The following is a 144,179-nucleotide window of genomic DNA, read 5'->3' on the forward strand; positions in this document are numbered from 1 at the left end:
ACCACAAAAACATGCTTTCTACTAATATGTGACAAGAAGAAAAAAAAACAATAAAAATTCATTTTTCTAATACATGCACAGATCTAGGAAAAGGAGAACATTGATGATGTTCATTACATTCAGGAGGATTGATCAAATAATGCAGGGTAGAGGATGATGGCATTAAATAATGTTGAGTTGTTCTATCCCCTTTGAAGGTTTATTCTCCAATTTAGTTGGAAACCTTCTATTATTCCATATGACTATAGTATCCAGTCACTAATAAACTTGTGCACGCATTACTGACAAAAGTCTGTAAGTAGACACAAATAATGCATTAAGTATTCTCCCTGGAATGCAGACTGCTGCTTCTAAAAACAGAATATAACAAAGGTTATTTTAGATTAATGGAATGTTTGCTTGACTTTTGCAGTATTTTGCAAAATGAAAAAGGTGATAACTCCTTAAATTCCAGTAGATTATGATAGCCCCAATAAACCCCAGTCACGGATTAGGATCACACTGCGCTAGGCACTATATAAACAAGTAACAGTAACAAGAGCAAACAGGCACATAAAATGCACAAACAGTCACATAAAGAACAAATGGGGTCGTACTGGGTGGGAGACAAGATAAAAGGAAAGATGGGCAATTATTTTTCTCTTGGTAGTACATGAGAAACACTGCACTTCCTATTTACTGCACATGGTATGAAGAGGGGACAAAACCAACATAATACAGAAAAATGATATCCTGTATAATAGCTTGACCGAGATTATCTGAATCAAAATCATCCATAAACTGTGTCAATAATGAAAACCTTTGCTGCAAACTGGCTATTTTTTGAAGCAGAACTAAAGGCTATTCACAGCTGTCTATATTCTATTACAGAAATGCAGATTAAGGCATGTTTGAAAGCATTATGAATAATACATTATTTTAAAAGTACAAAGTGAATATTGTAATCAGCTGTCAAAATGCAAGAAGCAATTTTCAATTTATGGACCAGATTCTTCCTAGCAGTTGACAGGGATTTCAGTTTTTGGAGTGGGGATGGTGGAGGACCTTCATCTCCTGGAAGGGCTGTAGTGGTGATAGAGGATAGAAGGACAGTTCTAAATTCTGCCGATTCTCCACAGAAAGCATTGAAATTGCATCTTTCTGCAGATTGGAAGATGGATTCCATCCACTCCAACCTTCACAGTCTCATGCACAGAACCTCTTTACTCATCTTTGTACAGAGAAAGGAGGAGAGAATGTGAATGCTGATGACTGAATTTCACCACTCACAATGTTGCACAGATCCAAAGATAAATAAATATCTCTGCCAATTGCGGTAGGTCTCTGTTCCCTTCATCAGCCTTTGGGCTCTATAAGAATTTCAAATCTAAACATTCCCAAACAGCTCCCATCTGTAGTTAATGGCAGTGTCCTATATTTGGCATCTTTGGTGACTACATAAAGCCTTGAACATTAGCAATAATGGGCACTCTAATAGTACTGCCTCACTCTTATCATTCACATCTAGTAAATATTTATTCACCACATAACTAGGAGATCCCTGCAGTTCTTCCTCAGGGAAAAACTTCCCTTTCATTAAACTTAATGGAAATTGTCTTTACTCTGGTAAAACAGATTTAGCCCCATCTACCCACCCACTTATTTTTTGGAAGTAATTTAGAAACTGGAAAATCTCCTACAGTGGGTTTTGCAAGGACACAGTGGTGTCATTTATCCTGTAATCATGCAGCCTGAGGAAAGTGAACCAGGATTCCTGTTCTAAAATTCTATACAATTTTGTATGGTTTCTAAGATGAAAGGCTGCAGGACCTTAGTCCATAGTGTAGACTATCATCTCTGTTGTTAGTCCCTGTGGTGAAGGTAACTATGACACCATATGCCTCCAGGTAACTGGGGAAATAACAAGAAAAACAGGATTGTTTAACGCAGAAACATTATCTTCGGTGTACAGATATTCATTTTCTTTCTCCAAGTTAATATTTTATATAGCTTTTCAAAAACATACATTTGGGAATGGCTTTGATAGGCATGTTTATCTAAACAACCAGTGCCTGACTGCAGTTTTACACACCAGTATTATATTCTGTAAACTCACTAATACCTAGTGTGTCATTGACCAGTCAATAATCTGTTATAACAATCTCCTTCAGAATTTTACCATGGGCTCTAAACTTTGCCAGATCATTCATTATGTAATTGGTCTAGGATCCAAATACTAGCTAATATTATTTAGATATAGTCTGAAGCCTTAAGTTTAAACAATTAAACAATTTAAACCATTACAAAGAATACGGATTATTGTCTGAATTCACATAAATCCATGACAGCACTCTTCTTGGAACACTGTACAAGCAGGAAAAAAGCAATCTACCAGACACTACTGAAGGGCATTTGGTTTCATCACCTTTAGCTCCTTTTTCTCTAAATAGATAGTATGCAAAATTTCAACACACATAATTATGGTATCAAGAGTGATAGGCTTAAAAATGAACCGTACTCCTGATATAACATTTCCAGCTTTCACTGCCAAGTATGATGCATGTTCAGAGAGTGAAATTTCATAAACTAGGAGCATCAATAATGAAAGCTAGCATTCTCACAGGGTGAGTCTATGTAAACAGATTAAAAAGAGGACTTCACACGCACAGTTTGAGGAAGGGTGGGAAGTTGGTTGTTTTTTTTTTTACCTTCACATTGCGATCATCAAGTTCCAGCCCCAAGAATGTAGGCTTTTTTCAGCATTTCCCTCTATTATGTTTTCTGTAAATCACTGGAGATTAAAACTTCCCCTTATTTCTCTTTTTCTTTTTAAAAGAAAGTTGACATTCTTTAGAAAACTACCAATTGTTCTTTCACAAGCTTCTGTGCCAAATTTAGAAATCACAGCAATGATGTGAAGCTAAGTCATTTCATTCCACCTTTTATTTTTCAAAAACATGAAACAAGAAATATCTAATTTTACTTTGTTGACATTGTCATTGTGCATTGAGGGCAAATGAAATTCACCCCTGTGTAGAGGATCAACCAAGATCTATGCACTCACTGCAATCTCACCTCAAATTCTAAAGTCACCCTGTAAGCTGGCAACTTGGCCCAACAGGGGCGTCACGACCCTTCCTCAGGCCCAGGCTCCGAGAAAGGCCACAGCGCCTCGTTCCAAAGAAAGAGTTAGCGGGGTTTGCGCCAGTCTTTAGCTCCTGGCCCCCAGGCAGGGCGGAGCTGGCAAGTAGTTGGTAGCCAATAGTCCCCAAGCGGGGCGGGGCTCGCAAAGCAATCTATAGCCCCCGGCCCTCAAGCAGGGCGGGGCTAGCAAAGCAGTCTCTAGTCTCAATGTTTAATGTCCTCTGTGGCAGCAGGTTCATAGGAGACAAGCACTCCCGGGGTGGCTAGGGAAGGGGGAGAGAGACGCAGGCCCACCCAACTCCACAGGGCCCTATCAGTGATAAAGGATTCTGCCACTGGGTCAGCAGGGCTCTAGCCACAACACGCTAACACTGGTGCGACCAAAAGCTCAGCCAAACTGCAGTTGGCTGCCCCTGGGCTACTTCCTCCCACCCTGAACCTGAGTACCTGGAGCCAGGGGTCTTCCTCCAAGTCACTGGGGTAGACAGCTAGCGGGAGTCCCACTATCCCTCATCATCGGCTGGCAGCAGATCCAGGAACTCCTCGGGGCCATAAGCGGATGGCAGCTCCTCCAGGTCACAGGGTCCGGTGGGTCCCCTGGCCCACAGGCCTCAGGCAGCTTCGGCAGGTCCCAGACAGCTGGCAGCTCCTATAAGTCAGGGCTGGCCTTGGGGGGGGCCTCTCCCACTCAGCAACCTCCAGTAGGTCTTCCTCATCACTAGGGCCCGGCATTCCTTGCAGGCCCTGGAGGCTCCAGTCCATGGAGGGATTGCTTGGAACCACCCAGGGGCCTGGGTCAGGCCCAGACCACAGCCTCAGGGAAAGCATATCCTTCTCTGCCAGTGGCTTCCCCCTAACTGAGCTGCTAGGCTGGCCTTTTATACCTCTCCTTCCTATCCTGGCCCTGCCCCTCTGCTCCCGGGCTATTTGGCCTGCAGTGTCCTGATCTGCCCAGCAGGGGCGTCGTGGCCCTTCCTCGGGCCCAGGCTCTGAGGAAGGCCACAGCGTATTCCTACATACCCTTACTCACTTTTTATTCCTTACTCAGGTAAAGCTCATCAACTCCCATTCTTTTCTGGCTACGAACGGAGTAAAGGCTTCAGGATTCAGCCTTTCCGGAGAGGAATCATCTCTGTGTTATGAGCTTGTGTGCTATGCCAAGCTCCACGGAGCCATGATACATGACTGGGGCCTGTAGGCACGGCCATGATACAAACAATAACACAGGGAACACAGAACATAAGTTTTCCTCAGCTCCTAGGAGACATTTTTATAATGTTCTCTTTATTTTGGTTACTGGTTTTTATTTCTTCTGCCTTCCATGGGGGAAAAATGTTGTTTACAACCTTTACTGTGGGCTCCTCTTCTCAGATGGTGTCCATCAACCAAGACAACAAGACCCCTTGAAATTGGTCTTCCATTTTGTAGCTCACAGAACTGCTTCTAATTAGCTGGTCCATTGGGCTCTCTCCACATTATGAATCTATGGTTAGATTCAGCTAACAAAGCTTTTAGCATGGTTTCAATGAAGACAGGGTTTGTTTGTTTTTGCTAGATATTAACTTTGTTTGGTTACGTAGTTTGGTTACCATGAGTCTTGGGGAAAAAGATTCCTACACACCATGTTTCAGGGCACTATTTTAGTAACAACATTGCTGTTTGCTAGTTTCAACCACGGTGTGGTAGAGCATCATTTCCAACTACATGTGTCTAGAAGTGTCTGTTTGTTTACAACTGTTCATTGCTATTTGAATTCTTCATCCATGTTTAAAAAGCAATCCTTGGGGGTATTTGGGTGAGCAACCACTTAGTCTTTACTGTTCTGAGAATTTTTTCCTCAACAAAAACTATTTTAACTGATAAAGTTTGCTACTTTTCTAATGTGCAGTCATGAGTGGGATACTATAGGCACTGCATATTTGCAATACCTCCAGACTCTCACAGATGAGCTGGGAGGCAGAAGATTTTCTAAAAGCTGTTCAACTATTTACAGTCATGTCAGCAAAAAGTCAGGTATTTTCTTATCACTTTCCATGGGAATCCAATCTGCTTGAGGATTTGGGACTCCTTTTATTTAAATAAAAAGAGAACTCAAAGAGAGACATTTTGCTGATGTGTTTGAGAAAAATGGTTTTGTGAATTAAAGTGAAAGCTTGATTAAAGATGCATCTCTTTGGATTGTTTATGTGCTTTGGAAAGAGCAAGTTATCCCCAAGTCATCATGTCACCTGAGACGACTCCTTCTTGCTGTAAAAACATTTTCACTGACTGCCATCATGCCTGATGGTTAGGGCAGAGCTGGTTGGACCATATATTCCCTGGGTGCTGCTGAGCTCAGTCAACAATATACTCATTATCCCAACAGATATTTCTGCTTCTTAAGGCCAAGGTAACCTTTCCAGACCTCATATTGAAAACAAAGCAAACCAAATACACACAACCTGGAGCAAATATTAATCTAGTGATAATAACTTGGGCACCTCATTCAATCCTAGGAATAAATCTGCCTTTCATTTTCTTATAAGCAGTGCATAATTTGTAATGAAAGAGGTGCTGGGGCTCAAGCAATTTTTTTTTACTTTCAAAACAGACGTGGCAAGCCCAGAAGTGCCGGGGCTATGCATTGCTAAAGCCTACTGGTGCTAGGGTTCAGCCCTGGCAAACCCTGGCACAAATTAAGAACTGCTTATAAGATAATGCTTTCCAGACATTGTGGATTTGGAATTGTGACCTTTCACCCCACATTTCTGAAATGCAAAGACAAAAGGACCTGATTCAAGACAACATCCTACTTCAGGAAAGCAAGTAAGCACATGCTTGAGTCCCACTGAAGTCAATGAGAAAGGTACATGCTTAAAGTGCTTTCATGAACCAGAGCCAGAATGGCTGTCTTACAATAGGTAGTCAACACTTCACTCTGCCCCTCCTTCCTGGCATTTGACTTTATTAACAATACAAGAGTTCAGTTCAAACTTTTCCACAGTCCTGAATGCCCCTAGGGTTCTTATCTCAGGACTGCTCAGACTGCAACATAATTCCTCTCTGTTACCTAGATACTGGCACCTCCCTTACATTTGGTTGGGAAAAGGAGCTCCCTGGCTCAGTCAGATAGCAGAACTCACTTAATTCTTTTCCTCAGGATCAATTTCTGCAAACAGGCTGGGATAGTTCAAGCAGACACTGCCAGCCTATTATAGAATCAAAATAAATTCTGAGTTCTGAACATGAATTGGAAGCTAGTTCTATAATTGTGAGTAGGGTGACCACCGGTCCTGTACCATCTGTATTTTAGGGCATCCCTTACTTGTGCCCAATATACTGAGATCTGTATCCAATAAGGAGCCACTAAGTAGTGGTTGATCAGTGTTTCCAATGACCAGACATGCTGTGACTCAAACACTGATACAAAACTGTGGATTTTGTTTCACAAATAAATTATATTTGGTTTGTGTTTATTGGAGTATATGGCAGGCCATAACCATGGAGCCTAGAGATTCTAAATGCTATAGTTCCAAATATTTCTAATTTATGTGGAGGGAAAGTCAATAAGTCATCAGAATGTTGCCTTACAGAGCAACTAGTAACATACAAAGAAAGTAAACTAAAGAGATTCTGGACAAAAATTCTGAGAACCTTACAGGTAATAAACAGTACTTTAAAAGCAGTGTGAAATTTTACTGGCAACCAATGAAAAGATTTCAGTACCAGAGTACTATTCAAACAGCATAGGATCCTCAAGGACACTAACACCACATTCTTATCAAATGAAGTTGTCTTACAGCATTTATACCTGTTAAAGAAACAGTGTAAAGTACTGGACTCATGTTGGACTCCTGATATTTCATCCCAACCTTAACTATAGCTCTGCCACTGCACTACTGAAAATTTCAGTGTTCAATTTTTCTTTAGTCAATTATTTATTTTATAGTCATATCAGCTAATTCATATATTACTAATTTCCATGTGGACAAACCAGGTGGCACCATGGTAGCCAATTTACTGAAACACCAAGTGGAATTATGCTAGCCAATTTACTGAAATTTTAATAGTATCTATCACAGTATCATACTTCAGATCCATGCAAATTATGTGGGTGAAAGAGAGCCCTTCACACCCCTTGTGGCTGCATTGCACTCAAACTGAAATCCCCAACAATTTCATAGTCTCAAGAAATTTGTAAAACTCTTATTTTGCATGGCTTTGCAAATACAGATGCAATCCTATAGACAGACATTTCAATATGGTACATTAACAGTTAAAAGATGATATCTGAATATAGACACAATCCCCCAAATCTATTCTTGGAAAAATTACTAACATTGAACCATTATGTATTACTTCTCTCATTTGCAAGAAATTGTCACAATCAATCACAGATTGGATAAAACCAGGTCTTAATATCTCCTTTTTATTATTAATTATTATTAGTCAGTTTAAAAAATTCAGCCACAGCAGAACTACTAACCATGGTATATAACCTATCATTTAAATCAACTTCTGTAACAGATGACTGGAGGATAGCTAATGTGACCCCAATTTTAAAAAAAGGCAATTTATTGGGGAAGAGTCAACATGGTTTTTGTCAAGGAAAATCATGCCTTATCAATCTACTAGAATTCTTTGAGGGGGTCAACAAGCATGTTGACAGGGGTGATCCAATGGAGATAGTGTACTTAGATTTTTAGAAAGCCTTTGACAAAGTCCCTCAACAAAGACTCTTAAGCAAAGTAAGCTGTCAGTGGATAAGAGGGTAGGTCCTCTCCTGGATCAGTAACTGGTTAAAAGATAGGAAACAAAGGGTAGAAATAAATGGTCATTTTTCAGAATGGAGAGTGATAAATAGTGGTGCCCCTCAAGGATCTGTACTGGAACCAGTACTCCAATATATTCATGAATGATTTGGAAAAAGGGGTAAACCGTGAGGTGGCAAAATCTGCAGATGATACAAACTACTCGAGATAGTTAAGTACAAAGCAGACTGTGAAGAGTTACAAAGGGATCACACAGAACTGGGTGACTGGGAAACAAAATGGCAAATGAAATTCAATGTTGATAAATCCAAGTAATGCACATTGGAAAACATAATTCCAACTATACATATAAAATGATGGGGTCTAAATTAGCTGTTATCACTCAAGAAAGAGATCCTGGAGTCATTGTGGATAGTTTTCTGGAAACATCCACTCAATGTGTAGTGGCAGTCAAAAAAAGCTAAGAGAATGTTGGGAATCATTGGAAAAGGGATAGATAATAACACAGAAAATATCATAATGCTTCTATATAAATCCATGGTATGCCCAGATCTTGAATACTGTGTGCAGATCTGGTTGCCACATCTCAAAAAACATACACGGGAATTGGAAAAGGTACAGAGAAGGGCAACAAAAATGATTAGGGGTATGGAACTGCTTCCATATGAGGAGAGATTAATAAGACTGGGACTTTTCAGCTTGGAAAAAAGATGATCAAGGGGACATATGATAGAGTTCTATAAAATAAAGACTGGCATGGAGAAAGTAAATAAGGAAGTGTTATTTACTCCTTCTCATAACACAAGAACTGGGGGGTCACCAAATGAAATTAATAGGCAGCAGGTTTAAAACGAACTAAAGGAAGTATTTCTTCACACAACGCACAACCTGTGGAACTCTTTGCCAGAGGATGTTATGAAGGCCAAGACTATAACAAGGTTCAAAAAAGAACTAGATATGTTCATGGTTATTAGCCAGGATGGGAAGGGGTGCAAAACCATGCTCTGAAGAGTCCCTAGCCTCTGTTTGCCTGGGGCTGGGAATGGGCAATAGGGGATGGATCACTTGATGATTACATGTTGTGTTCATTCCCTCTGAAAAACCTGGCATTGCCCACTGTCAGAAGACAGGATATTGGGCTAGATGGACCATTGGTCTGACGCAGTATGCCTGTCTTTTCTTGCCAGTATGCCATTCTTATGCCTGTCTTTTCCTCGGTTCTCTTTTTTTAAAAAAGGTATTATATAGGATATTAAATGCTGTGGGAAAGAAATAAAACGAAATAAAATAAAATAAAATCAGGTGAGTAAGGGTTCGTGAGGATAAATATTTTTTATGAATGAAAAACCTATTACAAAGACCAGCCCAAATGGCATTTTACCCTAAACAAAGGTCTGCATTGGAGGTAAGACTTTCTCTGCAGCTCCAGATTTCCTATTGATATAGATACAGCATTGTATCAATGCTCCTCCGTATTCCAAAAATTTGATATATAGTGATTTCATTCCTGTTTTTTATATCATACCCTTTAGATATTCAATGAATGCAAAGACAGCCTATGTATAGAATAATATAGTCTTAACCACAATGTTGTAAGAGTGTTTAGAAAAAAAATCTGCCCTCAGATTTGTGTGCACCCAGCTCCCACTCACTTCACTGGCTCTATGAGTGCACATCTCTCAGCCAAATTTTGTGAGCCAAATTTATTGTAGGATCACTGCAGGAAACTGGGACCCTCCCATGTTTAAAGCCATAGGAGGGGAGTTTTGCAAGAGAATTTCCAGGAGAATTCCCTCAGAGAGATTAGCCTACATCTTCCCATCTGGGGATTGCAGTTTGTTCTCCTCCTCCTCAACATGGAAAAGCTGCCTTCCAAAACTGGTTGGTCTTCAGGCATCCATGAGAGGTGAAGACTACGCAGCTTCAATATAGCCTCATTACCAGAGCCTGTTCCTTGCCACAGAATATCCTGAGGACTCCAAGAAACTATGGGAAATAAGTTAATACAGCCTGGAACCATATTTCAAGGTAACTTCTGTGGGGTTAGAGAATGGGGACAAAGTGTACACATTTTCCAGCCCTGGCCTGGTTCCTTCTACCCCAGCTCACCCATCTCCAACTCCTTGTCCAGCACCGATTCTTGTCTATGCAGAGAGAGTTCATGGGGTCGAGGGGAGGGTGCCACGGAGGCACCTAAGCCACCTTATGCAGTGAGGGGGGTGCTACTGTCATCACATCAGATCTGGGGAGAGAGTGGTGGGGGACATGATTTGATTCCCAAGTTCCTTAGTCCCTTTCAACAAAAAAGTCTATGAGCATTTTTAGACTCTCCCCAAGTGAGTCTGGGCCTTGTTTTAAATAGATCATTTAGGGTTCTAAAATGTCTCTGCAGAAGAATTCCTTACAGAAACTCTTGTTTTTAGATTATTTGCACAGAATGAAATTGACAAAAAAATTGAACCTTTCAGTTAGTTTCCTGTTATGCCAGTTCTATACTCTAAGTGTGTTCTTTTTCAGCTGAACATTTCATTTGCCTCCCACTCATTCATTTACTTTGTGGTAAACTAATTACATAGCAAATAAAAACATACTGTTTAAAAAAAAATTTACCTTGATCTCAGGCTGGGATACTGGTCTGATCCGATTAGTTAACATAATCACACTGAGTTTCCATCAGGAGACTCGTTCATGTTGTTTAGAATATGTGTCAATTTTGAATTCATCAAAATAATGTGCAGTGGGGATAGCAGAAGAATGAGAACAAGTTCAGAAGGGTGCAGTAAACCTAAAAATATATGCCTCTTTGTTTCCTAGCTTCAGCAGGGTATGGAAGTGGAAATATTGAAATACCTGGGTCAATGTATTTTTCTTCTGACAGAGCTGAAACTAGAAAATCCTGGAAATCTCATGAGACTCTGATCTTCTGAGATTTCCAATTCAGCTTCCAAACCAGAGTGTAACACGGGGGCCTGTCTGGCCCCACAGTTGTGGCCCTTCTTCAGGCCTTGGCTCGGAGGAAGGTCACTACACCTTCCAAAAAGGGGAATGTTTGCTGCGAAATGAGTCTGGCGCCCCGGCCCTCAGGCAGGGTGGGCGGGCAAAGCAGTCTACCGCCCCGGCCCTCAGGCAGGGCGGGCGGGCAAATCAGTCTACCGCCCCGGCCCTCAGGCAGGGCGGGCGGGCAAAGCAGTGGTTTCAATTCAAGAGTGCAGGGGACGGTGCTCACTCTCTGGGTGGCAAGGGTAAGGGGATGGGGAGGGGGACGTAGGCCCACCCAACTCCACTACGTCCCAGCCCAGGGCCCTAGCAGTGGCAAAGGCATCCCACTAAGTCGGCGGGGCTTCTGCCGCAACACGCTGACTGGGGCTTGCCACTGTCTCAGCCACAGTTATGGCCACCCCTGAGCTACTTCCTCCCCGTATCCCCAGGTACCTGCATCTGTAGATTCCTCAGAGTCACTGGGGTAGACCACCCATGGCAGGCTCGCCAGTCCCTCGGCGTCCACAGGCGGCAAGGCAGGAAGCTCCTCGGCTAGGGGCAGTTCCTCCAGGTCCCAGGGGATGGCTCGGCCTCCGGCAGCTCCTCTAGGTCCTGTTCCGTCTGGGGGAATGGCTCGGCCTTGGGCAGCTCCTCTAGGTCAGGTCCGGCCTCGGGAAGGGTCTCCCAGCCCTCTGGCTCAGGGAACTCCGTCCAATCGCTAGGGCCTACAGGCTTGGCCCAGTCCAGGGGGCCTGTAGGCCTTGGCCAGTCTAGGAGGCCTGGGGGTCTTACCCAACCCTTAGTGGTTGGTCTCTTGTGCCTCTCCCGGGGTCTCCGCCCCAGAGGGCGCTTGCTCCTGTCAGTGGCCCAGCCTAGTTTACGCTTCAGCTGTAGCCGGCAGGGCCACACATCTGCCTCCGGCAGCAGCTTCCTCCACTCTGAGCTGTGGGGCCTGCTTTTTGTAGTCTCAGCCTTGGCTGAGACTCCGCCCCTCTGGTGCTGGATTGGTCGGCCAGCAGGCCCTGTCACGAGCAGGCCTCCCGGATGCCAGGCAGACTGGGCTGCCGGCCCTTTCTCTGTCTGCCCCCGCAGTTGTGGCCCTTCTTCGGGCCCTGGCTCAGAGGAAGGCCACTGCACCTTTCTACACAGAGACATTTGGATAAGAATTCAATAAGCATCTGAATCTGTGTGATGCTTCTTCTACCCAGTTCCTGGACCATTAAAATTCTGCCCAGCACCAATTTTCAGATTCTTTTTCAGCAACCAGACCTGAAGCCAGCTTAGGCTATTTCCTAACACTGCTAGAATACTTTAAATGGAAGATTTTAAAGGCTGATTGTCCATTCCCTTAGGTCTAGAGTAAAGGTCACACAGACACAAAGATGTGGTTTCCCCAGATTCCTGAAATGTGATTTTACTAGAAAATACATAGAGTATTTAAAGTTAAGAGCAAATTTGTAAACAAAGAAGGCTAGTGGCTCTCCCCGTGACAGTTAGAACTATCATTCAAACCAAACCAGAGGAAGAGAGCTCTTGTCACCCTACTCCTCCATCCATTGTAGTATCTGATAACGATCCCACTAGTTCTCTATCTGAGGTAGCTGGTGGTCATGTCTTTGAGTTTCATGAGTTTTCCTTCTTCAACCCTTCACCACCATGAGGCTATCCAGCACTGCTTGCTGTTGATAGGTGGGAAATAGCCAACTATTTGAAGTGGCTTCCCTATTCTCTTACCATGCTGAATTCTTCTTTTTCAGGTTCATATTTTTGTACATTTGTTATATGAAGATTCTAGACAAACTTAGTCTAGATCCTTGGCTGAGAAGCCCACAGCATAACTCAGGAGCAGGGGGTGCAATGGAAGCTGGGATGGCTATGTACCAATCTCATTCCCTAAGTCTGATTTAACTCCTGTACTGGATACTAATGATTGCAAGGGGTCTATCTCACAGCTGGGGCACAGCAAAGCCATGTATTTGCATCTGCACCACCACAGAAAATTCAGGCACTGGAGGGAGAGAACTCTGTTTCTCACCTCTGTCCCACAACTCAAGTTACAGCCCCCCCCAAAAAAAAGTTATAGCCCCCTTCTTTTAAGTGAGCAACATAACAGCATAATATATAGGGCTTTGAAGACCATTTTGCTCCATCACTACAGTTTTGGAGGGTGTGGATTTTTAAGCATCCTACACACTTATAGCATAGCAGCTTGCCATACAATGGGAAATGGCAAAGTCTGATATTTTTCCCTCAGCTGACACAACATCAACCCCATCTCCAGACAACAGTTACCTAAAAATCTCAAGAACTGAGTTCCCTGCAACCTGCCTGGGCTCTGTCTTCCTTCTCTAGGGTATTTAGCATCACTTACACAGCTGAGTTGACTTCAATCACTGTGATGGCATCACTGAAAGACCTGAGATTTTGGAGCCGGTCCTGAGAAATCCCCAAAAGTCTGAGTCTCAGGCCAAAAGTCTGAAACTAACTAGGTATTGTTCAAAGCAGTCATGTCATAGGAATGTAAGGGGGATTATTCTATCATTTCTTTAATTCAGTGCAGCAATGAGACCCATACACCAACATTAAACCTTAATGCATCCAATCTTGAGACTCCTACACCAGATAGAAAATTCCCCTTGACTTGGTTATCTAGTTCCTCTCTAGCCTAGTTCATGGGTCCCGCCCTCTACTGCTCAGCTCAGTGTATGCTGGCTGCACTGCAGTGCAGTACAAATGAAAAATCCCAATTTCTAAAATTAAAGGCCAGGTCAACAGTGTGGATTTTTTGAAATTTTCCCGTTGTTGCTCAATCAGTAGCTAAAGATGATGGGAATGCTACTGCAGACTGGCTGTTGGTGTATTTACCACTATGCCTTCCCACGCTACTCAGTGTGGGTCCAGACAGGTGGTAAAAATGCAGATGGCTGGTCTGCATTGGTACTCCCACTATTGTGTATACTGGAGGAATTGCACTAGTGTAAGTGTTCCAACAAATCCTCAGCCTAAGCAAGGCCTTAGAGATCAGGAGTACTTCTCTATTCCCCAACATGCAGTTCTGTGTGTGTTAGAAGAGATGATGTGAAAATAGAGAAAAAGTGGGCAAGAGAAAACAGAGCAGAAGGCAATTAAGCTCTCCCTGTCTGAGCAGGGGGTCATAAAATATAACTCATAAAAACTGGCAAGAGGGGCTTATCTTCATCAGATGTTTGATCTATTAACCCTGATGAGTCAGTAAAATCCACTAAATCCTACCCAGAACTGGGGAACAGACTCATAATAGAATAGTGCAGCAATTATGAATCTCTTAAGTCTATAAATGCAAGGTTTCCATTCTGGGCTCATATGGCCTCACCCAAACCCTATTGTAGACAACTGAAAGATTCCCATTAACTTCAGAGGTCTTTGGCTCAGCTTCCCCAACTGCAGGACAAAAATGCTGACATAGAATCATGGAAATATAGGATGTGGGAAGTGATCAAATCCAGCCCCCTGCACTGAGGCAGGACCAAGTAAACCTAGACCATCCCTGACAGATGTTTGCCCAACCTGTTCTTAAAATCCTCCCTTGGAAGCCTATCCCAGAGCTTAACTGTACTTATAGATAGAAAGACTTTCCAAAAGTGCATAGAAGATTGATCACTTACTAGTTAGATTGGGAATCTTCACTCCCAGGTGTTATTGTTGACTCTGTCACTGGCCTTCAATATTATTGACCTCTGATGAGACAAGCAATGTAACATTTACCAGCTTGTCACATATCTGTTCTCAGTCAATCACAAACCAGGATTTTCTTCTTGTGTATAATAATCATTCTGTTAATAATTTATTATTATTCTCTAACACATGTGGTGTAATAATTTCTTCTATAGCAAGAGTACCTAGAATTGTATTTTGTCACTTTACTTCTTTTAAGAGCAAACACTGCTGTAAAACAATCTGAAGAAAAGAAGGGAGAGAAACACATATGAACAAAGGGCGAATGGCAAGAATCATTGTTGGTTTGAAAATGGTAATACACTCATTTACTCTAGTAGTTGGGCCAAAGCCAACCCTCAACACACATTTCCATGCTTGGGTGATGTTTCGATTCAGATTAGAATCTGGATCTAAACTTCTGGGCCAAATTATGATCTGCCCTTGTACAGGTGCACAATGATTATCGTGAGGGCTCCTCTCACATTTGTGTGACTCACAAGGGCAAATCACAACGGCAGTTGCTGTAAGCTTGGACCTTGCGCTCTCTGGGAAACAAATCATGCAGGGCCAATGTATTGGGGAAGCAGTCTGCACTAACCTGAGGCAAAATCTCTGCAGTTGTCATCTCAAGAGCAGTGGAGCTCTGCACCTCCCCTACACAGAAATGACTGCAAATTATACAATTTAGCCCCCTCTGACTTGGGCCCATCTCTAGTTTTCACCCTAACTATATTCTTAGCTCAAAATCCTCTCTTAATAGCCATCTATACCTATATATGAAGAATAACACTAGCGGAAGGGGTTGAAGTTGTCGGTCGAGAGGGAGCCCTGTAAGGGTCTTAGATCCACAAGTGTCATATGTTCCTCAGAATAGTTTGACTAATATAATGTTAGCAGCAGTTTACTGGAAGAGATTTACCATGAGCTCATAGGTTCTTTAATTATCCATAGAGTTAGAGTAAAGATTTCAGATTTGAATCCACGTTTCTCTCCCACTGTGCATTTTACCAGATAATCTTGTCAGAAGATCTAACATAATAACTGTGTTACTGTATGTAGAAAGTGGCCACTGTGGGCAGTAGAGGTGAATTACTGTGTTGTTGAATTATGCTGTATAATTTGCTGCTACAAAGGGTCATATATTGAGCTTCAGCCACATACAGAACTCCCATTGACATAAATAGGATATGTCACAGTCTAGCACAGTCTATTTTTACTTGAATGGTTTATTGTGTGTGTGAAACATTGGGTTTGGAAAATGAAAAATAATAAAATTAGATTAAAAACCTAAGGAGTTTCTAATCATTAAACACAATTTTACTGTGTTATTGATGTTATTTTTTATAAAGTAACCCCTACTTTCTTAAAACTCAGCATTGTTCATAATAAATAATATTTGAGGGTATTTGATTTGTGCTCATCTATTCCTGCAGCTCAATCCCCAAGTGAGATAATATTACTTTGTGACATCGCAATGCATTATCATGGAAAAGATTATGACATCAGAAACAAAGGGTTATTACATCAAATAAGGAAAAAAGTAGAAAGAACAGATCTATTCCTAAGCACCAATGACCTTCTTATGTAAAGATTTCTAATAACACAAGCAGCAGAAGAGAAACACAGACATGATCCATAACCAGAATTATGTTCAAAAAATTTCATGAGATGTGAATGGGTTTCTGTGTTCCCAGTATTAACACAGTGGGCCTGATTCTGCATTAAGTTGCACCAGAGAAACTCAATAGTTTTACACCAATGTAAATTTGGTATGAGTCATGTCCCGGTTGCTTTTTTGATTGGTGGTGGTGGGTTTTTGTTGCTGTTGTTGTTTTAAGGATTTTATAATTCTACTCTACAAATTCACTCCAGGCTGAAATGCAGTTTGAGCCTACTAGCAAACCTCATTCAAAAGTAACAAACAACAAATGAACAAACGAACAAACAAAACCAAACACACAGTTTGTCTTCTCTTGCAAGTTATTGAAGTGTCTGGGGGGAGGCACTGACTAATGCTCTCTTTTGGACTCATTGTTATTTAGGATCTTATTTCATTTGTTTTTGTATTTTCCCTTGATTTCAAAAGTACAGTAGTGTTGAAAACTAAATGAAGTTAACACAGAGACCCACTGTATTTAAGTAACTTTAAGATTGTGACACACACCAACAAAAGGAAGGATGATGAAAGCTGTTTATTACTTTCTCTGGAACCTGCTGCCAGTGAGTTTCAGTATTACCGGAGTATCAGAACAGTAAGTGATTACAAATACCTTATGTGCTCTATCACCTCGTCTATTGCAACTCAGATGAACCCTGCACTTTGGTCAATGCATTGTACACCTACAACTACACGTTTGAAATAGCCTTTGAGTGAGCATATCCAATGTGAATTTTGTACACAGTCTGCGAAGCACAGACTGCTTGCATAAAGTTCTGGCTATAGTGCACAATGCATTTTGCTCTGCTGGGCAGCATATTGTAATACAGGAGTGCCTCAAACTTGTTATAATGTGTTTTGATCATCCTCATGTGGAGAAGGCCAAATCCTGTAGTAACCATGGTATTGAACGCTGCTAAAGCCACATAAAGACCAGGGGCTCCATTTGTCAATGGCATAACTAGGCACAAATCCTTGGCCTTCAGTGGAGCTGCTCCAGCTCACATAATGGTGAATTCTTCACTGGTGAATTCATCCAGTATTTTGAACAGTTCCTTAATATGCTTATAACAAAGTTGGGATCCCTCTACACTGGCAAGATTAGGCACAACTCTGTTGTAGTCCACTGCCCAAACATGACAATGTGTAGTGCACAGTGGGCATAAATGAAAGTTGGGCACATCCTGTACAACGCAACTGATGTTATGGAGCATGCTCTTTTGAGGTTTGTCAGTTAATGCTCACGTCCCATTTCTATAACAGTTGTTAGGGGTACTGAGGAATAAATGCATTTCACTTCACTCCTTGCAGAATGAAAGGTTTTGTAGGAGACCTGCTTTCATTTAAAACATATGAGAGAGCTGCCCTAAGCTGTGTTGCCAACACTCCGACACAGTGACTAGCCCTTCAGCAGCTGTCACTGCTTGAATGGAGTTTCAACCATTTAATAGGGTAGGATGCCCACTTTATTTAGCAAACTTTGTCAAACTGTTCAAACCACTCTGCCAGTCCAGAATGCTTTTCACTAACCAGCACCACTTTGTCCTTAACCAGTCTGCCTCCATCTCAGTGGCTGGCTCCCTCCACACAGGCCTTGTAAGGTACGAAAGCCAATCAGCCCACTTTACTCCTGTGTGTTATACTCCCCCACCCTGTTGTGTCAGCTGACTTGCTCTTGGGCATTCCACTCTCTAGTCTGTCCATTTCACTCCTCTGTTTTTTTCTCCAGGCATGGTCAATCTTCAGTGCCCAGTTTCCACCCTAGCAACCTCACAGCCTACTGTGTCATAATAACTCAGGGATAGTTTTTTTTACCTAGAAACAGTTGTGGCTTCCAGCCATCCCTGCTGGAGGGGTTAATTAAGGACAGAGTGTAGTCTAAATAGGAGTTTCTTTGCTAGAGCTGGTTTATTGCATTCTTAACATTACTTAAGCCTGGTTTGCCATGTGTTAATGTTACTATGGTTATACTGACCTCTAGGGGTTTGATTTCCACCACTGAGAGTCTTTATCTTCTCCTTCAATTCCAGAACAGTGATGGCAGCTTCCTGCTTAGCGTCTGCCAAATCAATCCATAGCTTTTTCACTTCTCTAGCATATCTCAGTTTCAAGAAAAACATGGCATTAAAACAGACACCTGAGGAAAGAAAAAAATAGATGTCTGGTATTGGTATGTTCAGTTCACTTTGTAAATCGCATCAGCTTAGATGCAAGGGCACCTTCATGAGACTGAAGAAAGCCCTGTGTAAAATATGCATACTCTTTGAGATCTGACAGTTATAAAGAATTGGAAAAATACTGTAACAATTATATTGGGTGTAAATCATTATATTATGGGTCAAATTCTTCTTGCTTCACTCATGGGACTAGTTCCACTGAAGTCAGATATAGCCCCTAAATTGTTTTTCAAAGATTTTCTTTCCCAAAATGGGTAATAGACAAAACAATTGTCAGGGCTAAGGACTTTACCTGCATTTTTCCTTAGCAACGCATATTATTTTCAGAGATGGTGAATTGCATGCAAAAACCTGGCAGAACTCCTAGAACAACATATTCTATTAATTAAAAAAAACATATGATGGTAACACTAAAAAACATTTAAGGTTGTAGATGAACACTCATTGTCAGGAAATGCAAAAGTCAAGGTGTCACACCCCAGTTTATTCTGTCACCTGTATGTGCATTGCTGTACAGTCTTTAATTACACAGTTGCATATTGTTTCCCAATAATAATATCATACTTTTCCTCCCTACATCTTTAGACACTTGTGTAACATCTTTACTGCTGTACTCTTCTCTGTGTATGCCACACTAGACAAAGAGACCATCAATGTTATTTTTACTCAGTGTTCTCCTTACCAAATACGTCACTGAAGGATACAGGGAACAAATATGATTAGCAAAGGAGTACAAATGTTTTAAAAAATTATATTCTAATTACTGTGTGTGCAGAAAATGAAATTTTCACACCCACATATTTCTGTCAAATCAAAATCAATTTCTTCAAAGGCATCTTCATGAAAGACAGTTATAGTCATTGCTCTACATCAGCCATATGAAGAAATGAAAGCTATTTCTCAGTCAAATTTCTATTTTCTGCCTCTCAGCTGTTTCAACATTACAACATATTAATTTTCCTTCTCATATTAAAAAAACAAAAGTTGCTCAAACTTTCCAAAAAGTTCACTTTCAAGCAGAGACCAAGGTGAAAGTTTTGAAAAGTGATGAGAATCTGAACACCATGGTTATAATGGAAATACTTAGACAATGGCTGTCACTATAACTATAGTTGTCACTAGTCCCCCTGGCTATAATCACAGCAACACAGTCTATCAGGGTCAAAAACATACTGTCTAAATTTGGAAATATATGCTGGCTTCATGCCTTTAATGGAACTGCCCCATTACTGCTTCTACAGCATCTGAAATTGCCAGATAATCAGGAAATCCGTAGGTGGGGAGTGGGAAATCCTATATTTCTAATCTGATGTAATAAGGAATTCCACTGCGGAAAATCATAAAAAGGGCCTGCCATGGATAGATACAACAAAGAAAATAAATAACAGATCTAAAGTGACAATGAATTGTTGAGTTGTATCTAGTTTCTGCCTCTTTGCTCTTATATCGCAACCTTGTTGCATTATCTTATTTGATTTGGTTTCTTTTTGTAGCTTAACAAATGTGTAACTTTGTTCAGTTCTTTATTTTGTCTTATCACCACATTATAAAGAAAAAAAGAAGCTACTTTTTAGTTTTTGTTCCTTTTAATAATTTTTAAAAAAAAATAAAAGAAGAAAGTAAAAATAAGAACCCTGGTGGTGCTTCAGCACAATTTGTCTTATTGCAAAATTCTCCTCTTAAATACACCAGTGTTTATCAGGAGTAAATCTATTTGATATAAACGGATTTACACCAGTGTAAAAGTGGTGAAAGCGAGGAAAATCAGGCCCATGATTATAGAATTAAAATCGAACATGAACTTGACCAGTCTAACCATCAACATAAAAAGAGATCCATTCTATGCAATTTGGTTGCTTTGAAATACGCAGGTAACTTGAAATGAATGAGCAACCAGCAGTAGACTCAGCTATGAAACTGGAATTATCTGCACCTCTGACATTAGCAGAGACGGTAATACAGTCTGGGTCGTCTCCCCCCGCACTTCCTATGCAGTGGCCAGCTCACAAAGAGCCCTGTGTGGGTTCTCAGAAGAGGGACAAATGTGCCACTAAGGAAGCTGAAAGACCTTGACATGGAGTTGGGGAGATCCATGTGCAGAGGATCAGTGCAGTCAGACAGCTTCTCAGCCTGAGCTCAACCATCATCTCTTCATGTCTCATGCCCCTGGCTTCTCTCCAGAACCTCTGCTCCTGGGGAAGCTCACTGTTCCCTATGAGAGCTGGGCTCACTCCCAGGGTCCTGTCTGAGTCTAATTATCTCCTGTGGCAAGCATCACCTATTTCAACTGCCCTGCTCCAGGCAGAGCATACTCTGCAGGTGTGCCTAATTGGCACTGCCTGAGTGCAGGCAGTGGTGCTGGAGCTAAGGGTGCTGGCATTGCTGCCCCGCACTCCCTAGCTTGAAATAACAATAACAAACACCAGATACATGGTTTCCATCAGCAGCACTCCCACTCTAAAAATTATTCCAGCATCCTAGTGCAGGGATGCTGGTTAGGCTTGCTGTCAGTGGGATAGCTGCATGTCCTGTCACAGTCCTGTATGCATATTCTGAGGGATACAAAACAGAGCGCTAGCTTCTGTTGGTTTGTGTCACAAACCACAGTATACACAGGAATAAAAAATACGGGCTCAGTCCTATTGGAATTCCATGTTAAGAGGGCTAACAGGATCAGGTCCTATATAAAATATCTAAAAAAGCCTTTCCTCATCAGAAGGCTGAAAAAACAGAAAGCAGCACAAATGCCATTCATTTAAAATGCACTTGATTTTTTTTTAAACTCTTGTCTGTAAACATAGAAGGAATTCAGCCAGTAGCTCTTAAACATATCCTGTTGCTAGGTGCAGTCTAAAACCCAAATCCCAGAGCTGCCTCAGCTCAGATTAGAGTTAGCAGTGCACTTGCACATCTTAATGAGCAGCTAGGAGGATGTTCTCCATTCCCACTTCCATTTTCCCTAGGGCAGATAGCTACCTGAAGTGCTATATGAAGCAATTTTGTAGTTTCCTAGTCCCGCCTTTATAAGCATGAGCTATAAATTGCCAAAAAAACAAAAACAAAACCCACAAAAAGTGAATTTAAGTGAGTGATAGTATGAAAGAAAACAAAAGATTTGAAATTACATAGTATACCTATTAGAGCTGGTTGTGAATTTTCTGACAAAACAGTTTTTCAGTAGAAAATGCCAATTCTTTGAACCTGAAATGTTTCACAGAAACAGCTTGGGTTTGACAAACTTTTGTCAAATCACATGTGGCAGAACCGTTCCTGGTAGGCTGTTGGGGATGCCAGGGTCCATGACACTGGGGCCACCCTGCCACATGGAGTGCCCTGGGCCCAAGGCTTGCAGACTCCCAGGCCAGCTGGATTCCTGAGCTGCACAAATCTGAAGGGGAAGAACTGGTGGCTGCAGACTTAAATTGAATGAATAGCTGTGGTGAAGCTGAAAAGAATCATGTCAATTTTAGTCAGCAGCTGCTGAGGTCCTGCAGAGCGTATTTCATTTCAGAAACACTGTGGTATCAGTGTTTCAAAAGAGAAAATTTCATGGAATTTCTTGTTCACAAGAAAATTAAAAAACTTTGGTTTTGGTCCAAATCAGAACAAAACTAAATTTCAGAATATTGATCAAGTTTCCTTGCAAATTGCAAATCCCAAGTTTCGGCCAGCTCTAGTGCCAGTAATGAAAAATATTTTATAAATCGCTCGGAATACCAACCTTGTATACCATAGCCTGATAAACTACGAAGTTGTATTTTCAGATACACAGTAAGTAAAATGTAAGAATGTGATTTATTTACTAACTGTGTAACACTTTCAATCCCAGAGTGTTCTACACTCTATACATGATTGTTTCATTCAGATGGCAACTGCTTTAGAGCCGGGTTCTGCACAGAGCTCTGCAGGACCCCCTTCCAGGACAGCTGTTACAGCTAATTGCAGTGTGATAAAGCAATTCAGATCAGAGTTGGAATTTGTCCAGGTCATTGAGTTTAAGACCTTTACTTTATGAAGAACATCATGGAATCTCTAATAACCACACCTGGCCAGGAACTTTGTAAACCAAAATTTAGCACCATGATGCCTCCTTGCACCATACAGGGACTACATTTCAGTACTGATTCAAAAGGAAGAGTCTGTTCTACTTACATATATTTATTAGGTCAATCTCCATGATATCAGATAGTGCCACCTTATTTACAGCATCACCAATGTATATGTTGTGTCTACGCTAGCCAAATTTCCTAAAATTTCCCTCCATTGCTACTAGTAGTAAAGATCCACAAGTGGTAGCAATGGTGGAAATGTTAATATAAACTAGCTGTTCATGGCTACCAGCATTTTAGCCACCATGCCTTTAACTTGGAGTACTTTATAATTCACACACACTATCCTTTCCCCCTCTCCAAAAAATGAAGGGGTCTCCCCATATTTCTTAGCTAAGATCTAATAAATAGAGGATTCTCTAGAATGAGCTCTCAGATTACTAACAGGTCTTTTTGTTTGCACAATATACCTCATTATATTTATCACGAATAACTACAACTAAATGATCTGTCAAAATAAAAATGAACAAATTGCATTTTGTGATGTATTATCCTATTTTTAAAAAATGTTCATTTTTCACTAGTGTTGCTAATTCATAAAACTAATCTAAGCATGGAATTGACTGTGTTTTCTTTTACCTTACAGGGACAAAAAGGTAACTTTATATAAGGACATATCTTCCCAAGCAGTGCATTTTCCTTTTATAAATAAATGCCTGATTCATGGCCAGACTATAATAACTTTACTCACATTGAGTAGTACCTTTCTCCTTGCATAGTCCTAACTATTTCAAGGGGCCTACTTAAGGAGGAAGGCGCTACTCAATGAGAGTTAGTGTATCTCAATCTGTCCCTACACAAGGTGTTATGCACCCTCATTCCCACTGATTTCACCCCTATTTAATTCAATGTAAATTGAGAGTGCTCAGAACCTCAAAGGATTGAGCCCCAAATGACTTACGGTTCATTTCTTTTACTGATGAAATTATAAGAGCAATACACAAATAGAATATGTTGTAGATACACAAATAGAATGGAATTTTTGTGAATAAAAACATGAATTGGGAATTTGTGAAAAATCACCACCTTTCACAAGTAAACAAATGGCAACTTGTATTGAGGTTATTTTCAACTGATGTTGCACAAATATTGAAAAAGTTTGATTTTGTCATTTCACTTGCATTGCTTTATTACACCATGGCTACGCCTATGATTACAGAGGGCCAAATTCATCCCTATGGTAACTAAGGAATTCAGTGGAGATACAATATGAAAGGAAATTCACTATATGCATGGCCAATACACTACCTCAGACAATTATCTCATGAGTCAAAAAGAGGCCAGTCTAATCATTACTTGGATGGAAGAGCTACAACCTGCCCCTTCCCCACCCAGTACTTCAGTGTTGGCGCTAGCAATTCAATAGACAATAATATCCTTTCCTCTGAGGAAGTACTGAACCCATATTCTACCACAGTGTTAGCTGCCTTCAATGAGACATAAATCTGAGATCCTGACCATTAGTACAACAAGGTCCTGGTCTATGATTGGGACTCCTAAGTAAATAATAATAATTAATCATGACTGAAGATTCCCTAGCACTTTTCATGATAATAGAAGGGTTAGTGCCAACATCCTAGCCAAGTTTCAGGTTAGTTAATTATAGTTTGCTTACCTAAATTCACTTGGATAGGGTAATCCTTCCTTCCTCTTCTAAACTGTTAAACAACTGCTATGTTCCACACCAGATGTAACTGCATCTAAGTGGTAGGTAATGATATTTCTGCTTCTATTTGACAAGATTCTCAGTTCTAAGAGCAGGATCTCACTCATTTTAAAAAGCACTTTGGGTAGCTTTGGTTTTAAAAGTCTAAAAGGTTTGAATAATTAAAAACGATCCCAAATCAATTCATATTAGCTTGATAATAACTCTGTAAATGCACTGCATGATGAAATTACATCATAAAAGCAAAGATTCAACACTCAGGCATAGTGTTCTTTACATCACATAGGGGCATATCCTATACTCACTGCAGACTTTTAAATGTGTTGTGCACAGGGTAGGTCTGCGATAATCACGAGTGGAAGAAACCTTCCTCCTCAAGCTACAAAATAGTAGTACTATTCTATAGCCACTACTGTAGCTTCAGGGCTGCAACAGGTTTCACATCTTTTGAACTCCCGCTGCTTTGACCCATCTACCATACTCAAAATAGATCAACATCCCCAACATACTTCAGTGGAGTGACCTCCCACAGAGCTATGCCCCAGAGGATGCAACAGGTGTGTATCCATTGTGCAAACTCCCTAAATACCTCTCACCACAATTCCCCACAGTGTGGAACTTCCTGCATCCCCGCAATTTGAACAATTTGGATGTTTGGACAAGATTTGCCACATGTAGATTAAGGTGAGCTACTAAGCACAGTTATGCTTTGAAGGTAAACACCATTTAGAATTGATGTTTCACCAGGCAGGACACATTACCTCTCCTGGTTCTGCAGATTAGTAGGTCAATCAAATATGCCATATTCCCAAATGAAAAACAAGTAAAGCTGCATTCTCAATGTTATCAATACTTAAAACCAAACAAAATAAGCCCATCAAATCTGTTTAGTTATCCACATAAAAAGATTAGAGTACTTCTTCATATACCTTCACATAACACATCAAAGCACAGTGATCAACGGTAATCAATAGAGTCATAAACTGTTTTTATTCACCTATTATAACTTACTGCCATTTGCACTTAACCTTTGATTTCACTACAGGAATATTCTCTGCAACATTAGCCAAAATAAACAACTCAAATACAGCACAATCTTTTCCCATATCAGTTTACATTTTCACTCATTGAAACACATACTCCCTTTGTTCTTACACAGTTCATTTCCTGGTTCCTTTTGCCTGTCAAGAGAGCCAACACACTTTGGAAAGTTTGCCATCTTCTATTACATTAATACAAATTACCTTAATTATCAGATTCCCACAAATTTGGGATTCCACCTTCAGGGCCCCAAATTTGCAACTGCACATAGATATAGATCCTACTGTGCATTTTTTTAAAACAAAAAGAAGGGGAAGGGGTGGAATACCAAAAAAGTAAGAGAAAGGAAAAATTGTTGCTATATCATTCTATTGACGATGGCCTTAACCTTGGGGTTCCTTAATTAAGGTATCCCTAATTTAAAAAAAGAGAAAAAAGTCACAAATACATATATACATAATATGGCACTTAAACAGTCATAACTTTAAACCCACTTTACTGACTTTATTCAAATTTGAAAAATTTTCCTCTCTCACCAAGAGCTATAAAACATCCCAGATTTGACATATCTAGCTTTGTCCATTTTTTTAATGTTGTAAGGGCAAACCTTTCAAGTGGAACATGTGGAAGATATGTATTGTTTTCATGCACACATAAGTACCTGAACAAGTTTTGCTGAAACTAGAGTAGTCGCTAACTTGTGCATTTTTTTTTAATGCTCTCATTGTGGATTTTTGGGTACTGTTCATTCCTGGGTGCTTTAGGTCCATTTAAAGATACACCATAGATAGTTTAGTCCTAAAAGATAGGCTATATAAGGATTTGTTTACACCACACGGCAATGTGCACTGCAGGAATCTGATTTCTAAAGCACAACATGTTGCTCACTAACTGGCCCCTGTAGACCTTGCTACAGTGAACTATAAGTTAACTAGTGTGCATTAACACTACATTTATGCGGTTCAGGAACTCTAAGTTTGCACGAAGTCTAGACAGGCCAGTTAGTGCCAAATATGTGGGTATGCTTTAGAAATCACACCCCTCTGCGCATGGCCATTCCCCGCAGTCAAGCTGAATGAAAAAGTTTGATACAATCCACTATTGATAGAAACGCTTTCATGACATTTTTAAAGAATCAATTAAAACAGGGTTTTTGTCTGGATACCAGCACAAAAGACCTGAAAGTGGATCTTACTATTTGCTCGTGATCTATTTTCATTCTGCTAGCTGAAGTGAAATGTAACAAAGAGCAAAAATGGTGTCAAATATATTTGACTCTGAATTTTTTGTCAGTGATCAAAAGTTCTTAGTGACATAGGAAATAATATTTTTCTATTATTTTAACCTGTCCATGACCCTTGATTAGTATATGGACGAAAAACAAACCATGTAACAGATTATACATTGTACTTCACAATTATGCATAATATGGGCTACATATTACGCTTGCTTTTATTTCTGCAAGTAGTCCACTGACTTCAATTAAACTGTTCATGTGAGTAAGGTAAGAAAGATTTAGTCCTGGCATGAAGCAGAATTATATATTTTTTCTTACATAACTTGATTCAAGAGCATTTTATGTATATTATATTTTAAATATTTAATATTTATGTTATAACTATAATTTTAAATATTTAAACAAAAATATTTGGTACTAAAAGAAATATTTAAATAAGGATCAAAGTGACTGAAGTCATTTCTGGATGGCCTCATTTGATGTAATGCCCCCCTTATATGTTTTCCCTTGTGAGCCTTCTGAAAAAATGCCTGAATGCAAGTGTCTATAGAAGAACAGAGAAAAGACAGGGATCATGACTGTTTATTTTACTCTGAGGAGTGTTAAACAGTGGCACCATGCCTGGCAAGTCCTGAACCCTTTTCTCGCTTTCCCATCATTATTTTGCATTTTGTGGCACCTGCTGACTCAGTCAGCTGCCAGAATCACTGCTGGCACCACGTTGTACAAAACAACAAAGAAAACAAATGCACTAGAACGTTGGCTTGGCTGTCTGACACACTGAATACACAAAGAACAGCAATACTGTCTGCACCCTGCCAATAGCTAAAGCATCTCACTGAAGCATGGCAATTTCTCTCTCTCTAATTTGAAGGTGAACTACATAGGGGGCAGGAAAGGGTGCATTTATGTCCTTTCCTGCACCTTGTAATACACAAATTAAAGATTCTTCTCTCACTCCTCCAGTGGTGGAGGTTCTGGGTTTTCCCCCCCACAATAGTAATATTAAGTCACAGCTTTCATTTCTAATATATATAGATAGTAAGCTCTTTGGAGCAGGGACCCATAGTTACTACAATGATGAGCATAGTATAAGAACCTATACAGACCAGATATCTGTTTGTTATGTGTTTGTACAGCATGTAGCAGAATGGGGCTCTGATCCATGACTAGAGTCTCTAGGCACTACCACAACAGAAACAACAACAGTTTTAGTTTCTACTGGGAAACTCTTTGGAGGCCTATAGAACTAGTGTGATCCAGGGATATCACATTAGAGTAAGAACCGGAGCGAATGTCTTCCCAGTGGAGGGAGACAATGTGAAGTCTATGTTTAAATCTTCGATGTTTTGTATTAAAATCAATTTAATGGAGGTTTTGGCCAAAACACAGTCAAAATAAAGATTATATCTGTGTGAAATTGATTCCAGTGCAGAGAAACTGCCCTACACGCATTTGCATTGTCTAAACTCAACTTAAACCCTTAACTCAGGGTTTAAATGGAGCTTAGATTATACCACCTAAGGGCCTATGGACAAAGTTTATTAAGCACCATCAGAATTGTCAAGAGAGAAGACACAGCATTTTTTTATTAAGTGCAGGAGTAGTTAGCTAACTGCATAGTCTTCTGGAAAGCCCTACTTCAGATGGGTCACGTACAGCGGTTTGTCACAGGTATTAACAGTCACTCCCATATAAGTAACATGATAGTTATTCTTACAAAACTGTCTGCACTGGGTGAATTTCAGCCCCTGGGAGAGATGAGAAACCTGAAGCTCCGGTTTCAGCCTATTGAGATGTCACTGTCTCACTCTAGGTCTTTGGTCCTCCAGCAAAAACAGGAAAATCTGGTATTTCTGAAGTGGTATTTCTGAAGTTTTAGAGCTGAACAAAATTGAAGCCACCTTTACACGCCATACAGAGATACAGCAAATATGGAATTTTTCTGGAAATGCTCTTAATCTTTATTTGCATTTTAGAAAGGAAGATAAAATAATAATCTAGAGAAGGGTGCACACCTGCTTGAGCAAGCATGTAATGGGTGGCTATAGAAATGCAAGTGAATCCCTAAAATCCAGGGCATGGCTCTACCGTTAAAATTCATGGTGTATAAATGTGTTAGCTTTGTCCCATAAGGCCCTGATTCAATATGTGTATAACTTTAAACAGATTCATAGTCCCACTGAATTCAGTGAGACTGTACATATGCTTAGGTACCTTGCTGAATCAGGGCCTAAGGCCCTAAATGGTTTTGGGTCCTGGCTATTTGAAAGACCATCTCTCTTATCATGCAATATAGTATTTATGTTCCTCTGAGGTATCTGAGCCCCATATAATTTTACTGGAAAGGACTGGCCTGCAGGGTGTTCTTGACAAAGGAACCAAGCTCTAGAACTCTTTTCCCATCTCAGCTCAGCAGAGTCCAGATTGGATGACCATCAGAACATGTTGCAAGGCCCAGCTGTTTGTCCAGCTCCTGCTCTGTTGAAGGGAGAATGACATGGAGGCTGGATCCTAGGAGTGGATATATTATTTTATGAATTCTGGTTTTTAGTTCCATCAACAAAGGCACTCATATAGACAGGGCTCAGGCATTTTTAGCACCTAGAGTAGTGCTGGAAAATAGGTATAACATATTTTAATATAAACAAGCTCCTTGTTATGGGGCTGTGATGTGAGAAGTAACTGGTTTAAACAGGCTAGAGGGGCCAGTGGAGAACAAAATAATTACAAACAATCTGGGCTATTCTAAAAAGAGAGTTTCATATTTTTCTACCTCATATAGGTAGTGTAAAAGCTTGTTGCCATGAATAGTCTTTGGAGAAAGAAAATGGTTTGGTTTAATATTGTTCCAGGCCACTTATTGTTTGGTGGGGGGAGAGGGGAGAAGAGTGGGAAGGAAAAGGAAGAGAGAGTAGGGTGGCAAAGGAATGGGTTAAAGTTTCAAAAATAAAACAATGCCTGCCAAAAATAAACAACCTTTCCTCTCCCCCCCACAAAATACCAACCAACCAAAAGCCATGCAGGATGTTACAGTGTACAGTATATTGAATTTGACAAGTTTTAAGGTTTCACAATGTGGAAAAACAATACTAGCAAAGAAAGCACAATCCATCTGGGCAGCCAGCAACCATTAGCAAAGTTAGTCACTAAGTAAACAGCAATAAAACTAACAGTAGCTTAAATTACAAGGAAATCAACAATCTAGAGGATAATACTGGAAGGAAAGTTATTGATAGCAAAAGTCTACAGCAATAAAACTAACAGTAGCTTAAACTACCAGGAAATCAACAAGCTAGAGGATAATACCAGAAGGAAAGTTGTTGATAGCAAAAATCTAACTCATAGGCTCATAGAACTTTAAGGTCAGAAGGGACCATCATGATCATTTAGTCTGACCTCCTGCACATTGCAGGTCACGGAACCTCACTCGCCCACTCCCATAATAGATCCCTAACTTCTGGCTGATCCAGTACTAAAGGAGCACTCAATGAAGATAAGGCCATTGAGGAAATACTAAATGAATTCTTTGCATCAGTCTTCATGGAGAGGATGTAAGGGTGGTTCCCACACCTGTGCCACTCTTTTTAGGTGACAAATCTGAGGAACTGACCCAGATTGAGGTGTTAGTAAAGGAGGTATTGGAACAAATTGATAAATTAAACAGTAATAAGTCACCAGGACCAGATGGTATTCATCCAAGAGTTCTGAAGGAAGTCAAATATGAAATAGCGGAACTACTAAGTGTGGTACATATCCTATCATTTAAATCAGTTTCTGACCAACCAGTTGACTGGAGCACAGCTAATGTGACACCAATTTTTAAAAAGGGTTCCAGAGGCAATCCTGGAAATTACAGGCTGGTAAGCCTAACTTCAGTACCAGGCAAACTGGTTGAAACTATAGTAAAGAAAGAATTATTAGACACGTAGATTAACGTGATTTGGTGGGGAAGAGTCAACACTGCTTTTGTAAAGGACATTATGCCTTACCAATCTATTAGAATTCTTTGAAGAGTCAACAAATATGTAGACAAGGATGATCCAGTACATGTAGTGTACTTGGACTTTCAGAAAGCCTTTGACAAAGACCCTCACCAAAGGCACTTAAGCATATAAACAGTCATAGGATAAGAGAGAAGGTCCTCTCATGGATTAGTAACTGGTTAAAAGACAGGAAACAAAGGGCATGAATATATGGTGAGTTTTCAGAACAGAGAGAAGTAAATAGTGATGTTCCACAGGGATCTGTCCTGGGACCAGTGATGTTCAACCTATTCATAAATGACCTGGAAAATGGAGTAAATAGTGAGGTGGTCAAATTTGCAGATGATACAAAATTACTCAAGATAGTTAAGTCTAAAGCAGACTGTGAAGTTACAAAAGGATTGCACAAAACGGGGTGACTAGGCAACAAATGGCAGATGAAATTGAATATTGATAAATGTAAAGTCATGAACATTGAAAAACAATATTCCCAACTATACATACAAAATGATGGGGTCTAAATTAGCTGTTACCACTCAAAAAAGATCTTGGAGTCATTGTGGATAGTTCACTGAAAATATCCATTCAACATACAGCAGTCGTCAAAAAAGCTAGCAGAATGTTGGGAATCATTAGGAAAGGGATAGATAGGAAGACATTAAATATCAGAATGCCACTATATAAAGCCGAGATACATCCACACCTTGAATATTGCATGGAGTTCTGGTTGCCCCATCTCAAAAAAGATATATTAGAAAGAGGAGATGACTGGGACTTGTCAGCTTGGAAAAGAGACAACTAAGGGGGTGGATTTGAGACAGGTCTATAAAATCATGAATGGTGTGGAGAAAGTGAATAAGGAAGTGATGTTTACTCCTTCACACAACACAAGAACCAGGGGTCAGTCAATGAATTTTATAGGCAGCAAGTTTAAAAACAAACAAAAGGAAGTACTTCTTCACACAACACATAGTCAACTCATTGCCAGGGGATGTTGTGAAGGCCAAGACTATAACGGGGTTCAAAATAGGATTAGATAAGTTCATGGAGGGTAGGTCCATGAATAGCTATTAGTCAAGATGGTCAGAGATGCAACCCCATGCTCTGGATATCCCTAGTCCCTGACTGCCAGAAGCTGGGAAAGGAAAACAGGGGACGGACCACTTGCATATTGCCTATTCTGTTCATTACCTATGAAGCACCTGGCAGAAGACAGGATGCTGGGCTAGATGGACCATTGGTCTGACTCAGTATGGCCACTCTTATGTTCTTAGAAAGACATGTGTGGTAACCTATAACTGTGGCAATACACTGGTCATAGCCTCTGGACAGAAAGCAAAGCACAGGTGCTGGCCTTTTAGGAAGACTGGCTTGCTGGGGATATCAGTGTGTAGATCAGGGAGCTGTGCAGACTTTAAAATCCCTGGTTAGGAGGGAGTGAGATGTGGGTCTCTGCTAAGGAGAGGTAATAACTGGGAATCAACAACCTTTAAGTGGATGCCCTTAAGGAACTATAAAGGGTGGAAAACAGGTGCAGTTACTCAAATTGATAGGGACCACATGTGTATTTAGATTACACTTGACTAGAACAGTAGATGAACCACATTATCCAAATGGTATTTATCTAGTTATTGCTTTGATCATGTGGGGTAAGAGAATGTAGCATATTTAGGCTCAGTTTTTAAGAGCTTATTTATGAAAGACACTGCTTTTCAAGGTAGTGTAGGGCCATAGCTATGATTGGTGTTAGCAAGTTAAGTAGCTATTATCTCCTTTAACGTGTATTTAACGTGTATTATCACACGTTATTGCCATCAAAAGTCAAAGAGCACACATTTTTAACCTCAAACAGCTTTGGACCCTTTTAAGGATGAATGGCCTAACATGAAAAAGTCAGCTGGCTTTTCCACCAGGGCATTTAATTAAAAGGTTGCTGATCCTTAAGACATGGGTGGAATTTTTGACTTTTCCTCTAGGAGGAACAGTTAACCCTTTGCAATTTCACAATTATTATGGGTAGCATTCTTTGTGCTGCTTGGGGTTACCTCCCTAACAACTTAATTGAAACATTGCTAGAGGGTTGAACAGGTCAAAAGAAGGCTGCTGCCAGTAGAGAGAGACACCAGCACTTATGAAGTACCTGTGACATGTCTGGGATTAAATGTTTTGTCACAGAGGCAAAAGAATTTCTGAAAATTTCTGCAAAAGAACATAATAATTATAAAGTATCACTAATAAAATGTGCAAAAGCAAACAAAGAAATGTACAGTATCAGAAGGGCAGTTTTTATTCATCAGTCAGACAGTGCCTTTAGAGATATGCTTCTTTCCATGGTATGGAGAAAGTCTATACAGCACCACAGTGTATTATTTTCACAAGACTGCATTTATTTATTTTTAAAGTAAACATTGTACATAAAATCACAGATAATCAGCATGTGTCAGTCTTAATAGCAAGAGATAGCTGATCAAGTCTTTGTAACAGGCAATTTGGATTAGATATTAAAAAACCAACAATTTGTTTCTTAGCAATTAAAAAGATACTAGCTATTTCCAGATCTTTCTTGTCCCAAGTCTTATTACAATTTGTATGTAAGCAGGCATAAGGAGGACTAAACATCATAGGATTTCCAGTCATTTTAAATAGAAATGATGGATTTCAGGACAAAAATATTATATTCTAGGGCAATCCAAGAAATGATGAAAAAAGTGCTCCTTGAGAGGAAATTAAGACATTTAGAGAGAAATCCACTCATGTTGATCATCACTGGAAGTATAATTTTTGTATACATTTAGTATTGCAACTGGATAATTTTCTCTTATATTGAGGATTCATTGACACTAACCAGAGTAGCACTTGAATTTCAGATGCCATATTGATATTCAAAGTTTGATAGGATGTCACATTTTTCATCCATGGGTGAGCAGCGAGAGAAAGAATGGAATTGGGTTACAAATGGTTTACAATCAGTTATTTTAGCAGCTCCAATTATGCTTTTTGAGATATTTCAATTTTTATAAAAGAAATGCTGTCTGCAAGTTTGTCTCTCCTGTTCAAAATAAGATGACTAGTCTCAGCATTATGTATCAAGATGTCCTCTACTCAAGTGATATTACAAGGACACCACATTAGTTAGTCAAAGGGCAAAGGCACTGATCATCCGTTCCCTTCTCATATATCAGGCTTGTTTACATATATCCAAAGGAAGATAAACTTTTCCCAGTACATGTGACGAAAGTACAGTTATTTGAATATTGAAATGCAATTGGCTACAGGATTTGAACTTGCAAATTCTTTGCAAACATGTATGGAGGAGTGGACCTTGTCAAAGAGCTTTTTATGGTAGGAGTATATCTTTGACTATAAAAATATTCTAAGTTCAGGAACATCTGACACCCTTTCAGCTGGAGTGAGAAAGAGATACCTTCTGGAAAGGTCAGGTTTAGTGTATTATTTTGTACATTTCTGTTTTAGTGCAGGATTTTGATCAATGTCTGTATAAGTGCATCCAACATGAGGAGTAATGATAAGTTGCAGCACAACAAGTTCTTCCACTAGCCTCACCCACTTCTTTTACAATGGTTAAATATTTAAGAACAGAAAGGTTCTTTCCACTCTAAATCAGGTTTTTAAATATCACAAGGTCAAAGGATTCCAGGTAATCATCAGAATGATAAAAACAAGCTAACATACTAGATCTATGCCCCCCAACACATTCTGTGCCTGCCATCAAGACTTCACTTGGAGAGAAACAAAGATATTTGAAAGCCGTAACGTAAAATGTCTTTGTTCTTGTGTGATATATGGATAGGACCTCTTGTACCATAAATTTCTGAAGATGTGGGAGGATTTCAAAATGTTATCAAAGCAAAACTTTAACAATGGTCTTGGCTTAGCAGAAAACACAGTGTCATTAATCTTTTTAAGTAGGTAGAAAGCATGCATCATTGTGACATGTATTCAGAGATAGTTTTTTATTATTATTGATCTTTTGAGTTGCCTAAACATGGTGACAAATTGTCAGGAAATGCTGCCACTAATCTTTTTTTTTTCTTCCCTATCAACATGATCATGTCCATCTCCCTTTTTGAATCATTCCACCAGCTCCCTATCCAATTGCATTTCAACTGTAAGCTTCGTCACCCCTTTTAAGCTCTACTCTCTCTCCCCCCATTCATCCTTCTGTATCAAGTTTTGTGTTCTCCTTGATCCCTGCACTCTGCCAACATTCCCAGTCTCACCCAGCTATTTTTGTCAGCTTCTCCTACAACCCCATGTCTTCTTCCATACGGTCCCTTAAGCATGTAAACATGGAACAACTTCCCTGAGTTCTTCCACAACCCCCTAGTCCATCCATGTTTAAAGCCCCACACTTGCTCAGCTGCTTACAATGAACTGAGTTGATGCACAGGTACATAAATTGCTTATAGTTCCCTTTCCCTTAACTTCTGTCTAATTGTCTATCTTTCCTTAGATTGTGAGCTCCCCAGAGCAGGGACCATCCTTCTCGAGTGTTTGAACACCTTAATGCATAGTGGGTGCTACAAAAAATAATGAATAATAATTCATGACAGTGCCAGAGTGTAAGCTTAATGTCAGATGACCAAAAAAAAAAAAAGGGGGGAAAAGAGCCTTTATTTCAATTAACAACTGGTGTATCTGAGAATAAATACGCTTAGTCTCTATAGTAGGGTAGTACCCACCAGGATGAGGCTTAAAAATGCTACTGTCTGGGTGATGCAGTGGAACAGTTATCGGGATATAAAACCTTCCCCTTTTGATCCAAGTTGGCAGAGATCAAAAGTAACTACCAAGGACCTACCTACCAAGACACTTAAGCATGTGCAGAACTTTAAGAATGTAAATAATCCAATTAACTTTAATGGGATAATTCGCATTCTTCAAGTAATGTACATGCACAAGTGCTTTGCTGGAATGGGAAAGATAGTGGGTTAGTTGTCATAGGTTAATAAAAGGGGAAAGTCATGGCTTTGTCAGATAGCAAACAATGCCAAAGTCATAATTTTAGTTAAAAAAGGAAAAGTGAGAGGATATTTTAATTACATTTTATGTCATGGGAAATGACGAAAAGAAATATTTTGATGGTAAAGAAAAATTTGATAAGTCTTTTAATGTTTAATATTATAAAACCATTAAAAATTTCTGGTAACTCTCCCATATTATGCTAAATGAGACACACATACCAGAGAATCAAATTTGTAAAAGTGAACAGAGGTGTCTTGCCTGAGTTTCAGGTTGGCTGGGGAAAGAAAGACCATGTCATTTCCCCCCCCCCCCAAAAAAAAAAAAAAAAAAAAGTCATTGGCAAACCCACAGTCTGAGTAATAACTATGTGAGGGGACTTTGATGAAGTAAGCTGGTGCCTGAGTCCCCTCTGTCAAAACAAATTTGACAAAAACGACTTTCCATTCCTAATATCCATATTTCAAAATGAGGTTTAAGCCTTAGAAACCTAATGTCTGAAGATTTGAGTTGGGGCTGATTCACCTTCCATCTCCACTGAAATTAGCTGCAAGATGCCGATTGATTCAAAAGGGAGCTGGATATGATCCCCTGGCCAGCCGCAATCTTATCTGGCTGTTTGCTGCTGCTGTCACACCACTGACTGGTCAGGAAGCTGGTTGCTAAGATTTTCCAATTCTGGGCTATCAGCATGGTGTCAGAACCTGAACAGAACCCAGACCTATCTAAATGGTTGCAGCAGCTAGGTGGGGAAGTCACTTCTGATTAAATGTTGTTAATCACATATTATGTAGACCCTAAATGAAGCATTAGTCTATTAGGACCGACTCTATGGATGCACATTAACTCATTTGGGTTAGACATTCAGTTTAACTTTTCTACCTCCTCTTTGGAGCAATCACCAACTGCTATGTACAATTATCAATCTTTATTAAAATAAAAACTGCAATTTAAAATAAACCACTAATTTTAACCCTGGATATAAAAATACAGGAGGGTTTTTTAGCCACAACTATAGGCATCACAGAACTGCTGCTGGATTGCTTGAATTTCAATCTGAGTCTAACAGAAGTTCAGATGGGCTGTTTGTACTTAGAAACTTTTAAAACACAACAAAATCCAGTCACACTACTATTCTGACTGCTCCCAAGCACACACCAACTCATTATAGGAGCGTCATTCCTTGAGGTCCAGAGAATGTCTAGCCCAAGCAGAAGAGCAAAAAATCACTACTGTGGAAAGAACCAACATAAAACCTATGCACAGTCCCATTTACAGTGTAAGTACTCACAGGAGGCTGTAAACTGGATGTAAATGGTTCACAGACCTTGTGCTAAGCTAACTATGCAGGGATGAGTTTCACTCCCAAGGATGTAGTGGGTATAGGGGTCCAATATGTCTGTCTCCCACACCATCCCTTCCATTCACTGTCCAGAGCTAAGCCGCAATTGCAGTCTCTGCCTGTATATACTGCACCTTGATAAAGGTCTCTTGGGACCCACCTCACTCTTCCTTCCACCAATGAAGCTGGTTGGCCACAGACAAGCATGCACTCTGCACCCCAGTAAAAGACCACAGGTTGAATCCAGCTAGCACAGGTAACAACAGCAGAGAAGACAGCACAGTGCGGGCTTCAGAGCAGGCTAGAGAGCCAAGTGCTGTCTTCACTATTGTTCCTACCCTAGCTGGATTCAGCCTAGCTCAGGTAGGCTAGCCCATGCACACCTTTTGCTGAGTACACAAACCCCCAAAGTTAATATTTTTCACTATTCTCCCCCATCCCACCTCCACAGAGGCTTTTCTCTTCCCTTCTGGGAGTGAAGTGTGTTTCACATTAGCTAGCCCTCTGAAGAACCCTAGTGGAGACAAGGCTCTGTAGTCTTTACCATGATGTAGTCAGATGAGCTTGACCACAGACAGGGCATATAGTGTTGACCTCACTTAACTGCATCTTGGTAAAAACTAGCTGTTCCTTGTCTCTACTAGGATCTTCCAGCGAGACAATTAACCTGTATTAGTTATCTCACTGTAACTCCCCCTCCCCTTATTTTGGCAATGAAGCCACAATTAAAAATAAATTCTTTAAGCCTCCCATCAGTATGAGAAACACTTTCTGCCTCAGCTTACCTTCACATGGCATAAATCAGGGTAGAATTCTATCCTGTGTGTTTTATACTCAAGAGCACATTTGTCAAAAGAAATCAGGGTTGCATGTAGCATCAGTCAGGACAGAATCTAACCTTCTGTGTTGTATACTTATCTCTGCCTCTTTTGTTTTCTCCCTAAAAGCCTGGGGAAGTCAGAAGGTATTATTACATGCAGCATTACAGATGTTTGATTAAATCATTCACTGAGTGCTTCTTCTGCATGATTTACATCCTGGCAGTGCAATGACACCAGCACATCATTGAACCAGTCAAATGGAAAAAAATCCAAAACAAAAGTTTTAAAAGATTAGCCTAGAGAAATCAGCAAAGAACCAGAAATAAACACTATCTGATCAACAACGTGATAAGAAAGGCGCATGGCCTATCAGGCCAAGGGAAAACCAAGACATTACTCATGTTAATTCCACATGAGAAACAGTTCTTTGTGATGTTCAGTGAATTGAAAATAGATCCTGCTTGGCCTCTCTCTCCCAATATAGCTTGAGGACAGAAACAGATTGACATAGCAAAGCTGCAAATATTAACAGCCAAATTCCAGGCATGGGTAAGAAAGAAGCAGGAGCACAGCAATAGAAGGTGTTTCTGTCACTATACGAAATCCAATCCCTCAAGAGACAGTAGCTAGATCAATGGACTAATTCTTCTGTTAATCTACTGGTGTCCTCAATGCAGGTTAGATAGACTTAAGTACATCACACAAAGTGTGAAATTTTTCACATCCCTGAGAAATGTAACTAGGTTGACCTAAGTTCTAGATGTAGCCCAGGCCTTATAGTCTATTAACCAGAGAGTCCTCCAGTGTTTCTCTTGCTCTCTTCCTGGTACACTGTAGTACATATGTTGAGTGTTATCCAAGTGGAGGCTCTTGTGCACTTCCTAGCCTGGTTACAGGATGCATTAATTGACCACTTCATTTGTTTTGTTTCTCAGAAATAAGTATTCCATTAGTTTTCCTTCTGTCATAAGTGCTCTTAAAATGAAGCAGCCAGAGCGTGGATTGGAAAGGAAGGCGGCATTAAGACTCTCATACACAAGCAGTGCTGTTTGAGAGTCGTACATCATCTTTAGCTACCTTCTTTTAACTATTTCCTGATCAGATCAGGATGACAGCTGAAGCAGTTTGAAATAACAAGAGTCCATATCTCCCACTGATGCTGTTATAAGGTGCAGTCACTGAAATTACTATTATTTATAGTACCACCATGGCACCTAAGAGTCCCAGTGATGGACCAGACCCCATTGTGCAAGGTGCTGTGCAAACAGAGAACCAAAAGACAGTCCCTATCTTCCAAAAGCTTAATTAGGTTATAATTGCAGATCTACAAACTCCCAGTAGTGAGGGCAGGGATTATTGCTGGGGTTATTCATTACCCAAACTGACACATCTCTAACTGTATTCCTTTCCTTGCAGTCTTACAATCAGTACCCACAAACAAACTCACCTAAACAAAAACAAGCCGTACCAAGTAGTACCTGTGTCATCCCAGTCTTGGATTCAATAGAATTCCCACCACTCTTTCCTCTCACAGGAGCATTGATGTTATTGTTGTTGATTGTTTCATTAAAAAAGTGCTCAGTAGGCTCAACTGCACCATCTGAGAACACTTCTATGAGCTGCCTCTGAATTCGGACTAGGAATTAATTCCTGCAGCCCAGATCCACAGAAGGATTTAGGTGCCTCTTCAAAATGTAGGCACCACTGAGATCCACAATGGAACAACTTCAACAGGAAAGACTGACAAAAACCTACATCTGAATATTCCATAGCCCAGTGGTTAGCATGAGGTAAAAGTGCTATTCAAATCCCTTCCCTTCCCTTCCCTTCAGCAGGCGGGAGGGGGAATTGAACCCCCAGCTCCCACATCTTGGGTAAGTGTTTTAATGTCAGGGCTAAAATGTTATGAGAGGCACCTCCTCCTTCTCCGCCAATGTTTTTGCAAAAACTGTCTTAGGCACCTAACTTCAGGAGAGGGTTCCAAGCTATAGATCCCTGGCAGACATAGGTGCTGTGGATTTAGGTGCCTATTTCCTGAGAGGGCCAGATTTAGGACACACTCCTTTTGTCAGCATCTGCTATAGAATAGCTTAATCAGGAGCCGCCTAGCTTGCTGGATTTTGTGGATCCAATTCTGAGGCACCTCTCTTCACTCATTCATTCTATAGAAACCTGGGCATCTAACTCAGGCTTTGTGGATTCCAGTGATTTTCTGGGCATCTAAAAGGTGGAGATCCTCTTGTGATCATGGACAAACTCCAGGCCATTTTCTGTCTTGTGTGAGGAATGAGGGATCCCCTCCAAGAGACACCAATGAGGTAGCAGCATCTAGGATTCATGGTTCCCACCGGTGGGTGTGAAAAGACTTGTATACCCAGACAGCTTCAGATTGCTTAAGATAGCTAGGTCCTTTAAAGACCAAAAAGCATGGCAGTAGTGTTTATGCAGGTTAGCAGCGTGATAAAACATCACAGCCCTGTCATGCATACATGCATTGAGGAAAGCAAAATAACTATTGCTAATTACTCTGTGTTTTTTTTAAATTTGAAGTGTACATTAACAATATCAGACAATGCCTCCTGAATTAGTGGCTAAGAGCGGCCTTCCTTCCCATCAAGTCTGCTAGACTTTCTAAAGAACCATTGGAGTGGTACGTACCCTTTGCCGCAAAACGGTTTGGACTGACAGCTATCCAGGAACATGAGAGCTGCATTTGATTTGAACGTGTTGTGTTGATTTAAATTTAATGAGAGGTAAGTGGACAGTTATTTTCAAGTGCTGTGAGTGTACACAGAGCTTTACAAAACATGTAGAAAGAATGAAATATGCTTTGAGGGGCACAGGAGGATCAATGGGAAGAAGGACGTTGCTTCTCTAAAGAGAGATTCTGGAGATCCAGCTATCTTGATGTGGCCAGGGGGAAGGGAAAATATGAATGTCTGGCAACTGTGTTTTCTTGATTTATTTAGATTGATTTAGAAAATTTACCTTCATAAATATAAGTAGGCTTGGCAGAATGGGATGTTTTGTGATTTTGACACAATATTGATGTTTATTTTTAAGATTTTTCTATTTTTAGCTATTTAAATGTTCAGATGTACATAATTATGTGTGTTAAGAATTTTTATATTTAATCTAAGTTTTCACAGTTGTGGGATATTGTGGGAAAGCTCAGACAATAATTACTTAATGACAGATGTTGAGATTCAAAAAAGCTAAAGCTTTATACTCGTTACAACAAATTGTCAACATGACTTGTCAAAACATACAAAGTAATAAATTCTCAAGCAGCATTTTTACTTCGTAAATTTCAGTCATCATCAATGGAAATATTTTTTCATCAGTTTGTGTGTATGGCAAAATCAACATTTACTGACATTTAAGGATAAAAATCTAATCTTTCCAAGCCTAAATATAAGCACTTCCAAGGAGACTTGCAAAAGAGGCATTAACCTATTAACCCTGAATTACTGTAATTGCAGGAAATGTATAGAAATCCAATATATTTCTATCATAAATTCTAAGTGAGCATTGGCCTCATCTTCAAATTCAGCTGCAAATGACCCTGCAAACAACCTGAACCTTGTAAGTTTTAAGGTGTCTGAACAGTTTTTCAGAAAAATCACTAAGCCTATATTGGATATGATCAAAAGTTGGAATTTCTATCCTGCAGGTAATTCTGATATTTTGACACTTTTATTTCTCCGGAATCAGGACAAAGTCAAAATATCAACATTTTTCATGGAATGGAAAGTTCCAAAAAATTTCAATTAAGAAACAGCGAAATGGTTTGTTTCAACATTTTCTATTTAAACAAAGTATTTAGACATTCCTGAATGGAAACATTTCATTTCAGTTTGCTGAACTGAATCAAAATGTTTCATTTCAAATTGGTTCAACATAAACCTGTAGTATCCTGAGCTACTGTAGTGCCTCATGGGAGCTGTAATTCAGATTCTACCCTATGGACTGGATCCATTAGCTAAACTATGTCTTCCATGATGCCCCATGGCCAGAGACTCCCATGGTGCACTGCAGGGGATCAACCAGAGGGGAGGGGAGAAAACAGTGTGTTATGAGATATGGAATCTAACCGGCCTGGGGATTTTCCTGCGGAAAGTTTTGATTGTGTGGAAAACGTTTTCTGTCTAAAGACCTTTTGATGGAAAATTTCTGACTAATTCCATTTCTGTCCAATCCTGCAAAGTCTCTCATGCACCTACTTCTTGAGAATTTGTTGAAAAGCTGCAAAGTCTGAAAGAGCATTTGACTGTAGCTGTCCCTGAAAGACCTTCATTATTGCTTGGAAGGCAATGTTTTCTTCCTAGGAAGAAGATGAGAAGAATTTGCCCAGAAGCTGGAGTTCAGGCAGTTCAGGTGCAATGTATTATCTTTCAGAAATGCAAGATCAGACAAGCTTGCAACCTATAAGCATACCAAGAAGTCATTCCTTCTGAGTGATCTCTTCCAGAAGTGCAACAAATGCCATAAAAAAAACTTCCTGCTGATAAGCCTCAGACTAGTACACTTATCATTGAGCTTCTGAGCTAAATGAATGGAGACAATTCACCTGTCTTTCAGGGGGAAAATGGGTGTGGACTCAGTCTATCCAAAATGTTACTGCTATTCAGGCTGTGTGAAGAATTCTTATTTGCTAACAGTTTGGCTGCAGCTTGCAAAAATTCTGTAATTAGTAGCTGCCTATTTGTAACAGACGACATTCATGTTGAGGCCTCCCCCACCCCTTCTCTGGTTAAATTTTAAGTCCCAATCCTACAAAAACCTATGTCATGTTTAACCTTACACACTGTGAATAGTGAAATTATAGTCAAACTACTTGAAGAACAAATGTGGCCCCCTCATGGTTATCCATTGATTTTCTTCCTCAGCACCACCAATGGGCCCCTGGGTTCTTTGCACTTAGTGCCTCCACCTAGTGGCTGGGTACATAAACTATAGATAGCCCCTACGGTCTCTAGGAAATTACAATTTACAAGTACAAGAAGTTAAGGATCATTAGATAAAGCCAAAAATGTTATTTTATTCCCAGGCAGGATAGAGGTAAATTAAAAGAAGGGAAAGGGAATAAGTACAGAAATCAGATACTTGAATAATCAACCAATCTCACAGCAATAAGCACTAAATGCTCACAAATGACATAACACAACAAAAATGCCCATAAAGTCTCCTTACAGACCTTAGGTGGATGGTAGCATGGCAGGGTGGCTGAATTTTGGGCTCAGTCTTTCCTTTGTGGAATTGGGGGCTCCAAGTCAGCCTCTATTCCTCTACCTGAGAGAGACAAACATGGCAGCTCCTCCCTTTCTGAGATAGATAGCACCTCTAAGAGTGCTTCTCCTTTGCCTGCTTTAACACAGCTCCCTACAGCCAGCTCTGTCCCACAACACTGTCACTGCCCATGTTCAGCTCACATTTACAAGTAATCCCAGCTCTCCAGGCCCTTCAGTTGTTTACCCAGGCACATCAGTCAGACTCTGGGATAGTAACTCCTCTGCATCCTCCCAAACATGGGGTCTGTCTGGGTGCAGGGCACATTTCAGAACAATCCTGCACCTGGGCCTGCAATTGGTTGTCCAGCTTGTCAAGCAGACCCCTGCTCCTGCCCACAGAGGCTCTTTGTCTCCCTTTCAAGCACGTGAGGAAGGCAGCCTCAGATTCAGTTTCTGTCTCTGAGCTGCTGTCTGTGGGAACTGCTTCTGTAAAGACCCCAGACTGGTAAGGTTCTACACATAAAATTAAGTGTGTGAGTGTTTGCAGGACCGAGGTCTTAGGTACCTTTTTAAAAACAAACAAGACAAAAAAAAATCCCCCCCGGTGATATAGGAACACAAGTTCCATTGGCAGCCAATTGGATTTGTGATCCTAAGTCACACAGGTGCTTTTGAAAATCCCATCCTCCATACATTCAAGATTTTGTATTTGACAAAGGTATATTTTCATGGCATAATGCTGATAAATTACCATCTGATTTCAATATTTCATACTGATCGATGTTTTTCGTTTAAAATAATTATGCATATTACAGAATGGTTGTAGTATACCTATATACAATCACATTAATACTGAAAACATCTTTTAGGCATGAAAGCAATAACGACTGGTAGATTGGTCTGACTTTCTAGAGTTATAGGGCTAGTTTTTCCTCACAGCATTTATATCAACTATCTAACAAAAGATGCAGATAAAAAATCTACAGATAAAAAGTAGTTTAAATATAACTTTGTGATTCCATTTCTCTGAAGTCAAAGCATAAAATTAGGGAAACAATACCTAGTACTCAGTTTATTGTAAATAATAAAAATGTATCATCACTACACAGTAAAGCCAAAAATAAATATTTAAAAAATAATATGGGGCCAGTTTATGTTCTTAGCAGTGCAAGTTAATGCTCCATCATTCTGAGGTTGTTGGCAAAGCTCAGAGGCTGTCTATGGTAGCAGCATTAGATCATAATTTTCACATGGGTGTCTCAAGTTAGCCATCTAAAAAGCTATATTTAGGCTATTAAATAAGTAGTGTAAGTTTAAGATTTCAAGCACATGCAACTCTTGTTCATTGAAAACATTGAAATCAACCAATGTAATGAGAGCTGAACCAGCCCTAAAAGTGGGATTTGCTGAAGTGCTTCATGCTGACCTAATTCTGATCCCACTGACGTCAATGAGACTTTTACCAAGCTCCACCCTTCCGAGGGAGTACTTTGCCGGAAACTCTGCAAGTTGAAACTTGCAGTTTTTCCACTCTCCTGCCCAGGAGCAGCTCATGCAGGGAATAAATCCCTAACTTATCGAACAAAACCATGAAGTATATAAAAATGATTTACATGAACTGAGTCCTTATCAGGATGTAAGAATATTTCTGTTAACTTTGCACTAGCCTGACAGACAACTCAGGCAATAAGAGAATAGGGTAACTATGCTGAAAAGTGCCAGCCACAGAGCAAGACTGGAATGTCTCAAATGCTCTGAAGCGTGGAGGGATTCTATACAAGACAAGATACACATTGAAGTTTTATTGTGGCAATAAAACTTATTTTTAACTACTGTATGTGTGATCAAAGATCACATATTGGGCACATGGTGCAGCAATATAATAGATTATTTGACTTTCACGTGTACTCTGTACTGTGTAGTAGTTCTGACTTTTCTGATAGGATAGAATTAGATCCTTCACTCACAGGTCGGCCTTTAGAAACAAAATCTTAACCAGAAGCTTAAAAAAAATACAATGGTCATAGAAATGAACAAACATGACCAGGGAGAAAGGGCAGGTCAAGTCTGTCTGTTTTAGAATAAATTAAACATTAAGCTTTCAAAAAGTTATACAGAGAGGTTCTAGTCACTTAACTACTTAAGATTTAAGAATTAACCTTTTAAAAAAAACAAAAAAAAATACCCAAACCACTCCCCCCCCCCCCCCCCAAAAAAAACCCCAAAAAACCCAAAACAGTAGACTAAGGTTTTTCCCAGACTTGCAGTGGGATTGATTTGAAAGGAGATCTCAACACAAGAGAGGTGCAGTCTCTCTCTGACCCATCCACTGAAGTCAAATCAGCTTCTAATTTCAAAGGGAGGGAATGCTGGAGGAAAGAAAGAAGGCAGGAAGACAAAAGGGGAACAAGGAGCTCCAGAAGGTCATCTGAACTGCCCATGGGATGCAGGAATATAATTGGAGGCCATAAAATAGGGGGTGAAAGGTGCTGGGAAGTGCTGGTACAGGTGATAGGTAAAGTCAGGGAGATGAGGGAGATAGAGCTATCAGAGAGCCAGAAAAGGGTATTTGGGATTGGAAAGAGATGGATGAGCATGTGGGAAAACAGGGAGGTCTAGTGGAAAGTTAGAGAAACCTGAGACTTATTGTAAATTCAGCAGGGATTATTATAGATATTATAAACAATAACCTATGTGAAAAGTATGTGAAGGTTGCAGTCATGAACTCAAAAGTTAGAAAATGCCTGAATTAAGGTTGCCTGTGAAAATCAGAGTTAAGTGGTGCTTTAAACCCAAGAATGCTGGCCTGGCCAGGGAGTGGCTTGAAGCTGGGATGCTTCTTTCACTCAGGCTGTTAATGTACCCACTTTCCTGTGAGGATGCAGGCTAAACCACTCAAGTGTTGATTGTCCCCCAATGCCTTCCCCCATTTCCCCACCTTGTGCCCAGAAGGGCAGAAAACTTCTCATTCAACTCCCTGGGGGGGAGGGGAATCACAGTGGCTCATCTTACTGCAGCACAAAGGATAGGCCTAGTGACGTACACAGATGAGTGTAGCAATAGCAAGGACACAGTAACTCAAGCAGGACTTTGCAGTGTGGCTGCTCACAATTGGGATAGGCTAACCTCGGGTTCCAAAACCCAGGTGTCAATCACCTGCGCTAACTCTGCAGTGACAATATACTTACAGGACTTCAGTGGAAGGTTTGCGCAAGCAGATTTGCCCTGTAGATCAGGCCAAAGGCTGACTGAATAGACATAAAATTCAATATATGTTTTATTGGCCAGCAAAATTTTTTTTAAAAAAGCATATTTTAAACTGAAGCTGTTTGACATTAAAACTATTCTAAATAACTAGGAGACAGTTGTCAGTGGAACAGAATATGCTCCCAGAGGATAACAATATTCTGCTTATAGATAAATACCAAAACAATTAATGCAAATATACAACAATGCAAAGCTGAGTTCTTTAATTTTCAGGAAGATCCTGTGACGAGTACAATTTGTTATATATTCCAAGGCCAGAAGGGACCATCTAGTCTGATCTCCTAGATAGCAAAGGCCAGAAAACTTCCTCAAAATAATTCCTAGAGCATATTTTTTAGAAAAAAATCATGATTTAAAAATTGTTAGTGATTGAGAATCCACCATGACCCTTGGTCAGTTATTCCAAAGGTTAAATTACCCTCACTGCCAAAAATTTACACCTTATTTCCAGTCTGACTTTGTCTAGCTTCAACTTTGAGATTTCCCAGTTTTATGCCTCCCAGGATAATGTAAGCTTTTTTGGCCACAGCATCACATTGGGAGCTCATGCTCAGGTGAATAATCAATATGACCCCCGCCCCAAATCTTTTTCAGAGTTACTGTTTCCCAGGATAGAGTCCCTCATCCTGTACGCACGGCTTACATTCATTGTTCTTAGACGTAGAGATTTACAATAAGCCATGTTAATATTGTTTGCTTGCACCCAGTTTACCAAGCAATCCAGGTCATTCTGAATCAGTGACCTGTCCTCTTCATTATTTTCCACTTCTAATTTTTGTGTCATCTGCAACTTTATTAATTATTATTTTAGGTTTTCTTCCAGGTTTTTCTGTTTTCGAGGTTTTTTCTCACTGGAAACACACCCTGCTCAATGAAGAATTTCCATGTACAATTCCATTTTGAGACCTATCAGTTAACCAGTTTTTAATCCATTTAATGTGTGTCATCTTAGTTTTATATTGTTCTAGGGGTTTAGTTATTCAAAATGTTGTGCAATACCAAGTCAAATGCCTTATGGAAATCTAAGCATATTACATCAACTTTATTACCTTTATCAACCCAACTTGTAATCACATAAAAAATATCAAGTTAGACCTACATTGATTTACATTAATAACATTACCCTCCTTTAATTCTTGATTAATCGAGTCCCATGTCAGCCACTCCATTATGTTGTCTGGGATAGATGTCAGGCTGATAGTTCTATAGCTATTCAAGTCATCCTCTTTACCCTTTTTAAAATTGGCACATTAGCTTTCTTCCATATCTTATATCTTCCCTCTTTTTAATCATCCTTTTTCTATTAATTTAAACCTCTTCTTACTACTTCGAGATTGAATTTCAATGGGTCTCAGGTGAAATAAGTGGTAAAATTCCAGTAGTGTCAAGCTATTTATGCAAAATTTCTCCTTCCTTTTCTCTTCTTGCATAATACTGATTACAACTAATTTAAAATTAATGAGGGAATCTTCATTATTCCTAGTTTCCACACCATTTGAGCCTTGCCAATGACTTATTACAATTACTACAGCCATGGTGCAGTTTCTGGGATTCTGTTTGGTGTTAGTAGAGCACTTGAGAAGGGAGTAGAAATAATTGATACTATGCTCACTCTTCCATTTCTGAGAAACACTGCACTGCTGTGGAAATATTGGGTTCTAAATGCTGCAGTTACAAAAAAAAAAAAACCCAGCAAGCTTTTGGCAGTAGAATATCTATACAGAAATCTGACTAGCAGAGAATGTCTCAATGTGGACAATAATACATTAATAGTCATTTTAAAAATTTTCTAATAGGTACTTTGTCACATGGTCCATTCACCATAGGGGCACTTCCTTGTAGCCGCATCTGGGGATTCACTCTTTTCAGGTCCAACGCCCCCTTCTACTACTCACAGCACACCCTGCTCTCTCTCTCTCTCTCTCTCTCTCTCTCTCTCTCTCTCATTCTCAGCTACTCAGGGTGCTCTGTCTTCATGGTGTGACCCCCCAGCCCAGTCTCTGTGTTTTCCCACTTCTGGGATTTCAAAGTCTCTTCCTCCAACATGGCAGTCTTCCCTTCACTGCCCAAAGTGGCTGGGAGGGGTACCTGGGCCCATCCTCTACTTCAGGTTCCAGTTCAGGGACTCTCTAATCAGCAGCCAAGGTTTACACCATCTTAAACCTTGCTTCCTTTTTCCCCCCAAGTCTTTCCCTGCATCCTCTTCACCTAGTTTCCCTTCTTTTCCTGTACTGTGCAGAGTAGCTTCCAGCTCCCACAATGCAGCTCTCTTCTACTGCCAGTTTCCTGGCTTTATCCTAGCCCTGCCTGTTCCTTCCCAGCTGGGTTCTAACATTAGTCAGGGGTTACTTAGGCAGCTAATTCCCCTCAACTATGGCCTATCTGGTTAACTGGCCTCTCCTCAGCCTCATTAACCCCTTTTGGGTTAGTGTGGGGTGAACAAATGCACCACATACTGAAAGAAAGTAAAAGTGGATTTAATTTAGGACAGAACGTTTTTTCATGTTTGTTATTATGGAATTAAAAGGCAAAAATATCCTATCTTTAAAAATGACATTATCAAAAGCTACAGAATATTCATGTACCAACCAATCAAAAAAATCCTATCCTATTACATTTCAGCAAGAGAATGCTAATTAAGAGGGTTAAGTACTGCTTAAAGGAGGTGTATTTGCTTATTGGGACAACAGCCAAGAGGAACAAGGGGAGCAAAGGATGTTACTTCATCTGTAAGAGGAGAACTGATAGATAATACTTTTAACTGCCCCAAATTCTCAAACTCCACTATTGTCTACTCATAAAACAAAACAAATCCTACAGCCTTGGAAGCATTCACATCAACTACTGCCCAACTGAACCAGGAGATATAGTCCTGAGATGAAGGTACAGGGCAAGTAATGCTTAAGTGGTTTCTTTTCCTTAGAATCTCTGAGGTGATAAAGCTCTGATCAAAAAGTTATTCAAACAGATTAAAAAATAGTGGGGGGAGGGTGGTGTGCAAGGGTGGTATAGCCTAAATTATGGTTTACAGTACAGGTGGTCCCAAACAAAGACTGATTGTAAACTTACTCAGACTTTGAGAAAGTTTGAATCTGGATCCAAACTTTATGGCTATGGCTTATTAGCTTAAAGCTAAGAAGAATCACTGACAAGCAGGAAAACATTAAGTATATATAGGCTGGCATTTTATTAAGCAAGCTGAAGAGAAATTGAAATGTTCAGAATAAACAAGATCAGCACCTCAGTGAAGATGTGAAAAACTCAACAATTTGGAGATTTGTGCAAAGTGCGCATGCACGCACACACACACACACAACCTTTCAAGGGACATAAAACTGCAACACCTGTTTTAGAAAATCAACCCATCTCATGTTTTATTTGATCATGCCCATGTTTGTGTAAAGATTCAAGTCTAGTTATGAAAATGTAATGTGACTGTATATGTGAGTAATTATGTTTTCAGGTATTTCAAAGTTTTGGGTACAAACATGGACATCCATATATTCCTAAAATGTAAGGTCAGAAAGGGCCATTGTAATAGTTTATCCTGATCTCCTGCATTACTGAGTATGTATGATTTCCCAGTATAAAATCCTGCTTCAATTGCAATGAAAAGGCTCAAACTAGATCATAGCTTTAAAAAAAAAAAATCCAAATCTTGATTTAAAAATTGCCAGTGATAGAGAATCCACCATAACCTTTTAAGTTATTTCAATGGTTAAATTTTCCTCACTGTTAAAAATGTGCACCTTATTTCTTGTCTGAATTTGTTGAATACCTTCAACTTCCAAACATAGGGGTTTATTATACTTTTGTCTGCTATATTGATGAATCCTTTATCATCAAATTTTTGTTCCCCAGGTAGGTTCTTATAGACTTATCAAGTCACCCTTTAACCCTCATTTTGAGAAACTAAATAGATTGAGCTCCTTAAGTCTTTCACTGGAAGGCATGTTTTCTAATCCTTCAGTCATTCTCATGGCTCTTCTCTGAACCCTCTCCAGTTTGTCAACATCCTTCTTGATGTGTGGACACTAGAATTTAATATGGAATTCCAATAATGGAAAAACAAATACTGAATAGAGGTAATATAACTTCTATACTTCTACTTGAGATTTTCCCTGTTTACACACCCAAGGGTCACATTTTAGCTCTTTTAGCCAGAGCATGACACTGGGAGCTCACTTTCAGCTGATTATCTGTCATGATCCCCATATGTTTTTCAGAATCACTGCTTCCTAGGATAGAGCCTCATTCTGTAAGTATGGCCTGAACTCTTTGTTCCAACATGTATGACCTTACATTTGGGTGTGTTGTTTGCCTGTACCCAGATTACCAAGTGATTTGGATCACGATGTCAGTGACCTGTCCTCTTCATTATTCATCACTCCCCCAACCCTTGTGTTGTGTGCAAATTTTATCATGGTTAGTGAGACAGTGTAATCCAGTGGATAAAACATTGAACAAAATCAGGCAGTCTAGATCATATGTGCAGTTCTACCACGGTCTTCCTGTGACAAGACTGCCTTTCTGCACCACTTATTCCCAATTTTGAAAAAGGGATAGAGCATTTTATATGTGGCTAGATAGCACTGAGATCTGTGGTGAAAGATGCTATGTAATTGCTAATCTTATTAATATTACTAATATGTGATGAAATATTGCTTGCAGCAGTGAAGCAACAGTAGGCATTATAGTAATACAAATACATAAATGAGGCCTACCACTAAATATTTCAGCTGTTAGCTTTTAATCAAATGACCTTATAATCAAATCATCAGGAGTAGCAGAATACACTATGATTTCTGTAAATATTTTATTCCATTACTTGTATGTTTTAAAACCTACTTCTGGCTGATTATCTATCCTGATAAGGGAAAGGACCCCTTTCATAGTCTTATGTAAGAACTCCAACTTCCTCTTGACCTTTGTTCTTCCTTTTTCTACTCTATGTGTTATGAAATGCCACACTGCTTCCTCTGCATGTGTTGCACATGCAGTATCAGGCAGAAAGCAGGCAGAACAGTTTCCCTTAACGGCTGACCACCAAAGAGTCAACTCTGAAAGGTTTTAAATCAATAAGACTGTGCAGAGTTCTGACTATGTGTTTCTCCTTGCTTTTTAGTTTGAAAGACCATAATGGATCACTTGGGGGCAAGATGCTTGCCTAGTGTTATTCAAGACTAAAATTACAAGCAGGGATGTTGGGAAAAAATGGGAGTATGTGCGCCTGGAGAAAAAGGCGAAAGTACTTACCGTAATAGACCAGATTCTGCTCTCACATAGAACAATGTAAATTTGGAGTTACATCACCCATTTCACTGGAGTTACTCCACATTTACATTAGTGCAGCAGAGCCTATACTAGCCCCCAGTAGTTAGTGGGAACTCTAGCTCTGCACAGATTGAATGCATCTCTGTATGGGAAGGACAAATGGTTTTTCCAACTAATCTAGACCAGTTTTGGAGTAAAATGGAGGGTCTATTAAATAATGTCTCCAATCTACCAAAAGTGCATATTTTACAGACTTTCCAATTTTTCTGAAATACAGCCTATTACCAGGACATATTGCAATTGCATTAGTTCAAAACTAGAGGCAGTTCACAAGCCAGTAGCTTAATGGCAAGTGCACCATTAAGGAGCATTTGCTAAAAACCCAAAAAATAAATAAAACGGGGCAGAGAGGAAGGTTTAAGTGCCTCTGGAGTCATAGAAAGTTTTGTTCTCATTTCCTTGCTGCCTATATGCAGACCATGTTTGCCCTAGTAAAAACCGAAAAGCCGCCATACTGGGTCAGACCAGTGGTCGATCTAGCCCTGCATCCTGTCTTCTGACAGCAGCCAGTACCAGATCTTAGGGAGATTATACAGAACAGGAAAATTTTGGAAAGCTCCAACCCTGTCTTCACCTCCTGGCTTCTGGCAGTCAGAGGTTTAGGATTACCACAAGCAGGGTGTGACATCTGTTGGCTTACAACCATTGATGGACCTATCCTCCATGAACTTCTCTAATTCTTTTTTGAACCATCACAACATCCCATGGCAATGGGTTCCACAGGTTAACTGTGCATTGTATGAAAAAGTATTTCCTCTTGTTTGTATTAAACTTGGTGCCTGTTAATTTCATCAGGTGACCTTTGGGTTGGGTATTGTGGGAAAGAACAGATACTTCTCTATTCTCTTTTTCCCACACCATTCATGATTTTATAGACTTTCTATCATATCCCATAGTTGTCTCTTCTCTAAACTGGCCAGTCCCAGTCTTTTTAATCTCTACTCATGTGGGAGCAGATCCATACCCTTAATCATTTTTGTTGCCCTTCTCTGAAGCTTTTTCAGTTTTACTATATCCTTTCTGAGATGAGACAACAGTAATCAAGGTGTGGGTGTACCATGGATTTATACAGAGGCATTATGATATTGTAAAAGGACTGTGGTGTAGATGGTCTGGCCTAGTGGTCAAGGATGTTAGTCGCAGAACAGAAGTTGGAGGAATTTCAATAACCAGATTCATTGTCAGGCCGGAGTTGGAGAATGGAGCTCAGACATAGTATCCGGCTGGAAGCAGAAGGTAAGAGTCAGCACCAGGCTGGGATCAGAGACTGGAGATCAGGAGACAAGGTGAGGTCTGGAGTCGCAGCAGGCCAAAATCATGTGGTTTCCCAGACAACTTCCTGGGCCGATACCTAGGGTTAAATAGGGAGGTTGGCTAATCAAAGGACCTCAGGGTACTGTCACTGGCTCCCTTGGATGATACTTCCTGCAACACCTATTCTCCTCAGTGCTCCCTGGCTGTGGCTCTGTGGGAACATCAGCTATCCCAGACCCTTGAGGATATTTTCCATTGTATATTCTATCCATATCCTAACATTGTTAGCCTTTTTCACCACTGTTGCACACTAAGCAGAAGTTTTCAGAGAACTGTCCATAATGACTCCAAGATCTTTCTCGAGTGGCAACAACTAATTTAGAACCCATCATGATATGTGCAACTGAGATTATTTTTTCCAATTTTTTTGCACTTACCAATGTTGAATTTCATCTACCATTTTGTTGCCTAGTCACCTAGGTTTGTGAAATCCCTTTGTTAATTTCACCATCAGTTTTGGACTCAACTATCTTCAGTAATTTTGTATTATCAGGAAGCTTTGCCACTTCATAGTTCATTCCCTTTTCCAGATCATTTATTAAAATGTTTGGGCAGTAGGCAGACCTGATAGGTGTGTATGGGAAGAGTGAAACACTCCTACCCTTCAACAGTTTTGGGGTCTCATCTTGGGTAAGTGTGAGTAACTCCTAAATCTCCCTGCCACAGTCACACTGAAGTCTTCATTAGCAGACACTGTGGAAGAACACAACAGTGTGATGATGAAACATCTGCCTTGTGATGTCATATAAGGGCAACTTGAATTATATATGCAGTCATTATCCAATCACTATATTCCTGAGCAGATGAAGCTCTATAGCTGAGATTGGAGTTGTACTCCTAGATGAGATGCCAAATAGAAATCCTGCACCCATGTCAGCTGCCATGCTTGGGGTATCCATTGCATTAGTGTGGCAACTGCTGCTTGAGTAAGAAAGTGGGAAAGAGTCTGCACAAAGTTCTCTCACTGAAATCCATTCATAGTGCAGATTGTCCGGCCAACTCATTCAACACATTTAACCCAATCAATTTACTCGAGTCCTGTGGTGACGGGAAAAGTGGAGAAGGAGACAGGCAGAGGATGCCTTAGGACGATGGTCATTCTCCACAGACTAGGGCAGATATGGAGCTCATATCCTTCTGAAGTGACAGAGTAGCCTTTTTAGGCACAGTGCTGCTCTCCCCAATCCAGGGAAGGGGAACTGAAAAGGAACCCTAAACACAGCCTGCCGTTTTCCATACCTGTCAGGCTACCACTTCTGGCAGGCCATCCAACTCATCAAAATAAAACAAAAACAGACTGACATTGGTCATGGAATGTCAGAATTTTTCTTGACAATGACGAAAGACCAGAATAAAGAACAGCCCTTGTTGCCAAAACACTGAAGAGGTTTTATAGACATTGCCGCCATTGGCAAAACTAGACTCACTGATGAGTACCACTTTGAAGAGGTGGGAGCAGGCTACACCTACTATTAGACTGCCAAGGACAAGCTGGGGCAGTCAGGGGTAGCTTTTTGCCATACGACTGGATGTTGCCTGCAAGCTTGATTCGTTCCCCCAGGAAGTAAATGACCAACTTACAGTGCTCTTCATGAACTTGTCCAGAGACGTGTATGCTATCAGTATCAGTGCCTACATGTCAACAAGGATTCATACAGATGAGGTCAAGGAGATGTTTTATAAAGATCTCAGTAGGGTCATCAGAGGAGCGCCATACCAGGACAAACTCATTGTCCTTGGAGACTTTAATGCTTGCATGGGAGCTGAGTCTGACACATAGTGCAGGGTGCTAGACCATCATGACATTGGCAGGTCAAACTCCAAAGGCCAGCTACTTCTCTCTAAGCATGCCATGTTCAATCTCGCTATTACCAACACAGTGTTCCAACAGGCTACTATAAGACAAGACAACATGGATGCATCACAGATCAAAACAGTAGCACCTGCTGGCGTATGTAATTGTAGGGTCTAAAGACATGAAGGATATGCACATCAGCCGCTGTTTGAGAGGTGCTGAATGCTGATTAGACCATTGGCTTGTAAGAAGCATTATATCACTACATTTCCCAACAAAGCAACTCAGAAGACACCACAAACCACTGAAGAAGATCAATGTGACTGCATGAAAGACCCCAGAAAACAAGAAAAGTTGGAACAGACACTGGAGACTGTGTTAGCTGAGGTCCCAGGGAACTCCACAGAGGCAACCTGGCAATAGCTCAGATGTGACATAGAACATCCAAGGTTCTTGGCTTTGTAAGGTGGAAACAGCAAGATGGTTCAATGAAAATGTCCCTGAAATAGATTGGGTACTAGAGACCATGCACAACACATACAAGTCCTACATCTTGGAGAAGAAATCAGCAGTGAAGAAGGCCAGGTATGATCAGACCAAACATATAATACAAACCCAATTAAGGCTAATGAAGAGTGGTGGAGGAGAAGGCTGCAGAACTGCTGGAAGCAGCTGACAAGAATTATGTGAAAGCCTGCTACAAAGGTCTCTGTGCAGTATATGACCCAAAAGTCCATTAGAACAGCCCCTGTCCTCACAGCAGATGGTAACCAGCTGCTCACAGACTAAGATGATATTTTCTTTCACTGGGCAGAGCACTTTGATAATGGATTGACAGTTCAGAAGGCTATGTACAATAAAGCCATCGACTCACTCCCGCAGCACCCTGTCCTGGAGGAGCTGTCTGTGGCCCCTTCTTTAGATAAGGTTATTATGGTCATGAAGCAGTCATTCACAGGCAAGTCTCCAGGCCCTGACAACATTCCACCTGAATGTGGAGGTGCTCACAGGAAACTCAGTCTTTTCAAGACTATATGGGAACAAGGTACTATGACCCAAGAATATATGGATGCTTTCATTGTCCAGCTATACAAAAAGAAGGGAAGCATATCTAGCTGTAAAAAACCACTGCAGAATCTCACTGGTGTCTACAGCAGGGAAGATCCTTGCATGAGTCATCCTCAACATGCTTGTCTCTCATCTAGTGGACTCGATGTATCCAGAATCACAGTGTGGCTTTCATGCTGTCCATAGCACCATAGACATGATTTTTTGTAGCCCAATGAATACAGGAGGAGGCTTGTGAACAGAAAAAGGATCTGTACATGGTGCTTGTTGACCTGACCCAGGCCTTTGACATGGTGAATTGTGATGGCCTAATGAAACTCCTTCATAAATGTGTCTGTCCAGAGAAGATGATTGCTGTCATCTGCTCATTTCATGATGGCATGATGACCAGGGTGATGGAGTCTGATGACTCCTCAGAAGCCTTTTCCATCACCAATGGGACCAAACAAGGATGAGGAGTGACTTAAGTCCTCTTTGCCATTGTTGTCTCAGCCTTGCTCTTGTTCACATTCCAGGACTTTGACAGAAGTATACACTTCTGGTTTACATTTCATGGGGGTCTATTCAACAGCAACTCAGGGCCTGCACTAATATAATTAAACAGTTATTAAGAGACTTCCTGTTTGCTGATGACTGTTCCTTCACTGCACACGCACTCATGGACATTCAGCTCTTCATAGCTGGCTCTGAGCTCTATAATCCTTCCCAAACTTGACTAAGCTACATCATTTTACAAAAAAACCTTCCAGCCTGAGAGCCAGATTCCCCTATTATTTACATCAGCTGTACCCCCCAAGTAACTCCAGTGATGGACTTCCACCCATGAAAGCAGAAACAAGTCCAAAGGGCCTGATAGTGCAATACTTAGGCCAGATCTACACTTCAGAGTTTGTCCATTGGGGGGTATAGGAACGGGTGTGATTTGAAAAAAAATGAAAGACAAAAACCAACAGAACAATGAGTTGGCTGATGTGATTTCAGAGCCATTGGCTATTATCTTTGAAAGCTCATGGCAATTGGGGGAGGTCCCTGATGACTGGAAAAAAGCAAATATAGTGCCCATCTTCAAGAAAGGGAGGAAAGAGGATCCAGGGAACTACAGACCAGTCAGCCTCACCTCAATCCCTGGAAAAATAATGGAGCAGGTCCTCAAGGAATCCATTTTAAGGCACTTGGAAGAGAGGAAGGTGATCAGGAACAGTCAACATGGATTCACCAAGGGAAAGTCATGCCTGACCAACCTGATTGCTTTCTATGAAGAGGTGACGGGCTCTGTGGATGTGGGGAAAGCGGTGGATGTGATATACCTTGACTTTAGCAAAGCTTTTGATACGGTCTCTCACAGTATTCTTATCAGCAAGTTAAAGAAGTATGGGTTGGATGAATGGACTATAAAATGGATAGAGAACTGTCTAGAGCATAGGGCCCAACGAGTAGCGATCAATGGCTCCATGTCTAGCTGGCAGCCAGTCACAAGCGGAGTGCCCCAGGGGTCGGTCCTGTGGCCGGTTTTGTTCAACATCTTCATTAATGATCTGGAGGATGGGGTAGATTGCACGCTCAGCAAGTTTGCAGATGACACTAAGCTGGGCAGAGTGGAAGATACGGATAGGATACAGAAGGACCTAAACAAACTGGAAGATTGGGCCAAAAGAAATCTGATGAGGTTCAACAAGGACAAGTGCAGAGTCCTGCACTTAGGACAGAAGAATCCCATGCACAGCTACAGATTGGGGACCGACGATCTAGGCAGCAGTTCTGCAGAAAAGGACCTGGGGGTAACAGTGGATAAGAATCTGGATATGCGTCAGCAGTGTGCCCTGGTTGCCAAGAAGGCTAATAGCATATTGGGCTGCATTAGTAGGAGCATTACCAGCAGATCATGGGAAGTGATTATTCCCCTTTATTCGGCATTGGTGAGGCCGCATTTGGAGTTTTGGGCCCCCCACTACAAAAAGGATGTGGACAAGTTGGAGAGAGTCCAGCGGAGGGCAACAAAAATGATTAGGGGGCTGGAGCACAAGACTTATGGGGAGAGGCTGAGGGAACTAGGTTTGTTTAGTCTGCAGAAGAGAAGAATGAGGAGGGATTTGATAGCAGCCTTTAACTACCTGAAAGGGGGTTCCAGGGAGGATGGAGCTAGGCTGTTCTCAGTGGTGGCAGATGACAGAACAAGGAGCAACGGTCTTAAGTTGCAGTGTGGGAGGTCTAGGTTGGACATTAGGAAAAAGTTTTTCACTAGGAGGGTGGTGAAGCACTGGAATGGGTTACCTAGGGAGGTGGTGGAATCTCCATCTTTAGAGGTTTTTAAGCTGCGGCTTGACAAAACCCTCGCTGGGATTATTTAGCTGAGGTTAGTCCTGCTTTGAGCAGGGGGTTGGACTAGATGACCTCCTGAGGTCCCTTCCAACTCTGTGATTCTATGATTAATGGAGGTAAAAGCTCTGGAATAGATGCAGTTATAGCAGCAAAAAAAAAAAAAAAAAAAAAAAAGTGCTTTTGCCCGTATCACTTATTTCATTATAGATATACTGGTATTAACACTTTTATACCAATATTACTGTGTCTATATTAGCTATATCCGCAAAATCCTGTATACTGGCAACACATTTCAGGGTAGCCAAATCTTATGGACATGGCAGACACTGACTTCAGTGGGACTATGTATGCAAGTAAAGTTACTCACATACTTACATACTTGCAGATTTGAGGCCTTCATTAGATGAACATTTTTGTTCATGTCTATCTGTAAATGAATAGGGTAGATTGAAAAAAGGATAGAAACTTATGTGAGCTTCATACTGTTTCTGTAGAATTTTCATTTCTGCTTCTAATCTCTTTATGCACTAAAAGGAAAAAAAATCAGTAAATTACTGAATGATGCCTCATAAAATTTAGATCAAGGTCTAAATATTTGTTTGTCCTGACAACACTTTCTTCAAAAATCTATATTCCTTGACTTTTATAATCACTTTGCACTTTACATGCAGTATAGCATCTTTTACTTTACAAACTAGTTAACAAACTTCACAAAATCCCCCTGAAGTATGTAGGCATTATCTCAGTTTTACAGATGGGTTAAATAACTTCCCAGAGCTGAACAGTGAATCCCTGGCAGAGCTGGGATTAGAATTTACAGGTCCTGATACCCAGACCACCTCTCAAGCAACTTGGAATCACAAACATTGGGTGTAAAGTAGACTGAAAATATTAAATCAGACTAGAAGAGGGGAAAAAATTATCAGAAAGAGACTTTATAGCAGCACTAGTGATGGGCTGATTTTTAATCTACAACCAGAGCCAGAAATGTACTTGTTTTAGTGAATGAGTTTATTAAATGGACAGACTGATCCATTGTGATACGTCTTGACTGTTAGTGGAGGTGGCAGCTCAACTGACCCTTGTGGAGTAATTAGTTGAGGATAAATTAATCCACTCTCAAAACTGTCCCACTGATCTTTCCAGAGTTTTGAGCTTTGCTTACTAGCATATATTTTGTACAGTTTGATTTGGTTTTCTTTGGAGGCCTAACAAATGGTTGCATCTCCTGCTATTAGTGACATTACTTTACAATAAATAAAAAAGAATATTTAACGAAACGTTCCTGAGTGAAAGTGCTGAGTGCTTTGGACTCATGTCAAACTTACTTCATTAATGCCGGATCTTTAGAATCTTTGCGTGACTGTTCAGCAGGAAACATCCCATAATTAATTTAAGGAGACCAAATATTTATTTTGTGCAATACTGACCTTTAATAACTACTTGTATCTGAGGCAAAAGGAATTTGGCAGAAATTTCTATTTTATTTTGGTTAATATAAAAGGGGTTTGTGTATGATGATTGCATTTTTTTTTTTAATTTTATTTTTATTTTATTTTTTTGGTAATTGTTTTTCTTGGTTCTCTTAATGTATCCCAAAACATACCTGGCCTTTAGCATGTACTGTTTTTTCAAATGTTCCCACACAAGCTTCCTTGATGCTAGTTGCCTCCAGCTATTCCTCTAGCCAGGATACTCAGTCACATAGCTCTGACTTTGTTCTTTCAGAACATGCAGCTAATAAAAACCCCGCTGTTCCATTTGGTTTCTTTCCTCTGCTCAGCAACAGTTATCCTGAGTGAGATGGAAGTGGATTGCTAGGGAGTAAGACCAGTGGTCAGGTTCTCTGGCTGTATCTGCACTACAAATTACTGTGGTATAATTTACATCCATAATAATAATCCAAACCCCTGAGTGACATAAATTATAACCACCTAAGCACCAGAGCTCTCCCATCAGCTTGGAGTATCTTCACCAGAAACGCTACAGAAGAGCAGCTTTACTGCTATAGTGTAGACGTAGCTTTTATTGGTCTGTTTACACCAATACAAAAGGAATGCAATGTGGGTGTGAACTGCTACCAAGAAGAATGGTATTACTGTATTTTACAATCACTTTGCTCTGGTGTAAATGACCTTACAAGGGTATCAAACAAACAACAGATAATCAGACCCAAAATTTTCTCTCTCTCTCTCTGTAGTCAGAGTGCTATTCAGTGTTCCCATGTCTGTTGCACTGTGAAGTTTGACCCCCTAGGGCTAGCTTTCTCTTTATTATTTTTCCATTTACAACGTGCTGGTTTCAATAATGATACAGCTGATTGTTAACTACAGGTTATTGTAGGGGGTGAGCTGATTGGTAACCAATAGGACATCTGAGTGTGGGTGTTCCAGTATCATGAAACTAAGTGAAAATCAGGAGTTTCAGTTGTGGGATTCATGTCAACTTTTGTTGTGGCTTGTGGGGCTTCACCACCCCCTACATTTTGGGTTCAAATTTTTATCAGCTGAAAATAAATAATTTGCATTTGTAATCCACAAGTGCGTGTGTTATTGGTTTTCCTCCATGCCTGCTCTATCTAAAGTATGACTCTGTTACAACCCCCACCTAGAGAACATTGGCTGTTCAGCTCAAATTGTAGCAGCTTGTGCTTTTTAGCTCTAGAAAAAGTCCTTGGTTTAATCTCCAGTGTGTGGGACAAGAGGACAGTATCACACACTCATTTACACGATAGCCGAAAGTTCCACATGTGTTGCTAACTGATAGGAAACTATAGTACCACTCCAGCTGAATGGGGTCTTTGAGGTGAGCCACTAAGACCTTTTCCATTGTGTTTCTTTTTGATTTTCTAGGGGTTATATTTTCTCATTTGAAAGGCCCAGCTGTCTGTTCCTTCCCCTGTTCCTATCTAAGATCTGGGCTAGGCCGTATAAGTAGTTGATTTTGCTGTAAAATTATGCCTAATATTTTTGCTTAAAAGACAAATTAACACAAATATTTTGCTGCAATGAATTTCTACTTCCCTGCACTAACACATCAGGCTGATAATTTTGGGTGCAAGCATTCAGTGCAGTACCAGTAAGATATAATAGTTTTACAATATCCTGGGTGTGAGGCCTGGTCTACATTGGTGGCTTAATTCAAATTAAAGTCCCTTAATTCGAATTATTTACTCCCATGTGTACACTTGCACATTGTTAATTCGAATTAAGGAGCCTTTAAAATCGAATTAATAAAACTACCTCCTCAATTGGATTAGCGCCTGAAGCGCATCAGTTAATTTGCATTAGTCTGAGTGTGGACACAATGGGACTTAATTCGAATTAATTGGCCTCCAGACTGTATCCCATGATGCCCCATTTCAGTACCCTCCCCCAAAGCAGCCCCCAAAAGATTTAAATTTTCATTTCCTGTGGTGAATGGGTTTAAAATCCAAGCTGCGATCACCCCCCCCGCCACACACACACACACACACACACACACACCTAGCCCTTTGCAGTTTGTCTCTTTAAGGGTTTGAAAGATTTCACCCCCCACCCCCTCCCCGCGTGGTGAATGTGTTGTAACTGCCCAGCAAGCTCTTTGCAGTTTGTCCCTTTCAGATTTGCCCCCTTTGAAAGTTTAGCCCTTTAAAGTTTGTCCCTTTGAAAGATTTCACCACCCACCCCTCTCCCGGCCTAGTGAATGCGTTTTAAATGCCAGCAGTGAGAGGAAATTCTTTGCTACATTGTTTCAGTTGCCAATCATGGAAATTGATACTTTCTTAAGAGTTTATTCACAGTGCTACATGTGGATACATTATATCATGCTTTCTATCAGTGAAATGGAAACATTTGTATTACTGTATTAATATACTAACTGACTCTGTTGTTATTTATCTTACATTCTACAGACACCTATAGAATCAAAATCAAAGGCAAGCAATATACACGGGGTGGTGGGGGGAAGCATAAAAGGCAAACAGCATACAGTTCTAAAGTAATCCAGGATAAGCTGCGATGTATTTGTCACGGTCAAAATGAGAGCACAGTTCAGCTGGCTCCATGTGCCTGCAGCAATGGCGATTGGGGGAGTAAAAAAACATCATGAAAATCCTTTTCCTGTTTGTTTGGGGGGGGGGGAAGCAGCACTGCAGCCTGGGATGATGACATTCGTCACAACAGCCTCTATGGTTAGTTGCACTGTGGGATAGCTTCCCACATTGCACTGCTTTCTAATTTGAATTAAGGCTGGCCAGTGTGGATGCAAGAAACCAGCACAAACACTATAGTGTGGACAGTCTGCAACGCTTTCTATAAATCGCTTTCTGTAATTCGAATTAAGCTAATTAGTGCTGCAGTGTAGACATAGCCTGAGTGTTTGGACTGCCAGTAAGGCTACTTCTGCTAGTTCTGTTTCTATTGAACACTTGCTTCAAATTCTTTACATTTAATTAAAGGCTCTGTTTGGTCTTCCTTTGAGGGGGCTGAGGCCAGGTGGTAAGGCTGCCATTATAGTGGTGTTGAGGACTGTTTTTCTCATGTGTGGCAGTCTGTTCTGACATCCTGGTGTACTTTTGATTGATGCTACCACAGGGACACTGAACATTACAAGGACAGAAAAGGCAGCATGCTCTCTTGACTCAGGTTTGACTGGTGAACCAGAAAAACCTGCAGAACATGTGATTTTCCCTTTTATATGGGCGTTTGAGACTGAAACTGAATTTTATTACAGATTAACCTATGGCAGTAGGATGGACTGTTAGTAAAACCTTAAAATTATAAGGTGGGGGGGGGGGGGCGGAGGAAGAGCAGAGAACAGTTAACTCTGTTTCCTAGGTGTCATGCTGGAATCATTTATTCAAACCATTGAACCCCCACATTAAGCAGAAAGTAAGGTGTGACAGGGTAGTTTGGTATAAGATTTCTCAGATAAAGTCAGCCATATAAAAGACTGTATACAAGTCTAAGTATGCTTGTGTAAAGGCAAGCAGAATACACACAAAAGGCACACAGCAGTTAGGGCCTATCTGCCCTGTATGTTAGTCTGCACTAGAGTGGTATAAATTCTAATGCGCACTAGTGTGTCGTGTACTAACAAGTCTGCCTGGAGCCTGCTGGTGCACACTAAAAAGGTCTGTAGTGCATGTTAACGTAGATCCATTCCAAACAGTGCTGCATTAACATACGGTGGGGCTTATTTGTAATGTGTGCCAGCAGGATCCACACAGGCCCATTAATTCAGGACATGCCAGAATGTACACCCTTCTGTCGAGGACTAGTGCACCATGTTGACATGCCCCTATATAGTGAACTCATATGAACAGTTCAAAAAAAGAAAGAATGAGGAAAAGCCTTCTCAAATATCCTAATTGTGAACCTACAACTATTGGTCAGGAACAGCAATTGATGCTCTCTCAGGTCCAGAATTATATATAAAACCCTTTACATTGTCTTTTACACCCTTGTGTAAAGAGACTACAGGAAAAGCAACCTTCATAGACGACTCCTATAGGAACTCTTACTGGTATCTTAGTTAGACCTTAACCTAATGGTCAGAGCAGCTTTTAAAAACTTAATAGCCTAGAAGGGACATTCCTGGGGAAGGCACCTTTAAGATCCTAAAGCCCGCCCTGCTACCACAATCATTTTAAGTGTGCGGTGATCTCACAGAACAAAATGTATGGTTTTACTATTGCCACAAAAGCCTGGCCACCATTTTGGATTTAATCAATCTGCAGGGGTCCTTGAGTTGAAAACAAAACTTTATCCCATTACAGAGCCCCATATGAACATTACTTCTGTTCAAATAGGATTTTTGAATTAAAAACAAAAACTTGGCACGCTCGAGGGGGCTGAGAGAACTGTTCTGAGAAGAAAAGATGAAGTGGTGTTGCAAAATAGCATGGTGGGACTTCTTGGCTCCTGTGATGCTAAGTCAACAACAAGGCACAGGAAGTTACTTTTCAGTAACTGTGCTTGGGCTTTAATTTTAGGGTATCTGAGCATGCTCAGTGTAAAGTGCATTCGTGTGATAGGTAACTCCCTTCTGAGCCTCCAAAAAGGACCAGCCCATGAAGTACAACAGCACAGACACTGTTTAACAAATTCTAAAAAGTCAATGGTCCAAAAAGCTTTTATCCCTTTAGGTTCATTTCATCAGTTATTTTTGGATGTTTTCCTCCACCTGTCGACAGACATAACTATGGCCTGCATTATCCCCAGAGTCAGAGACAAAATAAAAGGCTGCAGGCAAGTCTTGGATAGATTACGCCACAGAGAAGGAGCAGCCTTTGAGACAGGTAGAAGGCTTAACTGAACCACTAAGTTTCTACTGATACTGAATAGTTTTCAGGGCTTATTTGGATTAACAAATATCCAAAGCTGTTGGTCATGTAATGGGTACAAGAATTTTAAAAATGTGCCCTACCCATATGTAAGGCAGACACCTCCAGACACAGAGGTTTATGGAGTTAGAAAAGGGGACTAAACCAGTTTGTCAAATTTATAGAAAAAGCAACAATTCCTTGCTCTTCGTAACCTCCCACCTCAACCTTCATCTCATCAAATACCCCCTTTCTTCAAAGAACTTTTACTTTCTTAATTATACATTTTAAAATAATCAAGGCCAAAGAACAGTTAAAGCAAGAGATGCCATACTCTGCAGTCTCTAAATTGTACTGATGGTTGAATACTGATTACATTTAATGGGATGGCACACAGAGCTACATCCTTGTGGAAGGAAATTATCCAACTACCCTATCAAATTTCAGTAGTTACAAAGAAAGGCTTCCAGCCCTTGAATCACATCCTACAGAGAGACACTAAAATGTTTAATCATTCTAAGTAGATGTCCCATTCAGTAATCCTAAATGACATTTTCTTGCATAGCATCTGTGAATCTGAATCCAGGAATGAAACACTCCCCAGATTAATGGATTATCTATAGATGCAGAAAAGCAACTCTGCCAACTCAACCTTCTGGCTGAGTGCGCCAACATTTCTGCTCTTATTTCTTCTTAATTTCCCTCCTGCTTCTTCTGCATCACCCAAGCCTCCCTACTAACTGCCTCCTCTATGACCTTCTCTGGCAGGATGGTCTTCAGTCTTTCTTCCATATCATCTCTTATGCTTGGCATTCTGTCCCTCTTGTATGGCACCAAACAAACCTTTTCTCCTTAAAACATAACTTTTAAGGCTTTCATTGATTACCATGGCAAGTTCTTACCATCCCCTCAAGCATGTATCAATGTATCATCTTCTATATTAGATCTCCCTGAACACCTACCATTTTGTCTGTTTGTAAACGAGACCAAAGGGTACTTTGGGCAGTGACTACCTCCTCATGTTTATACAGTGCCAAGAACTGTCAGTGCTCAAAAAAGCTTGTGCTCTAGTCCGAGAAGATCCAAGAACATAGGAAATACACATTTGCATCACATATTATAGCCATTTCAGATCACCATCAGTAGACTTCAAGGACATTCTTTCACATTGTACAGGTGTACGTTAAGGAAACTTTGCCTGCATGCTCTATCCAGAAAATGTTCTCAGCTGGCATCTAATACGTCCTTCCCCCCCCTGTCACAAAACACTTGATTTCCTCTGTATGCTTCCTTATCCTATTATTTAAAAACATAGAGCTCTTTGTCTTCTGCCCAAACTTTAGAGAAACTAACTATTCATTAATTCCTTAATCAGGAAAAGTTATATTCACATTTTCCAGTTTCTTAATCACCAGAAATTGTGTTGTCTTTGTTCTGTTTGGACCTCCTACTAAGTGAAATTGGATCTCTTATCTGCTGAAATTCATGGCGATTATATTCTACTATCTTCCCCTCGGTTATTCTATCTTGCAGTTCACATTAGCCATATCATCTCAGATTGTTTTTCTATCCAGCTGCTATGCAAGTTTGTACCTTGTTACTAGGTTTTCACTTGAGGTCTCTCCTCCAGCTAAGTGCAAAAGGAAACAGTGATAGTGACTCAGTAAGTGACACACTTCTGTCAGTATTACAACTATTCTGGTATATTGAGTTAGGGGTTATGTTATTGAAATTACTATCTTTCATGTCAATATAAACTAAGATCTTGACCTCAGTTGAAAGCATATGATGTGCTATTATGGTCATCCAACCGAATCCTGCCTCCCATGCTGCACAAAATGGCAGACAAGTGGGGGGGGAAGGACCCTGAAAACTAGAAACTTACAATGGCTGAATGCAGTAGCATTTCATTAATGGAAAAGCATTGCTGCAAAAGTTAAAAGCTCTTTGGTGATAGCCCAGATAAAATGTATCTTGCCATAAAACAATCCTTAAAGACACTACCAAGAAAATACCCCAGTATGTTAAGGCACTCTCTCAGTGCAGAAGCTGGTTTATTGCTGGTCCTATTTTGGTCAAATACTGGAAGAAGTAAAAATAGAATCTCTCTCATCTTGTGGTTCTGCTTCTCAAGGACCAGGACAAGCGCTTGACAGTTCGAAGAATGTGGTTTTCTTCTTTTGAAAATTCCAGTCCGTTGCTGATCATCCCATGGTTCCATCACAATGCAGTCCCACTAAAGCATATTTGTGGTCGAGAAGGAGCTGTCTGGACAGAGGAGATCTTCCAGGAGAAACAGCATCTGCTCAGTCCAAACCTCCTTCTCTTCATGGTCCCAGTTTTTTGTTGTTGTGCTTCTGCTTGTAAGCCACTGCACCTGCTTTCTCCAAACCAAAAGCAGCCTCTGAAACATCTGCTACCATTAGACACCACCATTTGCTTGCAGCAGCTTTTGCAGAGGCATGAAAAAGAAACTGACTTCCTAAAAAGCAGCAGCTGTTAGAGCAAGCAGGATACTTATCTTCTGCAGCAGCAAGCCATCACATCAGCTCCGGTCTTGCACAGAATGAATTTCCCAGGTGTAGGTCATTTCTTCTCACAGTCCCAGAGTGGGCAGACATTCTGATAATGCAAGCAGAGTGAGTTGTGGTGTTATGAATCTCAGGATATGCACCCAGAGAGCTATACTGCCTATCCCACCAGCTATAGCACCAGTGCAGATATGGGAATTGACTGCAACATGCTGATATCGACATGTGGCCTTGCTGCAGTGGCTTAGGGCTGCCACACACTGATTAACCCAGGATGGCTTAATTCATGATTAGCATGCAATAAAGACATGGCCTAAAGACCTTTGGGTCCTCAGATGAAAGCCACTATGAAATTCAATCTATCCCTCTATCTTCCAAATTATTGGGAGAAAAGGAAGAAAACATGTTTAATGTTGCATAGAGGTTACAACTATAGTCATTTGCACTGTTTATACCACCGAGGTCAGACACCACAAGCTTAGCTTGACATTTAAACAAACAATCATTTATGTTAATAGCCAGCGGAGTCAAACATCCTGCCTTAAATAACAAGAACAAAAGCTGACTTGTCTTATTGCACCATTCTATTTAAACCAACATGCTGCTGAGTGTATATACACCACTGCTGCTCTATGTTTCAGTTCCTGATTCTTCCCTGCGCAAGCACCACCACAGCAGTGTAAGGGCTGATGTCCTGCTAGAGAAGAATTCTCCTGTGGCGATATCAAATGTGACTGGCCTCAGGTTAATGTACCTGTCTTAAAATAATTTCAGTTACTAAAATCTGCTGTATAAGGAAATTCTTCATGAGAAATTACTGTAAGCGATCCTGGGATGGGCTAGAGGATCTAAGAGGACTTTTCCATGTTCATTGTTTCATTTGTAATGAAAGAGATGCCGGGGCTCAAGTAAGGTTTTTTACTTTCCTAAGTGATGTGGCAAACTCAGAGGTTCTGCCAAGCCTACAGGTGCAGGGGCTCCACCCTGGAACAAAATTAAGCACTGTCCATTTCTAATAGCTAGGATTTTGTGATCAACTTGTTCAACCATAAAACTTTTAAGGTATTATTATTAAGGTCAAATTAACTGTATTTTAACAAAAAGATCTTTCACTTTTGGCTCTACATACATGCTATTGTTTATGCATTTTCACTACAACTGAGAACATCTTTCTTTGAACAAGCTTATCCCCATTCAATCCCCTGTTCTATTTAAACACTAACACACAATAGGCAATGCATTTTTGGGCAATTATTGCACGCCTCGGATGACGTTTAACTACCCGACAAGTACAATAATCCCTTAGAAATGCACCAGCTGAAATATCGTATTGCTATTATATAACAGAGATCTCAAAGAAACATAAGGAAAACAGACCAAACGGACATGACCTAAAAAGGATGCCATCAACAACCAATCAGAAATCTTCATTTGAGTACAGTGTTCTGAAGACATTACATACATTTACAAAACAGGCTAGGTGTTTTCAGCACTCTGACTCATCAGAGCTAGTTCAGCAGAACACAATGCATTTTCAGTCAAGGAAAGTGCATTAGATTCACTCTGCCATAACTCAAAAAAAAAAAAAAAAAAAAAAAAAAAAGGCTGATGGGATTTTGTTCAAGTTTTCCTAACATACTCATCTTTAAATGGAGACGAAGCATGGAAAATTTCAGCAAAGGAAGTGTTTTGTAACATTAAGTGCATATACAAATAAGCTGGGGAAGGAAAGGAATGATAATGAAAAGTTGCAACCCCAGCAGTGTATATGGTGGTTGCTAGCTGCACAATCATAAGAGGAAGGTTGTTTAAACTTTTTCAGAAGAGATTTAATTGTTGAAAAATGCCCATTTTCTAATCTTACTTGCTGTTTTCACTATTTTATACATGTCTGAATGGTTAATATAAAAGGCTTTACCATTGGAAAGGTACATAACAAAAGACTTTTCTGTTTGCACTTATTTCTTGCAGAGTAGTTTGCAAAACAGTGTAGGAGGGAGACAGATCTAATTGGGAGCTGTCTAGAAACCAAATTTTGGTGTTTTTAGAAGTCAGCCAGAATTAGTCAGTTGTGCAAATCTCAGATATCCCTTTTAAGATGACTGTCCCAGTTGTGCCAATATGTATGCTGGTGTATTATGTTTAGGTGACTAGTGGTGACTTGAATTGATTATAGTTTGTGCCTACATGGTAAGAGCATGGTATGCATTTGAGAGAGAAAAAAAGCAACAGACTATTAAACTAGTGTAACATGGGGTCTGAGTTTGGAGGCAAATCACAGGGGATGTCTGCCTTTCATGGTAGAAAAGAGGCAGAACTTGGAGGGACTGACTATAAAAGGAATTGTTTGAGGCTTCTGGGTACAGCTCAGATCCTGTAGTTCCCTCTGTGGTTCTCACACTTCCAGTATAATTGGCACAGATTTGCTGGCTAATGTTACCACACAGCATCACACCCGGTCCTGTCCTGGACCCACCAGTTCTGGAAAGGACTGAACTACATTATACTATACTAAGGAGCACAGAGCTGAGAGTAGTTCTCTTTCCTTCCCTCACTTTCTCTTTCAAGTTGGGGCCCAATCCTCATATGCCATTTACTTCCAGAGAAAAAATATCACAAGGACCTGTCTCCCCTTCATCCTTCAGTTTCACTCGTTCAATATCTACATCAGCTTGTTCTTTCTCCAGTGAAAAGAAAAGGATACCTGTTTAAAATTTTGGCAAGGTCTCATTTCTTCTATTCTGCTGGAAAATTAACATTTGAGTTCAGCTCCTGTGAACTCCTGCTGATTTTGCAGTCTGATTACCGCTCTGCAGATATTCATAATGAGGACCAAATCTGGCTTGCCTTACTCAAACACTGCCACAAAGCCCCATTTTCACATACACACTGGCAAACTTCAGAGTAACTCAGAGGCCAAATCAAGGTGGGTATAAATCCAGTGTAAACAAGATAAGAATATTACCAGTGAAACTATATTGCTGTAAATCAGAGAGGAGAATCAGGTCCATTGATTGCAGTGGAGCTTTTCATGTGAGAAAGAAGAACAGGTTTTGATGCTACGAATCTTGTGACACAATGTTCCAGGAAGCAGCCTTTGTTTGCACACACTGCAGCTCTTTTATTTATTAATATGTCCACCCAACAATGCCTATTGTCTCTTTTCATATTAGAGTGTTGTCACATGAGCAGTTCAAGTGACACCAAGGATTGCAAGGCGAAGACAAGTGCTTCTCTCTAGCTCCAGCTAGAAATGCTGTGTATTTTAGTACATTAATATTGAACAAATGTCTCTTCAGATTAAATCACCCACATATTTTAATTAAAAACCACCCAAACAACTGCATTTAACAAAAAGTTAGTTTTCCCAAATCCCACCTAAACAAAGGGATGATTTGTTATGAAGATGAATGAGGCAACATCCCAACAAAAGGCAATTAACTGAGTGATCTGATTTGTTGAAATTCCAATTATAGGTGTTTTCTTTCTACACCACTTCATGTTTGTAATTTGTAGGGGAAATGAAAATATTTTAAATGGATCTTTGCTTTGCTGTTTTTTAAAAAAGCCCTCTTCTTTCTTGTCTCTCTTCCTGACATCTCCTGAAAGAAACAACATGCAAAACTTTTGACCTTGTTTATATGCTCCCTAACATAATTTAATTTTTTCAAAGACTGTTCATTTATTTGTCATATCAACCTAGAACAATCCTTTCTTTGTATTCTGACAAATGCTGGTTTCTCCCCATGGACTAGATGCATCAATTTTGCATAACCACATCTATTATTCTATTCAGGAGAGACTAGAGAAGAAAGGAGAAGGACACTTGTAAGTGATATCAGGTTAAGTTGAAATTAATACAGCTAAACTTTCAGCTTGTTTCATAACAAGGAGTAACCTGACACCTACACATTTCATAATGGAATAAATAAAGAGTGGCTGGGGGACAGAAATCCAAGGAAATGATGCCATCCATTTTAAGTCACCAGGATGCAAGCACTCATGAAAAGATACTAAAGTGAGGGATGGGTAGATAAAATTTTCAGATGTGCCAAAATGACTCTGGACCCTAAGTCCCATTTTTAAAATTGAGTGGCAGGGTCAGGCACCTAAATGCCTTTTTACAATCTAACTCACAGATGTCATTGGGAGTTAGGTGCCTAAATCACTTTAAAAGCCTAAGCCCCAGTAACTTTCAAGGAGACTTAGGTTCCTGAGGGCCATTTTCAAAAGCAACTTAGCCACTTAGGGTATGTCTACACAGCAACTATGCACCTCTGGCTGGACCCTGCCAGCTGACTCAGGCTCACAGGGCTGGGGCTATATCATTGCTGTATAGGTTTCCAGGCTTGAGCTGGAGCCCGAGCTCTGGGACCCTCCCACCTCCCACTCTTAGATCCTAGGCTCCAGCCCAACTCCAGAAGTCTACATAACAATGAAGCAGCCCTGCAGCCTGAGCCCTGCGAGCTAGAGTCGGCCGGCAGGGGCCAGCTCTGGGTTTTTCCTTTGCTGTGTAGACATACCCTTTGGGACATTTAGGTGCCTAAATACCTTTTAAAATGGCCCATAAGCTCTTAAGTCACTTATGTGACTTTGTACATCTTATCCAAAGGTTTGTTTTAGTTTTTAGGATATTGTATAGCCTATGGCTCAAAATAAATAAATAAATAAATAAAATAAAGCCTTCAAAAGACCAAAGGGAATGTTTATAGTGTTATCGGGAGCTCTGTCTCCCCAGCTCCACTTAGCCATGCCCCAAACACACAGAACTGTGCAGTATTACTGAAATAGTGCTTTGTGGGCTCCCAGCAGAAGTGGGTCACATAGCACTGAATCTTCTTCTTCTGTGGGTTTTTGGAGCCTTCTGTTCTACATGATACAGGGTTAAATGAGAGCAAGAAGGGGTGGCAGGACTCCCAACATCCACAAAAGGATTGGGGCTGGAACTCTGGGCCTACTCCTGCTTTCTGAAAGTCCACAGATGCATCTCTGCACCAACTCTGCATGGATGGAGCTCTGTGGGGGTAGAGGTGGAGGCACAGAGGTAGGGAATTAACTGCTCTAAATAGTATGAGTCTCTAAATCAGCAGAATTACCACTAGAGAATGAAGCAAGAGTGAATGATACTCCTGGCAATGCTAGCCTCTACTCTGTGCCTTCCTTACAAGGGGTTGACTGAAGGCATGACGAGGGGCCCCAACCAATGGCAGCACAGCTCCTGTGTGAGCAATTCAGCCTGCAGCAGTTGGGGGCTGAGCAGAAGAGGCTGGTTCTCTATGCAGACACTGCAAAACATAGGTGGCCAGTTTCCTGGCTTCTTAGCACAGCATGTGCTGTGGAGGTTGGGTAAAAGAGGGGACAAGAAGATGGCTTTAAGCCAACTCTGCACTCCCCAGATTCTTTGCAATATTGGTGCCCAGGGTCTGATCCAGCTCCCATTGAAGTAAATATAGTTTGCTATTGACTAATTTGGAAGTCAGACCTGGTCCTAAAATTACTGATGCTATATGTTGCATGATCAACCCTTAATACGCAATTACTCTCATTATTTATGAGCAGCAACACAATGAAATTGTAAAGATTTTTGTTGCACTAGTCAGAACCATACATTAAAATCTTACACAAGAGGAAAAATATGCATCTCTGTTGAAATGGAGCATCTCTCTTAGGATCTTATCCTGCACCACTGAAGTCAATGTGACTTACCACTGATCTAATAGGCACAGGATCAGGCCCCTTAAAGAGGCAGAATAATCTTAACTGTGTTAGAACTAGTTAGCTGGCAAGGAAGTACAGTGGCACCCAGTGGCCAAATGTTTTCTCTTTCTTAAATGTTTTCTTGACATTTTCTTTCCCTTGCTTTGGGATCAAATTTCCATTTATAGTTATTTTAAAGGTGGAAAATTTAATATGATAAAACCCAATTATAAAGAAAAACAGTAAAATGAAGTGTTCTTTGTAAAAAAAAAAAAAATTAAAAAAAAAATCCCTGCCTGTAAAATTCTTTTGGTCTGTTTACTTAATTAACAGGCAGCTTTATTTCAGCAGCTAGTAGAGATTTCCATTTCTAATGAAATGTTGAAAGTTAATTAAAATGAGAGTATTGGAAGGACAGGTAGTGTTTTTTCCTTTTAGTGAAATAAGCCGAGCAAGTGGTGAGCCTGCTCACATGCCAGTTGCAATTTCCATTTATTCAGCTTTGCAAACTTGGCTAATTTACAGACAGCATTTTAAAAAATACAGACAATTCCATGCACTTCTCGCTTGGGCCAAAGTTCTCACTGGCACTGATTTGAGCTCCAAGTAATTATTCAACCCAATTTGGTAACATGAGAAATGTCTCATTTTCCTTTCTTATGTCTGGAAAACAGATACAGATATCTTTCTGCATCAGGTGGTATGCAATGTTCTGGAGACATCCTCTTAAGAGTCCTGAGCAGGGCACCAATTCTGCAGTGAGATCTATGCAGGTGGACGCTTCCACCTGCACAGAATCCTGTTAATATCAGTAGGGCTATGCAAAGATGCTGGAATCTGTCTGCAAGGGAACTCATTATAGTATCAGGGACAAGGATTTAGTTATAAGCAAAAGGGCCTTCCTCATGAGAATCCTTCACAGGTTTTACATTGAACCCAATCAATGCTGGGACAGGAGTTTGAATCTTTGCTGTATAGATACTCATGCAGTGCAGACCTAGTTATTAAAGTTTGTAGGCCCAAACTCTGCCACCATTTCTGCATATGAGCAGCCACATTTAACTCAATGGCACTATTCATGTATGTAAAGTTACTCACATAACTATGACCCCAATTGTGCAATGCAGGTATCTCACTCTAAAGTCTCAGTGCTTTGATTTAAAGAGCTCTGGGCTATTTTTAAATGGGGAGCCAGACCTCAATTTACCAGAGTAACAGCTCTTGATTTCCAAATAAGTCTGTTTTTAAAGAGGACTGTGGACGTGCCCCTAGAACTGGGGAGCAGCGTCTGGGTTTTCCCCTCTCTGGGTCCTCCTCAGAGGGGGACCACCCCTCCCAGCTACCTCTCACCGGGAGCAGTCTTGGGCCCTTCTCAGGGCAAGCAGTCTACAGCCGGGCCCTCAGGCGGGGCTGGCAGGTGAGCAAGCCGCTCTCTGGAACAGTATGGCGGGGAAGGCTTTCTCACGGAGGATAGGGAAGGGGGGAGGGGGACGTAGGCCCGCCCGTCTCCACTGCGTCCCAGCCGAGGGCCCTGGTAGTCGCAACGGCGTTTGCCACGGGATCGGCGGGGCTCCAGCCGCAACACGCTGCCCGGGTTGCCCCTGACTCAGCCACTAACATGCGGCTATCCCTGGGCTTCTTCCTCCCCGAAACCCCCGGTACCTGCCTCCTCTGGGTCGCTGAGGTGTGGTAGGCCTGCTAGGCCCTCCTCGTCCACAGGCGGCAGCTTGGGCAGCTCCATGGGCTCATCTTCGGAGGGAAGCTCTTCCAGGTCCTGCGGTCCCCAGGCCTCGGGCAGGGCCGGTAGGTCCTCGGGGTCCCAGGCTCTGTACTGCTCTGGTGGGTCCACTTCCGGCTCCCAAGCCCCAGGTGTCTCCGGGGGGTTCTCCTCAGGTTCGTAGTCAGCGGGGAGCCCCGCTGGGTCTTATTCCAGCTCCCAGGCCGTGGGGGCCTCCGGTGGGCCCTCCTCCAAGTCCCAGGCCATGGGGTACCTGGGGGAGGCCTCTGCCGATCCCCAGGCTGGGTTTAAGGCCGGCCGCTCCCTTTTAGCGCGGCTCCCCGGCCCGGCCTTAGCTAGGAGCTCAGGAGGAGACGCATCCTTTCCCTTCGGCCGTACTCCTCCAGCTGAGCTGACCGGCCTGGCTCTTAAAGGCCTAGCTCCGCCCCCCTGCTTCCGGTCAGGTGGGGCCACTGGGGCCTTTAAAGGCCTAGACCCGCCCACCAGCTTCCGGTCGGGGCTTCCCCTGGGGAAGGCCTCTGTCAGCCAGGGTGGGTCTGGCTCCCTCTCTGGGTCCTCCTCAGAGGGGGACCACCCCTCCCGCCTACAAGGACATTTAAAAAAAAAAAAACCAAGATTGCACTTACTTACTCAAGCAAAACTCACTCTGGAATCAAAAAAGGAAACACCATGTTAGGATGCATAAGGAATGGGATAGGATAAAAGCAATGCCTCAGTCTTAGAGTTGCCTAGTTTTGTGTAGCACCACATTATCCTGCTATTGCTTAGACCATAAACTGATGTTTATGTTCTGCAAATTATTTGTAAATATACAAATTGGTTAGCAATATTTTGCATAAAATGTCACACATGGAGTTGCACAAAACTTGGCAGCTATGGTTGAGTAATCCTACAGCAAGGATATAATTCCCTATTACATTTTGTAGAATGGCTCAAAAAACCTATTAGGAAAAAATATTCCCCATGAAACTCTGTACAGCTTTTCAGGAAATCAACACTATTTAAAAGCAATGTGTACGTACCTTAAGTATTACCCAACTGCCATAAGGGTCACATGGTGCCATCCTGCTCTCCTCTTCTAAAGGGTCTTCCAAAGAGCCCATGAAACTACCCTCCCCAACCTCATAGCTACAGATCCATGTGGAGTTAAAGGACTCTAGGAGGCGCTATGGACAGCAAGCCTACAAGCAGCTTAGAACTATCACAAGGTGGTCACTATCCTTGCCTCTGCTAGCATCTGTTCTTCCCCTCCCCACAACAGCGATGAGCACTAGATTATAAAAGAAGCCAAAGAGGGCTGAGAGAAGGGAGTGAAAGAGAAACAAAAGAGCAAGTCAATGCAACAGAAAGGAAGAGGTAGAAAGTAGGGTGAGAGCTATGGAGGGGGGAAAAGAAGGAGTACACTAAAGGATCATGAGGAAGAAAAGGAAGGGATGAGCAGAGAAAGAGTGAGAGTACTATTAAAAATGACAGTATAGAAAACAAAGAAGAGAACAGAGCAGATAAGGCAAAAAGGAGAAACAGAGTTTACAGTCAGAAGGTAGAACACACAGTAGGAAGTGGGACTTGGACGAAAGGGTAAAAGAATACTCAAGGCATTGGTGTCAGTGACCAGGGCATGGGCAGTCAGTCATAGGGGTCAAAGCAGAGGTCATTGGCTAGGTGTCAGAGCCAAGGGCCAAAGCTGAAGTCAAGAGGTCAGGAGTCAGAACTGGATTATCTATTCCTGCCTTGCCTATCACAGTCATAGGCAAGTGCTTTGAATAGCTACTGATCTGTTATACTGAGTCTAAGTGCTAGTCTGCTGCCCCTTCCAACCAACCAGGCAGCTTACTACAGGCCAGGTGCTCTTGTTAGATTGCCTGGAGACCAGCTCTGCTGCAGGCCTTGGCTGGATCAAAAACCAGCCCTTCACTATGGAAATGTGTGACATTCAGACACACACGTTTTTTGACTAGACACACCCCATCCTAAAATCTAAACACCTGTGGAGAAACACAGGATTGGATTCCCAGGTAATGAGATTGACATAGTTCAGTTGAAGTCAGGGTTTCACCAGTTTACACCAGCAGACAATTTGACCCACAGATATGAAAGTAAACTTCCACTTTCAACTGTTTCTTAATTTTGTACCCAGTACCTGGGCTTTTTTCCTTCCATTTCTGTCAGGTATTGTTCTAAAGCCTCAAGCTCTTTGATATATGACATCTGTCCAGTATCCCATCTTAAGGGATAATAGTATATTCATTTTTGCAAGCCTTAAAACTCTTTGTAAAATTAAACTATATACAAGGGATCATTATACATCCACCACTACTGAAATGCAGGTACTTCTGCAGTGAAATTATTCTAACAGTTTAGGGATAGGAGAAAAAGGGGGGAAATATAGTTTTCAACAAAAGCAACCGAGGTGTTTAAGCAGGTGATTACCCATACTGAAATTTTACTAAGACTCTGCGACAACAGCCCCTCCATTTGTAAAAAGTGCTGTGAAATCTTTAGCACCTAGAATTAGTTGGAAACTTCATTTTAGTGTCTCCTTCCACTGTGCTGGAGAATTAAATCAATCAGTGCTGAGTCAAAGGAAATAATGCCACTTACCAAATCACCAGAAACACCTGGAGCACTTTTGGATGGGATACCAAACCCTGACCAGGTTCAACTCTATTTAGCTTGTGAGAGCTAATGAGATCAAAGCCTGATGTGATTGACCACAAAGTACAGTCCAAATATTTTAATAAATTAAAACTTGCAAAGAACTACCTGATCATAATTATATGGGAAGATATGGACATTGAGCGTGCAATGTGTGGGATGTAAAAATATAGTACTCTGGCAACACCATGAAAAAATTTATTCAGGAACTATCCCTTATGCCTGACTCAGGGGATACCTTTATGTAAGAAGACAATGTATGAACATGAATGATGTCAGAGGTGGAGAGCGTTTTGGAATGAGTTTTGTATTGCATTGTATTGTGCACCACCACAAATCAGCATCAGGGAGACTCAAAGACCTTCCTCTCCACCGACAGGAATTTGTTTTAGATCTCTGAGAAACCTGTGTTCATGTTTGCTCCTCTGTTGGAAGTTTATTTTGTAATCTTTGTTTTTCTTAAATTTCCAGTCTAAATACAAAGGTTGCATGAAAAGTATGACTCGGGCAATTGGAAGAGACATTTGGGTTGAGATTATCATAACTTGCTAGGGGATTTAGACACAAAATACCAATGAATTTTCATTGACCTTGAAAATAAAGATAGCTTGGAAAATCTCAACCTTTCAATGTAAGTTTTAAGCGTGGATAAGTGGCCTCAAATTTTTTAAAGAAACTACATGAACAACTGTTATATTAAAAAAAAACAAAAAACAACCACCTCTGAAACAAAACTTTAATGGGCTAAATTCACTCACGATGTAATGATGGGTCCCAAACCAAATCCCAGATCCAGACACCTACAAAGTTTGAGAATTTTGAATTTTGCAGATCTATTATTTACAAACAAACTAGATTTGACATTCAGTGTCATGTTGTTTTTTTCCCCAAAACATAGGACACAGCTATCTGTCTGAGTTCTTCAGAGACACTGCTGTTAGTCAAGAGTCAGTAAATCTAATTATGTCATATCTGAGAACTGCTCCTCAGCTTTAAGATGATGAAGCCTGGGCACAAAATACTCCCTAACAAACCTGTGACCACCTAGGAATTATTCAATTGTCATTGTGATATGCACAGTGGCCAGTTGGAGCTTCATGGCAGCAACATGAACAAGAGTCAGATCCTCCTCCTCCAAAGCACTTACTCTAAAGGAGATTCATCTTTACTTGTTCACAGTATGGGCCCTATGACACAGAATTGAGCAGTTCTAATTCAATTCACAGTAGAGTGATACACATACATATTAGTAATTTCGTTATACTTCAAACTGTTGCAACAGAGTCAATATAATAAAGTGTGGAGACAGCCTGGATGTTGAATCAAGAAAGGAATGGGAGTCAAAGATAGATAAATCTTTAAGTTGTCAATGTAAAAATGGTAGCTGAAGCTGTGTCATTGATGAAATTACCCTCAAGAGAGAGTAATGAGAGAAGTGGCCAAGGATGGAACTTTGTGTGACCATGTTGGAAGAGTAGAGGAAGGTCCCACTGAAAGAGAGGCTGGCAGAATATTATTTGAACCTGTTTGTATACCCCAGCACTAAATCCCCTCAATTGTAGTCTTAGGTCTGGGATCATGTTAAATATATATTAGATAAATATGTTTCACATGGTATAATGCTTCTCTGACAATACAAAGATATTTAACAATTCACCCCCAAATTATACCCTAGTACAGTGATAGAACACATGCCAGAAGAATGGCAGAGATAATAGAGGGAATTGCAAAAAGTAAACAAAAATCTACATTAATGCAAATTTATCTTTGATTTTACATTCACAAAACTCAGGGAATCCTTACAGGAAGCATAACTTTCCTCTCAGATATAATTTCTAATATGGCACCTGGTAATAACTGTACTACTGATGTAGCTCCCATATAATCAATCGAGCAAAAAACTATGTTGATTATGGTATATATTAGGTGATTGATGTATGGTTGCTGGATGAAACATAACTTTGAATTTCCTGACATAAGTGCAGGTGAAATCTCAGCCATAGCCTTGCACTGACAATTGTTGGTATTTACTTTCCTTGGTATTAACAACACAGCATTTGACACATTATATTGTATCATTGGTGTATCAAATCCAGCATGTTGTCTCCAGTAGTGGTCATTAACTGGCTTTTTAGCGGAAGGCAAAACATTCTCTAATGCACCTAGCCTCCAGTCACTTTATACACACTTTAAGAATGGATGTAGGCTACCTAAATGTCGTTAGCTTTCTCCCCTTGAAGTCAACACAAATTTTGCCACTGAGCAAGATTCTAGCCTTACAGCTGCAGAATGTATTGATGGTCACAAGTTACCTAGCACTTTTCAATTTCAGCCACAAATGTTTCAAGAGAGTGTATGAATGCTTGAGCCAATGCCCACTGAAGTTCATAGAAGACTCTCTATGGACTTCAGTGGGCTTTGGATCGGGACACTTTTGCATACTGGTATTTCTGTGATCTCACACTGAAATAAATAAGTGCATTGATTTCAGTGTTCTTAAATATATACAACATCACACAATCAAAACACACATTCATATGCTGTGTATTAGGATGTGTAATTTAAAATAAAACAGCTACATTTCAACATTCAAGGAGCACATACTGTATATCTAGGTATCACATTGCTCAAAATAAACTCCAAAATGTGCAAAGCCAAGACCCCAACCTCCCTCCTTACAAGTACCTTTTTTGCTGCAAAATAAAATGTAGTCACAAATCTGAGCACTTGCACCTCTAACTGCTTGATTTTCATCCACACTGAAGTAGAAGAAAAGCATCCTGACACTGGGATTTAAGTTGTAGTGGAAAAAAAAAAACCAAAGCAAGGAGTGGAAACTCCATTGCACAGGACTGCTCCTAATACTAGAAAATGTACTATACAGAATAATCCTCATCCTAATAATCTCATTAGAGAGATGGAACAGATGATTTTGTAGGTTTTATACTGATTGCTGAATTGGCAGCGCTATCTGATTATGCTCCTACAACCTGATTAAACATCAAATCCATCCTTAAAGATTTTCCACAAGGGGCATTAACATCTTCTTTGTGTTTCTAATGCTGTTTCATGGAATACTTGGCAGAACAGGGCTGAAATATAGACAAGATAATGATGACCATGAAGAGCAATCCATTTTATTTTGGGAAACTGCCAAAGCATCATAAGTTTCAACCATGAAAAATTCTTTATAAAAATATTATGAGGCTTATGGCAGAGATAGGAAAGCTTTCACTAACAATAAGCAGGGGGATACAAGTTGATGGAGTTATAAGTGATTCAGCTGCCACCAGAAAAATTATTCGAGAAGAATGCCTGTGCTGTCAGTTAGATGGGATTCTTGTTCTGTTGGTGTATTTGTTGAGCGATACCTCCCAATTCACTGTTTCAGTTATTCAAACACAAAAACTCTTTAGTCACCCACATTTCTAACAAGGCAGAAAGAGATGGGGGCACTCAATTTCTCATGTTTCCAGCAGAAGTGATGTGACTCTCCCTGCTGACAGTCACCTGCCATTGCCAGCCTGATCCATTTCCAGAGACACCATTTCTACACTCTCAGGTCGCTCCAGTATTACCTGCTGCAGGGATGGAGGAAGCATTCCATTACAAGAATCAGTTCTATTCCCAGCTGTGCACTGGCCTGATACAAGTCAATTCACCTGAACCTGGGCAAGCAATGTTCCTCGGTTTCCTCCTCATCCCTGGTGTCTGTCGTGCCTATTTAAATTTGAAGCTCTTTGGGGCAGGAACTGTCCCTCACTATGTTTGCTTAGTGCCTAGCACAATGTAACTCCAATCTTCATTGACTCCTGTAAGTGCTACCATAATATAAATCATTATCACTGGTGCATAGAATCATAAATGTTGAGACTCCTCCTCCTCTGTAGGGGGGCCTGCTTGCAGAGGAGATGGATTCATTCTCTTCTCCACCAGTTAAAAGGAGAATAGAGGGAGGAAGAAAGAATGGATGGCCTGAAAATCTAAGGGAGGAGTAGTTTTGTACAGGAAACTGAAGAACAGAGCATAGAGGGGAGAATTGAAAAATGGGAGGATTGAGGGAGAGAGGGGTTAAGAATGGGAGGAGAGATTAAAATCACATGGGGCAGAGAAAGATCAAGCCATGATTCAGTTGGATTCAAAATGGATAAATTTCCTAAATTAAATAGGAAAATGAATAATGCAATCAGTACGACATTACTTGTATTTACTTTTTACACTGTCCCTACTTTTTTATTTTTAATGTTTTGCAGAAGTTTGTATTGCGAAGCACATAAACATATGGCAGAACCTATGAAGGGAAAAGCTGAAGGTTTTGGCAGTTGGATTTGGTAGTGTTGGGACTTTTGGCTGCACGGTAAGGGATATAAGCTTAACACCAGTAGTGAAACATCACTAGAAATTTCACAAGTTACAAAGGATAATTTTCTAAAAAAATATTGCTCCCAACACAAAGCATTTCAACATTAGGTCCAGTTCTGGTGGACAAAGATAAATTGATCTCATGCATGTTAATGATTGCTAGATTCGAGTGATCACGACCTAGTTACATTCAGTATATGCATACAAAACACAGTCTCAAGCAGTAATAAATGCACTTAAGAGGATATTTTCAAAGGCAGGCACACATATACATAGGCATCTAATTCCCATTGTCTTTCAATAAGTTAGGAACCTAGCTATCTTTTGTGTCTTTGAAAAATCTCCCCCTTTTAGTGCTTTAAAAGGCCAATTCCCAAAGTTAAAAATAATGAACAATTGTTTTGTTTACACTTTTCCTACCAAAGTGTGAACAAAAATAGGGAGTTGTTTAAGAACAAAAGAGAAGAATGAGGGGGGATTTGATAGCAGCCTTTAACTACCTGAAAGGGGGTTCCAGGGAGGATGGGGCTAGGCTGTTCTCCATGGTGGCAGATGACAGAACAAGGAGCAACAGTCTCAAGTTACAGGGGGGGAAGTCTAGGTTGGACATTAGGAAAAAGTTTTTCACTAGGAGGGTGGTGAAGCAATGGAATGGGTTACCTAGGGAGGTGGTGGAATCTCCATCCTTAGAGGATTTTAAGCTGAGGCTTGACAAAGCCCTGGCTGGGATGATATAGCTGAGGTCAGTCCTGCTTTGAGCAGGGGGTTGGACTGGATGACCTCCTGAGGTCCCTTCCAACTCTAATATTCTATGATTCTATGACTCAGCACTCAAAAACCCCAATTCCTTATCAACAAAAATGTCTACTTTGGTTAAAACCCAATCCTGATTGAGAAAGGACATGAAAGCTGCAATAAATAGTATGAAAACGGTATAAAAGAAGAGGTGCTGGGGCGGCTGCAGCAGGGGAGAGATGGGGATGAGGTAGAGAATCAGCATGGGTAAGTGCTTGCAAACGGTGCCAGAGGTGGTTCCGGTGGTGGGATGCTCCCAAAGCACCCTGGGTCAGGGACTGATTGTAGGGGCTGTCCTGGGATAGCAGGAAGGCAAACATCTGGAGCATCCCCAGCCTGTGCCGCCTCCTAGTTGAACCATTTGCAAGCACTTACCCATGATGATTCTCTGCCATGCCCTCAGTTCTCTCCTGCTGCAGCCACCTGGGGAACAGGCCATGCCCTGCGCCAGGGTCCCTTAGGGTATCGAGGCCACCAGGCAGGGAGCAGGCTTCACCATTCCCAGAGCTGCTCAGTCTGGCAGCTCCCAGCTCCAGGACGCTCCTCTGGTCCTGCGCAGCCAGCTGGTGCCCTGTGGCCCCTCAGTGCAAGCCGGGCTCTGGGTGCCTTTGATGAGTGGGTCTCAGGACACTGCCAGTGACCTCCTTCCCCAAGGTCTCCTTGCCCAGTTGGCCAGTCACTTGCACCTCCCAGGGGAGGAGGCAGAGCAGAATCAGGACCGGAGCAGAGAGGGGGTGGAGTGTGGTTAGGGCCTCAGGGGGAGAGGCAGAGCAGGGGATGGGGCCACAGACCAAGAACCACTGCCCCCCACCTAGCCTGCCCAAGGCAGGAGTCACATGCTGCCCATGCTCAAGCCCACCTCTCCAAAGGGTCTCTGGCACTCCTGTTCCTGGAAGCTTCCCTGTTTCAGTCAGCGCGTCTCCCTTCCTGCAGCAGCTGTCCCAGGACTGCTTCTCTGAGCCACAACTCTTTGCTCAAGGGACCCACCACAGCAGCTATCTCCACTCCACTACCAACTTTCCCTCACCAGACCATAGCCTGTCTTAGTCCCTCTCCTAATTGCCCATCTCAGTCCCTCTCCTAATTGCCCATTAGCAGCCCTTTAAAGGCCCAGGTGCAGTCCAGCCCTCTTTAATTAGCTGGATTATAATTACCTGCTCTGCTTTTGGCCCCCTGGGCTCAATCTATCCACAAGAACTAGCTACCCTGGGATATAAGCCAATAAAGCTAAGGACAAAGACATTTTTTAAAGTATATCATGGACAAAAGGAGTCCTACCAAAGATGTAGCTCCCACCCAGCTGCTGGTCTTCTGCCATCAGTTTTTTGGTTGTTTTTTTTTAAACTTTTGTGATTTTTGTATGTTTGTCTATGTTTAGGATATGTTTGTTACAAGTATTTGTTTTTCCCTACCAGGTAATTTTCTTGGGACCTGGGGCCTTTCTAATTGTTCTAATCCCCCGGTCTCCTCCTCTGCAGCCAAACTTTCCTTACCTTGACAGCTCCTTACTCAAGTGCTGTGCTCTCACTCGGTCACAGGCTCTCTCTGCTTGAGCAGATGGTAAATAATGCTGCAAGCAAGGCAAAAGTGTTCAATAAATACTTCTCTTCTGTATTCGGAAAGTAGTTGGATGATATTATTTCCATTCCAAAAGTAACTAAGGAGGATGTTCAGCATTGACTAAATGTTTTTATATCAGTCGGTCTAGATAATTGCACCCAAAAGAGTTTTTAAAAAGTTGGCCAAGAAGCTCTGAGTTATTGATGTTAATTTTTAATAAGTCTTGGAAAACCAGGAAAGTTCCAAAGGAAAGCTTATATTGCACCAATATTTAAAGAAGGTAAACAGGATGAAGTGGGTAATTACAGATGGTTTGCAGGATCTCGATCCTCATTAAATTTGATATTGCTCTTTTTCAAAATTACAAATTTGGTTGATAGGATAAATTGTGCTGACAGAATACTTAATTCTGCAAGCTGTTTGACTTACTATTGAAAAACATTCTAATTTTTTAAAAAATTATTAAATAAATAAAGATGGCACCTATTGGATTAAAAACTGGTTAATGGGATTCTCAAACTTTTTTTGCTGGGACCGCCTTTGAAAATATTTCAGGCTGTGATGACCCCCTCACAAAAGTGATGATGCCCCATGCCATCATTATTGACATGCATGGGGGCTGACAGCTTGTAACTCTCCCCCCCATAATAACCTCATGACCCCTTGAGGGTCATGACCATCAGTTTGAGAACCCCTAACAGATCTCAAAACAGTTATTAATGAGGAATCATAAGAAAGTGGGGGTGTCTTGGGTAGGATCCACAGGATGTTTCTCAATCAACTCTAAATCAATATTTTATCAACGATCTGACAGAAAATATGTCATTGCTGATAAAGTTTGCAGATGAGAAAAAAAATGGTAGCTTTGTATAATGGAGATGACCAAATAAAGATGAGGATTGTCTGAGAAACTGAAGCCAGTCAAGCAACATGCACTTTGATATAGCTAAATGCAAGGTAGATATATCTAAGAACGTAGCATGTAAGTCATGTTTACAAGATAGGGGGCTGTACCTGGAACACTGAAAAGGATTTAAGGGGTCAAGGCGGACCAGAAACTGAAGATAAACCACCCAGTGCAATGCTGTGGCAAAAATGGGGAACACGATACTCATGTATATATGAACAGGGGAATATCAGGTAGGAGGCTGGAGTAATATTGGTGAGACCACTAGTGGAATATTGTGTCCAGTTCTGGTGACCACACTTCAGAAAATATATTGAAAAATTGGAAATGAAGAGCAATAATTCAAGATTTGGAAAACCTACTTTACAGTGAGAGAATTAAGAAGCTTAATCTGTTTAGATTATTAAAGAGAAGTTTACGAGGCATCTTGATCACAGTCTACAAATACCTACAGAGGTAAAAAGATATGACAACAGCGCTCTTTAATCTAGTAGAGTAAGGCATAACAAGATCTCAGACTGGAAGCTGAAGCTAGAAATGTTCAAGCCAGAAACTGAATGCAAATATTTAACAGTGAGCGTAATTAACCACTGGAATAGATTACCAGAGGATTTGGTGGGCACTATCACTTGGACTGTAAAATTCTAGCCCTACTGAAGTCTTTGAAAACTTTGTCATTGACTTCAGTGGAGGCAGAATTTTACCCAGAGTCTTTAAATCAAGACTGGATACCAGGATACTCGATAAGAGATACACTTTAATTAAGCCACTAATTATTGAACTGGATGCAGGAATTACTGGGTGCAATCCAATGGCCTGTACTATGGTGGTCAGACTAGGTAATCATAATGATCTCTTCTGGTTTAAAAAAGTCTGTTTTTCTCAAGTTGATGTTTTCTTTCTTGTTAAAGAGATGTTGGCTTTAGAGAATTGCACATATGCCCTGAGGGATCTCATACTGGGTTTTTAAGGCATGGTTCTGCCACCTATTCTCTTAGGTGTGTATGTGAGGCCACTGGAAGGGACAGCAAAATGATGCCAGTTATACCATGAGTAAGTAGATGACACTCTGCTATATGTATCAATTTTACCAGATCCACATAGTGTAGGGCCTCTGCTTTTCAAGGGATAGACTTTCATCTATAAATCATAAATTCTTAGAACCCAATCTCCTTAACATGGCAGTTAAGACCAACTGAGCTTTTTACTGTTACATTTAAACACCAGAAGGCTGGTGGCAGAGGGTTTGCAGTGGAAAGGCCCCCAGTTGTGAAGTAAACTTCCCCTTGTGGAGTATGCTAACCTAACATCCAGAGCTAGAGTCCACTGGCTTTTACATCATGGTACATGTGTCCAGCCTTTTTCCTCTGTTTCTAGTTTTTAAAAAACACATAATAAAATATTTGTTTGTATTCAGTAAAGTACATGCTTGTTGCGACTTGGTAATTGTGAACAGTCTATAAATTAAATCCTGAAAATGCTGTAGATTAAGAACCTGATTTTCAAGTTAGCGTTAACCTGGCCTTTTTGTGTCTATAGTTCAACAAATGATATTGCGCACATACACCTGTCATTTTATGACATTTAAACTACCTCATTGTGTGCACACACACTGGGCGCTTTGACATTTGAATGACAAATTATACGTGCAGTTAGATGCACCCATATTAAAGGGAGGCTGGGTTTAAAAAAACTACCCCTAAAATGTGAAGCCTGTCAGCTTCAAGAGATTTTAAGATACCAGTTACCATGATCCACAAGGGGTAGAATTGTAATAAAAACAATCAGTCATTTACTATATATACTTCCATGTTATGAACTATAGTTAAAAATGGAGTGAACAACTTCATCAAGGTAATAGATTGACTAATCTGAATAGTAAACAGCCATAAACAATACTTACAAAACCCCGCACTTTACTCCAAAGAAATAGGGAACTTCATTTGCTGAACATAAAATTCTATCATCCAGCCAGTCAGTTAAGACACTGTAAGGTTTCAAGCTCCATGGATGAGCTATTTAGATTTTTATGCACTGAACTGGAATTTTTAAAAATTAGTTGACCCACCTCTTTGAAGTATCTGGGATATATTAGGTACCAGACATTGCTGAAGGCTGAAAGATCAAATCCCATACTGCTTAGAGAGCAGGCACTCAGAATTCTATCATTTAAACAATCCAGTTATCCTCTGTTGCCCTTGTTAGTTTCTGCTAGTAATTACTGACTTAATTTTTAATTTATGAAAATTAATTTAATTTATGAAAGAATGTTGGAATAATGTTCCTGGCAAATTAGACTGAAAATGAACAGCTATGTAAATGGAGATAGCGGAGAGTTACAGAAAAATGTGAAGCTGGAATATTAAGTGTATTCACAGATCTGTTATACACGGCATCTTTAACAACACATGTAAGTCCAGATTCTCAGCTGGTATAAATCAGAATAGCTTTATTGAAACCCATGGCTTTGTCACAACTGAGGATCTGGCCAATCTTTTTAAAAACCACATTACAGAATTCTTTAATAAGACATATAAAAGGGTTGAATTCTGTCTCATTGTGGAAGCACTGGGAGGACCTGCTTAAGGACATGCAGTCCCTTTAAAGTTTCATCCTGGGTTGACTGAGTCAGGTACTACAATGATGGGCATGTTATGGATAGATACTCAATTAACAATAGTGATCACTAGTTCCTGCTAGCAAAGAAGGGAGTTATCTGAACTGAGCAGCAGAGGAAAAAGATTATTCAACTGACAAAATTTTAGGGACATCTATCTATAACCAAAATAAAGCAGATAGCATGAGAGTAGAACTTCAATCAACCAGGGATGAGATTCATCTCCTGTGTTTGCCTTGTTGGGGAAAACCCTTGTAATTATCATTCCCACAAACCTTATGAATGATATTTCAGCTGAACAGAATCTGTTACTCCACCTTTGGTAAGACACCAGGCTTGGACAGCTGCATAATAATACAGAAACTGGTATTGCTTAACTGCTGCCAAGAACAAAAGAGTTTGCTGTGTCCATGACTCTGCAGCCCAGGGTGCCAGGAACCTGAGCAGTGGGTTCAGGCAGGATAGAATTCTTAGAACCAATTCTGCAAAAACACATATGTGCTTAACATTATGTATGTGAGTAGCCCCATTGGCTTTAATGCACTCATGTGCAGGAAATTAAGTACATGCATAACCAATTTGTAGGATCCATATCTCTGTAAAGAAGGCATGATGGGTTTTCTGCTCCAAAGTCAGAATATACTTGCTAGGGAACTTGGAAAAATCATAGGACATTTAGGCTCAATCACTATATGTATTAATGAGCCTGATCTAAACCCCATTAACTCAATGGGTGTCTTCTATTTAACATCATTTGGCTTTGGACCCTAGCAATAAGATTTACTGCTCACCTCCATTTTTCTTCTCCCACCCTTTGTTGTCTGTATTTCTACTGTTTGTTTTAATATTTTTTTCTGCATAGATATTGTGACAAAGCTCTTCCTCTACCTTCGTGGGTCCAGCACTTCCTTCTAGCAGTAGGTCAGGGAACTGCTTCACCCCATAGTGTTCTTCCACTTTTTTAGTTGTGCGGGAGGGTAATACAGCCTCTCTAATATGGCTACTCCCTGCTGGGTCCCAGTTCTGTCTCTGGTTCTCACAGGCGCTTGCCTCTTCACTGGGGCTCTTGCCTCTCCAGTGAATGGCCAGTAGGGGGTGGGGGCAGGGCTGGTCCCACCCTCGACTCCGGGGAAGTAACCCAGGGAAGCTAGCAGCTTTCCTGAAGCCACAGTGTGAGGCTGCAGCTTGTAGGGTACCTGGGTTGGGACCCTGATATTAACAGGGACAGCCTGATACTAACATTCTCTGGTGTTTAAGTTTCCCCATCTCGGGTATAAACACAAGAGACTTTTCAGAGGGTCCTTATGAGCTACACTAAACCAGATTCATTAATTTTATTTCCTTCATAATAGCTGGTTTAGGACAGCCCACTGGACCCCATTTGTCAATCATATTGTTGTAAATCAGGAGTTAGTCTATTGAAAACAATGGAGATAAGGCAATTTTACACAGTTGTAAGTGGGAGGACTGTTATCTTCAGAAACTGAGCACCATCGCCACTGTTTGTCTTCCCAGAGTCAGCATCTTCACTTTACTTTCTCTAAAGAATGAAAGTAACCAGTAGGCCTGAATTGACAGCAAATAAGAGTTCATACTTGGTAAATAATTCCCTTTGTTTACATGGCAGACTCCATTTCTTTTTAAACCATGTGGCTAAATTTGTAAAAAAATATATTTAAACAGATCTTTAGCTAACATATGCAACGCTGGCAACATAGTGGTCAAAATTCCTCCCCAGAATAATCCAATTGGCTTTGTAATTTTTAAAATATTAAATTTTAAGCTAATATGCCATCAGTCACCACATTTAATTTGGTATCTGGCCTCCCTAGCTCCAGCCTATAAAATTAAAAGTGTTCAATATACCTGCAATAACCAAACAACTACAACGAACAAATGTCAGATTAAGCCCTCTTCTTTGAGGAATATGCCTGGCTCTCTCACCTTTGATATAAATTTGCAAAACCTGAAGTAGCTCCATTAGTCTCTGCCTAACACTGCAGAAGAATTGTTGGAGCAAGCAGAGTGAGATGAATTCCTCCCTGGATATAACTCCACTGCTTCAGGCTTTGGAAGATCTAATAAAGGTGAGAGGCTGTCATAAATTTTAAGTGGCCTTTGAAACATCAAAGAAGTGGACTTCACCTGAATTTTACGCATTTTACAGTGGGTTGGCTATTGCAAGGATATTGGATAATCTTTTTCTAAATTTTATAAACTGAACCTTGAGAGGTCATATACCAAATTAAAGATGGTGACTGAAGACACATTGAGTTGAAATTTAATATCTGGATATTAATGAATATTCACAAGCTGTTTGCTGTTAAATGTTAACACACGTATCTTGTATATGCAGTATTTGCAAAAGTTCAAATAAACTATTACTACTTTTAGGCAAGTGTTTGAAAGAGACTATGTTGTAGGGAACACTCAGCAGAAGAGAAATGGATCTAGGGAAACATCTGTGTAATCTACCTTCCCTAGAATTCCCTGTGTTTTAACCAGGACATCCTTAGAGAGTCGATGTTGAAGTTAGCAATTACAAGTAGTATGAGAGCCACCCAGCTCTTGCACCAATAGGTTAATTCTAAACTATTCTGCTCCAGTCAGAGAATTAACACCCTGTTATTATGCAGTATGTCAGGAGTGGGATGACAACCACCCTCCTGACATCCCATCTACTGGGAGTTAATTTCCTCAGGGATATCCTCCCAAACTTTTTTGTACTCCCCTTACACCTGGTTCCATTGGCAGAAAGGGTGGAGACTGCATAAAGCTTCCAGAGCAATGCACAGGTATGATGATGTTGCTATGATGGTGCATGTGAGCAAAAAAAAGTGCTCATGCTTCAGCATACCCCTTCAATCTGCATTGGCAGATGAAGACAGGAAATGGAAAATTACAAATATGGTGAAAAAATTATTTAAGAGTGTGATTTACAAGCTGAAACTACCCTTTAAAGTACTGCTTCAGCTACTGTAAAAGATTTTTAGTACTAGAGGTACACACTGCATGTGACTGAGGAGATAGAGACTCCCTTTCATATACAGAAATTGTACCCAGGTGAGCTGGGTGGAAGGAAGTAGAGATCCCAAAACTGAATCAGAAAGCATCTAAAACTGAGCTTCCAGTAAGTCACCTAGCAATTCCTTACTGAATAATGCTTCAAAGCTCATCAGCTGGAATACTCAGAAAGACTCAGCCCCTACAAGTAGGACTAGATTTCCAAGAGAGCTCACCTCCCATTTGGGCACTCAAGGAAGTGACCAGATTTTCAAAAGAGCTCAGCACACTGGAATTTGACCTCTTTTGAAAACCTTAGTTTCCTCACAATGTGAAATGAGAAAGGGGAGTTGGATCACAGACTGAACTGCAGGAAGCTGACTGGAAATTCTGGACAATGACTGTAAATGCTATGATAAATATGGTGTCATTTTTATTTATGTTTGGGCTATTTGTCTGCCAGAGACAGTAGAAAGGGCATAGAGCATTGATTGGTGCATTAAGCTTTTCCACCAGCCTTGCTCTGCCATTCCAATTTAACCACACATGACAGCAAAGGACTTAAAAAAAAATCAAAAAAAAAAAAATCACACAGCCTGTAAATGAGTATGGCAACAGAACTGCAGACAGCTGTCAGAGTGCCTTTCAGCAGCAACCAAATCACAAATAAAGATGCTATTTAAGTTTGATGTTTTGCTAAAGCCTGAAGAGAGACTGAGAAATGTAAGATCAAAAAACTACAACCAGGCTCAATCAACTGATAATTAAAATCACTTGTTTACCGCTCTACATTGGTGTTTCTTGCTCCCTACATCCTCTCACACATTTTATTCTAATAACTGCTTATTACAAAGTCAATATTTTAATTTATATGGGCCTGATTCTGTTGCCTTTGAGTTTGATGGGAGCAGAATCCAGCCCTAATTTTGGACTTGCAATTTATACATTAAATCCTGTCATCTTTATTCAGGCAAGATTTATCTCAGTTAGGACTGCAAGATTTGGCTTCCTGTTTACACACTGCATTTGGCAATGCTCAAGGGTTAAACTGAAATGATCAAGGGAAGTATTTCATTTACACTAAGAACACAAAGACAACAGGAAAGTGTAAACTTCATTCCTCAGCCTGGTTTTGCTCCTCTTTGGACTTCCCAGCTCACAATAACCAGAAACAGAGTTGAAATAAAGTAAGAATTTATCTTCTCAAATAAGATAGTCATAACATACATGAATTAGTTCCATAAACAAAGAAATGGAACTTCCTCCCAAAGTCAATTTCTGGACTTTTAGAGGGGAATGATGGAATGTAAATTGTACATGTAGTTGATAAAGCTCTGTGGAGTAGCTCTCCAGAAAGCTTGAGACAAGTGCATATTCTAGAACCAAAAATTACATTACTTAATTATTGTGTTGCTGTCGGTCACTTTCACTCAGCAGAGGTTATGCAAACTACTCCAGAAACTAAGAAAAAATGCTTCCACATTAATAAAGAGAGATTTTTTTAAAAAGCCTGTCCAGCACCCCCTCCAACTACTCAGCTTTTCAGAGTGGTTCACAGATAGCTGGATCTCATTTCAAATATAAAGCTGGAAGCAGCCTTTTCTGAGAGCTGAAGAAAAGTTTCTGGCTACTCTGGCAAGTTAACTGAAGGGTTCAGTACCTAACTTACAAGGACACAGTGTTCTGAGAGAAAGGTAAATCTAACTGTGTATTTAACAGATTGATCTACTGGGGCAGTATCATAAAAGATCTTGACCAAGGGAAGGATCAGAGTACCCAAAAAGTTAGCTCTTTCTTTATCTATGATCCTAACAGTTATGGCTCATTCAAAGGGGATTCCCCCCCCCTGTTTATTTTATTTTCCACTATAGTTTCACCCAAATGCTCTTTCTTTCTTGTATTGTTTATAACTTGTTTCAAGTTATTTTCTGTTCTATGTAAATACATTCTCTCTTAATTGCTCCACCTCTAACTGCTGGAAACAGTTCTCTGTAAGATGGCTGCAGTAACTGAAGGGAGAACTCCTAACTTGACTGCCTTCCAAGCATGCTGCTAGGTATTCAAAGAGGGATCTAAAGAAATGCCTTTTATCCATGGAGATTTTAAAACTCCTAAAATAAAGGTCACTTGAGTGATAGCAAAACCATCTAATCAAAAAGTCCAACAGCTGGTTGTTAGGAACAAAAAGGCTTCACTTATCTTTACACCCAATTGTTGTATAGTGGTATCCTTTCTAATATTGTGTTCTGAAATGAAGAGGGAGGTTACAAGTGGCTGAAGAAAGCCTCATGAAGCCACAGTTGCTTGAAAGTCCAAAAGATGTTCACGTACTACACGTATAACTAAACTCTGAGGACCATATAGTCTATTTCCTACTTAGTATTCATTCCTTGTAATTCTAAGAAAGGAAACACTGTCCACAGTGATTTCAGTACACACAGATGACACTGTACTGCAAGATTTATATAAAAATAATTCATTTTCTGTAATCTCAAAAGGAAAATAAAATAGTAGAGATGTTTAATCAAAATGTTGATGGTCTGCTTTTTACTTATGGGCTTAAAATGATGCTTTTTACTATTCTGTGGGTAATTTATTTCTATTCCCTGATTCTGCATTGTGCTGTAAAAAATGAAGGAGAGGTTTGTCTTTTGACAATTGAGACCTGTTTACAAAGTCTATAGTTTTTTCTTTTCATTACAAGTGATTTATCTTTTTTGCTAAAAACAAGCCAACAACCTACCAGCAATGAGCAACCCTGAAATAAGAGATACCTTTGTTGCAAGGAGGCTGTTAAAGAGACAAAACGGATACCGAGTTCAGCCTCCAGTTTCCAAGGAGTTATTATAAACAGTAAGAAAGTTTATACATTTACTTTTTTAATGTAATAACTTGATTACAGTATCCTTTTAATATCCAGAATTATTCAGCCATAATATTATCACCTGACTTTGATCCAAAGCCCATTGGGATACTGACTTTCTGCTGTGTTTGTTGAGTTTTGGATCAGGACTTCAACTAGATGAGCATTGTCAGCTTTTGAGGGGGGGGAGACAGGGAGGGAGGAGAAGAGGAAAGAAATGTTTCAGACAATGAAATATCCAGTGGATTATTCCACTGTCATAATTATGTGGGGGAGGGGAAGTTTATTTGTTTTCTTTTAATTATTGTTAAACATATGTGAAACAGCTGGGTACTTTAAAATATAATTTCATAAGTGCCCCACATGGTATTTATTCCTGATTGAGTGTTCATGCATTGTTTTGTTTAACAGAATCCCATTGTGTGAAAAAGGGCACATGGTCTGGAATGCTTACAATTATACATTACAACATAGGACATCTGAGGTTGCCCTTCCTACCTGTCCTGTCTTCTGTACCTAGGAACCACAAAAAGATCCTTCATTGCAGCATAACAATATTTTTTCTGGTCAGGCAGTGTAGACAATAGCTTATTACAATGCTGCATTCAGGGAACACTCTCCAAAATGAAGGGAGGAGATGGCTATTGTTGTTTCATTGTGTGACCTTTTTAATCTCACCTCCTCTTGCTCCCAGGCTCATGCTCTGTATCTCCCATCTCCCCTTGTTTCCATGGTACTGATCTGATATTACAGCTGGATCCTGTTCCCATTGTAACTGTCAGACCCGCAGGTGGTTTCACATTGCAATGAAAAAAAAAAATAGGCACCTGGCTTCTCCCATGTGAACATGTCCGATTTTCCTCTTAACTTGGTCTTTGTTTTAGAATCTTATGGGAGTTTCTTATCTCCTAGCAACCACCTGAGGCTAAACAGGCCTGATAGAGATTCTAGCAGGGTCTAGTCTTATGTTATGTTGCCAATCCAGGGGTCATTCTGAACTGATCTTAAATGCTACAGCATTTCTGCCACTTCTGATAGACTATTATTTTCTTCAACATTTAAGCTACTATTAAAAAATTAAGTTTCTAGCCCTTGTGGTTGCACCAGTAGCCTATGATGCAGAGTTGATTTAATGCAGAGTTGTTTTAGAGCTATTCTTTCTCTCTGCAGACAGTAGATCGAAGAAATGTGTGAGCTGCCCCATTCAACTCAGAGCAAAGTAATTATTAGGTTACAGGGTTAACAGTCTACATGTCAACATTGTGTATTCTGTTACTGCTGATCATTTTAGTGGAAACATCTAATTATCTGGAAATTTGCATACAGACTTGTGTGTTGGGGGTGCAGACTGAGAGATTATCTCCCAAATGAGCCTTCTGGTGGGAAGATTCCAGCTCAGTAGGTGGCTGTCAACTTGCCAGAGGTCTCAGCCCCTCTGAGTTATCCTGCCCTTTGAAACGTGTGACAGTGACTAGAACGGTTTGAAACACAGACTTTCTATTCTATGGGAAGGTCCAATAATTCAACATTTATTTTCATCCCATATGCAGCAGCTCAGCCACAGGGAGAGATTGTGCTGTATCACGGGAGGCATGGTACAGCAGGGAAGCAAGGCATCTACAGAAGAATGGGGGCGTGAGGGACCAGAACTGCAACTCCCATGAAGCACTGCAGCAGCTCAGGTGAACACAGATTGTCAGCCTGATTTAAAACAAAGGTATTTTGTTTTGATTTCGTCAATGGAAAATTCTGCTGAAATTAATCTTTTCCCATGGAAAATTTTGATTTGAATAAACAGGAAATTCGCATTTCCATTTTTTTGACAGGAAAAATATGTAATTAGAAGTGTTTTGACCAGCTTTAACAATGACACAGAATACAAAGCATCACAGTACACACAGCAATAGAGTAAGACGCTAGAAAAGAATGCTCAGATCCATTGCTGTATCATTTCTTTAGGGAGCACATGCAGTCTGTGTGCAAGTAACCATTTAATTGCCGCATTTTTATTTGGTTACTTGGACACAATCACGAGAGTTTCAATGTCTTGACATTTCTTGCTGTGCTCTGCAATCAACAACAATACAACATAATGTGGGCTTTTCCAACTAACTCATGTTCAAAAACAAAAGTGTAACATCCCTGGAACTAGAGCACATCTTTGAACATTACCTCATACCCATTGTTGGTCATAATTTTCAACCCACAGAGCAAGAGTTTTCTATTCTAAGCCTCAAATCCATGTATCATATATCTTTCACCTAAGGACTAGATTGTGGGAGAGTGATCTGCCCTCAAGAAAAGCCACTGTTGCATTGTCCTGAAAGCAGCCCAGGAGGGAGATTGTAACTCTGTTCCCCTGCTGCTCCAGGAAGAGAGTAAATTGAACCAGACTTCTAACTGGCACAACATATTCTGCCTGATGCTCTGATGCAGCTATGCTGATGGGTATACAGTATGGTAGAGGCAAGTTTCCATCTAGTCCTATTCCAGCCCACCTGCTTGCAGATCTGAAGAGCCTGCTTCCCTTCTTCTGCTGACATCCATAATGTGCGTAGACAGCTCCAGGGGATGCAGTGACTGTGGCAGGGCAGCTGCCTCCCAAGCACCCCCTTGTATCCAGAAGTCACTTGGCAAACACCCTGCCTCTGTCTACGCTCTTCAGGTTTCCTTAAATAAATTCTATCAGTCCAGAGTCCGTAAGACATTCCACTTCTGAGTTTAACTTATTTATATAGAAACAGTCCTGGGGGCTTTTCCTCCCCCATCTCCTCCCCCAGAGACTCTTCTTCTCCCCTGGGCCACTCCCAGACCTTCCCATCTGTATTTCTTTTCCCTCGGTATCCAACACTCAGTCATGGGGATTCTTCCCTTTTTCCAGGAGCTGAGCCAAGCCTTTCAGCTTCATTCTGGTTCTTGTCTACTTTTGGCAGGCCACTCCTAACCAAATCTGGCTGGCGTCGTTTGGTTCCTGAAGTCTCAGACTCTCCTGCAAATTTCTGCTCTCTGGAACTTAACAGAAGCCTTCTACAGCTTCACTGTACCATAGCTTCCTCTAGTTTCTTTTTTATGGTGAAGCAGACTTGATTGAATAGGTTATAGCTGCCACCAACTATAATTCCTCAATACTTCGCAGTTTATATTCTCTTGCTCTGCCCTGTGTCTTTCAGGTACTGTAACGCCTTTTTTTAAAATACCCTATTATCCCAATGTTATTTAGTAAAAACAAGGTAACTTTTGTTACCTTAAGACATTTAAATTCCTCAAAAAGCTTTTCCTTTTCTTTATCAAAGCCCTTACACACCTATGAGAGGTGATCAATTATTTCTTCTGTCTTACAGAGTGCACATAGTCCATCTTCGTCTATTTAGTCAAAAACTATTTTTAAGCCACAATGGCCAGTTAGTACTTTAAACAAAAGCATTTCATTAATCCTGCCCAAGTCCTGATGTAAGTTGTTATCCACAACTCTAGGGCACAATTCAAAAAGTCATCCTTTTACATTAATCCAATTTTTTTTGCCATTCCTCTTTTTAAATTATTTTTGTACTAGGCTTTTGAATTCCTGTTTACTCAAGGGCAATTTTATGTCAATCCTTCCGTTCCTTATAGGGTTTTTAGCTGTTTCGTCCACCATTTTGTTATCCCAATAAGCACTAGGATCCAGGCTTATGCTGCGTGTATCCCCATCTGTTCTCACTCTGTTATTAGAAATATAATTTCATTGATTAAATCACTTCTGTGTACTGGGATACCCTTGTTTATTGCCACAAGACTGAGGTTGAATTAAAAAAAAAAAAAAAAGATTGCTGCTGCTGGACATACATCCCAGATCAGTTTTAAAGCTAATGTTTTTGCTACTAGTTCAGCTGAACAATCAGATATTCTTTTAGATGTATTAATTCTACATTTTGGTATACATATGCCATCCCCAATCTTCCTTCTCCCCCTCTTTTCTTTTTTGTACTTGACAAAGTCAACTTCACTTTTCATCTATAGACTAGTACACTTCATTTTTAATACCCACTGGTTTTTTTTACCCATAAATTTATAAAACAAATCTAAATGCACATTTTGACGTAGACTTTCCATTCATAATGAATTTTTCCATGACTAAGAGTTTTGACTTTGTTAGCTTTTCCTTTGTCTTTCAACACTTTAACTCAAACAGCATGTGGAGTTTTAATATGGTATGCTATAATTCGCCTAATGAATTCCCAACAATCCTCATATTTGTTTGATACTTTCATCATTGCAGTTCTCATTAACTATGGCCCAGAACATTAGGTCCAGCAGTTCAAGTCATAGCATAACTGGCATTTTGCTTGAAAGTATCTGTAGTGCACAGATAGGTATTGTAATAAATACATTCTACATGATTCATAATACTTGGACTTGTATTAAATCGAACTTTAAGTCCTGATTTTGATGCTGACTCAAAAGCTTGGCAGCCATAGTCAATAACTGGTCTGATTAGGGCTCTGTATATCATCAACAGCATTTTCTTATCCACCCCCCAATTAGTCCTAGCAAGATTTTTAAGCAGGTGAATCCTTCCTGTGTGTTTATCTATGACATAAGCTACATGATCTTTCCAAAGTAATTTAATATGAAATATTACCCCCAAGAATTTAAACCTTTTAACTATATCTATTTGTTCTCCATACACATACAGGTTACATTCCTTTGCAACTTTCCTTTGTGTAAAGATCAGTCCTTTGGTTTTACCTGATGTCTTGGTATCTTCATTTATCCACCTGCAGTACTTCCTCAAATTCTGATTTTTTTAAAATAATTTTTTGTGCTATTGCCTTACTTTCATACTATTTATTGTATTTTTGCTTTTTTAAAAATAGGCTTTGTTCCTTTCTTTAACTGCCATTTTGCACTTATTCCACCATGAAAGCAAGTTTTTAGTTTTGGGGTACTTTAGTATTTTAGGTATGGCTACATTAGCTGCTCCTTTTAATCCCTTTATTACATTGAAATTCTCTGTCATCACTCACACAATGATTATTCAGTACATTTACTTGTAAATAGCTCCCAGTTAATTTTCTTAAAATTCCAAGTGGGTAATTTTTCATTACCTTCAACCATACCTTGCCCTTGAAAAGTAATAGTATAGGGAAATCATTACTCCTGTGACACACTGTACGTCAAAATAACACCCTGCACCCCCATATTCACCAGTTGTATATGGTTATGATATATTTTGTACAAAGTATGCCTTGTGAGGTATCATTTGAAAAGGCTTGATCTGTTAAGTATTACTGTCCTGTTAACATGTGTATCATCATTGTATATGGAGTTATGAGATTTTGCTATATGTTTGTTACTGAAACATGTTCCAAGTCTGGGGAATGCCCACAGACTAGCTCTTTAGAAATAACAAAGGACTGGCATGTCAGCCCCAGAGACACCTCATGCTGCACATATGCAGAAGGTGCAAGCAAGAATTTGCAATTCATATGAAGGACTGAATGCAGAGCATGTAGGCAGTAGAATTGCCTGACCTCATGACACAGCAAGGACTTTTCCAGTAAAAAAGGTCAAGATATAAAAAAGGGGGAACAAAGGCCCCTGGCCATCTCTTCTCATCCACCTATGCTGAAGGCAAGAAGTTCATTTGGAAGACAAAGAAACATCATTGAACTGCAGGGAATGGTCCTAACTGCAAAAAACTTCCCAGGTAGCACAGACTGCTGTAAGCTTTTGGGTAAGAGAAACCTTATTGCTTCAAATTTGACTTAGCCTGGTAAAGTTTAGGAAATAGCTTGTGGTTTTTATCTTTTATTTCTTTTTTCAACCAATTCTGATCTTTTATGTTTATACCACTTACAATCACTTAAAAATCTTTCTGTAGTTAATAAACTTACTTTAAATGTTTTATCTAAGCCAGTGTGTTTTTGATTAAAGTTTAGGGAATCTACTAAGGTTACAAAGGCTGGTGCATATTCATACTCTTTAATGGAATGATGAACTAATTAATGAGCTTACTCTGATCAAGCGGGTCTTCAGCAGTGTAAAATGCACATTTCTGGGGTGCAAATCTGGAACTAGAGATATGCAGGAGTTGCCCTATATGTAATTCAAGAGTGGCTGGGCATAGTACTTTGATACTTGACTGGGGATGACATGCATGTTAGAGGCTGGAGTGAATGGGCAGAGTGGCAGCTCACACAGGAAAGCAGGGTATAGCGCACACCAGACTGGAGAGTTAAGGGGGCACAACAATCCAACATCCAGATTAGATGCTGGGGAATGTCACAACTCCCCATTCCTACTTCCTTCTATTTTTCCCAGTTGCATTAATTGCAATATCTGCTGTTATAATTCTGAGGTCTAAGCAAGAAAAACTACCGTCTGCTGCACTAGTTAGGGTGCCATCATTTAAAACCAGTAAACTGATGAAAACAATGAACTTTTCTAAGCATGCAACATTTTTGTCAGTTGTGTGTGTGTGTGTGTGTGTGTGTGTTCAGAAAATCTTCCATCTCCCTCAAAAAACCAAAACCCATCCCTTTTTTCCCTCTACTGTGCAGGCTGGGCCAACTTCCTCTAGTTTCCTGTTCCCCACTGGCTCTTCATAGAGACATGGGGACCATATCAGGCCACATCAAGGCTGTTAAGAGTGACCTGGCCAGCTAGCCTATGCCTCATTAGATATGTCTACACAGCAATGAGACACCCATGGCTGTCCTGTGCTAGCCAACTCAGGCTTATGGGACTCAAACTGTTTCACTGCTGTGTAGACTTCTGGACTTGAGAAGTCCATTCCATTCCACTCCATTGTTGGAGCCTGTGGGTCCATGAGGGATGCCATTGCAACAGAGCATAGTGTACCTGTAAATAAAATATGTAAGGAAGATTATCTAATATTGGACACAAGTTTTCAAAAGCACATAAGCGACTTAGAAGTCCAAGTCTCATTTTCAAATGAGACATGCTGTTACAAGCCACAACATTCCCCTCAGGAGCAGGAAAGTGGTTGGCAACGAGCTCTACCACCATTCCCCTCTTGGGAGGCTTTCTGCTGCCGGGATTCCTTTGCAAAAATAGACCCTGTTTTTGAATTTGACCCAATATTTAAAACAAATCTGGCTTCATGGATAGCAGATCATATCTCATTCCCAAAATACTTGTAAGTGTGCGCACGCGCGCGCACGCGCACATGTGCGGGGGGGAGCAGCTATCTAATGGGAAATGCCAGGAAAACGCTATTTCATTGATCAGCAGAACAGTAGCATTCTTCCCACTCTATGTTTTTTCAGTATTGCTCCTGGAAATCAGAGTCTAAAGCTGGTACCTTCATTAAGCAACTGGCACAAAAGTTACTTGACAAAGAAATGCTAACAAAAGGCCATTCTGTGCCAGCTTGTATTGCAAGTATGGTGCCGACTCAAACAGTCCTAGATGGAAAGGCTGTACAAGGCTTCATGTGCTGACTGTGCATTTGACAAGCTAAAGTACGACCTGATATATTAAGACAAACATATACTTAAAAAAACCTTGCTTTATTCTGGGAAGCTGTAGGAGCTCAAGTACATCCCTCTGTTAAGGGTACATGTGATAGTTCTTGGAAAGCAAAGGCTTCTTAACCCCCACCTCCAGTGAGGAGTCTGTCTTGTGGTTGCTAGTTGTCAGATCCCTGGCACCACCAGTCTTTCAGACACTCAAGCATTCTTCTCTGGGCTACATCAGTCCTAACTTTGCCTATCCCCAAATTCCTTTGAATCACTCCCATGTGATATCCAATCCCTACCACTGACCACTCACAGAAATCCCAGATACTCTTGCCCCCAATGGTGCAGTGTACCCTAGTTTACCAGATTTACTTTAAACCTCCACTCCTGTAAACCACACAGTACTTGTGAGCATTTATGATAAAACTAAAGTAGATTTATTTAATAAAGAATAAAGATTTAACTAGAAACAAGAGAAAGCAATAGAAACAACTGGTTACAATACAAAATAAAATGCCAATCTGCATCTACACTTTATCAATAGCTACCTTTCCTACCTATTAAATCAGATTTCCCCTCAAAAGTCTTTTGCGAAGTTGGCTGGTTTCATATGACCCAGGATCCAAGCATTTGTGAATGCCTCCCTGCTCCTCAAGGGGTTTCCTCTGTGAATGGATGCAGAATGCCTTCCATGTCCCCCACCCCAACTCTGTTATACTGAAAATAGCCTTTGTTTCTATTCACAGAGTGATTTGAACCCTGCTCTTGTTGTAAAGTTTCTTTTTCACCTTTAAGTGGGTTTCAGCTGTTAGTCATTGCCTCTGATGGTTTCCCATTCAAAGTCTTAATATTGCACAAGACTAAACAATTGAGCCTGGTATTGCATCACTAGCCAGACAGGGTGGGGTGACAACTCCCCCTTGCCTGAATAGGCCTTACTGAGACATTCTGGTGACTAATCTTTATTTTTACTCTACCACAAAGCAAACTTTCAATATAAATGCAGCATTCCTTAAATATTACCCATGCATATGCATATATCTCACAATGGTTATAAATCTAGACAAGTTAGTCCTTTTTGTAGATCCCTTACATGTTACTCTTTATGGATGATGCCCTGACAGACATGTTTGGTGTAACGAGTTTGTCAGGTCTGAAATGAGAGTGGTGTGCAAAGAACAGGAGATCCTTTACCAAGGTATCTTCATGTCACAATATATCACCATTGCAGTTTGTGGGACTATGAAGGTTGCAAACACCTGCTGTAATTTGTCCATACACTGAACAATAAAGCCTTTTATTTTCCACAGCTATTCATTTTCTGCCAGTTCCTATGCAATCCCCCCATTAAGAGTAGACCATTCTTTGCAATTGCTGTGCACCTGACTTAGGGGGATTCACCTGTAGGGAACAGTATTTACGAAAAAATAAAGCAAGACAACAAGCTTGTGAGCCACTTATTTGCACTTAATGAAAGTATGTGGAGCTAAAACAGGAAAAGGAAACAGGAAAACCAATGTCAGAGACAAAAAAAATCCTATCATACATACTCAGCAGCCTTCCATACTATCCAAACAGGTAGACATTACTATAGTATTAAAAAGATTTTATAGTTGTCTGTTGAGGATTTATGCTGCTCACAGCAGGTCTGTTGATACATCATAGAACATTAGGGTTGGAAAGGACCCCAGGAGGTCATCTAGTCCAACCCCCTGCTCAAAGCAGGACCATCCCCAACTAAATCATCCTTGCCAGGGCTTTGTCAAGCCAGGCCTTAAAAACCTCTAAGGATGGAGATTCCACCACCTCCCTAGGTAACCCATTCCATTACTTCACCGCCCTTCTAGTGAAAAGTACTAATCCAAACCAACTTACATACAGTAAACACACTTGGGACTGACCAGCTTTAAACTGTCAAAGTCACTTTTTATATACTTATCAAATAAATAAGAACTAAAACCAAGTGGAAAATATCTGTCCTGTCTCTACAGTGGGCTGGATTCAGACCAACGCTTCTAGCCAGAAAAATTAACGTTCTAAAGCATAGTCTGAGGCCAAAACAATGAGGCCTTGGAATGGAGGTGGGAAAGAGAGGAATGTTTATTTGGAAATAAGATGTGAAAGGGGCACAGGAAAAGCGAGAAACCAGAACTATTTATTCAGGGCAGCAAGTACAGGCCTGGATAGATTAGGGAAACATACTATGATAGGCTAATAAATCCACCTCAAAGTGCATCTGTATATCCACCTCTGTGGAGAAAATAACCTGCTGGGTGAAAATCAATGTAACCTGAAATGTATAACAGATAAACGAGAGGATGACAAGATGTCTGATTCCATTGGAGAATGACACCAGCCTTGACACCAGAGGCTGGGTCTGGGACATGCTTCCCTGCTACAGGATGAAAGAAGAGAAGTGGAGGAAAGGAAACACTCTTTAGAGGTGTAAGATTTTCTTTATCACTGTAACTGCGCAGATTATATCTATGGAGATTACTTTTTATGTCCTTTAAGACTATAAGGATCATTCAAGCTCTCTTGTTTTACCTTCTCTCTAATCTTCATAAATCTTGTTTTACTTCTACTTGTTTCACATCTTGTCTACAGTGGGTTCTCAGTCATCAGCGTAATTACACTAGTGCAAACACTATGGACACAGCTTACTTATGTTGCACTGTATGATTTGCACTGGGACAGATGGTTCCAGGGTGAAGACTATGGAAATTTCACACAGGCCAGCCTGGAGCTGTTAAACAACCACTAGTCTCTAAAGGTTGGTTTACATGTGGAAATTGCACCAGGTTAATTTAAATTGATTTAATTAGAAACTGAATTAAGTTAAAATTAATACAAGCCAGCTATAAATTGATTTATGAGTGTCCACACACAGGTTTGTAGTAGTTTAACTGAACTGTTTTAAAGAAATACCTTCAGTATAAGTGGTGCAAATTTGTGCAGGAATGTCTGGTATCTTCTTTGTTTGGAATTGTAGGTCCAAATGGGCACAAACTAAGGAGTTCCCATGAAGTATATCAGGTTCAGGGCTGTTGGCCTCATCATGCTGCATGAGAAATACACTGTTCTGATCTGTGGTCACAGTGCAAGAGGCATAAGGGGATAATACCCAATATTTGCATCCTTAGAATACCAAGAGAGAGAAAAGGAACTTCCCACCTCTATTCTCTGGGAGCTAGAATCTCAAGTATTCTAAAGGCAAAGAAAGAAACCAAGGCCCTGATTCTGTTCTTAAACTATGACACTGTTATAACTCCACTGACTTCAGTTGAGTTACCCCTAACTTTTATTGGTGCAAGAGAGATCAGAATCAGGCCTTTACTATTACAAACCACCTACAGCCAGGATCCAGAAGACCAAATTGGAGTATATCCAACTACTTCTTCCCAGCCATTGAAAACAGCAAAATCTACAAGCAGGAATAAAAGAGAAACAACATGTGACAGACAGTCACATTGCTTAATGTACTAGTGGAAAGCACTCAGATATTACAATCTGATGAAGTGGGTTGCAGCCCACGAAAGCTTATGCCTGCAGAAATTAAATTTGTTAGTCTTTAAAGTGCTACAGGACTCTCATTGTTTTTGCTGTATACAGACTAACACGGCTACCCCTCTGGAAGATATTACAATGATAAGTATGGTACAAGAATAAAATAGAAAGGGACAAAAGCCTCTTCCATGCATACAGCTTTTTCTAGGGGATGAGATTTCACTTCTATTACATCCAGGCCTACTGCTGCTGTTATTGTCATAGCTACAGGCACTCAGAGACCTAGCTCTTAGAGCATGGAGTTTGCCTTTGTTTTTCGGTGACCACGTGATCCCATTCTCTGAGCACTTTGGACAACATCTGCTTTCAGACTTTTTAAAATTTGTAATGATAACAGAAATGAAATGGAGTGTGCAATTCTGCTTTCAAAGATGCAAACAAACCACCTAGTTTCTGTAGCATCAGGTTTGAAGTGCTTCCTGGCACTTTCTGGAGGTATGCTACAAGAGTTGACAAACAACAAACAAATCATCATGGACTGACTATGAACACTACTTACATCTTAAAGCCTTTTTTTACCTTTAAGACGTTTGGTATTGCTAGTATTGTTTCAAGCCCTTAGCCCACTTGTAACATACCGGGGGGTTGACATACAGTGGTGCTTTTAATGGTATGCAAAATGTTCACACCATTATTGTGCTGTCTCCCGATAAGGAGACAATAATTTTCACTTCTCTGCATTCTTAACTATCCGAGAACACTAATGGAAAACATACTAATATTCCAACACCATTTAAACTGGTGAGATAGCTCATAAAAATAGTCAAAATCAGCATGGTTCTTCCCTCGAGAGTTAGTGTTTAAGTAAAATTAGTTAACAGTTAGAAAACAGACAGAAGAGTTCCCCAGTTCAGGGATAAGCCCTATTCTAAGAGTTCTGGATATAGAGCCCAACCCTCCCAAAGGCATTCTTTTGTCTGTCTCCTGAACAGCATGTGACAATACAAGCGATGGATGCTGAGCTGAAATCAATCACTTGTTTACCAGGGACTAAGTATTGCCTCTGCACTGTCTCTCCCACTCTGCTGTGCTGACCCCCCCCCCCCCCCCCAGGCAGAAAGTGGCTGGAGCTGGATTGTGGACTCAGGGTGTCTTCACCAGGCTGAGCACTGTAAGGACGAGGAGGCAGCACTGACACAGGTTTGGAGGGAGTGGTCTGGGGTTAGGGAGGTAACTAGGCACCGTGTTGGTGGATGGGAGAACAAGGAGGAGGGGTAATTAGCCCTGGCAGCTCTATAGAGGCAGCAAAGTAAAGAAAATATAGAATGCAGGCCAGGCCTTGCAAACCGATGAGAACCTAAGTACACTTGTCTGGTTTGGGTCAAGTAGAATATTAAAAACAACTTGACATGCTTGGGCTCAGGCCTGGTTCAGATTGGCTGTGGCTCAGGCTTTAAAATGAGGCCCACGCAGATTGCGTGCTTATGAAGGTTATATTAATCCACTGGAGCATAAATTCTAATCAATTGTGGATTTAAATGGGCAGCATGCAGAACGCCATCACTTTTGCATTCTGGCCAATGCAGCCCCATTTAAAAAAAAAAAAAAATCAAGCAAGTGCCAATGCTGAGCCCATGTACCATATATAAATCTTTGAAATGGGGGAAACACCTAGACCATGAGCATTTGTGGCTGCTGGCAAGACAGACTGTATTTCAGAAAACCAATATAAATGCCATCTGTGATTATGTTAGGATGTGGGATAGGAAAATATGCAGTTTAAGATCCTTTGGGAAGGCAACCACATGGCAAATTATTATAGCAATGGGAAAATTGAATTACTATTAGAAATAGGACACAGCCAGGAATACACTCGAGCTGAACAGCATAGCACCAGCAGAAGAGGCATACATTCATCTGGTCAGGCAGAACGTCCGATACACTTGTAATACAAGCTTTTGGCCAAACTTCTCGCTGCTCTGCATCACTATGTGTGCAGAAGAATGGAAAGCAAGAGCACACCTTGTTTTCAGAAAAATCAGTCCAGGGAATATGGCCCCCTTTTTGTCCAACTGTCAGGGTCTAGAGCATCTACAGGCGTATTAGAGTTCAGATACTCTAAAGCCCTGAACTGTAATGTGACTGCACTATAAAGACATTTTTAATCATACTAATTACTGTGGGATTGAGACCCCCCCTAGTGAATTACATCTATGTTCGCAGACTACACAAAGAAAGGAATCCTTGGAGGTATCAAGCTGCCCCATAGTTCTCCATCATGAACAGACATCAATGTTCTTTCTTAGAGGCTCCTCTGAATCAGGCTGATGTCATCAACATAAGCCAACGCCAGTGTATAAGCAGGAAAGGAGACAAGCCATTTCTTCTACAATATTCAGAGGTGTGCAGCCAAAACTTAGGAAATCTCTAAATAGCACAGAGTGATTTTGGCTGTGAAAGCTTGATTGAGTAGTGTGTTGGCTGAACAGCCAGCTGTTTTTGCGGTCTTCCATCTAAAATAAGATTTCTGGCTATTATATGTGGTGGATATGGTGTTTTCATTGTCCCCATGGCTTGGCCTAGAAGTAGTCTGGTCTTGCTAAAATGGTTCTAACACATTTCCAAATCTCATGGTAGACTGTGCTTAATAGTTTTATTTTTGGGCCTACTGTGACAATAAAAAAAATCCATCATGGAAACTATTCAATAAGCATAAATATCTGGGTAGGTATTTGCAAGCTTCTCTCTCCCATTTATGTTCTGTGTTTTATTTAGTATTAAATATTCATATTTAATTTTTAAAGTTTTATCAATATTAGCTATTTTTAGAATAGCCACTGCCAGCCTTCTATATAATATATAAAACAACACCTTTCCTTCCAAACCCTTTCTTCCTTTTTTTAATGGATTCCCCCTTGCATTTGTTTTCCCTGTGCTTGGGTTTTAAGGAGGTAACATTTTATAACATTATTTGCTTTAAAATTCTGTCATACAGAAGTTGAGTGCTTTGGCAATGGGTAGATGGTGGTGTTATGCTATAAATATATTAGATCTTTATTAATAAATCCAATAGTAGATACTTGCTGACCTTGGCAAACCACTTGTAGCTCAGTCATTTCAGCAAGAAAAATCTGTTAAAATTTAGATGCGAATGGAAGACAAGAAACTTGAATTGATCTATCCACATTATATCAGACAGTTGCAACTCTTATAAGAAGATCCGCAAATACAGCTTTCCAATACATCAGAACATTATGGACTGTTCAAAGCCTTATTTGTTGCTGATCTGTGAGCCATACTATTAAACTGAAAGTCAAGATCTTCTAATAGGTTAGTTGACTCAATAAATTAATAGTCCTGTACAAAAAGTTTTATTGTCAAAACTTTACTAATTTTAGAAAGTCTATAATCCATAAGCCTTGTAAACAATGAGCTTTCAGGGTCCTTACTAATTAGCCCATTCAAGCAGAGCACTCATAAGAGTTAGCTATTAAGATCTTTTTTAGGAGCAGAAACAGGAATTAAACAGCTGACTGGCAGGGTTCCTTGTAAGAAGACAAATGCAAAATCTGAAGTGGGCATGCAGAGCAGAGGTTTAAAAATGGCGAGCTGTACCAAGCCCCTAGAAATGATAATTCAGAGTTTTAACAAGTAGTTTAGGATGATTTATTATTAGTTCATGGTTGGCAAAGTATTTGATTCTTTGCACTGGCTTCACATTTTACAAGTCAAGGAAGGTACAAACACGTCTTGTGCTATGGCTGGGCATAAAGACAAGAAATCAGAGCTCTTTTCCAGGATGATGTATAGAGTTAGCCTCGACTAAATTAAACATCTAGGTTCGTTTTTCATTTAGAACTTTGTCATTTTCAAGCTCCAAAAAGCTATTTGTCACTGAGTAATTACTAAGAAGTATTAAATTTACATGTGTATGTGCCATAAAACCCACATGATTTGGATGGCACCAGGGTAAAAAAAAAAAAAAAAAGGAGCATTTTTTGCCCTTCTGTCCCTAATCAACACTGATTGTGTGTGTGTGTGTGTGAGTGTGAGAGAAAACTTCTTCCTGGTACAATATAGTACCTTTGAGGTGATTTTATACATCTTATGATATTGTTTCCTTCAAATATATAATGCTTTTTAAATTGCTTATACTACTGTAGTTGCTCCTTGATAGTCTATCATATACATTCAATATTTGTGAGGAAATTTCACTTCAGCTTCATTTAATGCCCATCTATCTCCTCCTTTCATGCAACTCCCCCTCCATTATTTTTATAACTCTATTATTTCCGTCCCTTGCAGAACCTTGTATACTGCCTTGTGTTTTCCTTTCAATATCTTCCTAACTTCTCTAAATTTGTTATTGTGTTACTGGAAGTCCCACTCTCCTCTTGCCCTGCTTTTAATCCATAGAAGATAGAAAACTGAAGGTGGTCTTGGTGGAGAAGAGGACACAGCAGAGCAAGTCAAAGAAGAAGGGGTAGAAAACATTCTTAAAGATTTTAGAGACAGAGGAAGAAGGATATTGGACATTAGTTGGAGAAACAAGCTGGGTCTAGGGAAGGATTTTCTGAAAACAGGGTAAAAGTGCATTCTTGAAGGCAGAAGGAACGGAGTCAAAGCAGAGAGTGTAGTTAAAGATGAAGGGTTTGCAATCACTTTGAAGCACAAGTTTAGAATTCAAAACAATTTTGACAAATTGATAACTGGCCTGAAATCAATCAAAATACTATACTGGGGGGCGGAGGGAATAATCAAATGCAAAACTACAAAATGGGGAATAACTGGGTAGGTGATAGTACTGCAGAAAAGGATCTAGGTGTTGTAATGGTTCACAAATTGAATACGAGTCAACACTGATTCATTTGTGAAAAAGGCTAATATTCTGAGGTGTATTGACAAGACTGTTATATGTAAGACATGGGAGGTAATCATCCTGCTCTACTCAGCAGCGGTGTGGCCTCAGATGGAGTACTATATCCAGTTCTGGGGAACCACAATTTAGGAAAGATGTGGAGAAATTAGAGGGAATCCAGAGGAGATTGACAAAAACGATAAAAAGTTTAGAAAAACTGACCTATGAGGAAGGTTAAAAACTGGTAATATTTAGTCTTGAGGAAAGACAACTGAGATGGGATTTGATAACAGTCTTCAAACACATTATGGGCTGTTATAAAAAGGACAGTATCAAGTGCTGTCCATGTATGCTGAAGGTAGAACTAGTAGTAATTGGGTTAGTCTGTAGCAAGGGAGATTTAGGTTACATATTAGGAAAAGCTTTCTAACTAGAAGATTAGTTAAGTACTGAAATAGTCTTCCAAGGAAGGTTGTGGAATCCCTGTCATTAGAGGGATTTAAAAACAGATTAGACAAACACCTATCAGGGAGGGTCTAAGTTTACTTGGTCCTGTCTCTGAGCAAGGTACTGGACTAAATGACCTCTCAAAAGGTCCCTTCCATCCTTAAATTTTTATAAAATTGAAGCCAGTGACAAAAGGAGAAAGGGCACTACTGAGGGAGATCACGTTTCCTCCCCTAACAAATGGTGGGCTGTGCTCCTTTGCTTACCAAAAAAGTTAGAGTTGATAGTTGGTCTCAAACCACCAAGGCCAGGTCTACACTTACCTGAAATTCTGCAGCAGTCGACGGGAGTTACACAAGCTACGCAGAGTAGCTTGCATAACTCCTGTTGACTTCTTAATTTCTGTTGTGCACCGTGTCTTCACTGTGCTGCGCCAACGGGAAATGCGTTCCCGTCGATGCAGTGCTACGCCACTTGAGGGGGTGGTTTTAGTGCGTCGACTTCCGAATCGATTGAGCAGGTCTTCACTGACCGCTCAATTGATCCAGAAAGATCAATCTGAGGGTGGCAGAAAATAGTACATCCTTAAAAAGTAAAACCTAGTTCCCTCCAGGCAAAAATACTGGGTATTTTGCAAACTATGCACAGAAAGCAGTGCAGAGGAAAGGCATTATTAAGAATAAAGAACATCTGCAAAGAAATGTTAAATTCCCATCATCACTTGCACATATTGAACAATGGTGTTTGAAAGGATATGGGAAGTACTGATGATGGAGAAGCTGATTCGTGGGCTTAAAAAAAAAAAAAAAAAAAAAGGCTCAGGAAACTGTCCTCTTGTGTGGCTTCCATTGAATAGGCATGGCTGGCTCCTTTGAGGTAGGTGATCATCTTCCAAGATGGACACCATGTAAATTAGACGTTTCTTGTTAAGATACATATGCATGAGCAATAAAAGTGCACTCATAAGTCAGGCCTAATAAATATACACCTTTTAATACAAGAAGCAGTTTCAGATAAAGCACTCATTAAGGGTCCATCTGAATGACTCTCAGTGTAGGCTGTGTGCAGCTACTATATAGCTTTGAGGTAACATTTATTCTCATATTCCTTTTACAATAAAACTTTATGGGCTAAAGGCAGCCCTGGCGTATGCAGTCACAACTCCACTGACTCAGTGGAGTTGCACCACATTACAGCAGGGCTGAATTTATCATGCCTTGCTTTGTTTGGAACTACATTGTAAAAGCTGTAACAAATAACAGTGACTGCTCATCTGACAGGATACATTCAGAGAAATAGGAAGTAACCTTTGTACTGCTGAAATGATCAGGGATATAAAAAACCACACACTAAAATCTACAGATTGGGCCCCATTTGGTTCTTGTCTGGGAAAATACAACTAGTGCACACTTCTGTTTTTAATTGAGACACCCAGGAGGGTATGTATTGTGAGTGGCATTTCTGGTGTCGATGTAGAATAAGCCAAATTGCAGTACTGGGAGGCTGGTAGATTATGACTTTCCATGGAAGGATGGGGTATGATTCCCATAAAGTGCCCAAACGTCAGGGGCCACCCAGAAACTGTTCTTCATTGTGAAGATTTCTTACGCATTCAGTCCTTTTATGGCTGTGCAAGAGCAAGGTCACTTTCAGCGGGCCAGTTACAGAGACTAAAGAAGGAATGCAAAACTATCCTGCTGGTCACCCTAGTTGATAACTGGTACACCCCAGTGAACTCAGTTGGCAGCACAGGTATCATTCCTTCAAAAACTGCCACTCTCAAAGAGGTTTCTCATTCTATTATGCATTTCTAAAGACTATCAAGGGTATGTCTATATTGACGGCAGCAAAGTTGCTGCTGTCAGATCGACCTATCTGGATCGAGCGAGCGATCAGTGAAGACCTGCTCAAATCGATCCAGAAGTCTATGCTGGTAAACCACCCCCTCAAGTGGCAGTTCCCATCAGTGCAGTGCAGTGGAGACAGTGCGCAGAAGGGAAGCACAGCAGTCAATGGGAGTTACGCAAGCTACACAGAGTAGCTTGCCTAACTCCTGTCGATTGCCACCGAATTGCCAGGTAAGTGTAGACCAGGGCCAAGTGACCAGTATTCCAAAGTATCTTGTTACAAATTCAGGTGTCTAAACTGGTGCAGACACTCCCACTTGCTATCTTCAGAACAGTGTTATGCAAGTGTTAAACTGGATAGTGTAATTTCATCAGGGGATACTTTAATGTACACAGTGAGTTTATTCACCGTTACAACTCCTTACATGCTGCAGGAGTGCCACTGCCAGAAAGGGTGGGCCAATCAATTGGTCTAATCCCAGGGCCTTTTACTGTGTGTGCCCCCTCCCACCCACCCACCTGATAAAAAGGGATTTAGTTAAGCTAGCAATTAAATGCATCAGTTTACACTTGTATGACTCAATTAATTATTTTGCCTTTGCCTAACTCATTACACCAACCTTTACCCAAGAGATGAATTGAGCCAATGTGGTTTTTCAAGTCACAGTGGTGCTGCTGTCACCATCTGGGGTCTGAATATGGAATCTTCTTCTCAGTCCAACTCAGTCTTTTAAAAGTCAGTCTATAAATTCCAGTGATTGGCAAACATGCTTTGCCTGAATCTGAATATTAAGCATCTAACAGTTTGAGTCCATTCCTAATATAACCAGCTTTGTATTTTACTAAGCAGAGACTGAAAAAAACAAGCTGGGGGGAGGGAGGGGGGGAGGGAGGAGAGAAAAATGACAAACAAAATGCAGTATATATACTGTAGACAAGGCGCCCACTTGTGGCAGTCCAGGGCTTGAGGAATGTTATTCTAATCCCATAGTCAGACTTTCCTTTAAAATGTGTTGGTTTGTTTTCCAGCCCCCTTGAAACACACTTGGGGAATGAAAGCTATGAGCTCACAGAAAACAAATATTCACATATTCTAATTAGTTCTGTTGGCTCAAAAGTAGTTTGTGAGATTCACCAACCCTAAACAAACATACAGAATTCAATGTTACATGGCTGAGAGACATGTTTCTTAACTGATCAATACAAAAGGCTGTTTTGCATAGTGTGTTCTCCCAGAGGAGCCTCTTTTCTCTCATATCTGTACCCCTAAGCAGTCTTCCCTCGAGCACCTGAAAGGAGCAAAGAGCTAGATCATGGTTTCTAGCTATTACCCGTGATGAAAAAGGGTGCGGTGAGGTGCACCACTTTAATGGCAGCTTCTTGTGCTTGAGTCAGGCTCGGTGGTCTTGGTTCATCACCTCACTGTGGCCCCATTAGGCTGGTAGCATAAAGGGGCTATAAATTTGGCAGAACCCGACACTGGGGAAGTCCCATGGCATCAAAGGGGCCCCTGCATGGCATCAAGCCAGTATAATCACTCCATGCCTCCCACCTACCGCCCCAAGATTAGGAGGCATAGCTGGTGAACCAGTGGCATGGCTGAAGCACAAATATGCCCTAGCTATTTCTAACTGGCACAGTGGCAGTCAGGCATAAATAAGAGCAGTTAGGCTGCCCTAAGGCTACTCTTCCCCACACCAGGGGCGCAAAATAGCCCCTGGCTGGTCTCAGAACTAGGGCGTTGCAAAGACCGTGTATAGCCACCTTTGCTCCACTTCACAGGCTCTGTGCTGAGCAAAGTTCAGCCACACTCCAAGATTGGTCTCGTATAACTCAGTGAGAGCACGCTTTTACAGGGTGCAGCATCATTTCCTACTGCAGTGTCTCACCTGAGCTGGCCAGTGTGACAGGAGGTGTGACCCATCTCTCCCTGAAAGTCTAGTGCTGCTGTTCATACTAAAGTCCCCAGATCCTTCAATACTAGGAGAGAAATGACAGATTATACCTGTCTCCTCATGCCATGTCCTATCATTTTGTGTACCTGCATTGGTTTAGGCTCCTTCTAGTCCTTACTGTACAAGCAAGTCAATGAATTTATTTTATAGTGAACAAGAAAATTTTCTGTATTAGATATTCTTCACAGTGTTAAGAAGTTTTCCCATCTACTTGAAGTTGGTTTTGACACAAAATCCTCAGGCAATTATTCTGAGCCAAGCTAATATGCTGTTCCCAGTTCACATAAGTATTGTAATGTATAGGGAAGGGATGTGGGAAGGTGGAATGATTGAAGAGTAACTAGTGACTTTTATATAAAAGCAAGGAGGAATGCTAGTTCAGGTCCAAATTCAAGTCTTACACAGTCTTTCCAGACCTGGCAGGAAACAGTCTCTATCCCTAATACTGGAAGACATTGCAGTAGAGGAACACTTTAGCCTGTATTTTGCAAGTACTGAGAAGCAATTTACTGTCTAGGAAAGAGAAGACTGGAGTCAGTTGTGAAATGGTGCATCACAGCACATGAAAAAGCAGTTGCAGCTGCCTAGAATATCTTGTAGATGGATATTTAGTATTACATTGGCACCAGTCCTTCAATTTTACCAACCTCAATCAAATATTCATCCTGTCAGAATACATTGTAGTCAGCATTTAGTTTTGAAATCCAAGATTAAAAAGAAAATGAAGCTTACTACACTCACATTTTCCAGCCAAATCTCTGGGAGTGTATATCCTCAACCTGAAAAGATCTAAAAACTGCCCAAAACCAGTACATTAAAGAGTAAAATAATTCTTCTCTGCCAAGAAAGAAGAAGTGTAAAGAAGTATGGCTGTGCTTATGGTCCCCAATGCTTACACAAAAGTCTAGAAGTGCACTTTAAGCGTCAAGGGCTATAGCCAGAAAAACCTGCTGTACATTTCAGTCCATTTTACATTTCTTGGCTTTAGTGGAATTCTTCTACAACACCAAAAATATATTTTATATAATGTACATGGGAAAAGATTAGTGATGATTATCAGGAATTTTTCAATCAATTTTTTCAGTCAAAAATGGGAATTTATGACAACCAAATCCATTCATGCAACAGGGTCAGTTTTGACATATCTCCAAACTCAAAGGGTTAAAAAAAAAAAAAGTCAATTTTTTTTAGATGAAGAATTCTGATTTCCCAGTTCAAAATGACTGTTTACCAATTTAGTGTAATGTCAACTGACCCAAACTGAAAGTTTTCAGTTTTTGAACATTTGAAATTTTGTCCTAATATAAGATGATAAAAAATGTTCAAACTTTTAAAAAAATATTCACAGTATGGGAAAATTTGTTCCCCAGACAGTTCTAAAATACATAAACAACTGATATTAACAAGGTCAGGGTTTAATAATTGAAAGCATCGAATGCACCAAAAACATTAGAAATTTGTTTCCTTTATAAGATCATTGTAAACATGAACTGAATTCTTTGTACCTTTACAAAAAACATGAAAAAGTGAGTTACTAGATATGCACAGTAGATACATTTTTTAAAATGTTCAATATCAAAAGTTTAATATCTGCAGGGCATATGCTTCCCTAAGGACTGTAGCAGGTATGTGTAAATTACTTGTTTTAGCCTAAATTAATAGCTTTTGTCTAAAGAAAGCCAATACATTATTTTATTTTTTGCCTTAAAAGATACAAATCAAACCAATGTTCGTGCAGTTTTGAAAAATAGTTGATATGCCCTTGCTCATACTATGAGTGAGTCACTATGCTAAAAGTTCTCTTTTTGAAACTATTTATACGCTATGGGAAAATTAATTTTAAAAGGTCCTACTTGTTCAACTTCCATTTGGTCATTCTTCTCTTTCTCAAGCTGACTGGAATCAATACAACTATAATATTATGCATCTTTATCACAAAATACTTCACAGAATTATGATATAAAGCCCATTTTAAGGTACCAGGGCAACAATGTTACTGTACCACTATTCCTTCAGTCCAACCCCTCGTGCTCCAGAATATTTTTCCTACACATTAAAGTTAATATTTTACTTCTGTTATACACCACAGCCACTCTCAGCTATGGCTAAAGCTGCAGAATGGAGTTATTATCTTTGATCTGCCCTGCATGATCTGGTCCCCCTACAGGAGGAAGAATCAAAATTTCTGGATAATGTGAGTATAGCAGAAATTACTTACCATGAGATCCCTGGTACTGAAACCATGGTTTGCTGCATCTGTTTGAGTACGCGCAGGTGGTAACTGATGGTTACATTTGGAAATGACATTTAGTGGTCAAAAGATGCAGTACTGTGAACTTGAGTTTAGAAGCGGCTCATACATGCGTGAAGCAAGTTGCATGAACAGGTTTTGTGGAGATGTTTAATTTGACTGTGGAAGTACAACCTTACACTTGATCTTCCCTGGCAATCAAAGACAGGAGTGAAGGTTAATGGATTATATAGATCTATTACATACAGAGTAATCTCATGGATTTAGAATACAATAGGGATATAAAATCCTGATTATCCACTCCCTTACAATTTCTGGGCTCAATCAAACTCAGTGCAGCTGAAAAGGAAGGGCGCTATAAGGTAACTTTTATTCTCCCACTCGTGGGCCAGCTGAGAGCCAAAAAAGCCTGTGGTGTGACTCAGTGTTTGTCTACATTGGAACTAGTAGACACACTTGTGCTAGCTTTGATCAAGATAGTGCACTAAAAATAGAAGAAGCTGGAGGGGCTAGCTGCCTTCAGCAAGATCCCGTCTGAGCACCTAAGTATGTCTTTCAGGTGGCCAGCCCCTCCCGCTACACTTCTGTTTATATAGCAGGCTAGCTTGGAGTTAGAACAGCTGAAAAGTATATCTTCCTGCTCCAGGGCTGTTCCTGTTGCAGGGCTGCACTAGGTTATGCCTTCTGTATTCAGCAGCCAGTAATCTGTCAGATTGCTGTGCACTCCTCCCAAACCCTTCTGATCTTCTCATGCCTCCTGCTTTAAGTGGGGGAATGGGTAGGATAGAACCAGCTACGTTGCCGTTGTGAAACCTGAGGATTCCACTGTGGCAAGGGAAATGCCCCTTAGACCAGGAAGAAAGCTGCCCCACACTCACTCTGCTGTGTGAGTGGAGATTTATAATTTAGTAGCACTTCACACCCATTTTGCACACGTGTAAGTAACTACACAAAGTGCAAAGCATTGGGGAATCTGACCCAAGATGTTTGTGACAATGGATTTATATTATATTGGTACCAAACTCTGGCAGTTTCTTGATTTAGGGGCATAAAATTTTAGTATAAGATGAAATCTCCATCATTTCTGTGGCTTTTAAAATATTAACAAATTCAATTTTAAGAAGAGTTGGATCTCTTTGTTCCCCCACAGCTCTCAATGAGAGAAAGCACACAACACAGCTTGGAAAAGTAGCTCCTTGACTTACTACTGGAAATCTACAAAGACATTTGCCGTCACAATCATGCTTAATAGTTCCTAACTTGCACACCCTCCCTCCCGCCCCAAATTTTGATGCTGTAGTTGCTTAACTCATTGTGCTAGAGCAACGGTTTATGTTTTCCCAGCTTTCATCAGCAGACAGAGGAATATTGCACTGCAATTTCCTCTTTATTGTTCACAATGGCAGCAAACAGAAGTGTGCACGGATAAAAACAGAGCACTGGCTCTGTAAAAATGATCAATTTCATCATTTAAAAAAAAAAAAAAAAAAAAAAAAAAAAATCTTTGAAATAAGCATTTTTCCAGAACAAAGAATGACCTTCACCTGGCTTTGAGAACAGGTGGTTCTATCAGAAAAATATGAAATACCACTTCTATTCCCTCTGCAGCCTTTTGTACACTAGCATCTTCAGACACATAATTCCCAATATGAGCCGCTCCATTATTGATAGCACTGATGAATCTGTAGTAAACAAAGTTCAGGTCCCTTCAAGCATTTATTTTTTTATTGTGGCATCTAGCTTATTTTGAGCCCTATCTCCACTGCAGCCTGCACTGCTGCTACTCAGTGGGAATTACAAGTCTGAAAAATCCTCATGCAGCCTCAGCTCTAAGGCCTGATCCAGATCTCACTCAGGTCTTGTCTATGCAGGGAGGTTTCCCCACTCCAGAAACTTTGGGTTTTTTTTTTCCCCCAGATTAAAATAAAAATCAGTGAGAATCAGGAATATCTAAATGAAGTCCCTACAAACAGATTCCACATCTGATGCTTTGCATCAATATTAACAGTTTAAAAAATGACCTTAATAGGAGTTGCTGTAGCAGCCCATGGCCTGTCAATAGGCCACCTTCTTTAAATGGCTTTTGATTCTGAGCAATCTCAAATTTTCTTTTGCTTTATCTATTGAGTAAACTTGACTCTTCAGAGGTGACATTTTCGTGCCTGTGGAAGGTTTGCAATTTCCAAAATTGCTTTTCTAGAGCTACAATGGCCAAGATTTTCAGAACTGACTAGTGATTTGGGTGCCTAAATAGAGACACTTTTCAGAGGGCAGATATATAGCACATCCTGAAAAGTTAGGCCCATTTATGATACCTCAAGTTGAAGAACCTCCCCATGCAAAAAAAAAAAATAATAATAATAAAAAAGAGGTAGCCATAAAAAAAAAATCCCTAGTCACTTCAGTCACTTCTGAAAATCTCCGAAACCCTGCATCTACACTGGCTCAGCAGTTCCGTTGACTTAAACCGTGGCAAAAGTCACCATAATAAAATGACCTCCGCAAGTGGCGTAGCACCTAATTCGATTTTATTGGGTCGATTTTGCATCAGTGTAGACAGAGTGTAACGTAATTTGATGTCAATGGCCTCCAGGAGGTATCCCACAATGCCCCGTTCTGACCACTCTGGGCATTCGCGCTTTGCTGTTACGTTGTCACACTACCATTTCCTGTGCAGCCAGAGTGGAGGGAGCTGTCGCTGGACTCTTCATGGCTACTACAAGGCTCAAACGTGCTCCAGCACGGAGTCGACCAGAGTACTTAGATCCTATCGGTCTGTGGGGCGAGGAGTCCGTTATGGCTCAACTCAGAGCCAGCAAAAGGAATTTGGACATTTACGGGAAGATATCCCAGGGCATACTGGAGAAGGGACACAACAGGGACGCGCAGCAGTGCTGCGTGAAGATCAAGGAGCTGCGGCAGTTATATCATAAAGCCAGGAAAGCTAACAGCCGTTCTGGCTCCTCACCAAAAACATGCCGCTTCTACGAGGAGCTGCATACAAATCTCAGTGGCGACCCCACCACGGTGCCACCCCGCAGCAATGATACCCCCCGCTAGATCACAGTCCATGGACAATGATGAGGACTCCGTGGATGAGGAGGAGGAGGTGGAAGCTGAGGAGAGCAGGGTGCAGGAGAGCGGGGTGTCTGTTCTCCCAGACAGTTAGGACCTATTCCTGACCCCAGAGCAGTCCAGCAGCACACAGGACAGCACTAATGATCCCGGGGAAGGCACATCTGGGGAGGTTTTTCCTTCTTCTTAGCAGTTCTGTCCTTTTAAAGGGCGGTGGGGGGCCAGGAAGGGGATTTCAGGTGTTTAGCGGACTTTACTGGGGGGTTACCCCCGGAACAGATTATTTATGTGCAGAGATATGCTCCGAGAATCATCCGTTGATATCTCAAGGAAACTTTCATGCAGGTAATCTGTTATCCTTTGCACAAGGTTTCAGGGGAGGACAGCCTTGTTCCTTCCTCCCCGGTAGGATATTTTGCCGCGCTGCAATCAAGGGAGCCGGCATCATGGCGGAACACGGCACAGTGGCATAAGGGCCAGGCCGGTACCCCGCTGTATGCAGCAAATCTTCCCTTTCCTCATGCATTACCCTCATTACTGATATCGCTCATGGTCACCTAGGGAAGATGGAGCATGTTTAAAATACCCGAGCTGTACAGCAGATACCCTGTACCTCTGTATTCCCCATTGTAGTGTCCTACCAAGTCACTTGAATTATTTTGATTTGGTTTCAGAAGAGACTATTAAACCCCCCGCATTCTCCTCAGATCCTCTGTGCCCTCCTCGTGACAAAATGGTCATCCAAATTAAACCATGTTGCCCAGGCACCCCTCTAATACAGGGCATTTGAAATGAGCTTTTTAAAGATCATTAATCCTCTCTATAGAACAGTAAAGTGCCCCTGGCTTACCATCTCTGTAACAGCACAGCGAGCTGACCCTTCTGGGATGTTAGGAATGGAATGAGGGTCTGGGTTTGCCTTGTGCACTGCAAGGGGAGTATTTTATACATTGGTGCAGTTGTTTCATTTTCTTAGGTCTGCTAACAATGGCAACCTTGTGCATTTCTTTTCATTCTGTAGACATCTCGGCCTTGGCCCAACCCTCTAGAAATGCTGCAGAAAGACTATTGCAGATTAGAAAGAGGGGGGAAAAAAAAAAAAAAAAATCAAGAGACAACATGTTTGGCGAGCTCATGAACGCCTTTGTGGCTGCAGAGACAGAGTTCAGAGCGTGGCGGCTGACCTTGTCCCAGAATATGGACATGGACAGGGAGAGTCGCAGAGAAATGCAGGAGCATGATTGCAGTACCACGCAGGAGATGCTGCGAATCATGTGGGATCAGGCAGACATGCTCCAGTGGCTTGTGAAGCTTCAGGAGGAGCGGAGGCCGGACAGAGTCCCGCTGCAGCCCCTCCATAACACTCCTAGGCCTATGGCTTTGCTGCCCTGCTGCTCCGCTACCCACAAGAGGTCTCGGAAGAGAATGGCCAGGCTGCAGTACGTGATGCACTCCACCCCAGTAGAGGCGAACAGAAAGCAGCGGTTTATGTACTTGGTTGCTAGGTGGGCAGGCACTAAGATAGGGATATGCGTCCCATCAATGCCCCCCCCCCCCCCAGCTTGAGAATCCCATCGCGGCAAACCCATCCACTATGTCCTGCACATTTCCCAAAGTCACTAGCCTTCACAGCAGAAGTCTATTGATGGCCCTGCACACTTGAATCACAGCAGCGCCCACTGTAGATTTACCAACTCCAAATTGATTCCCAACCGACTGGTAACAGTCAGAGGTTGCCAGCTTCCACAGAGCGATGGCAACTCTCTTCTCCACCGTCAGAGCTTGTTTCAAGTGAGTATTCACGCGCCTCAAGGACGGGGCCTGCTCCGAGCAAAGTTCAAGGAAAGTGGTCTTTCGCATATGAAAGTTTTGCAGCCACTGGTCATCATCCCACAGCTGCATAACGATACAGTCCCACCAGTCTGTGCTTGTTTCCCGAGACCAGAACCGGTGCTTCACAGACTTCAGATGATGCGTTACAGCCTGCAGCAATCAGGAATTGTTCCGCTCGATGTCTTGTAGCAGGGCAGCCTCGGCGGCATTGCAGTTGCCTGTGCTTCGGCTTCTTGCTCTACTCGAAAATACTCAATGATAAGCCGTGATGTATTTGTGATGGTTACAATAATAGTGTAGAGTTGAGCTGGCTCCATGTCTCTGCAGCAATGGTGAGCGCGCGGTGTAAACAGCGCGAAAATCGGTTTCCTGTTTGAGGGAAGAAGAAGGGAGGAAGAAGGAGCGTTGCAGCATGGAATGATGAAACTCGTCCCAACAGCCACCGCGGCTAGTTGCACTGTGGGATAACAACCCACAGTGCACTGCTTTGAATGTCGACAAGCGTGGTGAGTGTGGACGCACAAGACCAGCGCAAACAGTGTGGTGTTTACACGCTCCAGCGACTTCTAAAAATCGGCGGGTGAAAGTCGCCTTTAAGTAAGTCGACTTCACTCCGCAATGTAGACATACCCTAAGTGTAAAACACAGCTTTATTTATTTTTGTAATGAAGACATAGCCTGAATTGATTGCAGTTATGCTATTGTGTGTTTATTTGTATGTAACTAGCCACTCTCTTTACTGAACTGTGTCTGAATCTCTTGCACTCATCTAGATCATAAAAACGAGGTGTTTAGCAAGTGTTTCTGCTAGTACATGTAATTTAACAAATATTAAACACAATTATCAGCCAGTATAGACAAAGGCAGAATTATTTCAAAATATGTTCGCTGGTTACAGTCCACCCAAAAGCACCCCCATGGCCAGCTAACCTATTTTTAAACACTACTGTCTTTACCTACCTTAGGTAAAGCAATGTTTTAAAGTGTGTTTACTAACATGTATAAGCAAACATGTTTGCTAATCATACTTCATCTTCCCTAGTCTAGATGGGATCTAAAATTCTATATTAGTGATGCATTTTCATATTATCCATCTCCTATATTCAACTGCTGTCTCTTGTAGGCTAGTTTTTTAACCCTTATGATTTATATAATAAATCATATTTTTAGTTTATTATTTTACATCTCACTCTACTGCTATATTACTAGGTTTTGCATAATTTAATTTTTTAAATAATTGATATAGTTATCAATTATTTTAAAGCTTTTTCTTGATTTAAATACTCAATTGCACAAAGTTTTGGATTTACACTTTTTTATTTTTCTTTATTTAAATTTTCACAGTTGCAGGAATTTATGGGGGGGCTTTGGCTATATTATTTAGTGACAATAGACACAGATTCAAAAAGTTAAAACTTTATAACTGTTAGAACTCAAGTTGTCAACATCATATCAAAATATAACAAGTCAATACGCTTAAATCAAACACTAATAAGTTCACAAGCTGCATTTTTCTTACTTTGCCTATCTATAAATTTCAATTATTGATGATATTTTTTCATCATCATTTGTGTGTATGATTTACATTTACAACTAAAAAAATCTAATTCTTCCTAGCCTATGTAAAACAAATAACTGTTATCCAATAAGTATTTACCATCTTAAATGTTTTAAAAAAATCAAACTTTCAACTAATAAGTCCTCTAAAAAATTTGATCTCCCCCAACATGTAAGCCATCTGCTGTTAATATCAGCCATTTTCAGAGTGTCTAGACTATTTTGAAGTCCTGTAGGTAGTGCATCATTTCATCTCCCTTGTGTCTTTATTATTCTTATTCTAGGATGTGTGTTGGTGACACACAATAAAAGAAGCTGTTTACCACAACCATCTCAGAGCAAACTGAATTGCCACTGTAGTAAAAAAATGCTAGAAGTCTTAGGACTTGTCTACACTAAGTCCCACTGGTGCAACTGAACCAGTGATAGTACTAGTGAGAATTTTTTTCTTAAATTCCTTAATGGAGACATGGCCTGAATCATGGGGCCCATGATCAAAGTCATTAGGACATTGTATCTGTGCTTTCAATAACAATTCTACAATTATAATTAAGCTCTAGTTTATGGTTTCTTCTCTACTGCTTGTGGAAGGTATGGTGAGTGAGGTAATATCTTTTATTGGACCAACTTCTGTTGGTGAGAGAGAAGCTTTCAAGTAACAGTGCAGTCTCTCTCACCAACAGAAGTTGGTCCAATAAAAGATATTACTGCACCCTCTCTAATTACCTTGTCTCTCTAATATCCTGGGACCAACATGGCTACAACTACACTATATATACATTGAAGGTATGTTCAGTTGCCTCTGCCACTAGGACAATTCGTCCTGCATGATCACACATGGAAATGACCAGTGGTAAAAAGAGCAGGGGTAAATTAACCGAAACCAAACTTCATAGTTCCCAGCTAAGAAATGGGTAAACTCCATTTACCCTTCACTACAGTGCTGGAATTGTCCCCTCTGTGGGGAGAGAAAGCTTGGAATAAGTGAGGGAGTAGAATTGGGAACAGCAAAAAGGAGAGGAAAGAACTGGGCAATTTTCTAATCTTCATTGCCAAGGTTTTTCTCCAGTGTTTAGAAAAATTACTGTGCTTACTCCTAACCAAGCCTTCCCCCCACCAAAAAAAAACAAACCATTCTTGTACTATAAATAGCAGCAATGATGTTTACTATAGGATGCAAGTCCCTAATTGAAAGTTATTTTCAGTCATGTCAGGAAAAGCAATGGAAGCATGTCGTGGTATTTTAAGAACTTATTAAAGTTTAACATCCAAGGGGTTTTCTTTCTAAAAACTGGCTGATAAAAAAGTAGATCTCACATGTATTAAACATCAATCGCAAGCTTGCCGCTCCTTGATGCAACTGAATGTGATTTGAAATGTGGGGCCTGATTCTCAGTTTCCCTGTTGCAAATTTGGAGTAACACCCTTGAAGTAAATTATTCTGGGGAAGTTCTACTGCCTGTGTTACACAGGAGGTTAGACGAGATGATCACAATGGTCCCTTCTGGCCTTGGAATGTATGAAATCAGTAACATCACCCATTGTTAACCCAATGTAAGTGAGATCAGAATCAGGTCTTTGGGAAGTATCAGATTCATAAACATACTTATTTTCATGTGGCTAAGATAAATGACTGGCATGAAAATAAGTATCTCTGATTAAAACTGGAAATAAATCCAATCAAAATGGATATAATTTTCATATATCTAGCCTACTGTTTACTGGGCAAGGTCCTTGGCCCCAATCCATCCTATTTATGCCACTCCAGCAGCATTGTGAAGGGGAAGCTATAGGTGGCATAACTGACTCTGCACCTACTGCTCCCCATCCAGGATAAGAAAAATACTCTGGGAGTGTTGCAGATTGCATTGATTATAGCCCCTTTCAGGGGCCAAAGTGGTCACCAGAAGTGGGCAGAACACCACATTTTCCCTCACCTCTCCCCTTGGGCTCTGTGTAGCTCAGCTGTGTAGCCCAGCATGTAACCACTCTTCTCTTAGAAATTTCTCCTTTGTTTGACCAGTCAGTCTAAAACAATAGAGCTGTCTAGCACCTTGAGAACATAGTTATTAGAACCTGAGCAGAGAACTGCTTTACTAACCCCCATCATCAATGGCATTTTTATATGCACAGCACCTGACACCCAGAATATTAGAGAGAGAAGATGGGTGAGGCAATATCTTACTGGACCAACTTTTGGGGGACTGACATGGCTACAGCTACACTGAAGACACCAATGATATTAAGCAGGACAAGAATGTAAGCCACTGTCTATAAAGTTAGTATGCTCTACTAAAATATCACTGAAAACTAAAACCTATGCTGTGCATGCCTTTTCTTAGTCAAGGCACTGATAACTAGGTAGTATACATTAGCATAAGGATTAGGGCTACATGGTGGTTGAGAAATTAAGAACTCAAAAGTTAGAAAGCTTCTGAAGTTAAGGTTTCTCCTGTAGTCATGTTGCACTTTGCCCATCTGCCTTGGGACAGTTACTTAACATCTCTACTTCCCCTTCTGTAAAACACAGGGTGATAATAATACTGACCTCTCAGGGCTGCTGAAGAATTGCAGCCCCTCCTTGAGCACACTCATGCGGTATAGCACTCCTCTGGCCAGGGACTCAGTGAAGTGCCCCTGTTCTCCACCATAGGTAATAAGGCAACCTGGCCTGGGGTAACCTGTTGCATCAGGCCACCGTATGACAGGGGCACCTGCCTCAGTTTCCCCCTCGGTTCAGCCATAAAAATGGTACAGTTCCTCTCACTGTCCAATTCAAAGTTCCACTTCTGGCCATGGTTTATTCATGTGCACATAAAAGTCCACAGAAACCTCCTGGTAAAGCCAGTGTCCCCATTTCCACTGTGAAACATATCGAGATACAGCCATTCTCCATTCCCCTCTGTGGGGACCTCACTTCCAGCTCATCCACCTGAGAGACCACCAGCACTTAGTTCCCAATTCCTTTTTGCCCTTGGTCCAGGGCCCCACTCTCCTGGCCACTCACCTGAAAGTGACCAGCCTCGTGAGCTTTCTACCCAAAACACAATCCAGTGACTGAGCTCTTCCAGGTGTATCTGTCCTGGGGCTGGGAGTGAGCCACTTAGCCCTGGTAGACGGACTCACACTAGCCTGGCTGGAGCTAGCATGCTAAAAATAGCTATAGGGATGTCATGGCTCCGGCAGCACCTCAAGCTAGCCATGTGAGCTCAGACCTAGCAGGGGACTGAACAGGCTTGAGACTCTGAGCTACAGCCCAAACTGCAACACACACACTGCGAGTTTTAGCACACTAGCTTGAGCTGCACTAGCGTAAGTCTGTCTACCTGGGCTCAGAGACTCATTCCCAGCTGCAGTGTAAACATACCCTTTCAACCTCCCAGCTTTGGTTCACGAAGATCAGCAGTCTAGTCACCTCGGTCTCTCAACCAATTCCTCGCTACTCCCAGGGAGGGCCTGCAGAGCTTCCCACTCTCCACAACTGCCCTGACTCTCCCAGGTAGTTCTCACCTGAGCCTTTTCTTTCCACTGCTCGCCTCGCCCAGCCCTTTTCTTTGTCTCTCCTGTCTCTGACTTCTCTCAGGCTCTTCCAGTTTCCCTGATATGGCCCAGGTGCCTTCTTTTAAGCCTAACAGGGAGGCAGCTAATTAGTCACAGGTGCACTGGACCCTGCTTCATCCAGAAGGGGCCAATCACCCTGTGTCATCAAGGTTACCAACTTGGAATGGAATACTGCTCTTCTTTTCCAAAAGCCTGTTCTGATTACCCCACTCCTAGGTGCCGACTCTGTGGGTGCTGAGGCTCAAGCACCCACCAAAAAAAATAGGGGGTGCTCAGCGCCCATGAGCCACAGCATGGGCGGCTGATATGAGAGGCTTGGGGAGGCTAAGCCAGATGGAAGCTAAACTGCTGATGGAAGCTCCCAAGAAACAGGGGGTCCACAGGCACCCAGACCATGGCCCGCTCCTACTCTACCCTGAGGCTCTGCTCCCACTTGGCCTCTTCCCCCCCAAAGTCCTGCCCTCACTCCACCTCTTCCCTCCCATGCTCCACCACGTCCCCCAAGGACCCTCCCACCTGCCACTTGCTCCTCTCTGCTCCCTCTCCCCCCTGTCGCTCACCCTTAAGGCAGGAGGGGGCACCTCATGGGTGGAGATGAGAACCCACTATCAAAAACAAAAGTCAGCGCCTGTGCACCACATAAAGGAAAGCTGGCCTGCCTGTGTGTTCAGCTGGGGCCCAAAAATCCTCCTTATTCAGCCACTGCCTCTGCATAACAGACTCTGGGCTTCTGCAGTTGCTCCTCCCCAGACTTGTATCAAATTGACAAGTACAATGTCTAGCTCTGGTCTGGTTTCACTGCACTTTGCAAATGCTTTTCAAAATGGGTCTGCAAACACCAAGTCTCTCCCAGGTTTATATTTCATTTACACCTCAGAATTTGTAACTGGAAAAAAAAATCTCTCTGTTCTCAGGGTGCTGCTTGCCAGGTTCCTTTTGACAATGGTAAGAGATTTATTGTTAGTTGACACCAACATTGACCTCCCATAAATAAAGACATGAAACTTGTTATATGCATGAACTAAGGCCAAAGCCTCCTTTTCTACTAAATGGCAAAAACCTTCATTAACACAGAGTTAAGGTTGTTCAGTGTGATCTCGTGCTCTTCCAGAACATTGAGTTCGGCAAAACTCAAACTTCAGAAAGCCAGGAATTACAGAGCTAAGGGAAATGCCCACCCAGCCTTACCACTGCCCTCTGGATCTGGCAATAGCCAATTGAAATTATCTGCATGCACTCCAGCTGCATTCTCTGTGTTAGGTGTAGCTATACTGAATGAGGGGGAACTAAACTAGAGTAGCTTAGAAGAGCTGTGATTATGAAATGAGGAGATCTGGTTTGAGTCCATCCACTCCATGTGTGTTATAAAAGGAAAGAGATGCACAGGGATCTTGAGATTCCAGTCTGCATCATTTCAATACGTAATACTTTGGTTAGATAATAATCAAAAGACCTAGCTTTTATATAGTGCTTTAAGTCAGTACATCTCAAAGAACTTTATATCATCATCCCCATTTTACAGACAGGAAACTGAGGTACAGAGAGGTGAAGTGACTTTTCCCAAGGTCACCCAGCAGGTGAGTGGCAGAGCTAGGAATAAGCCCAGTTCTACCAGGCCATGTGGTCACTATTTGAGTCCTCAGCACTCCCCCTGCCCTCCTGTACATTTATTTTAAAAGCCTGTGGGGCTTAAAAAGTTTAATTGCCACATACATCTCATAAAAAAACCTCTTACCCCAGCTGTAAATCTACAGATATTTGTAAAAGAGCTGCTGTCAAAAAATAAGGCTTTCTCCAGCAACTACAAATCAAAGTATTATTCAGAGTCACAAGATACCATCTAGGTTATATATTGTTCCAATGTTTTGAAGTGCAGTTGTGTCAGTGAAAACTTTAGCTTTTTTCCCCCCTCCATTGTTGCAGACACTCGCTATGATCAGTGTGAAGTTACCAGTGAGACACAGTATGCCTGATTTGCAGCTCAATAAGGTTTAATACACAAAGATTTTGTAGATAGTTAGTTAAATACAAAGCCAAAAATTAACTACAACATATCACTAGACCCAAAGAATTATGTATTCATTCCAGAGGCTGTATACCAGAACAGCTTTCTTCAGGAACCCTGCCAAGTTGCCAGGCCAACAGCATCTCCTGCAAATCAGGTGGTGATGAAGCGCGCCCCCTTGCCTAGGTGATGGCTTTTTATACTCTTTTGTACACAGCATACTTTTAGTCACTTATCTTGGGGGACATTCCCATGTCCTTCACTTTCTCTATCCTTCATTGTTAACACTAACTACATATTTATGTTCTCACCATGATAATTGGAGCACAACAACATCTGGTAGTAGGAGAGGCGGTGGGAAAGAACACGCCTTAATGTAAAATGTACAAGCCCTTGTCCTTGTTTATCTTCACTTATCTGCAACTGTAAACTAACAAAATATTTGCTGTGTTGTACAAAACCCACGCTATTTGCTGTGGGGCGCAGAAACTGAGATACAACAAGGTTACTCAGCACTCTATTGGTCTGTGCCAGTTGTAAAAAGCAGTCAGGCTGCTGAGGCTAGGCCTCAAACAGTGGTCAAGCAACTCACCAATAGTCAGGCAATGCAGTCAAGCAACTCAGGTCAAGCTAGGCCTCCAACATCCATTGGAGAATCACCAGTCTACCTTCAAATGTTTAACTCGCTTTGACATTTATTTAAAAAAAAATTAATATTTGTTCACTCGTGCAAGGCAGTTTTTAGAATATGTGAGCAAATCGGGGAAAAATAAATTTACATTCCATTTTCATTTTAAACCAAACTCCTCTAAATAATATTTCTGAGTCCTCAGTCTAAGCCAGGGCATAATCAAACTGGCCTTTCTCTAGTCCATCAAGTCTATCAGCCCAGGTGGAGGTTGGCATACTCCTGTAGGGGTCTAAGAGAATTCGGAAGCATCGGACAATGAGAATTCCTAAGAAAATAAATAATAAGATCACAAAGACAAATGTGGTTTTCTGTTCCAGGGTCAAGCTAGTGTCTGGTGGAACATTCCCAGATGGCAACGAAGTAGAGGTGAATGGCTCTCCTTCCATCATCCAGGGAAACTGAAATGCGTAATTCCACAGTTTCCTTATTTTCATCATCAATTTGCTGAGGCCAGGTTGAAGTCACTTGGATGTACTGTGTTATCTGCAGGGGAAGAGGGAAAAAATGTTAGCTATGAATGCGCCTTATTTTTGTGTGTGGGCCTCATTTGAATGGAGAGGGGATATGGTTATTTCCATTCCACCATTATTACTTACTGAACATATTTATTAGTTTCATAATATGAGAGACCTAATATTACTGTTAAATAGCCTGAACAGACATCGTGTCTATATGAAAATACAGGGCTTAAATGTAATTGGATCCTAGTCATGTACCATTTAGACTGGGGCAGTATTTTCACTTTCTTCGAGGGGGAGTGTCAGGTTTCCAGTCACACTGCTCAGAGAACACTGCTAAAAGGTAAGCTACAGAACGGACAGGTATGAAGCAGACTGTGTCTCATTCCACCTGGGAAAAGAGTACAATTACTGTGTCAGCAGTTTGGAGGAGGGTCAGAAAATAATATATTATAATTTTTTATCACCTTTCATCCATAATGATCCCAGATGAACCCAGATGGCACAGATAGGGATCTCTTACATACGGCTGATACAGACACCTCTGAGTTGGATGCTGGCAGCCAATGTGTGCCCATAGCACTACATGGCATTGAGAAAAGACAGGGAAAAATAGCTTCTCCATTTGAAACAAGAGGAATTTTAGGAAGGCAGACTGAAATTATTCAAATTTAGCTCAACATATGAGAGTGAATGCCCTTACCTCATGCTGAAAGTCAGCCTGTGATCTCTGAATAAATACAGTGAGTCAGGAGCTATGTTTCACATTCCACACCATGCCGTAGAGCCATGTAGTGTCATCAGGTCAGTACTGACTCAGGACCAGATCATGTCATCCTTACATGTGGTCCCACTGGAATCAATGAGTAAAGTGAAGTACATTCAAAGGAGTGCCCAAATGTGGCCGTTAGAGAATGTCTCCTACCAAAATCACCAACCGTACTGCCTACAGTACTTACATTTCTCATAGTCTCACCTCAGGCATTGATCAGGCCTAAACCTATCTAGTTTCTGAAATCCATATGAAGTACGATGGCTATAGGTTATCCCTGCTTGTCCCCTGTTTAGCACAACAGCCTTCAACCTGAGCAGTTTGTGCGAACGGTAAGAAAAGAGACTGTTTTCAAACAAAATCGTACCTGGGCTAGGAGTAAGGATACAAAACTCTATACCATGAAAATAAGCAAAACCTTTATGTCGCCAATTTAAATCCACTGATAATTAGCTGTGATTTACAATGGAGACCTGGTTAATAATGACTTACAAGCACATGTCAATAAAAATAATTACCACTGAATGTGGTACTGAGAAAGCACAGTTACATAATTACACATAAAATGTAAATTAAAAACCATGCGTATTTCAAATAAAACAATGGAAGAGGTAATAAAAGAACAAATGTCAGAGCTGTACAGTTATTAATGCCTGATCCAACCTATAACTGAAATGATAGAAAGATATAAAAATTGTTAATTTCAAATCCTTTGAAATCCAGTTACGAGCTGATGAAAAATTCATAAGACTGGCTAATAAAATGTGGTGTAACCTTAGGATCAAGCAGTTTAATAAAAGTGTCAGATCTTAGATGATAAATGGAGGAGGAAATGTAAGTATGGTCCAATGATAAATCTTATTATAAAAACGCAGAAATTGAGACACAGGATTAGAACATTGTGGCAATGAAGCTATAATGAAGGTTGAAGACAAACTACTACTATAGTAAAAACCCCCTTCATTTTAGTCACCAAAACCCCAAGCCAGCAAAGCCTTCAACACATGCTTAAGTCTCATAGACTTCAATGGGGCTTCAGCACGTGCTTTAAATTAACCACAATCTTAAATTCTTTGTTGAAGTGGGGCTTGAAAGTCTTTCCTAAAACTGCTTTTTGGAGATACATTTTGTCATGCTCGCTCTCAGCACAGATTTGAATATTTTGGGAAAGGTTTAGAAAAATACATTCAATAATGTACGATCCTCTAAAAATGGGCTAGGGATGTTGGGAATGGCGGGAAATGAAGTTTTAACCTGTCAAGAAAGTTCAGACTTTTACTGTGCTTAAAAACCTCATTTTAAACTTTAAATTTAGCAAGTAAATATTGCTGAGTGAGGCACAAATGCTTTGCATTCTTTGAAGAAACCGGATTTCAAAATCATTTGATGACTTTTTAAAGACTGTGTGCTAATTACTTTCTTTAAGGATTGAACAGGCACCAAAATGGGATCTGTACTGAATGACTGCAGGTGCAGATTTGTTGGGTAATCATTCCCATAGCCATATTTGGTTTTAGTTGATTTTACATATCATCAGTGGTGTGCTTTGGACTAGCAGCCTTTTGGCCCCAGACGGCTAGGTATCATGCTACAACTACATGCACCAACACCAAAAAGTTTCATCACAAAAACCAGTTAAGGCTACTTCTTAGGCATAAGACTTGCAAACACTTAACCATGTGAGCTTGTAAGCTTTTTGGAGCACAAAGGGTCTCTCCTTGTGTTCATACTGTACCTAGCACAATGAGGCTCTGATCCTAACTGTGGCAACTGCAATATAAATGTTAAATGCCAACAATAAAAGGTTGCTAAATGACAGCAACATGCTTAGCTTTCACATCATTTCACAAAACTCACCTTTCTGAAAGCAAGGAAATGCCTAGCTAAGGGCGTCAGAGATCTTACACTGCCCATGTAGCAAACAAACATGTAAGGACAGATCCTTATCTCCCAGTCCAGCTCCTTTGCACCTTTCCTGGGGACACTGAGGGTTCGCTTTGTGTAGGAGTCCCTGGTTCTCAAAGAGTTGGCTAAGTGATTCCAGCAGCCTCATTTGGCACTCCAACAGTGCGGCTACATTGAGGCTGTGTAGCAGACACTCAGCTGCCCCATGTATAGGGGACTACAGGGAAATGCTAATACAGTCTGAGGGTGTATTATCTTCTCTGGGAAACACCTGTGCATCCATCCCATCCATAGCCTACCCACTTCTCCTTCAGCCTGCATCCCCTCCCTCAGTCAAGACCCTAGATTCATGGGGAGATCTTTGTGGGGCCTGGGAAATGGAAGGTATTGTGCCACAGAAATAGCTGAGCAATGTTTCCACACAAAGGATCCCTTTCATATGGGAGTTGATGGCACCCTATACTGCAAGCTTCTTAGAGCACAGGCTGTCTTTCTATGTTTGTACAGCATATAGCACAATAGGGCCTTGATCCTCACTGGGTCTTCTGTGAGCTATCACAGTACAAATGATATTATCATCTCCATTTAGAGATTGAAAAATGGAAGCAGAGAGATATTAAGTGAATTGCCAAAGGGCACACAAGAAACAGAGTGGCAGAGTCAGTGATCAGAGCCAGATTTTCCACTTTGCCATTAGCCACAAGACCATCCTTCCATCCCTCATTATTTTTCACTAGCTTGCCCGTGCAGTGCCTTATGAAACATTGACACTAACGGTGTAAAATTCAAATAATGATATTGCATGTGTATAAATTGATCCAGAGAGGAATGCATTACAGGCATCAGCGAAAGTGGCAGCAGTTAGATGATCACAAAAAGATTTGGACTGGTGATCTGAATACGTTTCTTATTGTTGGTTTTAAAAGCCAGCCAGGGCTAGGTCAGGTTATTACATGGATTAGAAATCCCCAAGTGAAAAAATATTATGAACAGAGGTTTGTCTAAGCACCAGGCTGCTGTTTATATGACACATAGAAATAGGACTGATTGAGCAAACAGATTATCCTTTATCTCAAAGAGTAACTTTTGTAGGTAAAGGTATTCAAGTGCTGAAATGGGTTCCTCACAGATATGAATAATCATTTAATGAGTACACATTTGGATACCTTTCTATTCACATCCAGTTCTGTTGTTACCATTCATTTCTGCTAATAAGCACATATTCATTAGCTAGTTTTATTATAGTTCCAGATGAGATGGCGCTTTCAATCTAAGACATTCGGTTATAGTATTTATACATTTTTTAAAACAAAAGAATCCAAATGATTATGATTAATGTAAACCCAGAAGGTTTGTTTTTTGTTTTTGTGGATTAGGTAGGGTAGTTTGAAGAAATCAATGGAGGGCTGTTTAATGGAATACATCATTTTCTCAATTTTTTTTTCTTGGAGCAATAATTGAAATATACCAAGGACTGTGTTACTGCAACATAGAGACTGAACTTTTATTTCAAACAAATCAAGAAACAGAAATAAGGTTACCACAGCCAGCTTAACTCTGTCCCCTTGCACATTTGCATGACAATAGGATCTCTCACTCTTTTGAACAGAGTCTCTCCATCATTAAGTTGTAACAAGGTTATCATTACCAATTAAATATTGATCTCTCCCTAGTTTCACCCAGACTCACCCAATCTACAATGACTGGACAGTCTACTCTGAATGCTGTAAACCTTTATATCATTGCTGGTTCAGTTACCTATATCGTGCTACAGAAACTATCTCCCTGCAAATCTGAAGGTGAACTGTCAAAGTATGAGGTGCCCTCTGCAGGAAGGATGCCTTGTCAAACGACCAAAGTATACAGAGTTGAGAATGCTACTAACTATATCACCACTTACTGAATACATGAATCTGTCTTAGAAAGTTGGGACACAAGTTACCAGGAATATGCAGACAGAGTTAAGGTTGGTCAGTGCACCTTAATTCAGCATTTCCAAGCTTTCCAACATTTTGGTTTTAAAATAGGTCACCTTTAATCAAAAATGGTCGTGCTTTTTAATGATTGCTTTTTAGGGTTTATGGCAATGCTTTCAAGCTTCTTACTATATTTTGAAAACAATATAACAGACTAACGGAAAGGAATTGTTCTTTTTTTAAACATCGCTCTTCCAAAACCACTCTGTTTGTAACTGAGTTTGCCTTTGCAGTGTTACGTTTAAATTGCACCTTTTTCTATTACTATCTATATAGTTTTTATATCATTACATATAGGTTTTGTGTTTGTTTTATGAAAGACTCTTGTAAAGTATATATGCACAAGAGGGCAAAGTTAAGGATGCCGTGGGAACCTGAAATCTCAATTTGCTGACTTTTGTGAAATTAAAATCTCACCCTTACCATTCAATGTGTTATGTTTTTTGCAATCCTTATACTATATTTGTGCATAGACACTGCACTGAACACAGTCAAATAATTGCAAAAACCTAATTTTTTAAACATATTTGATGTTCAGTCACCAATGAAATTCTAGGCTAACCCCACCTTGTGTAAATTGAAGTAGCTCCACTGGTATTAATGGTGTTACACAGATTAACACCATCTGAGGATCTGGTTCTTTATATTTTAGGTGTGCTGAAGAATGCATAATCTCCAGGCATTTAAAGACATCACAAAGAAAACTCAGAGATAAAAGTTCTGGAATTATTATTTTTATATAACTTACATATTAAATTCTCTTTCCATAGACTAAAAATAAAATGCTAGGTTAAATGTACTCTATATGTTACATTTGTGTCTACTGTTTAATAAATCACCTGCTATACAGTTATTTTATGCAATTATCTAAAATTAACAGGCAACTCTTTAAAATGATCTGGAACAATGGTGGAATCTGACCAGTGAAAATCAGTCCTGAGACATATGGATTAAAGAGTTTTGACCCCTTTTGATATATCAGGCTAAATTTTCTGTTGGTATAAAAATGACCACAGTGCCATTGATTTAATTGCTATATCACCCACTTACTGCAGCAGAGCATTTGGCCTCTTAAAACTGTAAAATGTATAACTAATAAACATGTTAGTATTGAGATTATATGGGAATATCCTTGCTTTTAAGATAACACTTGGGTACCAAATTTTGCCTTTGGTTACACTTATGCAAACTCACTGACTTAATTCTTAAGACCAGAATTTCTCTCTGACTTCACCAGGTGCCTCACACATATGCATAATATGTAAGTATAAGGATTTAATGGCACAAATGGGTCTCCATTATGGCTTATCTAATGTAATGTAAATCATGTGATTGCATGCAAAACATAAATTGTGTCACAGTCGTGTATTATTTTCCTATACTATACTTATTTCCTATACTATACCTATTTTCTATACCTCTTTAGTTCAGCAGATTAGTCACAGCATTTCCTTAAATATAAAACACCAAATAAGCTTCTTTGCGCTCAAAACATCCATATGCTAAACATCTGAACAATTTTTTCCATACACTCACAGCTCTACTGTAATGATAGCCGTTATCAAAGCCACCTGGAATACATATGACTTCACAAAAATAGCCACTAAATTGACAAACTGTATTAAATATGCCCATGATGGTATCTAATTATGCCTCACAACTCTTATGTACAGTATCTCACTTTGACCCTGTAAAGCACCGACAACCCTGAGAACAGTCACTGCACAGTCTGAGTGTGAATGAGTTACTCTGTTCTTACTTTACACTGCCTCACCCTCTCCTGTTAATGAACTCAGGATCAGCAGATTGCCATTGCCCCCCCATCCAGACATACATCTTCATCTTCCCAACAGCTTTTAGGGGCAAAGCTCACAGCCTGGCGGTATGGCTAGAAAAAAGACCACATAGTGCAAAGATCAGTGACTGACTTTGTTAAAGCAACTTGATGGGGTTAATTGGATTTCAGGGACAATGTTAATATTGTTATATTACTATAAAAGGAACTGTACTTTTTCCTTGGCTGCTTCTCCAATAACACTATGTACTGTAATTATGTTGAATAGTATATTGCAATGTTTAAACTGCACCTGTATCTTTTGCCTTACATGTACACAAGTAGCACTTGTATTACTATATATATGCTGCATGTATTAATTTAATGAGACACCCTATTGTAATGCATATGCACCAGAGGCAAAGTTACTGGGGGAATCAATTAGTGCCAGAATCAGCAACTGACTTTGTTGAAGTAACTGCTCGCTTTATTGGGTAATTGGATTTAAAACAAAAGGAACAGCATGTGAGAGTCAGCCGGTATAAATCAGCATAGCTTCAATGAATTAATGCCATCTGAGGACCTGGCCCATAATATGAACACCTCCACACAAAATACACTATTTCTTTTCCCCTTTCTCTTCATGTGCTTCTCCTTCTAAAAAGTTTACAGCTAGCATTGCAGATAACAAAATTTACAAATGCTAGCATTATGATTCTTTTCCCGCTGCATATTGTTAAGGCATGTCCATAATATATTAAATGTTAAAGCTTTGTAAGATATCATGTTATTAAAATATTTGTTTAGGCTGGATCCTACACGGGAAAAATAATCCTATTACAGTTTAAAATCTTTTCAAATTAAGAAATCTGCTGCTCAAAGAGACTAATATATTTTACATTCCTTTTTTTCCCCCCCATTACTAAAGGTTAACTTTGTTAACCTTAATGCACTTTTAAAAAAAACCAAAAAACAAAAAACAGTACAAGTCACATAATCTATACTATGTATTGATTTATTTTAGATATATTTAATTATAGTAGGTTTTAGATCTCCATATCACAAATTAAAATCTTCTATCCAGGAAATATTGCATATAAACAGTATTAACCATGCGTAATATAAAGATTATTTATTAAATAAATAAGTAAAATTAGGCATTCAAGAATACAGTTTTTGTTATACAAGTACCTTCATCTAGTCAAGAGAAAACCTGACCTATTTCCTTCTGCAGCAGTTACAGGTAGTTACAGGTATCTTTAGTTTCCATTCTTCTTCACCTTGCTCGTAATATAAGTGCAAAGTAGCAGGGGTTGCAAAGAAACTGGAAGAACACCCAAGCACTAGAGCTGTCTTTAAAAGGTTTAGGATTTTACATGAAAAACAACGTTATACAAGAATGCTGTTTGTGTGTTAGAAGTAATTAGCTGACAATACTGTCGTTTCTTTGAGGCAAGCCATTATTTCAGTTCTGCCTCAGCAACTCTTCAGTAGATTCTGCTTCACTGAGTAGAGCAGTAGCCTAGCAATCTGTCTGAAGCTGTCTTCAGGAGAATATTAACATTCAAAAGGAGTACAAAAACTAAATAAAAAAATCACAGGGCATTCCAGTACCTTTGCTAAAATTAAAACCATGAATATACCTGTGTTTCTCTTTCAACTGTATAGCAAGTCAGTAATCTGGCTTTTTTTGATGCCAAATACAATTCATCAGTCAATCTGATTACAATTTGTGACCTTCAGGAAACTCCTTAATTAGAAGGCTTCAAAGGAACAATGTGTTATTGTAATTTACTGAACAAAATAAACTGAAGTCAATGGTATCTTGCATGCATATCTGTTGCTTGTTTTTAAACTTATTTCTAGCATTTCTTTTTTCCTGGAAGCTGTATTTGTTTTCAAGCCATGTGCTGAACCTACACTTAGTAAAGTAGCTGTTTTATTTGAGAAACAACACCCTGTAAAGCAAAATCATTCTCCTTTTTCCTTCCTGAGAGAAAATAACACTAGTTTTCCAGTGTTGTGCCAAGTAAGTGACATTGATTTAAATACCATTTTCCCCCGATTTCCACTTTTGGGGGGTGGAGGAGCGCGGTGGAAGGTTGAACAATTCATGGTTAAATGATGGCATTTGTGCACCACCGCCCTATTTGGGGAGCAATGTGGAACCAGTCCCCTCAGCAGCAGCAGCATCATAGAGACGTTGTATACAGAATAGCCCTAGGTCAAATTGTTTCCTGCCTGAGGCACAATCTGTTTCCCAGAGTGCTTTGATGGTTATTGAGGGAGGCTCTTTGTGGTTGTCCTTCCACCCCTGCAGGCCAGTGTAAGGGCTATCCACAATCAGTTACAGGTATGATATTTTACTGAAAAAGTTACACCAATACAAGCCCTAGTGTGGATGCAGTTATGCTGAAATAACAGTTCTATACGGGTATAGTTTACTGCTCTTCCTGTACAGGAATAAGCTATACCACTATAAACATATAAACTATGTTACATATAAACATATAAACTATAAACATATTTATACCACTATATAAGCTATATAAACTATATAAACTATAAACAAACATATAAACTATATAAACTATAAACATATTTATACCACTATAACTGTGTCCACACGAGGGGTGTTGTGCTGCTTTAATTATACTGGCATAGTTCAAGTGGTACAGCTTTTACACGTGGCCAAGGCCGTGCAGTCTTGGTAGCGCACAGGCAGGGCACTACTGCATCACTGTAGCGACCAGTTCAGGAATGCTCTATGATCCCAGCAAAGTTCATGTGGGTTATGGGGAGGCACTTTTGTGTTTTTAAAGAATACGCTGTTTCTGCTGAGCACTTCTTATTAAATTGTTCCCTTTGTGACACAGGTTTCAGCCTTTGTCAGTTTCTTTCCTAGCTGGAGGATCAGCATGAATACACACAACAACCAAAAGACAAAGGCAGGATGGAAGAGGCTTGTTAGATCCACAAGCAAAACTGCAAGTGAGAGGCTGTTTTACTATATTAAACCAGGTTGTAGATAGGTTAAAAATAACTGGAAAATTTCATTCAAGGATGTTTTCTCTTTTGCTCTGCAGAGATTCAAGTTGAAGACAATGCTGAACCGATGTATACTGCAATGAATGCATAATTTGCAGCTAATAATCATGGGGACAGAGAGAATTGATGAAACAATAGGTTCAAAGATTCATTTTAACGTTTTTGTTTTGTATTTTATAAGTATTACAAACAGATGACAATAGTGACATTCATTTAAGGCCCAATAAAGTCCATGGGAGTCTTTCCGGTGAGTTTACTGGCCTTTAATGCAGTGGCCTTGGAGATAGAAGATAGAAGATATGGGTGCACCTGTTCCTGAGGCCCCCACAATGGCAGGAAAATTATTAAATTAGATATGCCCAGATAATCCTAGCAAGTTAAGTGAAGAGAGTAAAATGTTAATGAGGCTTAGGGAAAAGCCACATTTTAAACTGAATTTATTCTGAGTATTGAGCTATTTCCCTTTCCTAGTTGACCTGACCTGATCATCTAATGGTAACTTAAACAGTCATCACTTTCATACCAACCAGCATACTCATACTGTACCAATGAGATTAGTATAAATCCTATTTATATGGTCATCATCTGCCGAGAATCTAAAAATCTGGTTCAGGTACATACAGATGGTAATCACATTCCAGCCTCCCATAAAGCTTCTTTGTATACAGAGAAAGTGGAGGAAGGGGAAGGACAAGAATCACCATTGGATTGAGGGGAGCAGGAAGTTACCAAAGAGCCAAGATTTTCTAAGAAGTTGTGGAGCATTCTCTTACATTTTTGTTTGTCCATTTTAAGTTTAAGCAGGTATTGCCCAGGGGATAGTGTTGCCAATTTCAGGCACTATTCATAAACAGTTCAATGATGGTGTTTCTACAAAATCGACAAAAATCCTTACCTGTTGTAAACTGTTCTAAAGTGCAAATTGAGTCACTCATCTTAGATTAGCATTGAATGCTGTTAGGGTGTGGGTTCAATCTCATTGAGGATACAGTACCATTTTTAGAAAGTGCTACAGATGAGAACCTTAATCAGAAGGTGGTGTTTAACACACTAGCTTATTTCACCATGAGAATTCAAAAACTGTACTTGCATTATGTTGCATTACCATGTTTTGCACTGTTAGTTTGTGCTGTAGGAGTATCAGACAAAAAGAGAGCTCCACAATGTCATGTAAATAATTCATTATAAAATCAAACTGAATTTACTTTCTTTGTATTCCTCTATTTGTTTTAATGCAGCCTGGAAGAGCATTGCTGCTGCCAAAACAAAGATTATTGTAAAAAAGATTTAAACATTTCTGCTTTCCCCTCTCCTAAAAAACATAGTGATTTATGCAAATTGCTATGTAAAATTCTGAAAGAAATACAGCAGTGATAAATGTTGGTTGCACTTAAGCGGATACTGGACAACCCATGACAGGCAACTCTGGAAGAAAACAACTACTTAGAATTACAGCTCACATGGCCATGGCAGAATAAAGAAGCATAAATACTTCCATTTTTTCATCAGTACATTTTATTAACCAATAAACTAGCAATGCGAAATTTTACTACTAGTGCTCTGAAAATTAAAATATTGAATTAGGATCTATATCCTTACAGAGAGCATTACAGTATATTAAATAAGAAGTAGGATTTGGCTTAATACATTTCAGTTATGTCATTTGGTGTGCCTTCAAGAAACATTTTATGTCCAAGTGATGACAAAAATAAAAGTAACCGCACTGAACAGACTTTATTGTTTTAAAAAATATAACTCCTCCCTAACATTTCTAATTCCATTAGCTAATAGTCCCTGAAAGTGGTTTCAGAATGATATAAAGAGCTTTATAGCATCGAATGCAAGTGTGGGAGAAAGAGAAAGGTTAAGGGAGAAAATACTGGCTTTTTTGCTACATGATTTTTGTCCTGATTTTCAATAACTTAGAACAGACAACTACAGCTCAGAAATGAGATGGTATTACCTTAGTAGCATGAGTGTAGCAGTGACATAAGTGCTGCCCCCATGGACAGATTTAAATGACGTTATATTTTCCTCCTTCAAGATTTCTGTTATACAAGTTGTCCTTTTTCACAAACATGTAACCTTTTCAGGCTATGGGATGGGGAAAGAGAAAGAAATGTCTCTTAGAATAATCCCATTCTATTGAAATTTTATGTAGTACTCCACTCGGGTTCTGGCAGAGGAAGCTGGTAACTGCCAAATGATTCCACACTTTTAAAAAATATTATTATTATTTAAAATAAGTTGCTTACTTTTTGGGGTGGGAATGGGATGAAAGTCATCTTGCTGACTCTTCCAGAAATGCAAAAGGCCAGCTCTCCCCATATTGTCTTTTCTATTTAAAGGGGACAATGTCAACTTGAAAATCAGATTTGTTTGAACAGGTAGTACTTATTATACTTACAACAGCTCAGACTACCATAGCTGAAAAAGAATAGTGGGAAAATATTTTTCATAACTCATATTTCGGTTACAGTGCTCTTGCATATGATTTATAAAAATAACAGGTAAAAAAATGAAGACAGAAGTTGATGTCATTTTAATCCCTCAGAAATAAGAGGCTGTAAACAGTTATTGAATAAGTTTTAAGTGTGAACACAGTTAGCAGAGTTAATCTTAGATGATAAATTATTCAGTTATTATTTTAGCTGAAAAAACTTATTTACACCACTAGTAGGTCATAATTCTATATCTTCTTATGATCCAGTCTCATGGAATTTATGATACTTTGAAACAGAATTAGTTCCACCAACTGAAGATGAAATTATATATATGAAAAGATATTTAACACTATTGGTTCAGCACAAGGGAAACATATTAACATTTGCCATAATTCAAGTAAGATGTTTGATTCAATTATGTATATTGGTAACATAGTAGCTTTCCTTTGAATGGCCCTTCATGTATTAATTAAAAATGAATTATAGAGTCCCATAAAGAAGCTGGATGTTCTACAATGACACAAACATGGAAATATATGCCAGCAAATGTATAAACAAATCTTAACTGATACTGCACATAAGAAAACCTCCTTAGCCTTACTCAATTTTTATATGCCAACATAATCTATCCATCACTAGTACAAGTCCATTTAAAATATTTATATCCTTTAACTTGTGTCACATAATAACCACTAACATGATAGAGAATTTCATAAATGTTTCTATTTTGAGCAACTGTCATTTGTACAGCTTTCTCCCGTTTTAGCATATTCTACTTTAGTCACCTTTGATGAAGTCACGCTACATCTTAGTTTAAGTCTATCCTGCCCTGCTTTAAAGTGCAATGTATAATACAACATCACCAGCAAAAAATCTAACATTTATATTGCATTGGAATAACCAAACTTTTAAAAAGTTAATCCTGTCAGGAGCATTGATGTGAACATGCACTCCCCAATTCTTTCCCACAGCCTCCTCTGGCTCAGCCCCCAGCACTGGCAGGCTTGTTGGGGTTTTTTAATTCTCTTCTAGTCTCCAACCAGGAGGAGCTGTTGTGCTTCTTCTGTCTGCAGAGGAGAAAAAACACCAAGGACAAGCCTCCACCCTTAAAGCTTAAAGTGGAAGAAAGATCCACATGGGTTAGGAGAATCTGTGATTGTGCGGATGGGCTGGGCTGGGCTGGGGTGGCTGAGTGCTACGGATATACAAATAACACATGGACTGGAGTTAACAGGGACAGGGTAACAGATGAGATGAGGGTTGCAAATGGACTGGAGTGATAGGGACGGTTTTGCAGATGAGCTGGAGGTGCTAGAGTGCAGAAGAACTTTGGGTTGAAAGAGGAGGAAAAAGACTAAGTGGTAAAGGAGACTGAAGAGGTGGAGACTCCAAGGAGGGAGAATTGAGAAAGAAACCCAAACAGTAACTGAGGATGAGTGAGTGAGGGAGATGAGACGACGACAGTGGGTAGAATAAAGGAATATAAATTTTAAAAATGGTAAAAATGTTATCTCTTCTATACATAAAATGTTTGGGGAAATAGTATATGAATTAAAAATACCAGTTACCATATTATAATGCTCAAAACCTCATAATCACAGAGTGGTTCTCAGACATATATGCTACCTGGATAGGAAATAAGGAGATGGGATTCCAGACGTTCTCTTAACATCACAGCATCACAGGATTCTCAAGCATGAGACTGGTTGTGAATCCCAAAACTGAAGTATTTTGGAAGGCAGCTTCCCTGTCCCATGACAGTGTTACCAAATGAATGGGAAAATAAGAATGGTAAAGCCCTCACACTTTTACCCAGAGCTGACGGGCCTTCACTCCCTCCCAACGCAATTAGATAACAGATCCAAATTTATTTAAGGACCTCTCCAGGTTTGCCCTCACCAGCTTCTTTCATCCAGGGACTCGCCGAAGGAAATCAAATGAGATAGATGTAAATAAACAATGTATTAAATAAACAACACAGAACCAGAGACCCAAGGGCCTGAAGCCCAGGAACCCAGGGTAAAATGCAGTAACAGGGTAATGGACAAATTAACAACAAAGATTTCTGTAACTCACCCCCTCTAGGCATATACAACGACACTGGATACAGGATCGATCAGTTAGCCACAGGACAAGACTCAGGATTAGGAACAGGTAGCAGGAACAATGATCAGGAGGAAAGCAGGAAACAGATGATCAGGACAGGAACAAATGACCAGGAACAGGAATCAACCACATACGAGGACAGGCAGGAATAGGCGAGAGAACAGGTAAGTCTTCTATCTTGGTCCAAAGCTACAGAAAAATATGGGCTACCACCAGAACAGAAAGCACCTCTCATGTGGCCCTACAAGTCTTAAATACTGCTAGCCCCAATCAATCTGATCGTCTCTTTTTCCCACCTTTGCAAGCATTATGTCAGCTTTGCACACAGTACCACAATAATATGCACACAACACTATAATTTTTTGCACCCGGCACTGCAGTTATGCACACAGCTCTTAAGAATTGTGCACACGGCACTTTAAGGTTCAAATATCCTATGCCCTGGTCTACCTTACCAATATGACAGCCTACATGAGGAAATGCCAATTTAAAGTTTAGGGTCAACCTGGGTTTATTGTGGAGGGGTACCCACAGCTGCTAAAATTGGGTAACAACAGCAGAAGGAAATATTGAATATGTGCCTTTCTTTGCTGTCTATAATGTATAAAACCACATCAGAAAGGTAACTTTTCTACCCTAATAACAAAAGAAAAAAGAGTGGGAAAAGGTTTGAAGGCTCCTACTCCTGTTCTCTGATCCCCCAAAGAGCTTCCATCAAAAATATGAAGAGAAGACATGATATATCTGACGCTCTCAACATAAAAGCAAACAGAAATAAACCTTTTCTAGGAAACACTTATACATTGCAAAAAAAAGCATCGCTTTTTTCTTTTTTGGGGGATGGGGGGGGGGGGGCCTGAGGGGAAACCACCAGAATTGTGCTCTGCCTCAGGGTCCAGCTGGGTTTAAAAAGTCACCCCTAGATGTTGGAAAGGCATTGTAGGAAATTCTACATTGTAGCTGAATGCAGTGAATATTTAAAATGCTATCAAAGGAGAGTTTCCTTGCTTTCCATCACTCAGCCTTCATCAGCACAAGTACTCAACAGTACAGCATTTGGAGGACACTGGAATTCCATAGCACTTAGGAATCCTGAAAGATAAAAACTGCTTTAACAAATGAATATCATTTAAATCTTCATTATAAATGAATTTTAAATGACAGTAAAGCTTATGAAAGAATCTGACTTGACAGGATTGGAGACTGACACTATTTGTCTCAAGCAGGTGTAACATAGAAACTGTAGTATGGCAAGCTTCTCCACACTGCCCCACCAACATGCCTTAAGACAGCTCATGGAAGAACATCTTTTGGGATTAGAACGTGGTTCAATTTTCATATTCATTCAGTCCTTAACCTCTCTGCTGAAAGCCAACAAATGGAGTGGGTCCTCCAACCCATTTCATAAAACCTTCATATGGTAACTACCAACTTGAATTCAGATTTGAAATGGTGACCTAGAGATGAAAGGTTAAATTATTCCAATAAGGGCTCCCTGAACCATCCAGTCTTTTCCATAATTTTAAATTTAATATGCAGTATACAGTATTCAGTCAAACTTACAGTTGTTTAACCAACATATTTAACAACAGAATGTAAGAGTTGTTGTCACAGCACAGGGTAATGGCACCAGTATTACCCCTTCATGGTCCCTTGAGGGTACCCACTCTAAGCTCCACTACCTCTTTTCAGCAGAGGCTCACACCTCTCTCCCTCCT

The 144,179-nt window shown here is 40.4% G+C and overlaps 1 protein-coding gene and 1 long non-coding RNA gene across 3 annotated transcripts; both read right to left on the reverse strand.

The window, feature by feature from the left end:
• Positions 1–14,551: 14,551 nt before the first annotated feature.
• On the reverse strand, positions 14,552–119,211 carry LOC137166996 (uncharacterized). Its single transcript, XR_010923915.1, has 3 exons — positions 119,182–119,211; positions 18,182–18,343; positions 14,552–14,569 (listed from the first exon to the last, which is right to left on the reverse strand). It is a non-coding gene; the product is annotated as an uncharacterized lncRNA (long non-coding RNA).
• Positions 119,212–127,271: 8,060 nt separating this feature from the next.
• Positions 127,272–129,219, reverse strand: CTXN3 (cortexin 3). Of its 2 annotated transcripts, XM_067568716.1 has the most exons (3): positions 129,140–129,169; positions 128,695–128,827; positions 127,272–128,461 (listed from the first exon to the last, which is right to left on the reverse strand). In XM_067568716.1, exon 3 carries the CDS (start codon positions 128,413–128,415, stop codon positions 128,122–128,124), a length of 294 nt encoding a protein of 97 aa, XP_067424817.1. In that variant the 5' UTR covers positions 128,416–128,461; positions 128,695–128,827; positions 129,140–129,169; the 3' UTR covers positions 127,272–128,121. The 2 variants fall into 2 exon arrangements, with proteins under 2 accessions (XP_067424817.1, XP_067424818.1); XM_067568717.1 differs by lacking the exon at positions 128,695–128,827 and having other exon boundaries at positions 129,140–129,219.
• Between the last annotated feature and the right edge of the window lie 14,960 nt (positions 129,220–144,179).

The sequence above is a fragment of the Emydura macquarii genome, unplaced genomic scaffold (assembly GCF_026122565.2).
Source record: "Emydura macquarii macquarii isolate MOO-44397 ecotype Brisbane River unplaced genomic scaffold, CSIRO-AGI_Emac_v2 contig_2897, whole genome shotgun sequence".
NCBI classification, from domain to species: Eukaryota; Metazoa; Chordata; order Testudines; family Chelidae; genus Emydura; species Emydura macquarii.

Bases quoted from the DNA above. Each gene is read 5' to 3' on its own strand.
- CTXN3 (XM_067568717.1), bottom strand. From the start codon at position 128,415: ATGATGAAAATAAGGAAACTGTGGAATTACGCATTTCAGTTTCCCTGG.